At 49.8% G+C, this 122,983-nt stretch overlaps 11 protein-coding genes across 13 annotated transcripts; 7 read left to right on the top strand and 4 right to left on the bottom strand.

Moving 5' to 3' along the window:
• Positions 1–2,031: 2,031 nt before the first annotated feature.
• KDM2A (lysine demethylase 2A) lies at positions 2,032–53,206 on the bottom strand. Of its 3 annotated transcripts, XM_042784704.1 has the most exons (22): positions 53,142–53,206; positions 52,608–52,635; positions 51,017–51,121; positions 30,983–31,121; positions 29,669–29,747; positions 28,236–28,282; positions 27,702–27,880; positions 25,012–25,118; positions 24,316–24,409; positions 21,834–21,987; positions 19,913–20,028; positions 18,545–18,671; positions 16,610–17,031; positions 9,730–9,813; positions 7,671–7,937; positions 7,319–7,450; positions 7,149–7,238; positions 5,604–6,316; positions 4,408–4,571; positions 3,909–4,067; positions 3,490–3,705; positions 2,032–3,358 (listed from the first exon to the last, which is right to left on the bottom strand). In XM_042784704.1, exons 1-22 carry the CDS (start codon positions 53,159–53,161, stop codon positions 3,177–3,179), a joined length of 3,624 nt encoding a protein of 1,207 aa, XP_042640638.1. In that variant the 5' UTR covers positions 53,162–53,206; the 3' UTR covers positions 2,032–3,176. The 3 variants fall into 3 exon arrangements, with proteins under 3 accessions (XP_042640638.1, XP_042640637.1, XP_042640639.1); XM_042784703.1 differs by lacking the exons at positions 52,608–52,635; positions 53,142–53,206 and having other exon boundaries at positions 51,017–51,196; XM_042784705.1 differs by lacking the exons at positions 16,610–17,031; positions 18,545–18,671; positions 19,913–20,028; ... (8 more) ...; positions 52,608–52,635; positions 53,142–53,206 and adding an exon at positions 11,315–11,436.
• Positions 53,207–54,133: 927 nt separating this feature from the next.
• On the bottom strand, positions 54,134–55,952 carry RHOD (ras homolog family member D). Its single transcript, XM_033006792.2, has 5 exons — positions 55,824–55,952; positions 55,095–55,182; positions 54,690–54,799; positions 54,426–54,560; positions 54,134–54,320 (listed from the first exon to the last, which is right to left on the bottom strand). The coding sequence occupies exons 1-5, from the start codon at positions 55,950–55,952 to the stop codon at positions 54,153–54,155; spliced, it is 630 nt and encodes a 209-aa protein (XP_032862683.2). The 3' UTR covers positions 54,134–54,152.
• Positions 55,953–57,915: 1,963 nt separating this feature from the next.
• On the top strand, positions 57,916–59,436 carry LOC104356839 (mas-related G-protein coupled receptor member H-like). Its single transcript, XM_042785635.1, has 2 exons — positions 57,916–58,220; positions 58,496–59,436. Exon 2 carries the CDS (start codon positions 58,522–58,524, stop codon positions 59,434–59,436), a length of 915 nt encoding a protein of 304 aa, XP_042641569.1. The 5' UTR covers positions 57,916–58,220; positions 58,496–58,521.
• A 1,728-nt stretch (positions 59,437–61,164) lies between these two features.
• On the bottom strand, positions 61,165–63,486 carry LOC104368718 (mas-related G-protein coupled receptor member H-like). The gene is made up of 2 exons (XM_042785633.1): positions 63,007–63,486; positions 61,165–62,683 (listed from the first exon to the last, which is right to left on the bottom strand). The coding sequence occupies exon 2, from the start codon at positions 62,643–62,645 to the stop codon at positions 61,704–61,706; it is 942 nt and encodes a 313-aa protein (XP_042641567.1). The 5' UTR covers positions 62,646–62,683; positions 63,007–63,486; the 3' UTR covers positions 61,165–61,703.
• Positions 63,487–70,993: 7,507 nt separating this feature from the next.
• Positions 70,994–71,974, top strand: LOC104368716 (proto-oncogene Mas). Its single transcript, XM_009976098.3, has one exon. It carries the CDS (start codon positions 70,994–70,996, stop codon positions 71,972–71,974), a length of 981 nt encoding a protein of 326 aa, XP_009974400.2.
• A 1,915-nt stretch (positions 71,975–73,889) lies between these two features.
• Positions 73,890–77,320, top strand: LOC104368715 (proto-oncogene Mas-like). Its single transcript, XM_033006907.2, has 2 exons — positions 73,890–74,149; positions 74,727–77,320. Exon 2 carries the CDS (start codon positions 74,786–74,788, stop codon positions 75,743–75,745), a length of 960 nt encoding a protein of 319 aa, XP_032862798.2. The 5' UTR covers positions 73,890–74,149; positions 74,727–74,785; the 3' UTR covers positions 75,746–77,320.
• Positions 77,321–82,747: 5,427 nt separating this feature from the next.
• On the top strand, positions 82,748–83,731 carry LOC104358302 (proto-oncogene Mas). The gene has a single exon (XM_009963879.3). The coding sequence runs from the start codon at positions 82,748–82,750 to the stop codon at positions 83,729–83,731; it is 984 nt and encodes a 327-aa protein (XP_009962181.2).
• Positions 83,732–90,797: 7,066 nt separating this feature from the next.
• Positions 90,798–95,101, bottom strand: LOC104363016 (proto-oncogene Mas). The gene is made up of 2 exons (XM_009969401.3): positions 94,999–95,101; positions 90,798–92,054 (listed from the first exon to the last, which is right to left on the bottom strand). The coding sequence occupies exon 2, from the start codon at positions 92,031–92,033 to the stop codon at positions 91,077–91,079; it is 957 nt and encodes a 318-aa protein (XP_009967703.2). The 5' UTR covers positions 92,034–92,054; positions 94,999–95,101; the 3' UTR covers positions 90,798–91,076.
• Positions 95,102–101,982: 6,881 nt separating this feature from the next.
• LOC104363018 (olfactory receptor 4S2) lies at positions 101,983–102,933 on the top strand. The gene has a single exon (XM_009969404.3). It carries the CDS (start codon positions 101,998–102,000, stop codon positions 102,931–102,933), a length of 936 nt encoding a protein of 311 aa, XP_009967706.3. The 5' UTR covers positions 101,983–101,997.
• Positions 102,934–106,784: 3,851 nt separating this feature from the next.
• LOC104363019 (olfactory receptor 4S2-like) lies at positions 106,785–107,729 on the top strand. Its single transcript, XM_009969405.2, has one exon. It carries the CDS (start codon positions 106,791–106,793, stop codon positions 107,727–107,729), a length of 939 nt encoding a protein of 312 aa, XP_009967707.2. The 5' UTR covers positions 106,785–106,790.
• Positions 107,730–112,221: 4,492 nt separating this feature from the next.
• On the top strand, positions 112,222–113,163 carry LOC104363020 (olfactory receptor 1509). Its single transcript, XM_009969406.3, has one exon. The coding sequence runs from the start codon at positions 112,237–112,239 to the stop codon at positions 113,161–113,163; it is 927 nt and encodes a 308-aa protein (XP_009967708.3). The 5' UTR covers positions 112,222–112,236.
• Positions 113,164–122,983: the final 9,820 nt, after the last annotated feature.

Genomic DNA, 122,983 nt, shown 5'->3' with positions numbered 1-122,983 from the left:
GGTCTGACACCACGTGTGTGGGGGTGTGACACCAGGCATGTGACGCTGTGTGTGTGACACCGTGCGTGGGTGTACCACTGGGTGTGACAGTGGGTGTGTGACACCGTGAGGGTGTCACGTACGTTCGTGACACCGTGGGTGAGTGTGGCACCGGGTGTGACGCCCTGCAGCGCATCCGCGTGGACGCACACGCGTGTGACGGCATGTGACATGCAGCAGCTGGTCCCCACGGCCCGGAGGGACCCCATGGGGACCCGTGGCGCTGGGTCACGAGTGGGGTGAGACACAGGGATGGCTGCCGCCACCCCTCCAGGAGGTGACGGGGACACGGGGGACGGATGCCACCGTGTCCCCCCAAATTCCTCTCCAGGGGTGGAGGAAGCCCCTGGGCGAGGTGGGGGGGGGGTCCCCTCTGCTTCCCTCGCAGACAAACAACGGGCAGAGCCCAGACTCAGGGTTTTGGTTTTCTTGACATTATATTTTTTTTTTTATTCCAAAATTCCACCCCCAGGAAACAAAATATTTTTCCCTTCAGAGGTTGGTATCTTCCCCCCTATTCCCCCCCCCCATCTCTGTGGTAATATGTTATGAGCAAAGATCCTCCCTAAAACCAATATTGGAGAATGCTTAGAAAAAGGAAAACCAAACCAACAAAAAACAAAACAAAACCAGAAAAAAACCCTAAAATAAAACAAAACAAAAAAAATTGCCAACTAGCTCCCCTCCCTCTGACCCCAACAAGAAACCCCCAACCCAAACCATACCGACTGAGAGAGCATAAGACTTGGTTTGCTTTTACCCTTAATGCTTACATTTAATTTTAAAGCACAAACATCAGAGATGGACTCTAAATCGCCAACAAAAAAATATATATTTACAATATTTCTCCGGGGGGGTGGGGGGAAGGGGGGCGGGTAGAGGAAAGAAGGGGAATTGAAACAAAAACAAAAACACAACCAAACCCTTAAACAAGTGATTTTTCTTGCGGGAGTTGTCTTTAGGGAGCAGTCTGGGTTGCTTTTAAATCACTAAGTGATTTTATATATATAATTCTCTTTTTCTTTTTTTTTTTTTTTCCCTCTTCCTTGTGGATTTTCACCCCCTGCCCATGGGTGGGGGCCGGGGTGGCCGGTTGGGTGACGAGGGTCTCACGCCAGAGTCTCTGAGGCTGGTGGTGGAACGGGACGGGACAGGACAGACAGACAGACCCCGGGGAGGACTTGCTGCCCCCCAGCTCAGCCGCTCGCCCACCTCCCGCCCCGAGGGAGGGTCCCGCTGCCGAGGGAGCCCTGAGCCCACCCAGTTCCGGCTAAAAGCTTTAACCCCAGCTTTTTTTTTTTTTTTTTTTTTTAAATGAATATTTTTTCTTTGTGTTGCGAGACTCAAAAAAAAAAAAAAAAAATCAATCTAAAGCAAAAAAAAACAAAAAACAAAAAACAAAAAAACAACAAAAACAACCTTTCCATTCTTCCGACGTCTTTCCCAGGAGCCACCAAGAGACACTAAGGCAGGCGGCCTCCACTGCCCGGAGGGGCCTGGCTCTCTGTGCTCTTCCTCTCACCCGGGGAGGGGGTTTTCTGCTCCAAACCCCTCCCGGCATCACCGCAGCACAACTGCCCCTTGTCCCCCGGCCCCCAGCCCCCACCGAGGCCGGGGGCAGAATGGGTGCTGGGGGGGGGGTGGGGTGGGGTGGTTTTTCCTCCCTTATTGCTTCTGAAGCAGCGGGGCTGCCCTCCGCGGGAACCCCCCTGCCCCTCGCTCGGCCTCGCCGGGGCTGGGGACTGGTGGCACTGGGAGGATGGGGGGGACACGGCGGGGGGGGGGGGGGGGTGTCGGGGTTGTGCTATCTGTAGGCGCTTGCCAAGGGGCTGGGGAGGGGCAAGCAGGGTCCTGACACCGGGAGAGAGATGGGGAGCGTCCGATCACAGGCAGGACAGGGAGGGAAATAAAATAGTGACCCAAAAGAAGATTCCAACTTTTTTTTTTTTCTTTTCCTTTTTTTTTTTTTTTTTGTTATTTTTTTTGTTTGTTTGGTGTTTTTTTTTTTTTTGTAGTTTTTTTTTGTCGTAATTTTTTTTTTTTTTTTTTTTTTTTTTTTAAAGTGCAAAAAGCTCTCTGCTGCCCTAGAGAGAGGTTCTTTGGACCGACCATTCATTGCAAAGGAAAAACGGCAGCTAAAAGGGTTTGGGGTAGGACAGGACAATGCAGTGGGGCGCTCGTGCCAGTTCGGTCCCAGGCCACAGAGCAGCCTTTGCCCCTCCGGCCCTAGAGTGCTTCATGATGCTGGGCCACATGTAGGGAGCTGGGGAGGAAGAGGAGGCAGCTCCTGTCCCCCCCTCCCTGCGCTCACTCACCCCTGCCTGATGCTTTCTGAGTCCTCCCTGAGCTCTGATGTACCTGTGGTTTCTCCCCGGCCGTCACCTCTGTGGGGGGGCTGCGTCGGGACAGACGATGCTCCGGGGGAGACCCCAAAGTGGGAAGCGCGTTTTGACCCCCAGCATCGCCTCCCCCTGGGGCTGCCAAGCCCCTGCTCCCAGCCGGCGTGGGTCAGGCCCGCGGCACCCCGGCTGCAGGGCTCCTGCCCTTGACACCCAAAATGCCGCCTGGATGTGTGAGAGAGGTGGGAGAAGGAGCTGGCGGGGGGGGTTGGATCACAGCCCCCGCAGCCGGACGAGGGAAACCGTAAAGGGACAAGCGAGGAGCTGGTGGTGGCACGGAGAGGGGGACGTTTTGTTCCAGCTCTGCTCCCGCTTCCTTGGTGAGACCTTGACCCTCAAAGCTTTGTGCTAACGGGGAAGTGACAAGTGTTTCAAGGCAAGGAGACGACGGGGAGGAGGGGAAAAGCTGGGGGGGAAGAGGGTGCCCCATTTCTCTGCACAGAGATCTCTATTACAACCTCCGCCTTGGGAGTGGCTAGCCTCTGGGCTGAGGCTCCCTGCCATTTGCCCGTTCCTCCTCTGGTACTGGCCAGCCTGGCGGGACATCTTCATCATCAGAAGTCCCGGGGGAGGAGGAGGAAGGACGGTGGAGTGAGGCCAGCAGCGGCCCTGCCTGCCAAGTCAGGTGGGAGGCAGCGGCAGGACACGAAGGGCAAGGTGGGGATGTGGAGGAGCGGCTCTCCGAGAGGGGTGGGATGGGCTCTTTTCCTTCTCCTCAGTCTGCCCCGCGGAGGGTCTCTAGCTGATTTTTTGGATCAGCTTCTCATCGGACAGGCAGTAGAGGCTGTTGATGGACAGGTCCGAGATGAAGTGCTCACAGGCTTTGCGGGTAATCTGTTTGCAACCTCGCAGGTCGATTAGAGTGACGTTGGAGATGCGGCGCAGGTACAGCAAGGCCTGGTCTGTCAGCTTATTGCAGCCTGGCGAGGGGGTGGGGAGGAAACGAGAGGAAGAATGAGCTGCAAGGCCTCCGCCAAGCCAGAGCCGAGCTGTCAGGCTGGGAGGAAGAAGCCGCTTGATGACGGCAAGCCACCCAGAGCAGCGTACCCACCTGCCATGTTGAGCTCGGTGAGGGAGTTGCGTGTGGAAGAGCCCACGGCCGTGAGGAGGTTGACCGACTGGTCTGTAAGGTGGTTGCAGTGGCTGAGGTCGAGGCGGGAGAGCAGGGGCATATGGCGGATGATCAGCCGCAGCGTGGCGTCGGTGATGTCCAGGCCGGCGAGCCGGAAATCGATCATGTTGCGGAGTTTGCTGCGATTGTCCTGACCTGCAAAGGGAGAGGAGAAGCTGAACGCTGACTATCTGCCCCGCTGTGGGGGGCTGGGAGGGGGGGCGCATTCCAGATCCAGCATCGCCTCCCCGCTCTGGGCCCAGCACGTCACCCTCTTCTAGCTCCCCACAACCCGTGGGGACCCTCCTCAGTCACCACCGCCTCAACTTTGGCCGGTGGCAGCCTGAGAAACAGCTTACTGGGTTTGTCTGTTGGAGGTGTGAGTAAGTCCCGGATCTGAGGGTCCTTGATTCCTACTGCCCACCGAAGATCGAGGGTCCTGAGAAAGGGGCAGCTGGAGGTACTGAGAGCACAGACCGCAGACCAGGAACAGCCCGCTAAGATGAGGTCTTTCAGGCCTGTCAGGAGAAGGGGGAGAGGTAACAAGTCAGACGGGCTTGGTCAGCTCTGAGGCATCCCAGTTCTCAACCTTTCTTTCTCCAGGCACATGAAGAAGCAGCTCCCCTCCCTGCCTGGCGTGGGACGGGGAACCGGGCTCTCTGAAGGAGAGGTTAATGCAGCAGCAGGAAACCACGTCACTCTCGGCTGCTTGCTGGGTGATGGGATCCAGGCAGCCAGGAGTTTTCGAGCTGGAGGATACCAGGGTGCAGAGCCTGTCTCTCGCTGTGGTCCAGCTGTCAGGATGCCTCGGAGCAGGTTGGTGGCAGAGGTAGGGACCCCTCCCCAGCCCACGCTCACCTGGCAGCCTGTTGACGAGCCACGTAAGCTGTTTTTTGGAGATATTGGTCCAGCTGAGGTCGAGGCTGACCGGCTGTCTTTTGATGATGCCGCTCAGCGCCTGGGGGGTGATGGACTTGCACCTACTCAAATCTATCTTTGTCCACAATCTTTTGTCACAGCACCTGGGGACAAGGACAAGGCTGAAAGTTAAGCCCTGAGAGCCCCCTGAGACACAAGGCAGCTGGTGGGTTGCCTGGCTTTGAGGAGGAGCTCAGCCCTGGCGTGGCCCCAGCCACAGAACGAGGCTGCTCTGCCTGGTTTTCCCGGGTTTCCCCAAACCTATAAGGAAGTTGCTGAGGGGGTCTGGCTACCCAGGGATGCCCAGAACAGATTTTGCTGCCACGTAACAAGGCTCTGAGTCACAGCCATCTGCCTGCTTGCCCCCTCCTCCCAGGCACTCCTCCTGCCAGGACGAAAATCTTCAGCATCCTTGCTCCCAGCAGGCAAAACACTCAGCCTGGTCCCACCCCACGGCAGCTTGGGGAGGCTCAGGACCCGATGGTGGCTCAGGCGGGCCCCTGAGGGTGCCGCAGCAGTGGCAGGTGAGGGGACTCTCTCCTCCAGCCACCGCGCCACACCATTCCCACCAGCTGCCGATCAAAGCAGGCCGGTCCTTTCCCGCTGTGCCGTTCCTGCTGCTTGGCAGTTAGAAACCTCCCATTTCCAGTCGCCGGCTGTTCCCAAGCCCTCCATCCACAGCTGTCTCGGTGCCAGCATTGTCTTCAGGCCTGCTTGCCCCCCGAGGCCGTTTCCAGCCAGCAAACCCATCCCTGCCACAGCCTGCCTTCCCAAGCCTGTTGGGAGGCCCAGGCAGGACGGGAGGCAGGGAAGGGCAAGGACCACGCAGGGCCGTGGGCGAGGAAAGAGCATCGACACCTCGCAAGGACGTGGTGGGGGACACAGGTGACAGCACCAGTCTGACACCGTCTCCCAACAGAAGGGACAGGAGGAAGGCAGAAGGGGACAATAAAGGTCTGAGGGCAACGCTGCTTGGCAAGTGCCAGCTCCGGGGAGACCCCTTCCCGCCCAGGAAGGTTTGCTGTGGCCATGCCTGGTGCATAGGGGGGAGAGGGGGGTGGTCAGGACGTGGGCAGGCCTGGCCGTGCCACCCCCCGCCCCCCCCCCTCGCCCCACCCCGTGTCCCCCACACTCACCACTTGTACCAGGTCTTGCACACCCGCATGCACTCGCAGAGCTCCCTGCGGGTGAGGTAGCGGAAGACGGACATCCACACCTCGCGCTGCATCCAGCTCTCCTCGCCCTCCTGCGCCCGGCCCCCTCGGCCGTTGAGCCGGGCTGCCCCCCCCTCCTCCGCGTTCTCGTCCTCCTCCTCCTCTTCCTCCTCCTCCTCCTCGGCGGCTGCCTCCTCCTCCCCCCCGCCCCGCAGGGGCATCCTGGTGGGTGCGTGGCGCATAACCACGCGAGGAGAGTGCTGCAGGTTGGTGGAGGAGGCTGTGATGGCTTGCAGCTTGGGGACGATAGAAGTGCCGTGGACGTCTTTGGTGGGGCGTTGGAGCGTCACGGTGAGGTAAGAGCCGTGCAGCTTGGCCTTCTCCACCTCCGACAGCTCCTTCTTGCCGCTGGGGTTGTTCTCTTTCTCCCTCACCATGGTTCGCTCGGTGGCCTGGAGCCGCAGCAGCTGCCGTCGCTTGAAGCGCTCGTCTCTGCTGGCGCTGTGGTGGTCGCTGGGGCCGGCTCCCGGGGACGAGCGGGTCACCACGCCTCGCGGCGACGCCGGGTCATGGATCAGCTGCAGCATGGGGGTGGGCGAGTTGGGCGGGGGGGTCAGGGGCTCCTCGCAACTCCGCAGGGGCCGCAGCACCTTGGCTTGCGCCGTGTCGTCGTCGCTCTCTTCCACCTTCCGCTTCTGCGGGGAAGCGGGGCGGTGGGTTAGCGGGGATGGAGCCGCGGTGGGCCTGGGGAATGCAGCCCCCTTCCCTCTCCTCTTCCTCAGGGCACTTGGCAGGGCCCGCACCAGCAGTGCCCAGTAGCACCAGGACCAGAGTCCACCCACACAGCAGCAACCAACATTTTCCTTCCCCCTTCATAAAAGGGGGTGTCCTCTGAGGTTGGGGGGTGGCTTCCACTCTGTGCTTAAGTCCCCACACCTCTTGCAGTGGAAACTCTCAGGATCACAGCTCAGCACAAGACACTGTGGGGACATGGGGTGCTCATCGCATCCCCTTGAATTGCTGGGGGACCCAAGAACCAGGCAAAGGTACACCCTGAGCACGCGTATCATCCAGGAGAAGGTGAAGGTGCCCCAGGATGACTGTTCCTCGCCTGGCTTGCCTTAGCTGCCGTGTTTCCATCCACAGCTGTGGGCACGGTCCTACAGGAGATGTGGCAGCCGTAGTGTCACAGGCAGCACCGGCAGTGGGCCAGCCACTACCACATGCAGTCCGGTCGCTGCCTGGCAGAGGAACCCGGCTGTCCCCGCTGCTTTCACAGGAGCCTGGCTTTGGCCTGCTGCCGGGCTCCCTGGGAGCCGTGGACAGAGAGCAGGATGCTGCCAGGCCCCTCCCAGTGATCCTCACTCTCCCTACTCACTGCCCAACTGGTCCCCCAGATCGTGCTGGCGCCTGCCCGCCCTACCCACGCAGCCCGGGCTGGTTGAACATTGCCCATCTCCTAGCAGGAGGCAGTGGGATGGAGGGGGACACGGATCCTGCACTGGCACAGCACAACTCGCCTCCTACCTGGCCCTTCTCTGCGTCGTCACCCTGGTAGCACTTGGGGCACTCCCAGCAGTTAGGGAGCTCATCGTTGAGCAGCCCTTCTCCATCCATCTGTGAAGAGAAGAGGGTGGTCAGCAGCAGTCCTTCCCCGCAGCCAAGCCCCCCTCTAACCCAGCGCCCAGGCGGCTCACCTGCAGGCAGCCAGGGTGAACGATCTCGTTGCAGATGCAGCACTCCATGAGCTTCTTCTCAAAGTCCTGCGAGTCCTCGTTCTGATCCACTTCCCCGCAAAGTGCACACGTGACCGAGTGAGGCAGCCTGGGCTACAAAGGAAAGCAGGAGTGAAACCAGTGTAAGGTGGGACAGACTTCCCCCTTTCCTCTTTCTATCCCCCACCGCCTGAAAAACGGGGAAGGTGCCAACTATCCCCCCCAGGAATCAAACTTAAGTCACAGCGCTCCTCTCTCTGACCCTAACTGGCCACACAGAGTTGCTGCCAGGCCGCAGCAAACTTCTGAGAAAAAGATCAGGCTGCAGACTCACCGCTAAGCATTGCCGAAGGACGCAGGACTGCTTCATGCGGCCAGGCCCGCCGAACTTCTTCATGTCCCTGCAATAGTGGCACATGCCACACTCGCCCTGCATGCAAGCCTTGCATTTTCGGCACCGCACCCGCCTCCGCCTGGCGCCCGACACGATGGGAGAGACCGTAGGCCTGACGGGTGTCGGGCGGGGGGTTGGCTTCATGGTGTGCGGCTTGGTGATGGGGATGGTGGGCAGGCGTACCCTCAGCCGGGCCTGGAGCTTTAGCTGGCAACAGAAATAGAGAGGGAAGCGCTAGGAGATGTGTGAACCGCTGCGTTCAGCTTGGATCAGAAAGCCTCTGATTCCCAGCTCCCTTGCTGCGACCTCGGATAATGTTCCGGAGAGCAGCCCCGCTCCCTCACCTCTCTGCAGATGAAGGAGCCCGTATCGGCGCTGCCTCGAGCAGCTCCACACTCGTTCAGCCTTCGCCACCCCATGCTGAGAGATCTCTCCTTCCTCCCAACCCCCCCAACCAGGAGTCAGAAATGGGTCTAAAAGGGGCTGCTGAGTCCCAACAGCATCGCGGCACTCTGACAACAGCCACTTCTGAGGCAAGGAATGACCAAGTCCACCCAGGCAGCCAAGGGGCTGTCCTCTCTCTGTGCCACCCAGGTCCTTTCTGTGCTGGCTGTGCAAGGGGACAGGGCTCAGCCGTGATGTGAGTGCTCTGGTCAGCCCTTTCCCGCAAGCTGGAGGCGTGCTGGGAACACCCAAGAACCTGTTTATAGTGCGGGATGGGACAGCACAGTTCTCCAGCAGCCGCCTGCTGCCACGTGCCCCATCAGCCCTCACAGCAAATGCAGCAGCACCCTTCTGGGATCGGCCGTGATGGTGGGTGAACCACAGCTGATGGGCTTAGAGAAGGGCAGGCACCCAAAAAAACCCAGCGCAAGGACAGGGTCGGGGGGGGTGTGTGGGTGCCAAGCATCTGAGTCCATAAACATGCAGACGTCTCCAAGCAAAGCTGCCTGAGATGTGCTTGTGCTGGTGAAGGACCAGGAAATCAGGCTGGATCCCTTTGGGCAGGGCGGGCAGGCAGAGACAGGCACCTCCAAGGGGCAATCTGAGAGGTTTGTTTGTCTCCAGACACCCAGCCGGGGTGTTACCCACCCTTCCCAGCGCGCTGGGGTCCTGCCCTTCCCATACGCCTGCCCGTGAGCCCGTCTCCTGGCAGGAAGGAAGCAAATGACCTACGAGAGCCGTCCTGACGGGCCACGGGAAGGCAGGCTGTGGAGGGGAAGTCCGGCCGGCCAGCAGCAGGCTGCTCTTTGCCTCCATCTGCCCAGCGAGCTCAGGCCAGGCTGTGGCCCAGCTTTGGGCCCTGGGTTATAAGCACAGCTGGAGCAGGAAGGGCAGGAGCACACTGAAAGGTCCCTTTCCTGAGAAGCTGGCTGCTCTCTGCAGGTAGAAACTCCCCAGGAGGGAGCTGCCTGCAGTGGGGTTGCAAGAGCCAACGCTACGGCACGGGCAGGGACCCAAGGGGCATGCTCACCCAGCAGCGAGGGGCCAGCCCGACCACCGAACAGGCAGGGTTGATGCTGATCATCAATCCCCACACCTCGTCCTTCATCTCTCTGGGAAGGTGACAGCAATACGTTCGCCTGACACACAGCGTTACTCCTACCACTCAGGACTCCCTTATCAAGCTGGAGAGCTGCCCACAGAGCACCCTTTAGAGGATCACCCCTACGCCAGCAGCTGAGTTCTGTCTCCTCCGAGCATGACCAAGGGGCTGGAGAACACGGAGCAGCTGAGGCTGACCCAGTTACCACCCACTGGCTGAGCTGGGGTAACTGGCACGGTGGGAGACCTCCGCCACCACCAGCAAACAGGTTTCCCCGCACGGTTGTGCCCCACGGCTTGCCTCTGCTGCTCCCTTTCTGCCCGCGGGCTCCCGAGGCACGTACGGAAGCGATGCCACCGCACCCCAGCTGCGGGCAGAGGACTCAGCTGAGGGCAGGTTAATCAGCTCCACCACACACGATACCCGCCCAGGTCCCCTCCTCACAGCTCCTACCTTATCTCTCTTGGGCCACTGGACGATGGGGATGCCTGTAAGTGCCAGTTTGGGGTCGCTGTTCGCGTATTCTTCTAGCAGCAGCTAATGGAGAGAGAGAGGGGGTGGGAAAAAAAAAAAAAAGCAAAGAGACAAAAAGCACAGGTGTGAGCAGAGTGAAACAAGGCTCCCGCCAGCGAGGCAGGCTCCGACCAGATGCCAAGGCCAGCGTGCTTCAAACACGGGCTGGGAAGGAGCCCTCCTCTACCCACGCCTGTGAGCAACGATCCCTCCCCACATTAGACAGACAAGCTCTGTCGAGTCGATCTGCACGAACGCTTTCAACTGCATTTCAGCCCCGAGGCCCCGTGCTGTGCAGTGGTCGGGGGGAAGAGCTCCGAGCTTTTGCAATCCAGGGGGATTTAAGGAAGGGGGGTGGTGTGGTTGGATTTCCTGAGGGTTGCACTCCCATCTACTGCCCGGGCACAGGGTAAGCTGGAGGGCGCAGTACTTGGAGCCCCAGCACTCCCTCCACAGCCTGGCACAAGCTGCCGGGTAGCCAAGAGCTGCTCCCCCGCATTGCCTCAGGGATTGGCTTTGACTTTGACACCAGAGATCCCTCGGCACCGACCGGACGGGCGCGCTGCCCTAACAGCTACCTTCTTGCTCCGGGTAAATGCTAGCTCCCTGCGTTCAACCCTTGCTGTTTCGGTCCCCTCGCTCCCTTCCATCGCAGCCCCCTCCCCATATCAGTTCCTCCCCAAATTTGCCCATTGCAAAGGTGCTTTATTTACTTGGCGTTGCCATGACTACGCCAGCCAGAGTCTCCTGCCGGCATCCCCACTCGTGCGATGTTTCCCGCTGTCAGGCGGGACCAGGGCAGGGGGCTGGCTGGCGTCCCCCCCCCTTTCCGTGGGGCTGGCCAGTGGGTTTCCCCCCCCGTTCCGTGGGGCTAGCTACTCCCCGGGTGTGCGCCCCGGCTTTCCGGTGCTCTCCCGCCCTTCTCGGGCGGCTGCGGGTGGCAGGAAGCCGCGGCCTCCCCTCCGCTCCCCAGCAGCGCAGCGTGCTGCCTACAGACTTTCCACCTCCCCGCCAGCCTTCCCATGAGCACACGCTGAAAGGAAAGGTCAGGGGCTGGGGACTCACACACATAAATATATATGTGTGGGCAGGGAAGCGCAGCCTCCCCCTGCCCGGGGCACCGTGGGGGGTGGCGGTGGCTCAGGCACGCTTTCAGCTGCGGGGGGGGCCAAGGGGCTTGGGGGGGTGGTGGTCGTTGGGGAATGGGAGAAGGGCACTGGGGTCCTGTGGCTGCATCTGGAGTGGGCGACAGCCCGCTCGTCCTCTCTGACCCCTCGCGCTCTGGCCGGGGGGACAAGGCGGAGGGGAACCCTGCGAGCGCAACCGCATGCTTCCCCCGGCCGGCAGGAACTCGGCACCGGCGAGCGCGCCCCGAGGAAAGCGAGGGGAGAGGTGAGCCCAAGCACCAGCCAGGGACCCCCTTCCAGGGAAGCAGGGGTCCCCCCGCGGTCCCCTCCCACCCTGGCTGGGACGAGAGCATCCCCGCGTCCCCTCCCCATCCCACGAGCATTGCCAGCTGCCTGACCTTGCGCCTCTGGAGCTGCCGAGACTCTGGGGTGAAGTTTGCCGAGCCCTCTTTGTTTCGGTGCCCGCACTGCGAGGGCTGGGGGCCCCCCCCCCTTTCCCCGGACACCTCCAGGGGTTGGGTTCAGTCTGAGCGGACCCGAACCGGACCCCCGGTCTTCGGGGCCATGGCTGGGGGAGCGGTTGCGCCTCCCACCCTGAGCACCCCCAGCTCCTCCCCGGCTCCGGCAACCGCACTGGCAACCGCGTGCTCCTCCCGAGCCCTTGGGCAGCAGCAGCAGCAGCAGCTTCCTGAGCCTGAAACAATGCTGCTGCGTCACCCACATGCGGTTCCCAGCAATGCTTTGCAACGGGAAGATGGCAGAAGAGAAAAAAGCGAGCGAACGAGCAGAGAGGGCAGAGCTGTTCTGCTGCAGAGCCGGGAGGGGCCGGGACGGGCGGCTGGCGCCGTACGGATTGGCGCAGGGGCCCGGGCGGCGCGGCCCACCTTCCTCCCTCCCTCCGCCACTGCAACCGGAGATGTCGGGGCCAAGCTCCCCAGTGCTGGGGCGAACGCGGTGGAGAGCCCTCAGCCCCAAGCTGCCAAGCCTCCCCCAGCTCTGCTTTTTTTTTTTTTTTTTTTTTTTTTTTTTTTGGGGGGGTGGGGGGCGAGGTGTTGGTGGAAGACGCAGATACCTGGATTTAGGAGACACCACCCCGCTCCGCACCTGCACTCTCACGACCTGGATGGACAAATCTGCCGGGACAAACATCCCGTCGGCCAAGTTTGGGAGCAGCTGTAGTCCCAAAGCCACCAGTGACCTAACCGCTAGAGGGGGACAAACCCATACTGGGCAAAGCCAGGTCTCCCCAGTCAGCCCCAGTTCCTCCAGAAACCACCCCCCCACACCACCCCTCACCCCCCCACACACCAGCTCCAGACCACCGCAATTAAAAAGGTGGAAACTCTTGAAATAAAGCAAGCTCCCCAAAGCAGCACTGGAGGACAGCGACTGCTCCCACTCCTGATGCAGTCAAAGCATCTGCAGGAAACCTCAGCTTTTCTCTCCTGGCCCTGGAGAGCCCAGGAAACCACCAGGTCACACTGACCAGACACCTGAGTCCAGACTGTCACCATCTGAACCGCCAACGACACCCTCGGGCACCCGGCACAGGTTCTCCGCAAATCTCACCGGGGACATCCAGCCCTGCAGCTTGGTTTGGCCTGGAGGAAGTGCAGGATGGCTCCTCCGTCACACTGCCAAGGTCAAGCACATCAGACAGCACACCAAGGTGACGCCTGGTCAGGCAGGATGGCAGAAGGGGTCTTTTGGCCTGGCGTGCTCCAGGCTGTGGCACTCCCATTTGGTCAGGCACCTTGTGGAAGCCACACGCACGGGGAGGGGGGGGACCCTCGCACACAGCTCAGTGCTTCACAGCGTGGTTTGGTCTCATCTGACCCGCAGGCAGGAGTGTGACCACCCTGAACTTCCACATCCATCCCTGCTGGAAGCAGCCCCCATTCCCCACCAAGTCCCCTCTGTGTCCCCACTGCCCTGCAGCAAGTGGGGGACTATGCACACTCTCCCCATGGCCACGGAGAGGGAGTGCTGTGCCCTGAGACCACTCACTCCTCCCAAGGGTGCTCATCAGCGCTTTTACATCCCCTGGGCTTCAGCAAGCTGACACGTTCCCTACTTCTCTTAGACATGAGCACCTGGAACAACAAACTGTCTTGGGAAAGCAGATTCCAGCTGGTAAATTTACTTGGGCAGGGAAAGTAGAGCACGAGGAACATTTTGGGCAGATGTGACCCACAGGAGAAGCAGACCATGCAGACAAGAAAAGAGTAACGTGCGTTTCCAGGCGTGAGAAGGTGCCTCTGATCACAGGGAGGCCCAGGGTACACAGGCAATGCCAGACCAGGGGCTTTAAGATGAGGTCCTGGAGACAGGAGCTGCACTTCTAGGAGAGGTGGCTCTTGTTTCAACACCGCTTGGTGCTTCAACACCTCCAGAAAGCCCGAGTAGAACCCGTTTGTGCCAGTTACTGAGGCCGCAGGGCTCGGTGGCACTGCAGTGAGCAAATGGTTCCAACGTGGGCTCAGCTTCCAAGTCAGCCAACAGCAGTTCTGACAGCTCTAAAGCCAGAGCCTCACAGACCTCTGAAGCCTAAATGAGGGAAACCAGCACACCCCAAGAGAGGTCAGAAGTGATGGATAGAAGCAGTCAAAAGACCTCTCAGAAGTTCCCTCTCTGCCAACGACCTTTCCAACAACCCCAGTCCACAGAGGCATCACCAAGCGCACAGAGATTTTTCAGCAAGACATCGGTGCTACAAGGTGACATGTCACTTTGCAAAGGCATATCTCCCAAAGCAGTCCTAGATGCCTTTTTGAATTCTGCAGTCCCTCCCATTTAAGTCACTGGAGAGCAGCTCTGTCACCGGTTCAGAAGGCAGCGATGTGGTGTCACCGGGTGCTTTCCAAGGGAGATGGGCAAAGCTAGAAAGGTTAAGGAGAGGCAGAGGTGGCAACATGCTCTTTCTATTCAAGATGCCCAATGCAGCTTTGTTTACAGAGTCCCAGCAGACAAACAGTCCCTCCTGCCATTGAGCTGGAAGCACATCTTTGTCACATCTGAAGTGTCATGTCCTACCATGTGACGGCTCCAGGCTCAACTCACGATGGGATACAGAAGCATACTTCTTCACGTAACCCAAAATATGGAGATCCTGAAGTCACAATCACCACAAGAGGCTGTGGGAAAAGGCAGCACTTTCCTGGTCTGTACCTGCCTCCCGTGTGCCCCGGGACATGGGTTAGCAGAGGGTGGCAGGAAGCATGCTAGGATTTTTAATCTGGTAGTGCCAGGTCACTACCTGCATGTCTGGGGACTCTGACGAGAAAACACCATGCTCTGAATCTGCGTAGCAGACAGACCAAATAAACATGCAGGTCACAGCCACAAAAGCCTTCCACAACACAGCGTCTGCCTAACTGGACACAACTACGCAGTGACCGCAGCAAAGTTGGCGAGTGCTGAAAACACATTGATTCTGTGCTTCTCTGGAGTGGGTCTTTCCCAATAGTCCTGCTGGCCAGATCCCAGGTCCATTAATGACCTCACCTGGTGCCGTAAGGGTAAGAGTACCTGCTGCAGATCGATGGCCCCAAAGTCAGGCTAAGATGCTGTGAAGGATGTACTGCTTGCTTTTTAGCTTAAGTCACTGAAAACAGATTAGGCTGTAGTTCTCCGCTAGTACATAAAGAGAAATAGCAGATGAACTGAAGGGATCCAGGTCTGGTGCAGCACGAGGGATCCCACATGGATCATGCCTCAGTGCTGCGAGGGAAGATGGGAGCACCAGAACAAGATCAGAGAATGGAAGGGCTGTGCTTACACACAGCCAGGGTAGGACTGTGTTCTGGGAGAGGCAGCTACAGTTGTGCAAGAACACAAAACCTATTAAAGGAGGGAGTTATACCAAAGCTTACAAAGGGAATGTGACTGAAATAGGATCTGTGTCCCACATCATGAGTTACAGATGCATAGATGGCCACTTCACACATCTAGCTTGGTAACAACTTGTCTTGCCTCCAAAAAAAAAACCAAACCAAAAAACCACAAACCAAATAAGGTGTTCTTCATACAAGCTGTTGATATTGAAAACTAGACCCTCACTCATCAGGCTTTTCAGTGACCGGACTAGTTACAAGGTTTAGCTAGAAACGCTTTACCCCTTTTCAGGTTTTATAAGCCAGCCTACATTTGCCGGTTCCATCACCTCTAAGGAAAATGTAAGTTTTGAAAGTAGAGGTTTGCTGTAGTTTGACAACCTTGTCCTGTTTTCTCCAGCTACTGCAGTCTGACAGCTAAGGATCATCATGCCTTAAGGATGCCCTGTAGCACAGGCTTTACTTGGGAGGCTGCTCATCCTGAGGGACAGAGTCCTGCAGCTCAGGACACTTTTAAACCTCAGAGGACAGCCAGCTTAAGGAACAAGCCCTTCAGGGAAGCTGTTTGCTCTGACCAGACTGCAGGGACTTTCACCCACAGCTCATCTGTGACGTACAACCAGACATGGGGGCTGGTGGGTCACATCAAAACCACAAGCAAACACCCATTAGCTCCAGAACGTAATGAGTCCTTTGAACAGGTCTCAAAACCCAGCTGAACACTGACAACCTTGAATGCTTTGCCTTCCAAACACCTGACACACACCACCAGCTTCCCTTTCTCTGTCTAAGGGTGAAATACCGTGCTCAGAGCCTGAGTTTCTCCAGAGCATCATATGGTCCGTGGTAGGGCCAAGGCCACCCCACCGCAGTGGCTCAGAAACACACACACCGTATACTCAGATTCCACAGCACACACACAATCCACTTGAAAAAAGCCACAGGAAACCAAAATTGCAGCCCCTTAACAGCACCTACTCCCACTCCTTCAGCCAAACACCTCCAGAGCTTGGCCTGCAAACGACAGCCCACCCTGGGACCCCAGAGCTGCACCCACTGCTCCAAATGCAGCAGAGCACTGGCTTTACCAAGAGCCCTGCAAAAATCAGGAGACAGCACTTGGAAAAGAAACACAATGGCAGAGACGAGGTTACACCCATGGCTGTGTCTGGATGGCAGCTTCAGTACAGGCAAGCAGATGAACTGGTCACCATCAGCGAGGAAGGGAGCAGAAGGTAACTGTGGATTTAGGGACTAAAATGGACTTCTGGGGAATAGAGTGAGGCTGACATTCTCACTTCAGTGCTGAAAGGGCTAAAACACCAAAGTTCATGGTGTCAGCACAACAGGTCTGGCAGATACAGTGTAAAGCAGGGCAGGGGAAAGAAAAAAAACCACCCACAACCGCCCCTCTCATATAACCTAAGGTCACTGTGCAAAACAACCCAAAGAAACAAGGCCAAATCCACCTGGGGGCAAGGGAAGAGCTCTAACTGTCAGTGTTGAGCAGCCCAAGTAGTCCATGGCCAGAGCACTGACACCTGCAAGGGACCCAGACAGGACCCAGAGGGTTCCCAGATGAGTCTCAGCCACACTGGCTAGGAGCAGTTACTGCTCCTGCTAGTCCTGACCCAAAAATCCAAACCAAGGCTGGCCCTCCGCATCAGCTGGCGTAACATCAGCCTCACGTGGAGGAAGAAGAGGACACCAAGCCTGCAGACACATCACCCCCTTGCCCCAGAATGGGGGTGAGGTCAGGGTCAAGCACAGTTTCCATGTGGGTAAATGCCTTTCCACCTCCAATGCTGCAAGCAAGCGGATGCAGGCCCGAGCACTTGTGGCTCCTTCACGCCTACGTACCTTGACGTCAGCGATGAGGGCGTCCTCATCCTCGATGCCGGTGGGAACGCACTTCTTGTGCAGAGGGAGCGACTCCAGTTTGTCCACGAGGCAGCGCAGCCCCTCCAGCTCAAACTGCGTCAGGTGCACCTTCCTGTTCTTGCGTGGGCTGCCACCGTTCGGGTCCCAGGCCTGGCCGTTTTGGGAGCCGCGGCTGGAATCGGAAGAGTCTATAGATGGGGTCTTCTTCAGACCCGGCAGGCTGCTCCGGCAGCTCCTGCCCAGTTCATCATAGTCCACATTGGCACCATTGGCTACGGGGCTGGTGAGAATGGACCGCCTTGTGACTGGTCGCCTGGGTTCTTTCCCTGCTGCATCCTCCTCTTCTTCCTCCTCCTCCTCCTCTTCCATGTTTACCGAGTCTGAGGAGCTCAGCTCCATATCTGCCACGATGGAGAAAGAGTGAGAGAAGAACAGTGGCCAGACAATCACTCACAGGAGGTGTTTGGTTTCTAGAGGAATCCCCCTGGATACCAGAGATGCTGGAGCAATGGATACGCATGGGGACGAGGCGAGAGGAAAGGATAAGGCATGTAGGGGCTGGAAAAGAACAGCTAAAACCCTTCCCCATTCCTGGCTTGTTTTGTGGGAAGGCGAGGCATGGGACATGGGAAAACCTCCCAGAGGAGGAGAGAGCAGCACCCTAGAATGAATTTCATAGAATCACAGAACAGTTTGGGTTAGAAGTGACCTTTAAAGATCATCTAATCCAACCTCCCCACCACGTGCAGGAGCATCTTTCACTAGATCAGGTTGCTCAAATCCTCATCCAACCTCACTTTGCCTTGGAGGGCTTGGGATCTCCAGCCATCTGATCCTGGGAGTGACTTGGGACCTTGATCCTGCCTTCATGATGGGAGAAAAAGGATGTGGACTCGTTAGATGACTGTGAGGTCTCTGAGCCTGATTGTGCATGATAAAGCACCGTTCTCTGACGGTAAAAGGTAAGGAGGTTCTCCTGCTCCCCTCTTTTCAGCTCTCTGCACTAGTTTCCACTTCACGCTGGTCAGTGGTAGAGAAAAGGCGATGAAGGCACTGGGGGCCTCCAGGCAGGAGGAGGACAGAGACAGCCTTTCCCAAACCAAGCGCTGAGGGAGAGCTCAAGAGGGCCACAGGAAAAGGACAAGAGCTGGGAACTGTGTCCCTCTGCTTGGGCCTTTTGGACAGAAATCGAAAGCCCCAAAGAGGCTGTGGCTGTGAGGAGAGGTGCGCAGGAGGCAGCATTTACAGCCTCTTAGGGGAGTGAAGACAGATTTGCTTCAAGGGCCTTGACTGGAGGCTATCCAGCTCCCTCCCACACCGAAGAAGGCTCTCTAAGAAATCACTTCTTCAACAACTGCTCAGGCCCTGCTTGCCTTGGCTGTAAGGAGGCCAAACATTCCTTTCGCGAGAGACTCCCTGCACTCCCTTACACATAACCTTGACAGCACTTTAAGGCTCTGATCAGCAAGAAAACATTCCTGCCTTGCAGCCCACGGCACAGCAGTGTTTATGGCAACTTCCCTCCACCTCTTCTGCTAAAGGCTTTGCGTGTACCAGCAAGGCCAGGAACTTGTGTGCTGGTTTTGCAGCTGCAAGGAACCTGGCCTGTCACAGGGGCAAAGGAGGAAGAAAAAGTCTGGCTAATTTTGACTTCTTGCTCGAAGGAAAGGAAATAAATTGCACCACCTTCAGCCAGTCTGCAATGCCTTCTGACTGCTTGGTACAGCAAACAGCGAAAAGGGAGGAAATAACCAAAGAAACCACCTCGTGAAATTGAGGAAGTGATGGTCCCAAATTCTTCCGACACAGCCCTCCCCTGCCCACCAGACAGTACTCCAGCAGGAGGGTGCAAGAAATCACTTCGATGCGGGTGAGGGAGGAATAAAGGTTGGAGAGCCAACAGAGGGGGCTTACCCATACTGAGTGATTCCTTCTGGAAGTCCTTGGTCAGATGTGAGCGGCTGGTGATGCAGTACACATAGCGCTCCAGCACATACCAACACATCTCATAATAGAAGGGATAACGAAACTTATTTGGAACCTGCAAAAGAGGCAAGGGAATCTGCTCAGGCCTCCTTCACCACTGGGCTGCACAGACATAGCTTGTACTCCTGCTGCCTCAAACCAGATGGATCCCCTCCTGAGAGACAGGAAACGCGTGTACATGTATAACAGCATCATTCATGCTTCTGGCAGCCTGATGTAATTCTCCTTGCAGAAAGGTATTATCACCAGGCAGAGCAGAGACCAGGCACTACTCACTTGCAAGCTATTAGCATTTCATTTGTCTTTGTTAGGGTTGCGGCTCTTCCCCCACAGACCTCCTTCTCATTAGTACAAGAAAAAAGTGGCAGATGCCACAGAAGGTTTCAGCTAAAGGTAAAAGTTCAAGTCCTCTTCCTGAGCCCCAGCACAGCATCTGACAGTACTTGTACGGGGAGAGGGAAAGGGCTGGTCTATTAAGAGAGGTGTTACCAGCTCAGCTTTTTAGCAGAGTGCTATGGGGGCTCTGTCACATCAGCTCCAGCAATTCACACACAGGCAGAAGATGCCCCTGGCCCTGCTGCCTGCCCTTAGGCACACACTCCATTGCTCTCTGTATGTCTCAGCTGCTCTGGATGATGGTCTGACATGCAAGTGCTAACTCACAGGTCCTGCCTGCTGCAGCACCCTGAACTGCTATGGAGAGGCCAACAGCCTGTCCATCACAGCCTAGGCATGTCCTGAGGCTTCTCTGCAGGTGCCGAGCACTGCAGGACCCACATCTCCACAAGGAGCACGAGAAGACACACTTGCCAACACCATTCTCTGCTCGAGAGCTCAGGAAGCCTTTTCTTTTAGTCATCTTTAGTCATCTTAGACCACATTGAGGTCTAAGATCAACACCAAGCAGCAGCAGAAGGCAGCCAAGTAAGGGAAGAGGCAGCACACTGGATGCCCTCCCATGGACATGTTGCTGCCTTCCTCGTCAGGCAGCCGGGGAAAAGGTCCCTGTCACACTCACAGCAAGACTTCCAGAGCCCTCGGAAGCCTGGTATCAGACTGGAGGCAGGACAAAGGAATGTAACAAGCCTTAGTGCACACTGCAGGCTGCCCTCTGTCCAAGTTCCTGCCTGTACATTTAGCAGGCTAGGACATCTTGCTTCCAGACAGCTGGAGTACGAGCAATCTGTCACAGGGTGAGACTTGACTTGCCTGCCTGCACACCACGGCTCTTGGCTGTGCCTTCCCCACCATCCCAGGAGGCCACGTCCTCCTCCCAGCTCTCCTGCAGGTCCTTACCCGCGTGCGGTCTTCGATGCTGTAAATCCGGAGCTGCATAGGGATGTTGAAGCTGTGTAAGAAGTTGCCTCCGAAAACCAGTGTGTCCATGGGAGTGTACACAGCATGGATCCAACCTTGGAGAGAAAGCAGAGTTTGAAGAATCCTTCTGAGCAACTAGGTGAGGCCAAGGTCTCACAACTGACAGTCCCTGCTAATTGCATTCCTTTGCAATCTCTTAGAAAATGTGCTCTTCAGAGCAGGGCTGTTCAGACCTGCACAACCTTCACAGTCCTCAGCTAATTCCACCGTGACAACTGCACCCTTAATCTCCATCCGGGTTAGCCGCAAGCACACAGCCTAGCTGTTGACTGCTTGTCATATCAGCCAGCCCTAGCAGCAGTGGTGGGGCTACAATGGGACCATTAGACCCCAGCTCTTGGAATAGGGGACATCGCTGCATTACAGTCACTGTGTCACTACTGAATTACTCAATACCCAGCTCACTTGACTGATTTAAGAGCTAGAGACAGACTTGTACTGAGGCACTTAATATACACCTGTGGATCTGGCCTTACATCCTCCCATAGTGGCACACATGCCAGTATCCACCTCCTGTCCGTAGCTTTTTGTCATCCTGGTGTCTGTGGAAAGTCGCTTCCTAATTGTGTTAGGCCCAAGAACATTAGTGACGAGGAAAACAGTCTTCCAAAGTCTGTTCAACAGCTAAAATACTCTCAAAGTAACTCAAGTTCCAGCTCTCTTATCTCCAAGGCTAAGCAATCCGGCCAAGCCCAACATTTTGGGAATTCCAGCGTGGGTTTCCTTAAGGCAAGCCACTCAATTCAAAAGAAGTGTCAGTTGTGATAACAGGACTCAAATGAGTAAGTTGTGCAATCCCCGTTGTTTCCTGTAGTTTACAATGGGACCAGGAACAACACAACTTATTCCTGCACTGCTGTTGGAGTTGCAACAGCGGGTTACAGCAGCCTTTGATATCTGAGAAAGGCTAATGGACACAATTTCTATGCAACAGTTTTATTAGAAGCCTTCAAAGGGTCCAACGGTCCTTCTGCTTACAAGGGAGTATTTCCTAGTGCAAGCACAACATTTTACAGACATCCCAGGTCTCCATCACAGGTTCTAAAAGGCTGTGAGCCAGTCCTTGCAAACAACCAATTTGAGCTGCTTTTTCATCTGCCTCAAGTATTCTGCCTTTGCTATTTTCTAGCACAGCACTGTACTGACTGTGCATGCAAGACATTGCCAGTGCCCTCCAACTATTCTGCTTGCTAAACCAAGTCAGGCTAAAGATTTCTCTTAACTCCTGAGAGCGTTCCCACTCCCAGCTTCAAAGTCTCCTTGCCCAAGCCCTCTGCAAAGCAGTTACCTTCAAGTCTTTCCATGTTACTGCTTCCCAGCTCCCTACTGGGTTTCAGCGTTTTCCAAAATCTGCTTCTAGCTACCTGCTTTCCAGTTCTATCTCCAGCCCACGCAGACTGTTCGACTGTCTTTCCTTGTGTCCAGAGCAGCCACCCTGTTCCTTAAACTAACACTCTGGCTCCCTTCCTTGCTTCACAATTTGAACATAACTCTGCAGAGATTTCACAAGAGACCCAGGGCTAGCTTCTGTCCTCAACATGCGCTGCTCCTCATGTCAACATGACAGGCTCCGGGAAAACCTCCTTTAATAACTGATCAAGTGTGATGTGAGCCAGCCACAGCTTTCCTGTCGCTTGGGCTAAATCCACAGTGCCAGGACAGGCACGTTTTGGGAGCCAGCAAGCAAAATGACCGAGCCACATCACATCTCCCTCTCCCAGTTACTCATGAGGGAGGAAGTTAAAGCCTGCCTATTCTGATTTTACTTATGTCCCGGGAGTTTCAGTTTCTTGTCACAACCCTGGGAAAAGCCAGGATGCATCTGCCCACCCCGCAGTACCTGAGGGGATGACAAATGTGTAGCCCTGCTTGAGCTCAATGCGCTGGCACTCTGACACTCTGTCCCCAAGAAAAATATCTCCCTGCTTCCCTGAGAGAAGCCAGTTTTCATAGAGCTCCAAGTTCTGGGGTGTAGGAGGGATCAGCCAGAAGATCTGCAAATAAAGACAACACATGTAGGTAAGTCATCACATACCTAACAGCTATTGAGTACCCTTTGTTTCTTCCAAACCTGCCCTACTCTCTCTCCAGACATCTAAGTTTCTTCCTTTCCCCACCCACAGAGGATGGGAATTTGCAGAAATTCCCAGTAAACTGACCTAAACAGCTGTCTCATTTGAGAGGGCAAGCCACTGAGCAACCTGGCACATTGAGCACCACAGATAGACTGAGCTTGGGATCCTTTGTAAGGTATTATTCCCATCAGCATCAAGAGATACAGAGCCCACCAAAGACACCAGAGTGCTGGAGACAAAGATGTTTACCTGCTTATTTCCGTCATGTTGGTTAGAGCTACAACTGAACTAGAGATCTGCACCTGACTGGCTCCATGCAATACAGGTGGCAAGTAGATATCCATCCCCAACTAGGATCTTCAGACTGTTAGCTCCTCCTTTGGGGGAAGGCACCGAAGCCACAAATCATCAGAATCACTGGGGAAGTCTGGCAGCTACATCTCCTTTGCAAGGAAAGGTGAGTGAAAAGCCCAGATTCTTCAGGTGGGGCAGAGTTTGCTGCATTCCCTGAACCTAGTCTACGTCAGTAGAGAAAGATGGGATGGAGTAATTGCCCAGGACTTGTCCTAACGAAGTGACAAGAGGTTTTTTTCCCCGCAGAGATCTGCCTTTACTGACTGTGGAGGGAGCCCATCCAGCTGCCTTCAGCTGGACAGTTCCCTCGCAGCACTTACAAGTGCAAGGGTTCCCTATCCTAAGGCTCTCCAAGGATTTCTCTCAGATGTCATCCAGCCACCACAGGCAGTCTTTTTAACCCCCTGGCTCCTTGATGAATTCAGCCCTAGACAGCTGATGGTTTTTATCAGAAGCAGTGAGGTCTTTTCTAATTGCTCACGAGGGTTAATTTGGGAGCTTGGTGCATTTCACCGGGAAAGACGTGGGACCTGTCTTTGGTAAGTTCTGCACTACAGGATACTTTCCTCCACTTTTCCTAATACTACTAAGCTGACCTACTACCAGATTTTGCTCCCCCAACTGCATCAATTCAAAGGCACTATGATGAGTCTGTCTGCGCTGCCACCCTCCCTGGACAGCAGTGCAAAGTTTCCTTGACTACAGTAGAGCTGACAACTGCAGCTAGCAAAAACTTGAATCCAAGCTCTTCCGTGCTGTTATAGTGGTAATGCTAAAGCATAGACCGAGTCCCATGACAACGGGGACATCCAACCAGGCAGTCAGAGGGGAGGTTTTCCCAGCAAGGACTTCATTTTGACTAAGTGCCATACTCTGAACATAACTGTGCTCTCTAGAGCAGCAGAAGTGCTAGCTAGGGTGTCCGACTTAATTGTTCAAGTACTAGCTAGCCTCTTCAGTGATACAGCACCCAAACTATTACAAATCTGTTTTCTGAAAGTTAAGAGAACAAATACAACATCTCTACCCGTAAGGGGAGCTTAAGGTACAATTCACCCTGCCTAAGGGCAAGTGGGAGAACTGGCACCTTTCCACATCCCCTTCCAGGCAGATTCCTTCCAAGCCAGGCCCCAGTACAACACACAGCTGGGGTGACATATGCCTGGCACAGGGAAATCCCTGCACAGTTATAACAGGAAGCCACCCATCAGGGAACAAACACTGCACTCGGAGTTTGTAAACCAGACAAATTCAAACTTGATGGAGCCCAGTATTTGATTTTCATATCTTGGGCTGAGCTCAGCTACAGGAAGTGACTCTAGACAAGCAGTTCAAATCTGACACTGTTTCAGAGCTACTTCTCACCAGAAACCACTCCACGGTTTTGCAGTGAAGACCTGTCACCAAACTTCAGTTCAAATGCTTCTGCTTTTGAAGTCACTTGATGTTTTAAGGTGACCCCTCACACATCTGTTGGCTATTTAAAACCCCTGGGCAGCTTGGCTTTAGGAGAGGCTTCTATTCATCTTTAATTACCTTTCTTCCACTCGCTGCTGCGCCTGGTGTGCTACTGGCACCACACCAAGAGGCGATCAGCCATGTAGCCAAATGATCTCTCAGAATCACTGGATGATTTGGGTTATTCTATTCTATGTCATTTAGCCTTTTATAAGGTTGTCTCAGCATCATCTCTACAGCACGGGTTTTCAGCCTGTGCCTGGTGGCCCTCTGAGGGTCTGAACTACTTCCAAGAATCACAGATAAACAAGTTTAGGATGGAGAGACTTCAATTCACTGCCTGGAACCTGCATCTTCAAGGATTGACAAGAGAATAAACTAGAAGCCACTCTCCTAAACAATCCATAACTTCCTCAACAGAGACTGTCCTCCTACCTTTCCCCCTCGGTGGATGTGGTACCACACAGAAGTACCACCGAAGTCCACGTGGAAATCTGTGTAGCAGCCCTTGACACTCATCAGACAGTATCTGGCAGAAAACAAGATGACAATAAGGTAAAAATGAGCGGTGATCCACATTTTAGAGCAGACACAATGTATTCAAAGAGAACGGGGCTGCCCAAACCCAGGCCAATGGCTCAGAGCAGTGCCAGAAGCCCATTACTGCAGTGCTAAGCACTTTAGCTGCAGGGAGGTGGTGGTTTGCAGGAGAGCTCACTTTGCATTTATATCACATCCCTGCAAAAAGATCTAGTCCGGGCAAGAGGACAGCTTTTATCCTCATATCTCCGGCAGCTCTAGAAACCCCCATGCCACAGGTCAGGCCTACAGGGCAGGATGGGCAGCGCCTGGCAGCTCAACTGACTCCAGATGTCTCAAGGTGGTGAGCACCAAGAGTTTCCCCAAAGCGCAGCGAGCTCCTAGAAGCCACACAACTACCCTTCCACACAGCGTTTGGCAGGGGCTTAAATAACTAACTGCAGCGTCCTTACAAGTGTCACCCACTGAAATAAATCAGGAGACTGTTCCTCCCACTTCCCCTTAGTACAAACTGCTTCTCCCTTGGGCAGTTTTCTTGCAAGAAATGCTTTGCTGCCTGCCACCATTAGAACAGCTCAGGAAGTCACTTACTTCTGCACCTTTGGATACTGCATCTCCAGGATAGCATTCGTAGACTCTGTCTGACTCTCCTTCAGGTGTCTGGGCCACATGTTATCAACCCAGTCAATCAAATCCACCTACAGCAGAAAGGTGGGAGACATGAGTAGAGATGAAAGGGGCACAGTAACTCCTTTTGCTACCCCTAGGCTGTCCTGGAAACTCAAATACCTATTGCCTGCCTGGTAAGCCCACAGCTCACACGTGGCTGGGCACCTGTGGGTTGCACCAGCCCACCAAAGCCGCTGCGGTTCTGCGTGCAGACTGCCAGCCAGCCCAGCTCAGAGCACGCCCACAACAAACGGCAGGGCCAAGGTGGGGAAGGAAGCCCTGGTGTTTTCCAAATGGCCACAATAGCCCCTTTTTGGCCCCACATTGGGTTTGTGTGTGTGGCTGGGTTTTGGTCGTAGCGGGGGGCTACAGAGGTGGCCCCTGTGAGAAGCTTCTCGAAGCTCCCCTGGATCCAAGTCAGACCCACCCCATGCCAGGGCTGAGCCAATTAGCGATGGTGGCTGCACCTCTGCGATAACGTATTTAAGAAGAGGAAGGTGAGAGAAGGAGGAGTTGTGAGGGAGATACCTCTGCGACCACCAAGGTCAGTGGAATAAAGGAGAGGGGAAGATGTGCTGGAGCAGTGATGCCCCTGCAGCCCATGGAAGTCACTGGTGGAGCAGCCGCCAACCTGCAGCCCGTGGAGGACCCCACACCAGCGCAGGGGGCTGCACCTGAAGACCAGGACTCTGTGGGAAGCCCATGCTGGGGCAGCTCATGAAGAGCTGCAGCCTGTGGGAGGGACTGACATGGTAGCAGTTTGGCAAAAGCTGTGGCCTGTGGGAATGACTCATGTCAGAGAAAGTTTGTGGAGGACTGTCTCCCATGAAAGGGACCCCGTGCTGGAGCAGGGGAAGAGTGTGAGGAGTCCTCCCCCTGAGGAAGGAGGAATGGCAGAAACAGTGGATGCAAACCCCATCCCTTGCCCCTCTGTGCTGCTGTGGGTGAGGAAGTAGAGAAATCCGGAGCAAAGCTGGGCAGGGGGAAGAACGGAAGGGTAGGGGGAAGATGTTTTTAAGATGTGGTAATACTTCTCACTGTCCTACTCATTATTAACAATATTATTAAAAATACCCAGATTAACAATTTGATTCTTAAATTCAGTGGTGGTATCTGAATTAAATTGATGTTCTTTTTCTTCCTCTAATGAGTCTTCTTCTTGACCGTAATGGGTGAGTCATGAGTCATCCCTCCCTGTCCTTATCTTGACACCTGAGCCTTTTGTTTTATTTTCTCCCTCCCATTCCTAAGGGGGAAGGAGTGAGTGAGCAACTGCATGGTGCTCAGCTGCCCTCTGGGCTCAAACTGCTCCAGGCACCCCCACACCCAGCAGCCTTCCCAATACCACTGGTGTAACCCCACACGTAAAGCACTTGGGACCAGCTGTTGTGATGCCAGTTGCTGTACAGTGAGCCTCTGAATTCACACAAGCAGCAAACACCCCAGCAAGATCCCAAGCACGGTACTGCAATGCTGGTCTTCTACTGAGGGGCTAGGCAGGAACTGCTATGCACTGGGCCACTGCAAAAAAAACATTCTGGGCAGCATCTGCTAGGGTGGGATACAACTGGCTAAGCTTCAGGACAGCTATTGCAGACAGAGATATCCAGGCTCCCTCTGCAGTTAACACAGAGAAGTGAATGGACCCACAGAGCTACCCCTTCTTCTCTGACTGCAGAGGGAGTTCAAGGTATTCATCCCAGCCTCATTTGAGGCTTTCAGGCTTCAGAAAGGGCAACTCATCTTCCCCCTACCAAACAGCCTCCTGACTCCCTTCCAGCACACCTCCAGTCTTGGCCTCCTCTGCCCTCAGAGATTTCAGCACTTTGCATCAGAAACGCTCCCTTCCATGCTGCACAACCCTCTGGAGGCCCAGCTGAACACAGGGTTGCTGTCCTAATGGGACCATGGTTTCCAAACACCAAGGAAGCCACAAAGCTCAATCAGCATCCAGACTTTAGCTAGTCTCTCAAAATGCAGCAAGCATTGCTGAGCTCTGATTTAGGCCCTGCTGGAGTTTAACATCTGGCCATGCATTATAGCAAGCCACCCCTGCCCTGCACCTCTCTCTGGCCACAGCGGAGCTGACAGCTGCTGCAGGATGCAGGAGAGGGCTCTGCACCAAGCATCAGAGCAGCGCAGTGCACAGCATGGAGCGAAGGTAGGCCCAAGGCTGAATGACAGCCAAGGTCTTTGCAGACAGTGGCCAAGACTCTTTGCCTGTTCTTGATCACCAGCCAGCAGAGGCAGGTTACTTCATTCTCATTATTCCTCAGCCAATCACTTCCACTTCTCTAATTGCTGACAGCTAGTGAATAAGTCAGCTCTCTGCAGAATGACACGCCAGGGACTCGACAGTGGTCACAACAGCTGAGGGATGCACAGGCTGGGCAGCCCCAGCCTGACTGTGAGATCAGCTATAGCAGCTGAGGTGAGAGTCAAACCCAGGATCAGCTCCAGCAGCTTCCAGAGCACAGCAGTGACATTCCTGGCTGAGCCCATGCATGTTACGAGCAGCCCCCCTCCTCTCAAGTGCCAGGCTGCACCTTGCCTACAGAGGACCACAAGCCCAAGGGAAAGGACATTCCTGCAGAAGGAAGAGCCACGCTCACCGTAGCAGGTCTCTGCACCAGGTTCTCCAGTTTGGTGTGACTGAACTCCAGGCTGATGACATTGTAAAGTTTCTCACGCTCGGCCTCTGGTGTTTCGTAGTAGCGTGCCCACTGTGCCATGGACATCTCAATATCCCTCTGTGTGTTCACATCCATGACATCGACTATCCGTCGGCTCCCTGACAGAACAGACAGACATCACTGGAACCGTCCCTGTGCTCAATAAACCACCCAGAAGAGACACTCCAGAAGACATGAGATCCTTCCTCAACCCACCCACACAAGTGTGATGTCTTGGCCTCTCCCATAACTTCTTCTTCCACACCCACATCGAAACAGAAGCTGCTTCAGGTCAAACTAGAGCCAAGCAGGCAAGAGTTGTGATCCACTGGCTAAGGACGGCTCAGGTTCAACCAGTTGCACACTGGGGGAGCCATAAAACCAGACCTCTGGCTTTGATAAACCCGATGACTCTCCCCCTTCCTCTCTATCGGCCCAGGGCGCAGAGGTGCACCGTGGTCCCCGGACACTTACCGACACACAGCCGCACATCATTCACGCTGAAGTCCGGGTCTGGCATCCTGCAGGACAAACACCTTGCTAAAAAAATCATGAAGTGCTTCTGGTTGCAGACCCTTCCCACCTTTAACTCCACTACTGGAACCCTGAAGATACTACTGTGTTTCTTTCTGCCTCTTGGGTGTGGGTGAAGACCATGCAACTAGATCTTGGGGGGCACAGGTCTGGGCTGAAACACTGGGCCCAACTTCTGGCTAGGGAAGTGGATTTGGAAATAGGATATACCATCTCTAGAGCATGAGCTGTTGTACAGCGGCTTCTGGGAAATGAGCAAGCAGGCCTTGAGCTTTAAGCAACCCTAGCTCTCGTTTTATAGATTGCTCATAAGAGTTATCCCAATATAAAGGGCATAGCCAGACCAGTACAAGCAGTATATTTCACTGACACAGCATAACTACTCTAACTGTTTGTACTGGCATACTCATCTGTACAAACACTGCTGTCACAGGCAGAATGGGCGGGCAGCCATTCAAGCAGCTCTTGACCCAGAGAAATAACCAAAAGGTCAGAAGAAATCCAGTTTCACCCACACTGTAATCCTCAGTATCAAATCTCTGTCCTCCCAAGTTACCCAGCAGTTAAAACTAAGCCTGGATAACTTCCTTTGTAATCCACCACAGTGGATGAGATGTTGTCCATCCATTCACAGCCAGCTGAGGAAGCTGAGAGCCATGTTGCTGACACTGGCTCTGATGAAGTTTGCTAAGGCTAATTTATTCCTCTAACTTTCATATTAATCAAAACCAAAAAACACTGACCCAGCAGAAACACTAGATCAGATCAAGTTTTTTTGAAATTTTGTACAAGACAGCTGTTGTGTTTTCATGTAGTATTACTTGCCTTAAAACTGCATCTACCACCCCACAGCATATTTATATGAACATCGTAAGCCGGCACAAAGTCTTGCATTGGTAGAGTTTTACACTCAAAGCTGTAAACCTTAATTGACTGGCTTGTAGCAAGAGAAACAGATGGCATTTTAGAAGTAACCATGTTGGGTAAGTCAGGTTGGAATTCTGGAAAATGCCAGAAATACTACAAATTGCTTGACTCTCTGGCAATAAATGCCTATATTAATAGGAAAGAAGCCCAGCCAGATGTTGCATCAGAGCAGCACTGGGACTTTCCAGACATTTGGTTCAATTGTGATCACCTACAGCCAATTCAGTCCTCTCATTTTAAGTCCAAACAGAGTAGTAAGAACCGGATAACTGAGGTGGAAGATACTTCTCTTTGCTCACTACACATAAAGGACAGCATGGACAGGACACGGTCATGCCAACTTGGCAGAGCACAGATCCAGCTACCAGGATCAGATCCCACACAACGTGGAGACAGACAAGAAATCAGGCCAGAGTCATCCACCACTCTGTGCCTGTAACACTTACTTTATCCCCAGGCCATCAGAGCTCCTGAAGATGAGAGGGTCTCTCAGGCCGCCCCGCTGGATGTATTCAACTGTGAAGTCTGGTGTGGGGAGACAAGAAGAGGGAAGGTGTTAGGGGAGATGCCTTCAGAGGACCGTAGACACACCGAGGTTAGATCTCTGGAGATCTCTAGTCCAACCCTGCTCCCAGCAAACTGACTTCAGACTCGGATCAGGTTGTTCAGGGCCCTGTGCAGTTGAGACCTGAGAACCTCCTCCTATCTCTGTGGTGAGGCTAGCCAGTGAAAAAAAAAGCCTTTCTACCTCTTCTTCCTTGTTATTTCTACACCCCTTTGGAGATCCTGGAACTCCTTTGTGGCAGTTCTGTGAGCAGCATGGTGTGTGCTGCTGACAAGCCTCAGACAGGCCCCCCAGGAAGGGGGGCGTTTGCTCCAACAGGCTGCACCAGACAGGGGAACAGCATGGTTTTTGGTCCTCACTTCCCCAAGAAGCTCACAGTCAAGCAAGAGACGCCTTGAAAAAATGCTCCTCCCTCATGGTAAATCCTCATGAGGCTTGCACTGGCTGCGTGATGAAAAGACATCCCACTGCGCCGTATGCGTGGTGAAAGAAAGGGGAGAGATCCCACACAGTTTTTGAATTAAGCATCTAGTAGACATGTGGCTGCAATTACAGGTGCTGACCCAGGCGAACCCTCTCGTTCCTGGCTGCCACGTGTCCCAGCAAGCCTGCAGCTCTGCACACTGGCTCAACCCTCTCCAGATCGAGTGCATTGCATGCTACTTAACACACACACTCCTTGTTACCAGCTCCCCTGGCCCAAGGGCTTAGCGGACTTCAGCCAATCCTCCACCAATGTGTCTCCCATTGCCTTCAAACTGCTTGGGGACTGCCGCAGGACTTGCAGGAGAGCAGGTGGAAATGTCCCCTGCCTGCTCTGTATCACTTGGGTTATGCAAGTAAAGCGGTTTACAGCAGAGGAAAGCACAGAATTGGTGTGATCAGCAAACAGTCTTACCCAGCTTTACAGAAGGATAGAACGTAAAAGGCAACAAAAAGCAGGATAATGGGAAAGGATTTCATTAACACCATGATTGCCTTGTAACCGCCCTTCGAGTTGGCAGTCAGGGAGGCTTTGGGTGTAGTCAGATACACAAGAGCACATCCCGCTGTGATCACTATTATCTTTCCACGAAAGGCTCAGGAAAAGGTCATCTCACACCCCATGCCTCGCTGGAGAAGCGGCCAACCGCAGCAGCTGTCTGGTTACTGACAGCAGTAGCACACACTGCAGCACAGCAGTCCCAAGACAAACCTTTGCCTTCCATGAAGACCACAAAGGTGGAGTTAAACTTGTTGGTGGACAGCTTTTCCTCGAGGTCAAACGTCCTCTTCCCTTCGATTTCATCATCAGAGATGCCATCATCCTCATAACGCCGCCTCATCGTGCCACGCTGAGGAGAGATCAGACGAGGAAGTTATGGACCGGGAGGAACAACCAGCTTGCTTTTCAGAGCCTCAACTCAACCTAGTGCAGCTCAGCCAGGGCCTCTGGGGGAGCCCTTGCCCTGCAGCAGGGAAGCCTATGTGCTTCTACTCCCAGAGAAGAGACCCTACATTACCCAGTTATATTATCCACTAGGTCTCTTGCTCAAAAAGCCCTGATGGTATCAGTTTTCAAGAGAGACATGCCAGAGAAGATCTATTTCGGCAACGCCTGTCCTGGATCCAAAAACACACCACTGAAACATCAGATTTGCTCCTCCTGCAATCAACAGATTTGTGCAAGTTAGGCTGTATGGGAGACAGATAATTCACTCCTAATGAGCGCTAACACAGAAACATGGGAGGAAGGGAAATAGTTCAGTATTACTGGGGCAAAGAAAAAAGGAATCAGTTGCCCATTTTAACAGGGGCATCAGGATTTTTCTGTGCTGGAGATAAAGGCACTCGTGAATTTAAATCCCTGCCAGAACGTTAAGTGATAAAGGAAGGGGTTTATGCTGAAGACAGTTCTCAAGTTTTCATCTTTGGCTATGCTTGTACACAGAAGTTGATTTATTCCCTTGTTTGTGTGTGTGGAAGTAGCGGGGGGCAGGGGGAAGTAACCATTTTCTTAAGAGGGTCTAGTAAGTACATCTGTACTGGGATTCCTGACAGACAGCCTCATACAGCCCTGTTGGATCTGGAAGAAATTACTGTCCCCAGCTGTTAGCCACCCCTCCAGAGACCGGTCATGCTCTGGCAGAGCCATTTGTGGGAATGCTCCCTAAATCCCCTCAAATAAACATCAACCTGGTCTGAATTAGCCAAGCTGACTTCCCCCAATTAAGGATGCTCCCATTAAAGCATTCACACCAATTGTTGTGCCAACAGACAGCTAGGGACGGGATGGAATGGGAGGTGATGCAGCAGCTACTGTCACACCTGGGCCCTGGAAGCTGGCACCTGCTTGTAGCAGGGAGGCACAGCGGCATCGCAGCACTGGCAGCAGGGTCACATCCCCCAGCAACACCAATGGTCCCAGCCACGGCCCGTGATGCCAAAATTCACCAGTGCTGTGAGACGACTGGCGTGCACATCCGTGCATCACAGTCCCTGCACGACCTCCCATCGCGGCCCACCGCCCGCTGCCTGGAGCGGAGCACGTTTGATAGCTCCTTTCTTCCTTCTTTTAGGGTCTCCTGGGAAAAGACAAAAGTGCCCCTTCCCAAGTGAAGCCACACACCTCGGACTCCCCTCCCCATGGCGGAAAGCTGCAGATTTCCACCCTGGAGCTCAGCACCGTTTAAGATTTCAACTGAAGCTACTCTCCACTTACTTCTGTCTTCCTCACCCAGCCAGGCAGGGGTAAGGCAAGGCTTGCTCTGACCACTTGAACTCCCAGGAGGTACAAGCCCACCTTTTGGTCAAGGTGAAATCGGGCAAGGGTTTATTTTACCCCGAGAAGCCAGCCTGGCCTCATGAATTAACCCCTGGCCTGCCAGCTCCCCCAGCCTATCACACACTACCACAGCTGAATCAAACATACCCCGGATATTTTCCAGTGAGCATTAGCCATCCATCAGTCTGATCACTACATTGCTTTGCTTGTCCCACTCTTCTTTTTGGCCTTATCTATTCCAATAGTGGCAGTGAAAAAGAAAGGAATCCTTCATACAGATGCACTGCTCTTAGGATACTTTTTAAACTAATCAGTTCAACCAGTGCAGGATCATGTGGGGACACTCGTTTCAAAAAGGGACTTTTTCCCACCCTCCCGTAACATATAACTGCATCCCCACACTTTCAAGAAGGCTGATCAATTCACAAGTACTTTCCCTGCCATCAAGGCAGAGATGCTTACCTCTCCCTGCTGTTAGTCAGAAAGAGCCCTGACTAAGTATCCTGAAACCAAAGTTCTCCAAGGACCTGTCTGAGCGGCCCCGACAATGAAGCAATCTGGAAAAGAGCTGAATGTTTGCAGTCTTTTGTCTTAAGGCACCCACTAAACATGGATAGCAAGCAGGACTACTTTATTTCACTGTTTTTAACAATACAAGATAAAACTCACTTTACTTACAAACACACAACCATGCATTAAAAACCAGACAGACGGAGGTGCCACGAGCAGAAGCCAAGCGACATATTCCTGGGGAACACTCTGAATTTCACACTGCTTGGGCTGGACTGAGACTGGCTCTTTCTATGAGATGCACCAGAGCTTGCAGTTAGAGATGTAAAGGTATTCCTGGGAGAAGAGTACCTGGCTGTGTTATACTGGAGGGTGAGCCCACCTTGTAAAGCACTTTCCCTTAAAAATCACTGGATTCGTTAACACTGCATAGTGCTCAGTTTTAAAATGAGGGCATAGGACAGGGGGAGGAAGCCTGCCCTGTACAGGATTTAAGGATATATAAGAGAGAGCCTCATGCTCAGCTTTTGCTGGAAAGCCCCAACATTTTGGGAAAGGCCAGTTTCAGATGCAGTCCCCCCAGGCAAGCCGCCTGGCTTCTGGGAGCATCGCCTCAGCACCCTGCACTTCTCCCAGACCCCAGCAGCTAACAGGGGCCAGGCCAAGCTTCCCAGCAACTAACTGGGACCGGGCCAAGCTTCCACCTCCCAGGAGGAACGGAGCCTCTCCCCCATCCACAACCCTCTCCCCACCACAAAGCCTCACATCTCACCTCGGTGCTGGTGGTCTGAAACAGTCCAAAGTAGCTGCTTGGGAGGGCTGGAGCCGGGTGGCCCTGGCACGGCCGCACTGCAAGATGCCCATGGTGAGAAAGGATGGAGCAGGTATGCTGCTGTTAGCCAAGGGCCTTGTTTGGGGACTTTGGGCTCTCAGCATGGGCAGGCAGAGCAGTGCTGGTCCCACCTTTGGCGGGGCAGGAAACTGCACAACCATCTCCCATACGTCTCTGCTGCTGTTAACCCAAGGGAGACCTTGCTGAACTCCCACAGGCAGCACAGCAGGCACAAACAGCAGCGAGGTGCTCGTCTCTGGGTGCCAGAGGACTGGGAGCAGCCGCTCTTCTCCCCATCGCCAATCGGCCCAGCTCAGCGCTTGCTTCAGGAAGCGCTGCTCGCTGCTGCGAGCCTTGACAAAACACGCTCCGAGGTCTGCCAGGCAGGATGCAAAACCAGGGCTTCCCTGGCTGGCCAGTGTATGAATCTGACAGATTCCAGCTCCACATACACCCAACAGACCCTTCCTCACCTGCGCTGGAGGTGCCCAAGCAGCCCCATTTGCTGGACAACCACAATTCCCATCCCAGAACCATCACAAATCACTTCTGCTTGGAAGAGTGCTGAGTTGAGGGTGCGGAAGGCTTAGGTCATGTGGGCAAACATGCCAAGGAAACACAATTTGTAGCTTCCCCTTTATATTTCTATACTTTCAAAGAAAGAAGCGGAGGTCATGATGCTTCCTCGTGCCTGTTTGGGCCCTTAGCTGGGCAGGCCCTGTCCAGCTGAAACATGTCTCAAATCCTGTCCTGTGATGCTGTCAAACATCAGCTGCCTGTTGCAGTTCCTGCCGGGACACCTCCGACTGCTGTTGTAAGGACAGCAGCCACAGGAGACTGTTTTGCAGGTATCTTATTCCTTACTAAATCACACCAGGGAAGCTCAAGGCACACCTAGTCGAGGCAAGCATGCTCGTAACCTTACAGAATGATTAGCTTTTCACTTACCCCGCTTCCCAGGCAAGCTTAGGGAAAAAGGTTGAGGACTACTGGCACAAGCAGGTAGTTCACTGTTGCTGATTAAAGGATGTGCATTATGAAGTGGAGGATGCTGGGCCCTGTAGTCTGGGGGTCTCGCCTGCTTTGGGATCAGGTGGGTGGTGACACATTGCAGGACCAGGCTGTGCTTTGCATTTTGACCCGCTCTCTTACTCCAGACACTTGCTTTTAGTTGGCAGGTTCAGGGAAAAAGCAGCTCTCTTGCCTTTGCTGAATACAAAACCTCGCAAGATGGTCTGGCATGCTAAATGCTGGCAAGAAGAGGCTATATCCAAACTAGTCTCTTAATAACTTTATATTTGGCTCCCAGGCTGGAAGTATAAATGACATTTCAGGGCTACACAACACAGATTATTGCACCGGGCTGAAACTCAGGCATGTTTCATTTGACCACAAACCTCTCGCCTCGGGAGACCGGGGTTGGAACGCAGCTCCAGCCAGAGGGGCGATGACCGGCTGCAGCCCCATTTCAAGCAGACATCTCTCACAGAAAAGAGCAGCACAGGCCAGCTGACAGCACTTGTCCAAGGACACCAGCAGCCTGAAAAACTAGGTAGCAGCAAGGTACAGCACAAATGCACCATGCAGGTAGATAACCACCATAGTGGGAAAACCCCTTCTCTGCCATCACCTCGTGGGGACCCTGATGTCTGGCTGACGTGCTCGGATTTCCTTTGTCCCGGTGGAACATCAGATGGCATTAGCTGGCTTCCTCCTAGGCACTCTCCTACAGCTACTGCCAGGACAGGAAAGACAGGGCAACACACAGAAGTTTTATATGGTTTAAGTATAACTATAGTATGGCTGAATAAGCACCCTTGGGAGCCTCCCAGAATAAGACCGCTGCAGTCACACAACTGAGTACTAACCCAGTGCAAGCCCAGTCTGACAGCTCCCTTTAATATTTCCTTCTGGAGTGGACACAGTTACTGCCCTGTGAGACTGCATGCCACATCAGGCATTGTCTGTCCTTCTGGAAGTGGCACCATGCCAGCCTAGGCTCTGGATTGTGTAGGCTAGCTAATTTAACAGAAATGTGACCACATGGCCAGGCCTGATTCAGACCCCACTGGTGCCACAGGCGGCTGCTGCACTCGTGCTGGGGGTACAGTCCCACCAGGACTGAGTGACCCAGGCTGAGCTAGGGGTAAACTAGCTACACAGAGGAGCTCCTGCTCCCTTCCCCATCCACCTGCACCCTCCCGGTGCCCCATCGCTGCTGCTGCCCACATGATGCTAGCTCTAGCATTTGGTCACTCAAATTTGGCATGTGGGCCACAAAACTGCTTTGTGTTGGTTAATTCTGAGCACAAGTTACAGCTTTGAGGACAGATCCCACTCCCACCCTATGTGAACATACAGCAAATGATCTGGTCACTCCCTAACAAACTTGGAGGCTTTAATGACCAAAGAAACACAACTTGTTTCAGAAGATGCCACTCCACCAGCCCAACTTACCGTGGACTCACAAGGAACAGCAGCAATACAAACTTCACTTTACTCCAGCTAGATCTGCCCATGGATCTGCACTGTGGGATCAGGGAATCGTTCTGACTCTTTTCCCTGATCTTGTTCACAGCACAGCCTCCGAGGCAAACAGTAGGCAGCCACACTGCAAAGGTGCAAGCACCAAGAAACAGGCAGGAACACCACAAACTCAAAGCCTTTTGCAATGGGGAAACAGGGATGCAGTACACAGAAGGAAGGGGACCATCTCCTCCAGCTGAGCAAATTCCAAAGTCTAATGCTCCTGTCATCAGCAAAGCATCAGCCACAAAACCCCCTCCACACTCCCAGCCAGATCAGCTTTGCTTGTTCCTGTGGGCAGGGAAGAGTCTGGCCTCCTAATTTGCACAGTATGTAGGAGAATAGGATCCCAGTCATGGCTGAGGACTCAAAAGCGCTGTCACAATACAAATAGCTCCCATCAGTTATACAACGCCTCTCGTGTACTCGGCCGGGGCCACAGCGCTTTCATGTCATTGTTGTCTTGGGAGGGTGGGGAAAAACAATATTTCAGTGTGCGCAGAGCAGACAGGAGGAAGGAAAGGCTTCTGCACTTCCAAGTGTGTGTTTTGGGAGAGGCAGCATCTGCTGGGACTTTGGGCAAATCTCTGCAGCAGAGTTTTCCCCTCCTGGAGTCTGCAGCTTCCTCACTGCACAGTTACACAAACCGTGGTTCCCTAGCTCCCCAAACCAGGTCGCCATACGAGGCTAGATGCGGTCAGTGTACAAGCCCAGGGCTCGTGCAGGGACACTCCAAGGCCCCTTTCTTCTCTAACATGCTTTAATCCTCACCTGCCGGGCAGGGAATTGCTACCTGGTTAAATAACTGGCTTCAGGCGATACTTGCAAAGGGCAAGAGACACGCACAGCCATGACACACTAATGCCACCCTCACTTTTCCACCAGTACACACTTTCTGAGAGCAGCACAAATCCTACAGCACAAAGTTTGATCTCTTCCTGGGAAAAACCTTTGTCCCACAGCCCATGCCAGGGCTGGGTATTGGTGGAGTACCCCTTCCCAGCAGATTACTACAGCCCTCCTAACTCTTCCTTCTGCTTCTTGGTGCAACTCCATCCAGGCAGGGCTTGCCAGAGCACACCAGCAAGTCACAGCCTTGGCTCTTAGACTAAGACTGCTTCTCCCCAGGGGTGGCTCCACTACTGGGAGTTCTTCCAGTGTCAACTGTCAGTTCATCCAGGGATGTAAAACTTCCAAAAAGGAGATCAGCAGATGCCTCCAAAACTGCCATCCATGAGAACATCCCAGATGGAGCTCAACCCCAGCAAAGCAAGGGATAACAGTAACAGTCAGGCACATAACATATATATCTGTCGGACAACCTCAATGTTCAGCATTAAGCAGCAATATTTAAATATTGGGGGTTTTCAGCTTTGTGATTGTATTAGGATTCAAGCATTTCTCATCCCGATGAGAGTTTTACCAAGGAAGAACTGACAAGCAGTCTGAAGCCTTTCTCTGTGTCAGGCAGGGTCAAGATAAAGGCAGTTTATCCATCCTCCAACACCAGACAGCCAGCAATTCTCATCTAAGATAGCTGTCGTTCACCATTTCTTTCTGGCCCTCTTGGGTACCATTCAATTAATGTAGGAAATCGGAAGCATGAATATTAATCCTGCAGACAGCTCCAGTGCTATCCCTTCTATTCTGATCCTTTCACCTGCAGTCTCCTTCTCCCAAGGATACAAGGGGAAGTGCCTCATGCAGCTCCATGGTGGTACTCTTCAAAACTCTTCCTTGGACACCTCTCCCCATCAGCAAGTGCAGCCTCAATGGAGCACAGCTACCTCTAATGGTAAAGGAACTGACAGTTGGCTGAAGAGAACCAAAAGACTACTCTCCTGTGTGTTTTTTTTGAGAAAAGAACAAGTACAAGGTCACATTTGAAAAAAGAACAAGCCGTCCTTTCTCTGAAAGAGCCTCACATATTTACAGAGTGAAACCAACAAACACCACAGTATTTCAGTCACTTCCTGTCCTGTCTGCTGCCATTCCCTCCCTGATCTCCCAGCATCTCCATCTCCCAGTTCCCAGAAAGCCCCCTCCTGGTATGCCACAGCTCCTTCTACTCCAGAAGACCAGAACACCCCTCACTTCTCCACTCACTGTGCCTCCTCCCCTTTTGTCTGCTGTGCTTCCAGAGCAGCTTGCCTGGTTTGAAGCCTCCCACAACCCTCCCTTATTTTTTTAGAGGAAAAACGTTGATATGCAGTATGCAGTGGAGTTTCACTCCTGTTTCTGAACTCCCTCCTTTCAAGCTCCCCTTGCTGCAGGTATGATAACTTCCACCTGGCTCCCAGCATATGTATAGAACAGTGTGACTTACTAGTGGATCTCTTTCCTTCACCACTGAGCTTCCTCACTAGGTGCCTTGTAGCCACCCATCCCTTTGTAGGTTTACTTTGCTGAAACGCATCCAAACTGGTAATAAACCAGCAAGCTCAACTCCCCTCAGTTTATGAGCTTAACTTCTCACATACTGTTACATCAAACAACTATACCTCTTGTCTAGGTAAGTCCAGATCTTCAATATATAAACTTGCTGATGGGTGTTTTAATCTTGTGTGAGTACCTGTGGCAAGACACCATGCTGAGACCTGCCAGCAATTAACAGCCCCCCTGCAAAGGTCAGTGAGACCTTTTATATCAGCAGGAAAGGGTCCCATTTCTCTGGGAGGGCACAAGCACAGAAGTGGCAAGGCCACCAGACAGACCCAGGACAGAGCTGGTGCCAACATCAGACCTGACTACGCAGGGAGGACACTCCCTTGCAAGTATTTTCAGACACAGCATGAAGATCCAAGGCACAAAGATTATGACATCCAATCAGCAGCCTGCCAAGTTACTGCTTATCTTAACCACAAGAGTTTTTCCTTTCTATATTCCTCTCCTCCAAGCCTGCACCTCCCACTTCACCTTTTAGTCTAGGCTCCAAGCTTTGGCCCATACAAGCATGATACTCGTGTTTCTCTCTGCCAGCAGGCTTCTGTCCTCTGTGACTCCTCACCTTCAATCACTTTTTTCCTCAGCTCCTCTTCCTCCTGAGCATGGAAAGCAATAACTAAACCACAACACCACCCATCACCCTTCGGGTACAAAGGGTCCTACAGAGTTGGGCCCATGTCATTCTGCTAATATTTTGGCTCTGCAGAGCCATTTGCTTTGCTAAAGAACAGCCAGTGTCCCAGAGACAATCAGTGAAGTGGTCCTGGGCTCCCTGCTCCCCAGCTAGGAGGAGGCACCACAGCAGGATCTGAAGAGAACGCTGTAATTCCCCAAGCAATAGGCCCAGGACAACCTGTCAGTGGCCATATCTGTCTCGGTGCGAGCCTGGAGGACAGCCGACACTAGGACAAGCAAGCAGGTGACTAATTTTAGCAGCTCTGTGTGCCCTATCCACCAATGATGACTATTGGGACAAGACAGTCATACTAAACTAACTCTTTTGCTGCCTGGTTTCACAAGAGGAACCCAAGAACTAACCCAGGAGGCTTAACCCAGATTTAATGCCCCATATCATCTCCTGTCTCTCTCAAAACCTGGAGAACAGAACTGGTGTATCCCAGGTTGCATGTTCTTGGACAAAGACAGACTCGAAGCACCAGGCTGAGGAGTGAACAGGATCTGCGCAGAACTGGAGCCCTTCCAGGCTTCAGAGCTCCAGGAGGGATTCCTATCACGAGCAGGGCTGGCAGCATTTCAGAACGAGCAGGGAGAACGCTTTGGTTTGCATTTTTGGTTACGAAATTGGATGTACACAAGGAGTAATTGGGGAATTGGAGCAAGGCTGAAAGAGGCAGGTGGGGAAACAGCACCAACGGGCCAAGGAGAACTCCAGCAGCTGCTGCTGGTCACACAGTGACCAGTCACAGCAGCAAAACCATGAGACAGAGGAACAGGCTAGATCAGATCACAGATGGGCAAGTCTGGCAACAGTCCCAATAAGGAAACACTGCTCATAGGAAAGGATACAGCTTCTCACTCCAGTCACCTGCAGCGTATTTCACATGCAGCCACTGTCCCAGGTAGCTTTTATGACACTACCAACAGATTGCCCATACCCACCACCAGCCGTAGCACCTTGGTATCTGGACAAACCCCACCTGGATTCTATGAAAGCTTAAGGAAGATCATGAAGGGCCATCAAATCCTCCAAATCCCTTTAATTACTTCCCACCCCTTCCAAACCAGAAGAAATCCAAGGAAAAAACCTGCTGTGTAGAGCCCTTTCCTTGCCAGGGTGTTCCCAGCACATGTGCTATGCAGTCAGGCAGACGAGCATTACCACCTCCTTTTGCTTTATATAAGGCGGCAACAGAGCATCCCCAAAATGGAACAAAGTAGACCAAACTTCTTCAAAAAGGCAGGCTTGAAAGTTTACCGTTTACCTTCCAGGCTGTTAAGCCCACACAGACCACTGGGCAGAGACCCAGTAGAACTGGCCCAAGGGACAGATGGAGCCACCTGCCTTGGGGACAGAGGTGCAGCTGATCTAGCATTACTAGGTCAGCACAACACAACTTCACTCCTTGTTGGGACAGGCAGAGCACCTCGCTGTCCACAATATAGTGGTAGTTCACAGGACTAGCTCAGATTTTTCAGTGGGGAAGAGCTCACCCTCCAATTTTCCCAGTGTCCCAAACCAGCACTGCAGAAACCTGTTGCCAGCTCTGTCCTGTCATGCAAACTGAACAAAGTTGGACCACAAAAGCACAGGAAGCTTTGGGGTTTGTTTCCTGCTAAGCTGACACTGTCCTTTAAAGAGAATAGCAACAGGCTGCCTGAATTGCAGGCTATAGAGCCTTACGAAGAAGGAAAACAACCCATGGCCATTGGGAAGAACACAGACAGTGTGTAAAACCATCTACTAGGAAGGATATTTCCTCCGTACTCTGCACCGTTACACCATCACTGCATGCACTCCCTCTCCCTTTGCTCCACAAGAAGCCCAGTACTTGCCCCTTCCTTACTCAAGATGGGCTCAGTGACACATGAAAATATTTATGCACAGCAGATTAGAGACACTGAAGCAGTCTAACCCTAAAGGATCATATGTTTCCAGCCCCCTCCTTTCCAATTCCAGCAGCTCAATCCCAAGATTACAGCTCCTGAGAGAGAGGCGTACACAGGAAAACATGAGGGAAGCAGGGCACTCTTGGACTGAACAGCACAGGCCAGGCTCCCTTTTTTTTTTTTTTTTTTTTTTTAAATACAGGCTTTTTTGCTCTTGTACCTTCTGATTGTTCTTCCAAATTTTGCTTCCCTGTCTCTCTCCAAGTTCTGCAGCACTGTCTCTCCTCTCTCACCCTGCAGGCTTTCACTGCTGCCTCATGAAAAGTTAGGCAAGGTAAGAGGCAACATTGAAAAGGATCATCCCCTCTGCATACCTCATGTGGAGTGAGACTGAGCCTCACTGGTTGGGATCTGCTTCTCTAGATAACGGTTCTATCAAGCAACGTCCTGATCCTTACCCCAGTGCCTTTTATCAAGTGACCTCTTCTCCCAAACTCTATCAGGACCGGCTAAGGCATGACAACATGATTCCGCAGTCAGTTCCCAACCCTGAGGACCAGCGCTAACAAAAACCACAAGTAACAATCACACCCTGGTGCCTCTTCCTTGACATAAAAGGGTGTGAGATGTGTGTGTGTGGGGCGGCTTTATTAAAACTCTTGTTAGCATACAGTGTGATAGCTAAAAAGATCCAGGGAAAGACAAAAAGCAACCTGTGTTTAATGTACTGAAGGGAGGAAAGTTTACCGCTCCACTCACCACCTCACCATCATGACCTGTTCCAGTTGCCAGCAGGAGAAATCGCCAGTCCCGCCACCCCGTCCCACACCAGCTCACTCACACACAAGCACATCACAAACAGCACTGTGAACCAGACCTCAGCTCTTCTGGCAGCAAGGATGCCACCCAGATTTACACCCTTCAAGGCACCCGACCTGGGGGGGAAGCCCTACAGAGAGCACACGTCCCCATCAGACTACCGCACAAGCATAAACCCACCTATTTCTTCTTACCAGCCTGCAACCTCAGGTAGATCCCAGCCCAAAACCTCCTCCAGTTCAAGTTCCTGGAACTTTCACAGGAATTCACAGCCCTTGAACAGCCAGCTCATGCTGTTTACTACTGGTACTGTTTCTACAGCAACAGATGCACAAGCATGGATGCACAGAAACAGAACAGAGAGCAACCCTGTCAAACAGATCCATCTCTTCTCCCCCATCATGATTTCACAGGCTACACTTTGTCACCAGGTTTATCTGAACTATCTCAAGTTGCCAGCGAGCAATATCTGCGGACAGCTATGCATCTTCCTCAGCTGGTTCCTAGGGGCTGGGAAAAAAAGAGAGGTAAACAGGGAGGATCTGCAAACAGAAAACCTTTGAGTTCATCACATCCCGTCTGGTGTCCCCAGATTAAGCTCCAGGCTGTATGAGCTGAGCTATTCTAGCACCAGTGACCTATAGCAGCTCATGCTCTTTCTTGTTACGCCATACTGGAGCCTATGATTTCCCTATCAGATTAGTAAGGACAAGTGAAAATTATCCAGTGCGGTCTAACTGTTAACTACCTCTAGCAGGGTGGGGGACACAGGGCATGGAGTGTTTCCTAACTGCCCAAGATGCAACACAGAGGTGGCAGAGCATTTGCTCCTTGAGCTGCTCCTCGGCAGCACTGACAGGACCTGAGAGGTAGCGAGTTAGAGAAGGAACATGCTCTCACTTCTGTATTCTTTAGCCCTCAAAAATCAGAAGTCATCAGTGTCCTTACCAAGGGAGATCTTTAGGGACCTGAAGGTGGGCAGCACAGGGAGTTCGGACCACTGTGGAATACAACCACCAAAGTCCCCTACAGCCCCCAAAAGGGCTGACACCCAGCCCTAAATCCTCAAGAGAAGTAACTGAGCCTGGACCAGCACAAGCACTTGTACAGCAGTTCTGTCTGTAGCTCAACTAGCTTGAGACCACCCAAATTGGAAGATAGCTGCGATTCCAGTTTCAGATTTTATTGACAGGATTTTTGATGATGCACTTGTACAAGTGCAGTCACAGACAGCTTCTTTGCTTCAGCTGAACCTGAAGCTTTTCCAAATGGGGACATATGCCTATCCACAACTCCCCCTTCTCCCTCCCAGAGGGGAGAGCTCCGCACAGGTTTGTTCTGTCTGACCCCCATCCCAATAACAACATAAAATCTGAGATGTCAGGTTCTCCAAGCTGACTGGAGACAACACTTCCAGTTCTGACATACATGCTCCCTACTATTCTTGCCTCTTAGAGCTTTTGACAGCTTATTATCTTTGATATCTAATTATAAGCCCTGTCATCCTACTGTGGGGTTTGCTCTTCCACTTTGCTCTTTTGCTTTTCCCAAAGCAACCAAGCAAGATCCTTCTCACCTCTCCACCAGGATCAAGAACCAGCAGGACATCCAGTAAGGCAGCTACAACAACTCCTGTTCTCTGAGCACACTGGTACGGGTTTCGGTGCAGCAGCTGCCCCCAAGCAGCTCCTGCCACAGGATCGTGCTGTGGATGCACTGTCCACTGCCACAGCTGCATGACAATGCACAGTGATTCAGTGCGGTATGCCACGTCCCTCCTCACCTTCGACCTCTTCCACCCAAAGAAAAGCAGGGCAGGCATCGTGTAGGAAAGTCTGTGAACTAATAAGTCAACTTCAGCAGCAAATCGAGCTTTCCAGAGCTCAGACTACCCACTCAGAGCTCACCCAGTTTCTTCCTCTGGAATCAGCAACACTCTTCTGTCATCAGCAGCACCAGATATCTCACCCTGAAGACAAGTAATTGCTTTCCCTCATACATATTCAGAGAACAGTGTTAGTGCACTACCTTGTTTCTTCACCTTCTGAGCAGACCACCACTTCCCTCACATGTGCTATTTCTCCCCAAAACCCAGCCAGTGACCTGTAGAGCTCTGTCTGGGCAGCTCTCAATATAATTAGCCAACAATAAAAAGGTACTTGGGGCATGGGGCCTGCTCACCTAACTTGTTAGTGTCACCTCCAGCTGGGATAACCCTGTGAAAACCTACTCCTCCTTATTAGCAGGAGACATAAATGCAACTTGTAAATACTGTTTGGTAACTCACAAGTGACTTCAAGTGCTCCTGCATTGTTGGGCTGCTCCCTCACTGCAGCTTCCAGGACATACTCAAGACACAGCTTGGCTTGGGACAATAAGAAACCAGCGGAGATATTTACCTCCTGTGTTCCTCTTTGCTGACATGGAACATCATCCAGTTGGTCTCAGGGACGTGCTCTCCCAGGGACACGCCACAGTCTTGCATCTTTCAGGATCTAAATGCTCACAGGGATTTCTAAAGCTTTCCCAGGATCGCCATCAGTTGCTGCTAGCTTCAACCAAAGAGCTGCCCGGATCAAATCTGAACAGTCCCTAAATTATTTAGAGCTCAATTATTACACCTGGGTCATTTGGAATGACTCATTTGTAGTGTCTTCACTGTGAGGCAGAAGCATGTGGGAGAGATTAATTACCCTACTTGCACAGGTCCTGTCTAGACTAGGAAATTGAGGTGTGTTCAGCAGGCCAGCGACACTTGGCCAGACAGGGTTTCACACAGGGCACAGAGCAGACAAACTCCGAGCCTTTTCAGGCAGCGAGAGAGAGCATCGCTTGACAGGGTAAGGGATTGCCAGTGTCAAATTTCAAACGGGGGGGTGATGTACAACCACCCAGATTCTCACATGTGGCTCGTCCCATGCTTCAGTACCTGTGGGAACTACACTGGTAGGCTCAGCCCAGCACACACATACTAGTCTCAAGTCAATGGGATCAGCTCTGGGAAAGCCAGTATGCTGCAGGACTGGCCTCTGCCAAGCACACCGAGATCTGAGGATGACAAACACCAGCAACCGCAAGGAATCATTACCTGGTAGTGAGCAGCATTACAAGGAGTACAAACAAGGAGTCAGGCTGAACCAGATGGGAAGGCATTGCTCCTTGCAGCCCGCTGCTGGGTAGTGTGAGCCATTCAAGACTGAGCAAGGGCAATTGCTTGACCACCATAGGGACAGCAGGCAGCTGCATCCTCCTCCTTCTAACTTATCAGCCACAAAGAGTGTCCCGTCAGCCCACAGCCTGCTCACCTCCTTCTCTCAGCTCTGAGGCCATTTATCCCCTTTGTAGCATGAGAAGGGCTGGAACTTTGTCACGAGTGTCATGTGAACGCTAATAGGCATAGGCCTTCCTGGCCCACAGGTTGTCTTGCATTTGACATCACCTCATCCTGCAGAAGGGACCTGGTACCACCACTATGAACAACCACAAGACTGCTGTGACCCTGGGCACTCGTCAGAGCCAGCCTTGCCATCCCATGGGCATGGGCAGCACATACCCTGAGTGTGCTGGTGCCTCACCACAATACATACAGCTGCAAGAAAAACCTTTTCCTCCCTGCTCCCCAAGCTTCATCCCTCAGCTGATGACTCTGCATACTGTAAAGCCCATGTGAACTCTCGCCCAGGGGATAGCGTGGACACCAACATGTAAGGACAGGTTTGCTAACTGCTGTTTACAGGAGAGGCCTCAGGTTTTGGCTGGTAAGGACAAGCAGAGGCCTCCTCTCAAATTTCACACAGGGATCTGACCAGAGGGCAGGGCAGTGCTAAGGCAGGACAGGGACTGCCCCAAGCGATGGGAGAGACAGCATTTCACACTCTGGCTCGCTCCTCATCTCCCATATGCGCTGGAGCACCCAGAGCACTTATCAGCGGGTAGATCTCCTCCTCCACAGGCCTATTTCCCTTCACGGGCATCACAACAACCTCCAACAATCAAAACAAGGGTGCCACTGCACCCAGCCAAGGGATGGTCACTTGGGGTTCACAACACCTTGGGCAGGAGCTGTGCCTGAGCCCCAGATCGAGCCCACTGCCCCGAGGGTGGGGGTGGCTCCACCACAGGCTCTCTCCAGCAGCAGAGCCAGTTTAAGAGTTTCCTACACCACCCTGTCTCCCCACATTAGACTGCCACCTCTCCAGTCTCATCAGGTTTGCTGATGGGGCAGCAAACTCACTAGCCCAGCACAGAGAACAATTTGGGTTAGATGTGTTCCTGTGTGTGTCCCCTTCCCAACTTTCATCTAGGGCCTTAGCCACAATTTAGTATTTGGCCCTGGGGCATCAGCGCCTGAGGCACTGAGAGAGGGAAGGAAAAAACCTCTTAAACCAGCTCTGCCACACCGGCAATCTTAACTTGGAACCACACCCTGAGACTGATTGCTGACTTGACAGCAGCAGAGAGACCACAATGGGCAGGATTTGTCTTTAGGGTCACAGCACTCACCTGCTGTGCTTCCCTAAGCCATTCTGAAGTGATCCAATGCTGTTGCCCTCTGTTCCTCACCCTGAGTGTTGTCACTGAAAGCATAGGACATCACTTCGATGATGTGCTAATCTCACTTTGTAATTCACAGAGTTTTGCTAGTCTTGGTTCACAGTAAAGGGCCTGGCAAAATTAGCCCTGGAGCAGACAGGTGAGATTTCCGCACACTTCCAGCGCCCAGAAATACTCAATGACTGCCCTGCAAAAGGCCAGACAGACACCAGCCCTGTGTCCTGCTGTGGCAACTCCACAGATTCACACAGGTGTGGATGGGTAAAGTGGCTTTGTGTGTGGTGAAGACTAGAGAAAGAGAGAAACCCCTCTCCAGCAGAGCACCATGCACCTGGCACATCTCACCTCGAGCACGCCAAGCACAGCTTTAGAAAGAGTTGGGTCAAACAGCCCCTCCGGCAGCAGTTTCCAGAGATGTACTAGCCAGCTTGCCAAACAGCTCCCAAGCACCACCAGGAGATTCCCTCCCTGCTGACGACTTCACACAGATCTAACCTTACCAAAAAATTAAGTTACATATATGCAACAGTTTCTCCTCAGACTCTCAGATCACCTCACAGAAATCCCAGTGAGTGCTGAGGCAGCACAAGACAGGCAACTTACTCTGAGAGAACTGCTGGACAGCCTGAACCAGGCAGAGCATCTGAGCATTGCAGCACCAGACTGACTAAACTTTTTCTCCCGTGCTGTTAGTCCACAGTCAGAGCTGCTCATGTTGCTGCCCCTGCCTTTAAGAAGTCGAGGCTCCAGCTCCAGGTGCCACTGTGCTTCCTCAGGGGCAGAGCTGAACAGCTCAGTGTGACATGGGCTGGGTGTGACCACCCAGTGACAGCCAGCAGAAGACTTCCAAGTCTCAGAGAGGGACCATCACATTGTTAGTGCCAGGGCTGGACTGTCACTCAGGCTGCAGGATACAATAGAGCATTTCAGCTCCTCAATTAAGGGCCTGCAAAACAGCTCATAAAGCCAGCACCTCAAACCAATCCCTGAACTACTGCCTCATTATAGCTGAGGAGCAGCAACATATATGCAGACTTAGAAAACTACTCTGCAGTGCCTGACAAGTCCCATCCAACACTACTCATGGTGCAGGGAGGCCCAGCTGAATCTCTGGGTGAGGAACACTGATATCCCTTAACTCACTGCTCTGTGAACTCTCCCCACTCATGCAGGACCATCCACAGGCTGCCTTCCCCTGCCGGGTCAGCCTCCCCGAGTTTGCCAGGACACAGCTTCTTCCATAGTCTAATTGTTTCAGATGGGTGCAAGACACCTTCCCAACAACACCCCTACGTCCAGACCAACTCACCCAGGCCTTCAAAATCTTGGGAGTCACAGATGCAAAGCCTGAACTAGGAAGCAAGCACAGTTAGAGCAGTGTGATCCTAATGTAAGCGTCACTGGGATGTGTGAACGGGCAGGGAATTCTTGTAGGATCACGACTACAGCTGAAGTGGAGGTGAATTTCTCCTCAAAACCCAGATCTCTCACCAATACTGACAAGCCATTCAGAAAATATACATAGATCAGACCTTTGTTGAACCAGAGGAAGGCAACAGTAATGCTCACTAAATAAAAGGACACAAAATGCTCAAGACTTCCTCTACATCCCGATGGAAGCCAGTCAGTCAAAAGATGCTGTTGGTGAAATTACCCTGGCACACCAGGGAGCAAGCTGCTTTTGCTATCTCAGGCCTCAGGTACTATCAAACCATGCTACCTGCCCATGCAATTAATTCGGCTTCTTCAGCACTACAAACTATTCTGGCCAAGGTTGTTTGGCTGGCAGGACTACTATCACACTTGGATTTTTTTTTTTGTTGTTTTTAATATCTTTATTCTTTTGCTATCACACCCACATTGATCCTCAGTCACACACAAGAAACAGCTTACAGCTGCAGAAACATACTGTACTACCAACTACCTGTTTCCCTACCTAGAACTTTTAATGTAGGCATATTAGAACCAACTCCCAAAGCCGAGGCATACGTAGGAGCAGGATATTCAAATAAGTGATATTCAGCACTTTTGTATTCCTGGATAATTCACCCATAATACCTTGTTCTGCAAGGGCCAGAAACACTAGCTAAGAGAATGGCTCCCCACATTTCAAAGCATGCATCTTGAAAAAAAAAAAAAAAAAAAACACAACTGTATTTTAAAGGACCTTCAACAAGGGAATGTCACTGACACAGCAAGAGAGCATAACAAGCTGGAAGTTCCCAGGAAAAATGAAGCAGGAGACATGAACTAAGCCTCACCTACCACACAGGGGTCATGCTTCCTCCTCTCAGCTGCAGGCCAGCAGAGACAACATGCAGAGGAGGCCACAGAAGCCTAGGTGAGCCTCATCCTCTGCTAGCTGCCCATGTGCCTTCCCAAGCCCCTTAAGCACATAGCTCATCAGTGTGCAGCCATTTATCCAGCTTAGCACATTGCTGGAGTCCAGGCCACCTACACCAGGGGAGGAACTCTTTCTGCCAATTTTTAGTTGCGAGTTTATGAGCATTTTTAAACTGGTAAGTTCCTGGCTTCTAGTCCTCTTCATCTGCCATGTCTTTATCCAGCCGTTTTGGGTTAACTTCAACTGTTCAAAGCATAGCTAGGATCATAGTTTAATCAAAATCCAAAGCTAGCATTGCCTCCAAGAGAAGCTATCTTGCCAACCTGACTGCTGGCCATAGAAATGGTCACTCGCCAGTCAAACCAGCATCTTGAGCTGGATGCTGCACAGGTGTGGGAACTAGTGCAGCAGGACAAGGGAGGAGGTGGGACTGCTGCTTTTGGCAACATTGCCAAATTAAAGCATCCACCAAAGCACTTGGGACAAGCCATCTTGAAGGGCCCACAGAAGTATTACAGTTTTCTGTTTGGGTTTTGGTGTTGTGTGGGGTTTTTTTTTGGGTTTTTTTTTTTTTTTTTTGTAATCACCCTCTCAAAAAAGAGAAAATACTAAAAACCACTTCAGAACAGAGTTGCTTCAGGTTCCTGAAGTGGGCTAAGGTAGCTGACTATAAAAGAATAAATGCCTGTCACCAAATCATCTAATATGACAATCCTCTCTGCAAAACGTAAACATGGAATAGACACCAAGCAGCACCAGACAAGGAGCACACCTTCACTAAACCAGGTGTGTGGACAAACCAGTTTCCTCCTCTCCACAGGGGCCAATACTGGAATACCCATTTCTACCCTCACAAGAATTTCCATCCCTAGGCCACCTACAAGGCACACGCTGGCTACAACTCCCCAGCACCCTTTCTATGGCCAGGCATCCACAAAAGAGTAACAAGAACTGCTCACTCTCGAGGGCAAAGCTTAATGCCGAGAACCACACTGCCTCACACCAAATGATTTCAGAGTATTAAAGGATAAGGATTTACCTTTACAGACGGCACCCTGAAGGTGAGGGTACACATACTGCTGTGACTTAGAGAGGAACCCTGACACAGCTTCAGCTATCACAGAGCTGACACTTGCTGTTCCCAGGGGGTTTACAATTGCCTCAAAACAGTATGAAACTGACCTGCAGGAGACACAGCAGCTTCCCTCCTTTCCTGGGAATATCATCTCAGACTCTCAGCAGCTTCTTCCAAACTGCTCACAGTTACAGCCCAACTCCCAGACCATCAGCTTCGTGCAAGTCCTCTGAACAGCAGCGCAAACATCAGACAAGCCAGAGCTCCTGACAGTGCCTAACTAGGACCTGATTTTTGGAACAGCTCCCTCCGAAAGAAAACACCAGGAGAAGACACATGCACATGTGCACAGGCACAAGTAAATTTGAGCTTGATGCTGAGGCTGGTTTTCTCAGATTTCGCAGCATACTCAAATCAAGTCCAGGCCAACATAATGGTAACACACAGTATTTTAGCTTCTCTACTTGTCACAAACACATGGAGAAAACCTGCCGTGCCAGAAACTACACCAACACTCATTTCATATTTCTGTCCAGCAGCTTCACAAAACATCTTATCCAGACTCAGCCTCCTGTCAGAGTTCAGTAGCCAAGTGCCCTTCGTTAGGGCACATGCAGGCCCAACGAAGCCATCTAGCCCTCCACCAGCTGAGTTAATACCTCCAGGCAGGCTGCAGCGATCCATCACAACACTTTTTTGGGTTGTTTAAAGCTGTTGCCAATAAAAGCATTTTCTTTCTTCAGTTGCACCAGAACCAAAACCAGAATATGACTGTTTAGGGCCAATACTGACCAGTCTTTGGCTGTAACGGATCCTTTCTTCCTCGGGCTCCATCTCCGACTCTTCTGAAGAGAGTGAGAAGGACACTCCAGGACTGCTGTCTTCCTCCTCTTCCTCCTTTGAAGTCAGAGGGAAATAGTGAAGCAGGGCACACAGACATGAGACACCTATATCCCTCATTTCTTTCCTCATTTTGAGGTCAGTTCCATACCACCGTGCAGGGCTAAGAGAACACAGTGGATGAACCCACCTCAACTTTTAATGTTCCCCATGCTAACTTTAGGCGTGACCTAGGGTAAATGATTTTACCAGCTGTTCTGTAACATGACATGAGCTGCAGGTCTCAGACCAGGAAGAGGTCTCTACTCCACACTACTACCAGCACAAAAGGCAGCTCAGTCGGCCCACACTGGGATACGAAACAGGCAAGCTGCTGTCAAACGCTCGACAGCAGAACCCTCAGAGTACAAGACTACACATTAGAGAACCAACTCCTCCAAACAACACGATTGCTGTCCTCTGGATATCCTGTACTCTGGGACTCGGGAGAAGCTACACAGGTCCAGAACATCTCCCGTGAACAGGGAAGGCGTAGGGGATCTCTCCTTCGTACAGCGCTTGAGCACAGCTCCAGGTAGGGGACTAACTCCCGTCTTGAGAAGACTTACATGCTCAGATCTCAAAATCTGCCACCTTGTGACACTACACAATAACATGGGAAAACCTCCCAAGGCATCAGATGGCACCTAAACTTTTTTTTTTTAAAGGAACAGCAAGAAACCAAAGCTTGAGTATACTGCAGCTCCTAATCCCCATGACTATGCCACACCTTCGGGGAAGGGATCTGCCACCCCGTGTGGTGTTACGGAACCGCTACCATAGTGTGGAGAGAAATTGTTTCGTCCTGCTCTTCCCTGACCTTCTGAGCATAGTTTGACAGCAGAGCGTTTCAAGTCCCACTAGCATCTCCCCCACCCCTGCTGCCAGTATCGCTCTGGACCAGGCTTCCCAGCTCAGCTAAGGCAGCTTCTCTGTACTTGCTAAACTCTGTTTATAAACACCCGGACAACCGGAGTGCAATACGCCAGCCAAGTCAGTCCGCTCGCAACACTCGCTCCCACAACACGGGGCAAACCCCCCAAACCGGCGCGGCTCCTCCAGCCCCCGGTCCCATCCCACCCCCGCCGTGGAGGCCCGGCCCCACCGCTCCCTCCCCGTTCCACGGCTCCCGTCGGGGCAGGAGGGCGGCAGCCCCGGCACGGCCGAACAAAGCGAACGGCAGGGGAAGCCCTGGGACGGCCGCTTAAAACGTCAGTCCCCGGAGAGCTGTCAGCCAGCACCCTCCAGCCCTGGGAGCTCTCCCACCCCGCCGTCCCCTGCCCGCCAACTTCCCGATCCCGGCCTCCCGGGGGCCGCAAGGAAGGGGAGACCCGCCCGCACCCTTCCCGGTGAAGGCAGCGGCCCCGCCGCCGCCCGCCGGGGCCGCCACCGGCGCCCGGTCCCTCTCCGGGGACTCGCGGAAACTTAAGGGGCGGCCGGGGGGGTCGGCGGGCCGGCGCTTAACCCCCCCCCCACCCCCCTCCGCCCGCAGCGAGCGGCTCACCAGGTCCCTCCTGCGCCTTTGTCCTCTTCTAAGCGCCGAGACGGGGAGAAACAGAAGAGACAGAGGAGGAACCCCCGGGTCAGGCAGCGATCGCGCCCCGGGCCCGGGCCCAGCCGCGCCGCCCCGCTCACCAACACCCCCCCCACCCCCCCCACCCCGCTCCGCCTCTCTCCCCGGTCCCGCCGCCCTCCCGCCCTCCGCGCCCCACCGCCCCCGCCGCGGCGAGCAGGGCGCTGACAGCTCCGCCGGCCGCCCCGGCCTCGCTGCCCGTTCCCGCGGGCCCCGCTCCCCGGCCCGGCGCCGCGTCCGCCGGGCGCCGCGGCCCCCCACCGCCGCTGCGCCCCGCCGCACAACCCCCCCCCCCCCCCACTCCCCATTTACGCCCCCCCCTCCGCCCCCCAGCCACAGGGTGCCGGGCCGCCGCCGGTCTCACCACCCGCCGCGCCGTTCTTTCCCCCCCCCCCCCCCCCCCCCGCCGCCGCCGCCGCCGCCGCCTCCGCCGCCCCCCGGCCGGGACGCGGTTCCCCTCCTCACACAGGAGCCGCCGCCGCCATTTTGAACCCGTCAGAGTCTCACATACACACTGACTCGGCCGCCGCACTGCGCCTGCGCCGCCCGAAACCTCCCCTGACCCCCCCCACCCGCCGCCTCCCCCGCCGTCCGCCGTGCGCATGCGCCAGCCCCCCTCCCTCCGCGCCCGGCCCGCTTCGGCGTCGGGGCACCGCGCACGCGCGGCCCGGGGGTTGACCACGCCCCCTCAATAGCCCCGACCCTCCTTAGCCCCGCCCCCCGCCTATACGGGTCTATATGCGCAGGCACAGGGCGGGCGCGTATGGACGTGCGCATAACCAGCGGTGTAGCTAGACGTACAGACATCCACGCTGACACCCACGTAGATAAACACGCGTGTGCCTCTACACACAGGCGAGGCATGTAAACAGGCCGCGGGCGCGCAGCCAGCACATGCATGCATAGGCGCGCCTATACACACGCACCATCCGCACCTCCATAGTTCCCCCAGCGCCCCCCAGCCAAAAAGCTCGTTCCTAGGGGCTGCCCGGCCGCAGCGGGTCCGTGCCCGGGCCCCCCCGTCTCCCCGCTGCCCGCAGGGACCATGCCACGCTGGAGTGTGTTGAGCTTTTATGGCAAAACTGCACCAAAATCACCGCGTGTCACCCCTCCCTCGCTGGCCTGCCAGCAGGAAGGGGGAACACCCCCCCCCGCGTTGAAAATCCTCCCCCCCCAAATCAGTTCCCTGCTGCCAGACCCTGTCTACCTGCAAGGCTTGGTGCGGGCAGGCTGGCAGAGGATGCTCAGACACTGGGGTCCCCAGTGGGACAGTTTCTTCATGCTGGGGGGGGTGTTATCCTGCTGGCGCACACCGCCCCCCCCCCCCCCAACAACTGGTGGCACCACAGTGGCACCAGTCCCGCTTGTGGGGCGGACAGGAGTGTGGCAGCTGAGGTGCTGTCCCAGTTTGGGAGGGGGGGGGGGCGGGCGGGACACAGACACAGCAGCAGGTCCCAGGGTTGTTGGGGGGGGGACTCAGCACAGCACGCAGCCCCCCCTGGCTCTCCTCCTGCGTCGGCTCCGGCGGGCAGCGCTGAGGGCGGCACCACAGGCCTCCGTAAAGATGTCCCCGATGTTCTCCCGGTACTTGGCCGAGCACTCCGAGTAGGACACGGCGTGGATTTGCCGGGCCATGACCTCTCCCTGCGGGGAGCCATGGGGTCAGACCCCCCTTCCCGGGGTCCCCGCTGCTCCGTGCTGGGGGTACATCCCCGGCCCGTTGAGGATTTAGAGGGGGGTGGCACTTACCTGATGGTAGGAGATGGGGTCCAGCCGTCCCTGCTGCAGCTTGCGCAGCACCGCCCGGTCCCGCCGCAGGTCAGTCTTGCAGCCCACCAGCAGCACCGGGACACCCTTGCAGAAGTGGTTCACCTCCGGGTACCACTACGGGGGGACACACGTGTCACCCAGGAGGGGATGGGGACGTGGGACGGGCAGCAGCTCCGGTTCCACGTCGCTTCGCCCAGGGGAAGATACACAGGATGGTAGCGGCCCCTTCGTTAGGAGCGGTACCTTCGTTAGGATGTTGTTGTAGCTGTTGGGGTTGGTGACATCAAAGCAGATGAGGACAACGTTGGTGTCCGAGTAGGACAGTGGGCGAAGCCTGTCATAGTCTTCTTGTCCTGCCAGGCAGAGAAGACCATTACACACCAGTTTCCTACTGGGCTCAGTCTCCTCAGCCTGGGACCATGCCTGCCCCTTCAGTTTGGGGACACAGTGGGGCTCTGGGGAGGGTGACATCCTCGGGGACTAGTGGCTGTCCACCTGCGGGTTAACCTCTCATCATCCATGCATGGGGACACCACTCCAAGGCATGACCCACGGACGGGTGTGGGACACCCCGAAATCCACAGGCTGGGGGGGGGGGGGGGGGGGAAAGGGGGTCACAATTGCTTTCTCTGTCCCCTCCTATCCCACCTGCCGTGTCCCAGAGGTGGATCTTCACGGGCTTGCTGCCAACCTGGAGCGAGGCTGTGTACTTCTCGAACACGGTGGGGACATAGACCTGGTGGGGGACAGGGGGGACATGGGACAGGTCAGCGGCTGGTGGCAGTGGCAGAGGGGACCCCCGAGGTGGTGTGTGCGCACGACAGGGCACAGGGAGGTATCTGGGGTCAGGAGAAGAAAATGGGTGGGCAAGAGATGGCGGTGCCCCCCTGGGACAGGTGGGGTGGGGACTCTCCCTGTCCTCCACAGCCCCAGTACTGGGGTCCCCTCTACCCAGGGCAGCACTGAGCCTCCAGCAGGTGGGATGCTCGGGAGAGAGGTGCTGGGGGGGGGTGTGTCTCTGGGGGCTTCTCCCCCCTCCCCACGCCCCCCAGATCCCGTATGTGCCCTTGCTGTGGGACAGACCCGCTCCCCATCCTGTCATTCCCCGAAAATGAGGCAGAGGTGGCCGCCCACCAAAGGGGGGTCACCTCAGCTCCCCCCCCCATTCCCCAAACCCAATGTCCTGTTGCAAACATCCCCGCTGCCGCCGCTGTGCCCATCCCTGTCCCACGTCCCCCGCCCTTCGCCCGTGCCGCCGCTCCTGGGAGCCTTTCCCAGCCATGGCAGGTTTGTATGGGGAGCCGCTCGGGGACGGTGACCCCCCCTGTGACCAGGTCCCGCCGCGGCTGAGGTCCCAGGTGACAGAGAGATCGGTACCTTGGGGAAGTCCCCCTTGGCGAAGGCCATCAGCAGAGATGTCTTCCCGCAGCCCCCGTCCCCTACGATGACAGCCTTGACCTCGGTCTCGGGGGGTCCCGGGCTCTGCCCCCCGCGTTCCTGCTGCATGGGGGCGGCCAGTGGGGCCACGGAACCTGCCGTGGCCTCGGCGGGGACGGGGTGACGGGAGTCACCTGCCCGGCCCAGGGTGCGGCCCCCACCCTCCCGCCGGGCCCGCCCCGCGGCGCCGCTGGGAGCCGGGGCCGTGCTGGTTTCATGGTGCTCACACACGTATGGGTGGCCTTGCACACCCACGGTGCCTTGCACACGCATGGGGCTGCTCCCTGGAGGTGCCCGGGTCCCGCACACGCTGCTCCCCTCCCGCCTGCGTGTGCGATGCTCCTTCTCACGCCTGCCCACGCGTGTGCAGCTGCCTGTCGCACACGCACAGCTCCCTGTTGCACATACACATGCACACACACGCACACGTGACTCCATCCCACACGCGCAGCTCCTTTGCACACACACATGCCTGCTCGCACACCCGTGCAGGGCGGCTTGCACATATGTGCACACGTGTGTGCTTGCACAACTCCCCCTTGCATGCCCACAGCTCCCTCCTACACACACCCTCGCACTCCTGTCCTTGAGTGTGCAAACACACGTGTGTGCCCCCTGACCACTGAGTTCCTGCTGCAGGTGGGGGCCCTCCCTCACAACCTGGCCCCCCCCGCCCCCCAAACCTGGGTTTTATTGCCCTGAGCATCCACAGGAGGCAAAGTCCAGGGTGGAGCGAGGCGCAGGGGGGTGACTCACAGCTCCGGCCCCCCCGCCAGTGCCACCCCTTCCGTCACACTGGGTGGTGTGCCGTGCCCAGCCCTGCCCAGCCGTGTCGTGCTGAGCCGTGCCATGCTGGGAAACTCTGTCCCTGACGCCCGGCCCAGCATGACATGACTGGCGTGGGCACCCCCCCCCCCCCCTCGCCCTGGTCTTTTCTTGGTGACCCTAACATGCTGGATGGCTTCCATCACCCCATTTTGCTTGGGGACATGCCCAGCGGTGTTCCCTGGGGTGCAGACGGTGCCACGCATGGACCCCTACATTGACCACCCCGTATTACCAGGAGCGATCCTTGCCCTCCTGCCCCGGGACAGGGACACCCATGGCCCCACTCTTAGAGGTGGGAGGCCAGAGGATGCTCAGACACAAGGGATTTGGGACATGGGGGGGTGTTTCTGGGTGCTGGCAGGACTCAGGGAGCCCCATGTGTGGGTACCTCCTCCTGCTAGCTCCTCCAGCCCTCCTGTGGGTGCACCGGCCATCTGGGTAAACTGGGCAGGGGTGTTAACAGTTCTAGCAGCAATTAGCTAGCTTAACGAGCTGAAGAAGCAACTTTCTGCCTTTGCTGGGGGAGCAGAGGGCTCCTGGTGCTGAGGGGTGTGCTTTGCCCACCATCCAGCCATTGTCCCCCCCACCAGCGGCTGGAGGGGACATGGAGGGCAGCCAGGGCCACTCTGGGGGGGAAGGAGAAACCATGTCCCTCACATCCCATCTGAGAGGTTCCCAAGACCCCCTCCCCTCCGGTCAGTGTCATCCTCTGCCACACCAAGGCCCCAGCAGAGGTAAAGGGGTGCTTCTGATCTAAGGGTGCAGGGGGGGATCATGTGTGCCATTCCCTGCCATTCTCCCCAGCCCTACAACTGGCTCATCTGCTCTGCCAGCCATCCTCCCTGGCTCCCTTGATGTGTACTGGCTGGTCCAGGAGGGCACTGGAGCCCCCAGACCAGCCAGGGCAAGTCTGAATAGATGGCCTGAACACCAAATCCCCACCCAGGCCTGAAGCACGACAAAGATGGAGGAGAGACAGCGGCAATTCACATGCCAGGAGACTGGAAGGCGAATGCATGCAGTAATGAAGAATCTCAGAAGGATGCCAGCATCAGGGCAGGATGGGGGGAGGAGACTGGAGCACAATAAAACAATTAGGAAGGTGGTAATTACCAATCTAATGAGATATCTGGTTGAATCCTAAAAGCATCAAGGTTCTTTCACAGCAAGATGTAGCTTCATCAATATTCATCCTCTGGGGTATTCTCTTGGACAAAACATTTCCTTTCCCGCAAGACCAACAGAAATTTGACAGGAGAAGAGGCTTGGTGATGCAGCCTGTGCCTCTGAAACTGCCCAGTGCTCTCCCAACCACCTGACCCGTGATCTTGCAGAAACGCCCTAAAGAGCAGCTTTATTTGGAGGCGAGACGGGCTGCTTGGGTTTTCTGAGGATGCAAAGACCCCATTTCTTCTCATCTGAGAAGATCGTGGCAAGGAGAACCAGAGGGAGGGAGCGTGCCCTGCTCGGACGCGTGGGCAGGTTGGCCCTGGGCTGCTGCCTGGAAAGGTAGGTGGGTCAAGACCGGAGCCCAGCCCCGGGAGCTGCTTGCGTCTCCCCACAGCCCCTCTCACCACCTCCACGCGCATCCTCCCTCGGGGCGCCTGGAGCCCCTCCAACCTCTCCTCCGTGCTCACCTCCCAGCCCATCACTGGTGAGGCAGCCACCTCCTCAGCCCTCCTGTCACCCCCCTGTCCCCAGCCCTGCTGTGCCACAGCGCCAGGACCCCTCTCCCTGAAACATCCTTCGGGGTCCCACTAACCCCCCATCCACTCTGACCGCAGCCGGGGACCACGTCACGCCTCCCACCATGGAGCTGAACCAGACATCCCCACCTCCCCCATCACCTGTGCCAGAGACCGATGACGACAACCTGTGCAGGATAGATGTCACCGACGTGGCCATAGACGGTGTCACGCTGCTCATCTGCCTCTGCGGGCTGGTGGGGAACGGGGCCGTCCTCTGGCTCCTCGGCTTCCGCATCCGCAGGAACCCCATCACCGTCTACATCCTCAACCTGGCTGTTGTTGACTCCACCTTCCTCCTCTTCATGGTCACCTCCACCTTCCTCTACGTGGTCGAGAACCTCTGCTTCTCCGCTGTGTCCTTGATGTACCAGAGGTCACTTTTTCTGCTCTCTCTGCTCTCCTACAACATGGGCCTCTACCTCCTGACGACCATCAGCATCGAGAGGTGCATGTCCATCCTCTTCCCTCTCTGGTACCGCTGCCATCGCCCCCAGCACTTGTCAGCCGTGGTGTGTGCCCTGCTCTGGGCCCTCTCCATCGCTGTCATTGCTGCAGTGACTTCTCTGTGCCTGTCGCAGGAGCACGAGCACTGCCAGATGGCTCTTATCTCCATGTACGTCCTCAACTTCCTCATCTTTGCCCCACCCATGGTCATTTCTAATGTGATCCTCTTCATTAAGGTCCTGTGTGGCTCCCAGCAACGTCAACCCAAGAGGCTCTACATTGTTATCTTCCTCACCATCCTCTTCTTTCTCATCTTTGGGGTTCCCCTCAGCATCTGGAATTTCCTGCAGCAGTTTGTCTACATCGTTGTGCCCTCCCAGGTTGTTTTCCTGCTCGCCTGCATCAACAGCAGCATCAATCCCTTCATTTATTTCTTGGTGGGGAGCTGCCGGAGGCACTGCTCCTTGATGTCCCTCCAGGTTGCCTTCCAGAGGGTCTTTGAAGACACAGGGGTCACCACGATCTCCAACTAAGAGGCCACTGTGGTCTCACTGGCAGCACTGACCACCCTGGCTTCATGCTCATCTGCCCACCATTGCTCCCGGCTGGGCTTACAGGTCATCTTCCAGCAGCTGGGTGTTGGGATGCATCCCATCCTTTAACCCACCTCATCCTCATCCCATCTTGCCCCCATCCCTGTCTCCATCTCCATCCCGTCCTCATTGCATCCTCATCCCCATTCCATTCCCATCCTCATCCCCATTCCATCCCCATCCCCATCCCATCTCCTCCCATCCCCACCCTATCCCATCCCCATCCTATCCCTATCCCCATCCCCATCTATCCCCATCCTCACCCCCATCCCATTCCATCCCTATCCCATCCCCTTCCTATCCCTATCCCCATCCCCATCCTATCCCTATCCCCATCCCCATCTATTCCCATCCTCACTCCCATCCCATCCCATTCCTTTCCATCCCATCCCACCCCATTTCATCCCTTCCCCATCCCCGTCCCTCTCTGTCCCACCGGCCGTTCGGGCAGCCGCTCCCCGGCTGCGAGCGCGTCCCGCTGGGCTTTGCTGCCCTCCAGCGAGGGCAGAGGAGATGAAAACCCTCCAGAAACCTTCTCGGGGCCCGCCTGCCCCTGAGGGGCAGCGGGTGGTGGGGGGATTCTGGTGTCCGACAGCCCCGTTGCTGCACCCCCGGTTCTCTGCGCTGCCCGGCCCCGGCCCCGCTCCTCCCGCCCCAATAAACTCCTCTGGCTCCATCGCTGCCTCTCCTTCCTCTCCTGTCTCTCGTGGGGGGGGGGTGGTGGTGGTGGAGGGTGGGGTGTGGAGGGGGGAGGGTTGCAGGGGTTTAGGGCACCGGGGGGGAAGCTCTGCGAAGTGGTTGGTGGGGCTTCTTCCTGAGAAACAGCTCTCCAAAAACCATATGGGGTGAGCAGCCCATAGGGAGGCACTGGAGGTGTGGGGCTGGCCTGGGGGGTGGGGGGGCAAGGGCTGTGGGGGGGCTGGTGGGAAGGGGTGGGACGTGGTGGGACTGGTGGGAAGGGGTGGGATGTGGTGGGGCTGAGCCGGAGCAGGGTGCAGGAGGTGGTGGGGGTCTGCACTCATGATGACAGGAGGAGCACGAGCCCCAGATCGGGCAGCAGGGCAGGAGGCCGCAGGTCCCTGTGTCCCCAGGGCAGCAGGGACACAGGGACCTTTCCTCCTGCCTCGGTGCTGGGGGAAACTGAGGCCCAGCACGATGGCGTTTGGTGCTGGAGCTGTCTGATGCATCGCTGCTGGCTCCGGCACCGGCTTTCTGCACACCCACAGCTCTCCCCACTGCTGTGACGGGAGGCTGAGACCTTGGAGAAGCCACAGGGCAACCCAGTGGAGCCTGTGGTGACCATCTGCTCCTGGAAGGTGGTGGCCAGGTCTGGGGATCACAGACTCCCCCTCCCTTTGCTGCTGCACCATCCTGTCCTGGTGAAGAAGGGGAAAAGCTCCAGCCTGACAAAGCCAGAGGAGAGGAAGAATTTCAGAGGGAAGAGTCTTTTACACTTAGACCTGGCTTACAAAATAAAAAAAAAAAAAAAATTTGGGGAAATATTTGCCGTGACACTAATGAAACAGTCTGGGGGCACCAGGGTACCTCTGGGCCCAATCCTGCTGAGCACACACCGTGTGTGCATCTCCCCCCCCTCCACCTGCAGCCCCGGCCGGCGGCAGGACCCAGATGAAGGCAGCAAGCACTGGCACACGGACTGAAAGCAGCTGAGGGTGCACGATGCTGTTTATTGATATCAGGCAGCTATGAGCTACAGGAACCGGGTACTGGTTCGAGGGGAGGGCGGTGGGGGACTCCCTGGAGCCTGGTGAGGGGCAGTGGTTCCCCCCCCGTCAGCATTGCAGGGGAGCAGAGCTCAGAGAGGCTGCGCAGGATGCGGGATGGAGAGAGAGGCTTTTACTGAATGGGGTTTTACTCCCACTCTGTACATGAGTCAGAGTTCCCCAAAGGCAATGATCATCCTAAAAAGCAGGTCGGATTTTGGGAAACATGGTCCCTTTGGGGGAATAGTGGCCCCAGGACCTGGGGTGGGCTGGGAGGGAGAGGAAAAGCTGTGCTCCACCGCTCTCTCCGCAGAACATCCCTCCCCACATCGACCTCGGCGATGCCCCTGCGCTCCTCTCCTGCAGGGGACAGAATTACATCGTGAGAAGGTGACGTCGGGGAAATACTGCAGATATTTATTCATCTGCAAGGAAACACGCAGCCACTGTCCCGCAGGCCTTTAGCAGAGCGGTGGAAAGGTTTCAACAGTCTGGGGCCAGCGTGTCCATCGTGGTATCGTTGCTGCATGCAGTGTTGTCTTCTGGCTCCTCAAAGACCCTCTGGAAGGCAACCTGGGGGGACATCAAGGAGCAGTGCCTCCGGCAGCTCCCCACCAAGAAATAAATGAAGGGGTTGGTGCTGCTGTTGATGCAGGCGAGCAGGAAGACAACCTGGGAGGACACAACGATGTAGCCAAACTGCTGCAGGAAATTCCAGATGCTGAGGGGAAGAGCTAAGAGGAGGAAGAAGAGGACGGAGAGGAAGATAACAATGCAAAGCCTCTTGGGTTGGTGGTGCTGGGAGCTACACTGGGCCTTAATGAAGAGAATTGTGCTGGAAATGACCATGGGTGGGGCAAAGATGAGGAAGTTGAGGACGTACATGGAGATAAGAGCCATCCGGCAGTGCTCGTGCTCCTGCGACAGGCACAGAGAAGTCACTGCAGCAATGACAGCGATGGAGAGGGCCCAGAGCAGGGCACACACCACGGCTGACAAGTGCTGGGGGCGGCGGATTCTGGAGCAGAGGATGGACATGCACCTCTCGATGCTGATGGTCGTCAGGAGGTAGAGGCCCATGTTGTAGGAGAGCAGAGAGAGCAGAAAAAGTGACCTCTGGTACATCAAGGACACAGCGGAGAAGCAGAGGTTCTCGACCACGTAGAGGAAGGTGGAGGTGACCATGAAGAGGAGGAAGGTGGAGTCAGCAACAGCCAGGTTGAGGATGTAGACGGTGATGGGGTTCCTGCGGATGCGGAAGCCGAGGAGCCAGAGGACGGCCCCGTTCCCCACCAGCCCGCAGAGGCAGATGAGCAGCGTGACACCGTCTATGGCCACGTCGGTGACGTCTATCCTGCACAGGTTGTCGTCATCGGTGGTCGGTGTGGGTGGTGCGGGAGGTGGGGACATGTCCTTCACCTCCATGGATGGACGCTGGCCAGGTGGTGGGACGTGGTCCCCGGCTGCGGTCAGAGTGGATGGGGAGTTAATGGCTTGGAGAAGCTGAGGCTGAGCCCTGAAGGCACCAGTGGAGGGCAAGTGGGATGTGCTGGGGATGGGACTGGTGGACATTGTGGGGTGGGAGAGGGAGACGGGAGAGGAGGGAGAGACATGTGCACCACGGGATGCAGAAGGCAAGTGTGGGGCAGCGAGGAGTGGACCTAGAGAGAGGACCTGAGGAGAGCTCTGCCGGGCACTGGGAAAGCTGAGAGGAACGTATCTGCTGGCAGTGGATGCTGGAGGAAAGAAAAGTGGGATAGGGCTGAAGGAAAACATTGCACTTAACTGTTAGCTTTGGTGAAGCAGCAGGCAAGGGCTGTCTTTCCAGCTGGGCTCAGGCAGACCGGCGTCAGTGTCTTGGCTTCTCACACTCCTTTCGGATCCATACCCCAAAGCGGATCCTCCCAGGACAGTTGCATGAAGAAGAAAGTCCCCCGGTCACCAGGAGGTCCCCGTTCTCGTCCTGCCAGCTCCTCTGTCCCCAGTGTGCCCCTCGGCAGCGCACCCCACTCCCCCAGCCGTAGTGGGGTCGTGGGGGAGTTGGGAATGGTTTTGTAACTTCGTCTACGTCAGAGCTTCGCTTCCTTGTTTTTATTTATCTTGCTCCTTTTTTTTTGCCACAGAGGAAGTGGCTTTTGCCAGAAGCTCTGCAAGCAGAATTTTGTGAATGGCTCCTCATTTACTCCTGATTAGAAACACTCCTTCCCAGACAACGATCTGCTCCTTGTCTGCTTTTCCTCTCGTGGCAGGTTTCTTCCATTTTTCATTTCTCCCCTGCCTGTTGTGGGGCTCCCTGGACCTCAGAATCCATGGGGGGGGCATCGCCCCTCCAGCAGCAGAGCGTGGTGCTGGTGGTGCTGGGGATGCTGGCAGAGGTGGTGGGGTGGCTGGGTGCTTCTCAGAAGCAACTCCCCTTCTGGGAAGAGCACGGGGATCATCGCCAAAACCTCCCCTGGGCCCAAGGCAGCACACCTTCATAGCAGAGCCAAGAATTTGCATTTCTTGTTAGCCTCATGTGGGCCTTGACAGCCCAGCTGAAGGACAACAAACAGTTGTTTTCAGTCAGGATACAACAATACTAGCACTTATAGCCTAGATTAATTATTGCTAAGAACCCTTAGTGATGCAATTAAAACTAGAAACCAGGTTTTGGGGTGCTGTGCTCCCCCCACCCAGCTCTTCACCAGTGGCACATCCTCCTCCTCAGTCTTGGGAGCACTTCTGGTTGTTTTGACATTATCCCACCTCTTTGGTAGCCCACACACCCCGGACTGCGGCTCCTGAGCTCAGCCTGGATGTTGTTAAACCCTCCTGTGGCTCACGGCTGAGCAGAGCATCTCCTTGGAGGCACTTGCCCCCCACCAGTCCCCCCCAGCCAGGTCCAAGTGGATCCCAAGCTCCTCGCAGCCACTAGAGAACCTGCAAAGGGCTTAATGTTGTAGCCAATATGTTTTGTGCAATTAACATCCTCGTTGTGATGATTAAAATGACAGAGCTTTTCCAGAGGGATGCACCGCCATGAGGAGTGTCCTGCCTCTCCCACGCCACGGTGCCCTTGCAATTGGGGGGTGTTTTTGGCTTCTCTCCCAGCTACCCGGCTGACTACCTGTTTTTTTGCTGCAGTAGCCTTCAACTGCTCTAAAACATGCTGTGAATGCTTAAAATCGACTCCCAAAGACACTGGATTTATCCTGTTAACAATTCCAGCTTCAGCACTTTTGGTAAGGGCAGAGTTGTTTCCAAGGGTTTTGTATCAAAGTCTCTTCATATCAAAGTTGCTTCACATCAAAGTCCTGTCCTTCGGTGGGGGCTGTATTACAAAAGCAGATCCTACCACCTGTGTTTTGTGCAAGAAGCCACATGGCAGAGCCCATTGCTGAGCCCTAGGGATGCTGGTGGGAGCCACAGGACCCTCCCCACTTGCTTATCCTCCTGCATCCCCCAGCTAAATTCATCAGCTCCCTGAAGGCAGGCCAAACCTCCGTGGTCCCCGCGGCCACCCCCCTTTAGCCTTTGACGGGGCTGCTTTCCAGTTTGCAGAGTCAGAAGGGGCAGAGCATCTTTATTGTGACATTCCTGGGCTGGGGACTCGGGGTGGGCTGGACGGGGACAGCCTGGGAGCAGACACATCGGCGTGTGTGCCTGCAGCTCCGTGCACCAGCAGCGCCAGACAATTTCTGAATGAAACCTCCCACTCATTCTTCAGGTATCTGAAGCATCCAGAAACAAACTACACCAAGCTGTCTTACCAAATGGCTGGGGGCACGTATAGCTGATTTCTTAGAAGTTACATGTTTGTTCCCAAAAGAGATTATTGTGCGCTGGCTTCAAGGCTCTTTTCTGGCGGGGGGTTTATCTGTTTGTTTGCTTTGGTTTTAAGGCTAAACATAACACTCTGAGTCACTGTGGATTGCACTGGAGTGCTTCACAATTCCGACCTGCAGGAGCAGGGAGGAAGCCCTCTGTTCCCTGGCCACTAATTACCTGGACAGGCTGGCTGCAAGCGAGCTGACCCCCAGCCCCCTTCCAGCTCAGCAACGCTTCCATCTGCCTCCCTCCAGCCATGCAGCCAGGAGATAGAGACAAATACACCACAACTGGCAGGAGACTGGGAATTCCCTGCTGCAAGTGGGAAGGACAGCTGACAACATCTCTGTCTTTTCAAATCAGTACACGGAGTTCATAAAGAAATGGACTTTTTTTTCTTTCCAATGAGGTTTAGTGAAGCAGATGGAGACATTAGTCTGGGGATGATAGGAATCTTTTTTCTGCTCTTTGTTTTTTACTGAGTCTCTTTGTTTACCTGATATCTGCCTAAGCTGAATTTTTGGTGTGTTGAGATTTTCTGTAGAGTTGTTTTTTACAATAAAGGACAGGATTTTGCTAAATTAACTTCAAAAAACTTCAAATTAACTTCAAATTCCCCAAATTGCAGGTGGAAGAGCCCTGTATGACAGCACTGCTGTGCTTCACCCTTTCCCCCTTGATATTTTTTGAGGGTGGGAGGCTTGTTTTACTTTTGTTATAGGGAAAAGAAGAAACAGATTTTTATCTTGTGCTCGTTTAACCTCTTCCACAGAAATGCAACTATGGGCCCCACTATCTGCTGGCAGTGGGAGGGATGATTCATCTGAAGACAGGGCAGCTCCAGTGAGAGGTCACTGGGCTCTGCATGATCCTCACGGCCACTTCTTTTGGAAAGGGGAATTCTCCTTGTCATAAACTTCTCGTTGTGAAGACAGCCTAGTGCAGAAGGACACGTACTGCCACAAGCCTTTTACAAAGTTTACAAAAGATGGCAAAATTAAATCTGAATATCATAACCTGCGACTGCGTTTAACATGCTCTTACACCTCAGGGAACGATCCTTTACACAAAACAACAAATCCTCTCATTTTGTGCAATTCAAGCCAATTCTTAATTGCCAGCATTATATCCTCTGAGCTTGAGGGAATGGCTCCCTTCTCTTGTGACTTGGTGGGTTTGGATTTTTTTTTTTTTCTCTCTCTGCAAATGCTTAAGGATCTGTGCCATTTCTTTTCAAGTAAGGCTGTGCCATGTGTGCGAACTACAAAGTATTATTAGTAAAAAAACTCAGGGGAGGAGTCATCCAGAAGCCTCCTTATCGCTCTCATATCAGTAGGCATCTTCTCTCCTGCAAGTGCAGACATCGGTGCTTGCAGGGGCAGAGATGGCTCATTAACACTGATTGGTAAGATTTTGCAGATGACGTAGAGTCTTTCTTCAGATGTCTATTTTTATCTTAAGAAAACAGACTTTAAGGAGGCAGCATCACCCCTCGGTCGCACGGAAACGTTTCCAGCCTTTTGCTGCCATCGGGTTGTGCTACATCTCTGCAAATGGACTTCAGGAGCACACACCAGGGTTTTCTCAGCCCCCTGAGTGCTGGCACAGGTCATATCTCCCCAGCTGCTTCCACAAATTTCTGTCCAGCACGGGGGGGGAGTCCTCAGGGCAGAGGGTTCACATGGTCACCCCCACAAGATTCGTACCCTGGGGAAAGCCAGCATTAAAGGAGAATGAGTATTTGGACAAGTTTCGTTGAGGAAAACCACCTGGGAAGTGAAAGCTGTTGGGATGCTGTCGTGCCATTCACGGCTATGGATGGGTCCAGCTCCGGTGCCTGCAGGCTCTGCCTTCCCGGGAGGAGGAGGATGGATGGTGAAGCACACCCTGCGGCCACAGAAGCTGGGAGGTACCATTCTACAGCCCTGTGACAATTCACGCTGGATGAAGATGGATTAGGAAAATACTGGGTCATGTTTTCCCTCTTACCCATGGAAATCTGACTGAACAGAAGCTTTGGGAGCAAGAGAGAGATGGAGCTGCAGTGCCGCCACGTTGCATTTAACACAGCCAGGGCAGGGCATTTTTAACTAATCCTAACATTGCTTTAGCATGAAAAAACTACCTTTGGGTTAATTTTTGGAAGGGCTGAAGGAGAAGCCCCACAGCAGCGCTGGCTCGGAGCTGATGGGTGTATTGTCTGTGGTCCTGCAGCGGGTTGTTATTCCCAGCCAGCCCAGCACATTTCTCAAGTGGGCAGGGGCTTCCCAAAGGCTGCTGTGCTGGGACACCCTGCCCGCTCCTCCATGGCCAGGGCAGATGTTGGGAGGATGCTGAGGGGGAATTTGGAGCAAGCCGACCCAAAGGACTTGTGGTTGGAAGGACATTTGGGGCAAAGGCAGTGAGAGCTGGAGGTGGCAGTGATAATTATTACAAGCTTCAGCAGCATCATTACTCACTGGGACACTTGGAAGCACATCACTAAGTTCCTTGAATTTTTCTTAGGCTATCGAGACAATCCTGGGTGAAAGGATTGTGCTTTGTTATCGATTATATATTTTTTGTTACTACCCTGTTAGACTTCTTTATAATTTTGTCCTAATTTCTTATAATTGTAGGGTTTCTCTTTGATTGCCGTGAGGGTTGTAAAATGATGTTTCTGCTGGGAAATGAGTGCGTCCGCTTGAGTCCTCTCCAGCGCCACAGCATGAGCTGCAGGCAGAGGAATGACGATTAATTAAGTTCAGTTCACACATATGTTCCTGCGGTTTGGTGTTTTGTCCTGCTGGCCCTGGATATGGCAGAGATGGGAAAAGACCATCTCTGACTCTGCTTTCTGCTTTTTTTTTTTTTTTTTTTTTTTTTTTTTCCTGGGGTTATACTAATCTGAAAACGGGCACAAAGCAAATCAGAGAGTCTTCCAGGGAAAAGTTGATCAAATGTTTTCCACGGTGGTCCTGGGAAGGAGAGGGTGATGCACAGACGAGATGCTGGGAGGCGATAGCCCGTGGTGCTCCGTGAAACCCAGCCCAAAAGAAATGCATCAGTTCCCTGTGCCCACAACCAGGCAGAAGCCAAGTGTTGATAAGAAGAGCTCACTCGTGGATCTGCCATGGGGGTTATTTCCAAGCACTGTGTGACTTCAAAGTGGGAAAAACTCCAGGTTTAACTAAAGACTGTGTTTGTTTGTTAATATTGCCCCTTTCTCCCAATTTTTTCCGTAGAGAGAAGAAACATAAACATTTGAAGTGATGCCAAAAGGTGCCTTTGGGGACATCGGCGTGAGGGAACTTGCCACCCTTGTCCCCAGCACGGTTGTTGCCACATCAGTGGGAGTTACGAACTGCCAGCCTGATGAAGAATCACAGATTTTGATGCCTAAGTGGCTGCCATGAGGTGAAATAAGGAAACAGGCGCTCAGTCCAATACTCATCATTGTCACCGCGCTGGTTGTCCTCGGGTGTGCCAGGACCCTGGGTCAGGACCTGCCATCAGGAACCACGTGCCCCCGTCTCGTGCACACCCTGCCCTGTGCCCACCTGGCCGGGCAGGCGACCGCTCAGCAGCAGGGAGCTTCCCCCAGCAGCAGCTTCATCATTATTTAATCACGTTAATAATAATAAAAAATATTATTTATTATTACTTATTTATAGCTTAATCTATCTATTATTTGTATGTGTTTGTTGTTTGATATTTATATTTATTTGTTACTTATTAATTATGTATAATTTATTATTTATTCACTAATTTATTATTTATTGTTTGTTATCTACCATCTACACTTCATTATTTGCCATCTACACTTCATTATTTACCATCCACAGTCCATTATTTACCATCTACAGTTTGTTATTTATTATTTACTATTAGTAGTATTTATTATTTACTATTTGTTATTTGCCTATCACATTAGCATCAGCTAACGTTTAACAAAGACTTATCATGATTTACAAACAATTGGGAAACGCAGCCACATAGCTGCACTTCTCCACGTCAGGAGGAGCCATCCCCACTGCAGGCTCTGCCTAACACTTGGCTGAGCTCTCACCATCCTGTTTATGGGTCCTATTACTCCCTCCTTTAATCTCATTTTCTGTTGAACTCTTCTTCTAAACATAAAAAGAAGTGTCTCGGCGTGGCCCCTTTCCTGGCAGTGCCAGGAGTCCATGACCCCCAGGAAGCTGAAGCTGCTCAAAACAGCAGCGCAGGGGCTTTGGAGTTGCTGAAGATCTGGGGCTGGATGAGGTAGATCCTGGCATCAAAGCTCTCCTGTCCAGCTTCATTATGACTTAAATAAATATTCTTTATTAAGGAATTTGGTCGAAGTCACGGGGGAAGAGGAGTAGGAGGCAGGAGCTGGGATGGAGGTGCAGGCACGGGGCTGGATGGGACGCTCTCCCAGCCATTTGCATTTGCTCCCCCTTGGTCTGGGTGTCTGCAGTGATTTCTTCTGAGCTAGTTGGTTATAGATTTGCTGCACAGCAGAAAAAGAAGCAGGACAAATCTCCCTGGTCCCCCAAAAGATGCTTGGAGCAGGGCAAAGGGATGGAGCTGCCACCGTGAGGAGGCTCCTGCCCTGCAGAAATCGCCCGTGAGCAGCAAGTCCCCTCCAAGGACTCGTGCCACGTCCCTGCAACCTCAGCAGAGTGAGACGTGAGGACGGGGCACGGAGCAGCCACCCACTCACCACTGCCAGAGAAGGGTGGGTCCGGGGGTCTGCGTTGTCCCCGGGACGTAGAGGCTGGGTGCGTCACACCGTCCCGCTTCCCTCTTGCCCTCCCCGCAACACAGGGTGACGGAGACGTCCAGCTCAGCTCTTACAAGAAGTGACAGTCAGCAGGCGCCGTGTCGAGTATCATCTCCCCAGGGTTGGCGGGGAGCTGGTGGGCTTCTTTGTGACAGCAAAAAGCGGACAATCACACCGATGGGATCTGCAACACATCTCAGGGACATCGCCCCCAGGCGCAGAAGAAGCAAACGAGAAGGAAGATGATAATTTTGTGCTTGACACAGTGATGGGCTTGCAAACAGGAAGCGTTTGAAGCAACCAGCAGATTGGTCTGCAATGCCCGTCCCGTGAGGATGACTCTTGGGCAAGCTGCTTCCGCTGAACTCAGAATGACCAAGCCTGGGCAGAAACCCAGGACCGTGGGCCCAGGGCCCATTTGGCCTCAAGCTGAGGAAGAGACAAGGTGCCAGAGCCTGCACACAGACCGTTGGAGGAACCTCATCATGGAGCTGCCTTGTTCCTGGTGGCCAGATCTCGTCTGGAATGGTTTTGGTGCGGTGGCTTTGTAAACTCTCACGTGCAATTCTGACAGGGAGGACTGGAGTTTACACCTCTGGGATACCAAGGCTGTGCAAGGACTCTGCCCTCTCTGGACCCCCCTGTGCCTGGTGAGACGGGTCTGGGGCTCCTTTTGCTGGGGCACACTGATCTGCTCTTCCTCAGTCTTTCCATTCTTCTCATTCACCTCCTCATCCCTTTTTAGTCCTTAAAGGGCAAATGGCTCTGCATGCCTTTTTCTTTCTCCCTCTACTTTTCTTCCAGCTCTTTGTCTGTCTTTGCTACTCTGGGACCAAACTTCTCCCTCCTATGCCTATCCCTATTTCTCTTGATCTCTTCCCTCTTCCCTCTTCCCTCTTCCCTCTTCCCTCTTCCCTCTTCCCTCTTCCCTCTTCCCTCTTCCCTCTTCCCTCTTCCCTCTTCCCTCTTCCCTCTTCCCTCTTCCCTCTTCCCTCTTCCCTTCCCTTCCCTTCCCTTCCCTTCCCTTCCCTTCCCTTCCCTTCCCTTCCCTTCCCTTCCCTTCTCTTCCCTTCCTTCCATTGCAGATGTTGTAGCCTGTGGAGGAGGGGGGAAGACTGAATGACCAGAGGACATTCACAGTACTGGAGACCTGGGAGTCACTAATTTTGCTTTCATCTCTTGCCTTTCTCCAGGAGAGCACCAGAGAGAAAGGAGGAAGATGGATCGGCATCCCAACGACACGATCCATGCCTGGTGTACAGTGCCCCCCGCGCCCTTGGACAGCATGGTCCCTGGGGATGGGTACAATGGGACCAGGTGCTTTGCAGAACACATCCCCGAAATCGTCACCGGTAGCATCACGCTGCTCATCTGCCTCTGCGGGCTGGTGGGGAACGGGGCCATCCTCTGGCTCCTCGGCTTCCGCATCACGAGGAACCCGTTCACCGCTTACCTCCTGAACCTGGCCGTGGCCGACTCCTGCTTTCTCCTCTGCACGTCAGCTTTCCTTGTAATATATCATGTGCCCATGCTCACCTGCTTTCAGCCAAAGATTTTGCGGGTGCTGCCGCTATTTCACTCCATGGTTCTGCTCATGTACAGCACCAGCCTCTATCTCCTCACGGCCATCAGTGTGGAGAGGTGTGTGGGTGTCCTCTGGCCCTTCTGGTGCCGATGCCACCGCCCGAAGCTCCTGTCAGCCATCGTGTGTAGCCTGCTGTGGGCCCTCGCCTTTGTCCTTGCTGGGCTGGTGTACTTTGTGTGTGACCTGGGTCACTCTGAACACTGCTGGATGGTTCTTGGAACCTTGTGTTTTCTCAATTTCTGCTTTTTCACTCCCTTTATGGTTCTTTCCAACGTGATCCTCTTCATCAAGCTGAGGCGTAGCTCTTGGCAACACCACCCAGCAAGGCTGTACACTGTTATCTTCCTTGCCGTTTTCTTCTTTCTCCTCTTTGGTATCCCACTCAGTGTCCAGATCTTCCTCAACTTCTTTGTCTATATTAACTTTGTTTTTGAGATCTGCCTGTTGCTGGCCTCTGTCAACAGCAGCATCAATCCTGTTATTTATGTCCTCGTAGGGAGCTATGGCAAGCCCAGGTTCAGGGGATCCGTCAAAGTGGCTCTTCAGAGGGTCTTTGAAGATAGGGCAGATTCCCAAGAGGTGGGTGAGACCCCTGTGATGGGAATTCCTGCCTGATCCCAGATAGCTGCAGGCTGGCACCTGGAGAGGGGCACCCCGGTCCAGCACCCACAGGAGCAGAGTCCTTGCCCAGTTGGGTGAGAGGGACTGGCATCCCCAGGACACTGCCACGCTTGATGAGATTTCCAGGGGCAGGGCTGGTTCCCGCCTCAAATTTATTTTTAAGTTATTTTAATAAAAGTGTCTTTTATATAACTTATTGGTGATTGCAGTTTCTTCCCTTGCTGGCTCCGTGTGGTGCTACCGTTTGTTCTCAAAATTACAGTTGTGACAGTCCCCTCATGCTGCCCACTATTTTATAATGTTGAAATGTTGTGGTCCAGAATGTCCTGCCTCATCTGTTCTCCTGTTCTCTGGGGTTAACACAGCCACACTGTTGGCCTGATCTGCACTTTGCTTCCCAGCGTGGAGATGTCCCAACTCTTCCTGCCTCTACCCTCTTCTGGGACCTTGGTGCCTGATACTAAAGCACTGACCGCTCACTGCCTTAATCCTCAAAAACCCCCAAACCAGAGGAGATGATGGTGAGGGATGGAAACGATATTTGCGGCTCCCTCTGGCTTAATTTCCTCTGGTGCCACAGAGAAAATCCATCGCAGTCTGGCTGATGGAGCTGGCAGCATCAGTCAGCAGCCAAACCTTTACCCTGCCAAGGGGGTTTAACCAAGGAGGCAGGAGGGGACAGAGACAAGTCCTGCCAGTGATCAGCCCTGAGCCAGGTTGGACAGAGGGCAGACAGACAGACAACTAGGGTCTGATGGCTCTTGGAAAGTGCAATTCTGTGCACTGGGTGGAGAAGCCCATGGAGCAAACTGCCAGGGCAGACCCAAGAAAAGAGGCAGAAATAGAGGCTGGGAAGGCTCTCGCAGGCGATAGCTTGAGGAGGCTGAGCTCTGCCTGCCAGATGGTTTTATTAGCTTTCCAACACACAGAAACAACTGCTACCAGAGCCATAACATTTACAGAACATAGCTTATTTTGAACACATACAAGCCTGACCCCCATGCAAACAAATAACCAACGTCTGTAAATCTTGTGTTGGAAATCAAAATTTTAGGCCAACATGCTCAGGATGTTGCCCACAAAAGCAGAAGCTGAGAAACACTGGGCAATTCTACTTTTTTGTTGAGCACATGGGTAAATTGGGCAGCGAGTGTTGTGTTGCACAGAATTAAGCTGCTGTACATTGACGCTTTCCTTATCATGACCTGTCTACACTTGAAGGGGTTGGCTTGGTGGGAGCTGTTTGCATTTGCCCTTCACCACAGTCAGTCTGGGTAGGAACCATCTCACCTCACTTCAGCTCTCTAAAAATTACATGGGCCTGTCTGAGGAAACTATTGTAGGCTGCTGACTGACTATAGAGGGAATTCTGAACACAACTCAGATGAAAACCGTAACTTTTAGATGACTAAAGCCAAGTGAGCAGCACTGACTCACCTTTCCTTAGGAAAAAAAGATTTTCCATAAATCCCAAGTCATCTCTCCGCCGTCTGCCTGTGCCCTGGTTCATGCACAGGTCTTATTATTCCATTGGCTCCTGGGATGCACTTGGAGCATACACCTCTAGCATGTTCTTGGAAACTGTGCATTTGAAGGCCAAGTATGGCTATGAAATTGTGGTATACGAGTGGCAAACCTAGATCTGAATCTGAAATAGAAGTTTTGCAGCAGTGCCAAGCTTGTAGCGCAGGGTCCTAAAGATACGCCTCTGGAATGACAGGAGAAAAGTTCAGCTTTAATAGGTTTTGGGATTGGGGTTGCTTTAAAACAAAATGAAAGAGGAACCTGACACGGAGACCATCTGCTTTTCCCATAGGTCTAATTTCTGAGACTTTTTTGTTAGTCATTTCCTGCACAAAGCCAAAATAGATTATAACCAGAACCCTGATACTGTCAAATGCAATGAAATAGTTCCCGGTTTGCAAGAATCCTTGAGAATGTGACCTGCTTGGCTAACACGGAGAAATGTGATTTGTGAAAGGACCTGAGAAAGACCCCATGCTGGACGCTGCACAGGCTCACCAAGGCAGGCTCCGGCCCAGTTTTCCAAGTGATAATTCCAGGAAACCTCATGAAGATCACGGGGACGGCAGCTGGCGAGTGCGAGGTGATGTGAGTCTGCAGCGCGTCTGCTCCAGGGAAGTTCTCCAGGCTGCGAGAGGAAAGGAGGTCAGACTTTTCTGGGTGTTTTGTGGGTTTTGTTGTTTTTTTTTTTTTCAGCCCAATCAGTGCCTCCCCTCACTGGTTTTGAACCTGTTGGTCGATTTGTACCAAATCTTATTGGGGAATAGTGCTTTCTAGGATATTAAGACCTATAAATATTGTGGGAAAAGGTGATAGGGGAATACTGAAATGAGTGTCCTGCTGAAGGAACTCAGCAGCTTATCAAGATGGACTATATAATGTTAGACACCTGAGAATCCATACCACATCCACCCCCAAAACCACTTGCTCTTTGGCATCTGCAAGGACAATCTTTTTGTCTTATTATTTTCCTCCTCCAGATCTGTCCTGTTCAAAGCCAGCCAGGAGGCATCTCCCTTGCTTTTGCTCTGCCTCTGTACATGCTCTTGTGCCAGGCATGCCATACCCATCTCCGCACATCTTGTCTTCCATCTCTCCTGCCCCTCGTTTCTCTCTGTGCTCCTCCACGTGGAAGCTGGGGCATGGCTGCAAAGAACTGAAAAGCCTAGTGTGGGGGACAGCAGAGTTGCTAACATGTCTCTGTTTTGTCTCATCCCTCCAGCTGTGGGAGGGGGAAGGAGAAGCAGCAGAGATTTCAGCGTGAGCACACCATTCCCTGTCATGGAAAGAGCCAGCTCTGCTTGTTGGAGCCAGCCCGGTGGGACGGTGTTTAACAGGAGTTGGCATCACAGGCTGCTGAGGTATGAAGACAATCACTACAACTGGACCGACTGTGAAGCCGGTCACTTGAGCAAAGTCCCTGTCACGCTGCTCATCTGCCTCTGCGGGCTGGTGGGGAACGGGGCCGTCCTCTGGCTCCTCGGCTCCCGCCTCCGCAGGAACCCCATCACCTTCTACATCCTAAACCTGGCTGTGGCCAACTTCACCTTCCTCCTCTCCATCGCCATTGCCCTTGTGATATTTTACGGCCCAGAGAGCCTTTATCACAGGCTGGGCTCACGGGACATGACGGTTGTGTTGAACATCACCATCTTCTTCGCCTTCACCACCAGCATCTACCTCCTGGCAGCCTTCAGTGCCCTGACATCTCTGTCCGTCCTGCCCCTGGCCCGCTGTCCCTGTCACTGCTCCCAGTGCTTGCCAGTGCTCGTGTGTGCCCTTCTCTGGGCTCTCTCCTTCCTGCTCACCGTGACCCTCTACGTCTGCCCTGCAGCGCTCATTGTCTTCGTCCTGAGTTACCTCTTATCAGTGCTTATTCTGATTTTTTCTGGTCTAACCCTGCTTGCCAGGGTCTTGTGCTGCTCATGGCAATATCCACCAAGGAAGCTCTGTGTTGTGGTCCTGCTGGCCGACTTCATCTTCCCCTTCTTCACTGCTGATTTTTGTTACTGGCTCTTGCTGAGACTGTTTGATTTTTCTGTTTTTGTCTTTGATACCTCTCTCCTGTTCACCTGTGTGAACAGCAGTATCAACCCCATTATTTACTTCTTGGCTGGGAGCTGCGCAGAGAAGTTCACACTCTCTGTTAGGGTTGCTTTCCAAAGGGCTTTTGAAGACGTAACAGACCCTCAAAATAGAGGCGAAACTCCCCAAGAAAACACATTGGAAACGGTTGTTTAAACCTCTGCGGGCCCTTCCTGGGAGAAGATGCTCTTGGGATGGAGGTACCTGGTGGGACAGAGTGAGACTTTGGTGAGGCTCTGGCTGCAGCTGAGCAAAATCAGCTGCAGCCCAACAAAACGTGCTGGGTGACCCAGGAAATCCTGCCTGGGGTGGACACTGGACAGCGTGATGAAATACCCATCGAAACCTCTTGCTTTTAAACCTTTGATTTGAATCTGTTCCTACCGACAGGTCTGAGTTTACCCTAGTCTCAAAAGTGATCTTGGTCTACCCTGTCCACTGTTAAAACAGAGTAGCAGCGGAGGCTCTTTGCTCCTGCCAGTGGGATTTTTTGGTGTGTCTGCTTATAACTAGGGTGCGGGTGGATGAGAAAATTTGGCACATCAGGGCAGAACAATTCCTGGGCAAAGCCTTGTGTGTTCATCTCCAGCGGGTGCCAACATGTGTGAAGAATATGCGGAGACTTCACCTTCAGTTTTGTTACCGGGCAGGTAGGTGTGTGTTTGGGATTGTCCCTGGAAGGCTTTCCCTGAAATGCATCACTTCTGCTGCAAACTGAATTTTGTCTGCACACCATGTGGGTTGTCTGCACGCAAGGGGTTTTTGACTGGAACTGCCTCGTGTGGTTCCTCCCACTTTTCTCCGGGCTGTCTGTGAGCAAGCGCCCTTTCGCAATCATGACCTGAGGTCTCTATCTGTTTCTGGAGTGTCTGTCCCTCATCTAGAAAAACAGGAGGCGTAGCATTAAAATGAATCAGTCCAAAAAACACAGCCCTGCCTGAAGACTCTGTAAAGACTGGGTTTTCCCTGTGAAAGAAGATAGAGGGAGAGGGAAAGAAAACAATGGACTTTTTATGGAAAAGATCCTGTTGAGGCCATGAGGACTGACTCTCTGTAGCCTGGATCAGGCGCTGGCTGGGTAAAAGGGGTAGTGGCAGCATTTTCTCTGCTCCTCTCTTCCCTCTGTGCCCCCTTGCCCTCAAGGAGCATTTGTCTGTGAACTAAACCACCAACAAACCATTGCTTCTGAGCTGGTTTTGTTTCCTGGTGCAACTCCCTACCAGGCTGCACTAACTTTAGTATGAGCACAAGGGAAAGGTTGGGAAGATGCAGCTGGCAGGGAGGATCGGAGGGAGAAAATTCATCACCAGAACAGACCCAGGAACTACTGATGACATTGGCCTCGGGGACCTAGGATGGTGACAGAAGTTTCTCTGCTCTTTGGCTTGTCCCTCAGTCCAGAGCTACACGTCACCAGACAAGCTGGAATGAAAATCACTTGGTGCAGTACAGGTACAGAACCATGATAACTAAACCCATAAGACTCTCTGGTAAAAACGAGGAGCTTGGATAGTTGGTGGCCTGGGTGACTCTGCAAGCAAGGGAGATTCTGGGAAGCAGGAAAAGCAGGTGGGACCATCATGGTCCTTCTGCACCTGCCTTGGGTGACATTCCCTGGGTGATGGGAGCCCTTCCCTGGACAGCACGTTGTAACCTGGAAAATTTTTACTTTCTAAAGGACAGGAAAATGGGAGAGAGGGAGAAAAAAGCCCCTCTCAACTATGGAAGACTCCTGCCCTGTTCTGTAAAACAACTCTCTAAATAAATACTTCTTAGATGTTTAATCTCATCATGTGTCTTCAAAGTGTGACCCACCACCCGTGGCTTATATTATCGTTTCTCTTTCTAAAATCAGTGACACGTTAGTTACCCTTGGATTTGAGGCAGTGGGAAAAGGATGGACAACTTTCCACTGTGCAAGAGGCAGAGAAACGGGTGGGTGAGTACAGGCATCCCTGCAAATGGGATGATGTCCCCTGTCAGGCTGTGTGCCTCCTCCCTGCTTTGCCCAGCAGTCTCCCAGGTGCTGGGATGCTGGGAGGTCCTTTCCTTCTGGTCTTTCCCTCTGCCCTTCCACCTCTGCCTGCCGCAGCCAGCCTCAGCCCTCCACCCTACCAGGACGTGCGCTCCTGGTGTGCTCAGTTGTTCCCAAGGAAAGCTTTCAGCATGAGTAGGCAGCTCCACGGCCATGGTTTGTCTCAACTGGAGGCTTCTTACAGTGACATACATCTCCACTAATTGCAAACATCCCAGACAGATGTCACCTGCTTCCCAGGTCCCTTCCAGAATAAATGAGGAGGTCTTGGCACTGTCAAGAGACAGTTTGTCCCAACTATTGCAGGCACCTACCTCATGCTCTGGAGGTACCTGTCCTCCTCATAGACAAGACAGAGGCTTTAGAATGAGGGCAAATGAGCCATTTTCTGACAGAGTCAAGTCAGCCTTGCTCCATTCACCAGTGACAAGCCTTGCAGTGAAGCCCAGCTGTTGTTTATTCAACAAACTTTGGGGTCCGACTTACCATGCTGGAAACAAAAAGAGAAATCCAAATTTAATTTAGGAACAGTAACAAAATGGTACCTTAGATAGATAATGAGAAAAAGATCAATCCAATCAGGATTTTGGAGTGTATGGTTAGTTATTGAAACAGCTGTGCAGAGGAGCTGCTCAGCTCCTCCTGAGGATGCCCATATTCAGGATGGAGGCAGGGCAGGACTTCTTCTTGATGCTGAAGTTGGGGAACCAAAGGATGGGCCCACTCCCTGCCAGCCTGCACATAATTCTATAAAATTAAGTGGCTCATATGCCTGGCTATGTTAATTACTATGTGTCAGGCTCTTTTTGGTCATGGACAGAAAGGCGTGTTTGGTGAAGTTACCATGAAATCTTTGCTGCGAGCAAAGAGATTACAGGAATTTGTGTCTCTGACTTGCCAAGACCATCTGATCTGGTGATCCCCTGACGTGCTTCATGGCATGGCTTGGAGCCATGTCTGGGGAGTGTTTGGTGAGCTGTGCCGGAGCAGGTTCCCATCTCGACCTCTGCAGCCGACATTGGCCCACTGTGCTTCTCTTCGGCATCAGAGAGGTGATGTTTGGCACCAGGCAACCTGAGCTGCACTGTGCTATCTCACTCTTTGACTTGAAGTATTTCCTTTCCAGAATTGGTGCCTCCTCTGCAGACATAGCTTCCCCCATCTCCATCTCCAAGTTTGGAGGACAGGGTATCATAGCTTTGACTGAAGTAAGGCAAAAGAATCTGAAGCCTCCTTTGGGATGTTTTTGTCCCTGTGGACAAAACTTTTGTGGAGATATTGAAAAGTGAAACACATCTTAAAATCCTCCCTTGGCTTTCCTGGAGGGACTGATAGGAGCAGGGCTGGAGCAGATTCCCTGCCTGCTTTCAGGGATGCTTTTGTGCTGTCTGGTCCCTGAGAGACCCCCACAACCTCCAGGACACGATATATCATCATCCAGCTGTACTCTGTTGCAAAAAGCCATGTTCCCCTGGAGCATAGCTGGAAAGTAGAACCTTGTGTGAACTTCTTGGCATGAACATGAGTGCTGGGAACATGCCACTCATAATGCCCCAGCACTATTGAACCCATACTTTTCTCAGAATTATTTAACTCTGGAATTAAAAAGTGTGACAAATCCCCATTTAATTTATAAGGGAATGCTCTTGTTTCTCCCCAAGCTCTGCAGCCCTACCTGATGTTAGTTTGTCTTTCTTTCCATCAGCTGGGAGTGCAGGGCCAGCTTTGCCAGCCGGCTCTTTAGACAGAAGACCAAGGATGCTCCATGTGATGCATACCCCTCTCCTGCCATCTAGAGGCATCAACCCCGCAGATATTTGTGAAATCACCATCCACTGAGGAGGCGGAGATGTTCAACTGGGCAGGGAGGGGGATTTTGTTGGGGGGTGAGTTGCCAGCTAGCCTCTCTTCGTGAGGGTATCCCGCTTGGCTTCCAGGAGCAAGTGGCTCTCCTGGAGTCCTCACCTTCCACCTCTCTGCAGCAGCAGACAGGGAGGCACGGCCAGCTCTGCCACTGCAATGTCTCCATGCCAAGGGAACCAAGATCAGGAGAGGGCTGCACTACCCCATGGACGAGCCACCCCGTTGCTTCCCATGGCAGCAATTGCCTCTACTCCTTGCTGAGCCTTTCACTTCATCATGGGTGCAGCGGTGCTGGTGAGATGACCTCCTTGGCTTGCCCATTTTTGCAACCCTTTTTCATAGAATCATGGAATGGTTGGGGTTGGAAGGGACCTTAAAGATCATCCAATTCCATGGGCAGGGACACCTTCCACTAGAGCAAGTTGACCAAAGGCCCATCCAACCTGGCCTTGAACCCTTCCAGGGAAGGGGCAGACACAACTTCTCTGGGCAAGAGCCCTGCCTTGTTTGGCCAGCAGAGATGACCAAATCTCCCCCAGGGCCTAATATGTCAGGCTTTCCCCAGGCAAGACATCCCCCCCAAAACACCACAAAACTCATCTGCTAAGCCAAAGGAGCCAGAGTTTATTCAGTGGGGCCAGGGCAATGCGGGTCATTGCAATGGGGAATGCAGGTGGGTCGAGGGACCGAGCAGTGGCTGAGCAGTGCTGCGCAGGCTCTGTGCCACATCCCCCTATGCCTCCATCCCCCCTGGCTGTCCACGAGGGTCTCCTCACCATCAGAGACCCTCCATCACCATATAGAGTGGTCTATATGGCACGAGGGCTTTGCTCAGTGCCCCTAATGACATGTAAACTGGTGCCTGAAGACTTCTTCCAACTTTCTTCTGGGAGACATTGCCACCGGATGGAGGCTTTGTTTTAACATGTCAGAGCGTGGAACACAATACGTGTGAGAAATCTGATGCTACAAAGCCATAGAAGAAATCTATAAAGGGAAATGTTTTTCACAGTGGAGGTAAAGAAGAACACATGCTGTCATGGAAGGACAACGATGATCTGATTTTTATAGGCCTAAACCAGTGGGAAAGGTGAATAAAGGGACTTAATCTCATGAAGCATGTCTGAACAACATACCACACTAAACTGTCCATGTGAGGCAGTCTGATTCTCTCTTCCAGGGCCCTGAATGCAAGGGGAGCATTTGCCCTGACCCCAGCCCTTCATCCCCTGCCCATGGGACCAGGGACTCCAGCTGAGGTCAGGCCCGAGCAACCAGACTGCCTGAGCTATGCAGGATTTAAACCTGTCTGAAGACCTGTCTCCGTTCCCCTCTCATGGGTGGACCTTGAGCCTATGCTCTAGCCTTGTTTCAAGTCTGACCCCAACTTCTGCAGCTCAAGGCTGGAACACTGGAAAGCCTGTGGACTTTGTTCATTAACATGCGTTCACCACATGAAAGCAAAGGACATCTTTGGATGACATCAGTCTTGGGGATGACAAGCATAGGCAATAACTCCCAAGAAGAGGTACTCAAAAGATGGAAAACTTATGAAAGACAGAGACAAAAGAAACAATGAAAATTCTGGTCCCTGTGATGCTAAAGGGTGAGATTGTGAGACAGGAACCACTTCTAGATAAAAGTACATTTGCAGCACTATGTACCCCACAAAACGTAATCTCAGAGCAGACACATGCCAGGGATGTGATTAGAGGCAGTGGGCAAAGCCCTCGTGTTGTTCTGTATCTGAATACTGGTGCTTTCTCACAGCAAGTTGAGACAAGGCCAGTGAAGCATCACTGGCTGCTGTTGAGGGGATTCTGGTGACATCCCAGGTGCAGGGAGCGGGTGTATGATGAGGTCTGTGGGGGCAGGGGAAGAGATGGGCATGACCAGAGGTGGTTCTGAATGTGAGGAATGGTGGGAAGAAGAAGGAGCATTAAGGCCACGAGACTGTCAAAGACTTCCGAGGGGTTTCTGCTGGTTCATCTCCATGGTTGATGGTCCCTGGCTCATCTCACTCATTCTCATCTTTCTGCCTTCCTCTTGCCCTACCAAATCTCTTCCCCACCATCCCCTTGGTGATGAAGGCTGTAAGAATAGTGAAGGAACAGAAGAGAGCTAGGGGAAGTTTTCTACCACCAGCTTCTCACCTCAACACCCAGAAGACCCTGGCACAGTGAGCTGAAGTTGGACGATGGGGACGTAGAGATCATGACCAGAAGACCATTATACATCAGAGAGTAAGTGATCCACAAAACACTCATCCTGAGTAGTCCCAGGCCTGTGCCGTGCTATGCTGTGCATCTCCCTTGGCCATGGGACAAACCTGGTTGGTTGATGGCCACAGAAGAGCCTGCAGGCAGCTCCCACAGGGTGCTGGTGACTACACTGCCTGCGTGTCCTTGTCTTTGTCTAAGACTGCTGCAACAGTTCTCATATGACCAACCTTTTTGTTTGACAGTAGAATGAGCTGTTTCCTTTTTTAAGAAAATCCTGTAGTAGCTCAAATGAGTGTAATGGGGTAGGCTTTCAGTGGTCAGGATCTGGCCTGATCAGAGGTCTATATGATGCTGCACGACTTGGGGTTCCTGGCATCTGAAGGGACATAAGATTTTCTGTGCTATCCTCTCCTTCATAGTTTTAGATCTAGTAAATAGTATTTAAAATGATACTTTATAGAGTCTCAAGTGCCTTTCTTAACAGAATCATATCGGCACCTCCTGGTGAAAAACTGGGGGGAGGAGAGGAAGGGGGTGACGTGGCCAACTTCTACTGACAAGATCACCGTCCGTGGGACATGTGAGGGGAAGCTGTCACCGATGTGATGAGATTGTGAGGGGAGTCTCCTGTCCACGGGATGTGTTCTCTGGGCAAAGGTCTCCTCCTCAGGCACAAGGGACAAGGCCAAAGCAGACCAGGGTGGTCCCGGCAGCTATCACCACCCTCTTTCTCCTGGCAATCCTGGCCCCGGCGAGGCCCTGTGTGCTGGGGCTCCTGCGGCAGCACTGTTCCCTGGAGGACCAGGAGGTAGGAGACCAGGGCTGGTCAGGTGGGAGATGGAGGGGTGAGAACCTGTCCTGGGCATGGCAGGGGATGGGGACCTTCCTGGTGCAGCCTGGGGCTGGCGTGGAGCCGTAGGGAAAGATGGCGAGCGCTGGGAGCGCCGATGTCCCTCATGTCCTTCTCCTTCCTCATCTCTCCTAGGAGGTGGTGGGAGAGGGAGAAGACAGCCACTCACAGCAGGGTCATCATTTGTCATGGAGGAGACCATCACAACAGACCTCTCTCTGAGCTACATGACTTCTGGATATGTGGACTATTGGGAAAATATCAAATATGAATGCTTAAGAATATCTTATGGATTGGTGGTCTTTGCAGGTGTCTGTATGGGGATTTCCCTCTGTGGTCTTGTAGGAAATGGGACAGTGATGTGGTTCCTGGGCTTCCACATGAAGCAGAACCCTTTCACTGTCTACTTCCTAAATCTAGCTGTTGCTGACTTCTCTCTGCTTCTCCTGTTTTTGATGCTCTTATTGGCATTTTTGAGCTTAACAGCAAATTGTTCTTATTTGTATAATTTTATTCCTTTCTACATAGATTTTGTATTTGCAGTTGAACTTCTGTGCCACTTCTTTGATCTGAGCAGCCTGGGTCTCCTGACAGCAATCAGCATGGAGCGGTGTATGTCTGTCCTCTTCCCAATCTGGTATCGCTGCCATCGCCCAAAGTACTTATCAGGTGTTGTGAGTGGGGTGCTCTGGGCGCTCTCTGGATTTTTTGTTTCCTCAATGTATCTTAGCCTTATCTTTGCTGAAAGCTATGAGACGATATTTGCAGGTGTAGCCATTGCATTTTCCATGATATTGTCATCAATGATGTTGGTTTCCAACCTTTCCCTGTTCATCAAGCTCCAGTGTGGCTCACAGAGACGGCACCCAGGGAAAATCTATGTTGTTGTCCTGCTCAGTGTGGTCTTCTTCTTTGCCCTTGGTATTCCTTTCAGTGTAGAGGTTTTCCTCAATCTTCCAAGTTCACACAACTTATTCCCTGAAAACACAACTTTTCTGCTGGCATTGCTGAACTGCAGCATCAATCCAGTCATTTATTTCCTGGTGGGGAGCTGCTGGCAGTGCCGGTTCCAAGGCTCCATGAAAGCTGCATTCCACCGAGTGTTTGAAGAGAAAGTGATGACCAAGGAGGACAGCCACGTGCCTGGGGACACTGTGGTGACCACTCTATAAGGCTCTGATGGTGAGGAGACCCTCGTGGACAGCCGGGGGGGATGGAGGCACGGGGGGATGTGGCACAGAGCCTGCGCAGCACTGCTCAGCCACTGCTCAGTCCCTCGACCCACCCGCATTCCCCATTGCAATGACCCGCATTGCCCTGGCCCCGCAGAATAAACTCTGGCTCCTTTGGCTCAGCAGATGAGTTTTGTGGTGTTTTGGGGGGGAATGTCTTGCCTGGGGAAAGTCTGATATATGATGGAGCTTTGGCCATCTCTGCTGGCCAAGCAAGGCGGAGGTCTCCAAGAAGAATTGCAAAAACGGGCAGCCCTGGGGAGGTGGCCACAGAGAGGGGCTTTAGAATCGCAGCTGGCAAGGGGAGGAAGGCTGGGGCTGCTCCTGTGGGGTAGAGTGGAGGGGCTGGTGACGTGTCTCAGTGGGGGACAGCCACCGTGGGAGCATCCTCAGGACTCCTGCGGGCTGGTGCCTCTCCTCATTCCTGGTGTGAGGTGACACTGTGCAAGGGGCACAGCCCAGGTAGGGCAGGGGAGGAGGGGTGACTCTGGATGGTGGCCAGGTCTGGGCCCTGCATGCCAACTTCTCTCTCTCTTGGACTCGCCTGGAGGGCTCCAGTGCAGCGTGGCAGCCCATGGCAGGCTGCTCCCAGTTTTGTTGCAACAGCCTCAGGCTCATACAGAGACATCCAACGGTGTGAACGCGATGTGCTGGTGGGACTGGGAAGAGCTCAGGCAGGAGAACATGGGGCTGAAGATGCTGTGACACCAAGGCAGTCCAGGGGCAAAGAGGATCCTCATGCCCTGGGCCCAACCTAATAAAATCTTGCTCCCTTTGGTCAGTGAATGAGTCTTTGTGGTCTTTTGGGGGATCTAAATCTGCTTTTTTGAAGCTAGGTCTAAATCAGAGGAAGAAGGGAAAATGTTCTGTTCGGAACATTCAAAGAGATAACAGGAGTCATAGCCTATCTTTTTTGTTTGTTTTTCTTTTTACAGGGCAGCACTTTCACTGAAGCCATTTTGTGTTAATTAACAGGGTTTGAAGAACTTTTGATGATTGACTACAATATTGTTTCAGCAGGGATTTCACTAGAACCATGATACCTCCCCACTGTCTCCCCTTACCTTGTTTTGCTCTCAGCTTCACTGATGGTGTTTACTGGATCTCTGCGGTTCTAGTGGGGTCACCTGGCACATCTGTGATTCCTGCATTGTGGAAATCCCTCCCACCCCAAATACTTTACATTTATTTTATTTCTAACAGAAGTTGTCTTCGACAGTAAAAGAGAAAAGTAAGTCACCATAACAATAGAAGTATTGCTGTTTCTTATGATAGTCTTGGGATATAACTGAGGGAGGATTTGTAGGTATAAGCAGTATCTCTGGACCTTGCTGGAGTTTGATTTCACGTAAATGAAGCTCCCATGAAAGCTTTGCTCTTTCCTAGGATAGAAGCAACCTCGAGGAGCTGTGAACAACAGCTGAAGTATTTACACAAGTGTAAATGTCTAATGTGAATGGCAGAGGAGGAATGTCTAAACCCCGGAGCTTGCTAAGCACAGGATAGACAAATGTTGTTACGGTAAAGATGGCACATGAACACCTACCTTGGGATGCAGATCAAAGAGGTGGGGGTATGGCTAGAGGTACAGGTAGAAATGAGGAACAGGGATAGTATAAAGTGTTTGCATGACAAAGGGTTTGCTTGGACAGGATAGATTGTTGTGGTTTAAACCCAGCCAGCAGCCAAACACCACGCAGCCTCTCGCTCACCCTCCCCCACCCCTGGGGAGTGGGGGACAGAGGTGGGGGGGTAAGGGTAAGGAGGCTCATAGGTTTAGATAAAAACAATTTAATAATTGGAATAAAATAAAATTAAAACAATAAATATAATGATTATAATGATAATAATAATGATAATAATAACAATAGTGAAGGTGATGATGATGATGATAATAATAATAATGATAATAATAATAATAGAAAATACAAATGAGTCATTCACACTGTGATTGCTCACCACCTGCTAACTGATGCCCAGCCTTTCCTGGCTAGTGATCCCAGAGAAGAGAGAATCCTGAAACCACAATCCCACAAGGCTCTCACAATCCCACTCTCCTCTGTACACTGAGCGTGAAGTTACAAGATACGGAATATTCCCTTGGCCAGTTTGGGTCCGTTGCTCTGGCTCTGTTCCCTCCCAGCTTCTTGCGTACCTGTGCACTAGCAGGACATGGGAGGTTGAAGTCTTTGATTTCTTAGCAACCACTAAAAACATCTTAGCACATTATTTTCCTATCAAATCCCATACTGAATCCAAAACACAGCACTACTCTAGCTACTAAGAAGGGAAAAAAAAAAAAAAAATCTCTGTCCCAGCTGAAACCAGGACACAGATGAAGAAGAATATCTCCAGAATGCTAAATCCTCATGTGTACTTGGGTGAGTCACACAGGGGCTGCTCCTGCTGCCTTTGAAATCACTGAAGAAAGTGTTCTTCACCTGGCAAAGAGCAAGTGCAGCTGTGAAAGATCAGACTAACGGCTGGAATTAGCTGTTCTAAAATAAACGTGGATTTTCTGTCCTTTTTCAGCACACACTGACTTGAAGGCTCTTCCTGTGTCTTAAATAAAAAAATATTCACCTGGTCCAGTACCCATTTCCTGTCCTCATTTTCACCTTTTTTTAATTTTCATTATGATTTGCTTTATTCTTAGTGCTGTTTTGGACAGTAATTCAAGTATTATTTCCTCTACAACACATTGTGCAATGAGTATTCCTGGTTCTTCCCAGATTCCTCCTTTTTGTCAGGAACTTCCCATGAAACAGGTGATGCATATACTGCTGCTCTAATGCAAAGCACAGCTACGATGTAAACACATCTTAAGGAAGCTCTGGAACAGGCATAACAGACTGAGATAACAAGCTGTATTTTAAGAGGGACAAAATCATATTGCCAAATACCCATGAAATTCATCAGTTAAGAACAGAGAGCAATAAAACCAAAACAATCAAGTAGGTGTTAATATTCATATAATTACCAGGATAGAAACAATCTATATAAAATAGGAATATCTGTCAGCAAAAAAGGATATTTTCTGTCTGATTATCTTCTGAAACTTCTTTCCATTAGTCATTTCCTCTACTCAAGAGAAGATTAAAAGTTGTGAGCATCACTGAGGGCCCTAAAACTTGCTCCATGTTCAGAAGAAATTCTAGTCTCAGATGACATCCGTTCTCTCAGGGAAAAACCAAGGTGAATGGCATATTGAGGATTAAGTCCAACATGGCAGACATTGTGTAGAATGTCCAAGAGCCCATGCAACAGCCTTGGCCCAGCTATTTCCCTGGCTTAATTCCTTGAATTAACCCCACTTGAATCTCTGTGACCAGTCGACTTTACTGCAGGGACATGTCACACTATTCAAGATGTATTTTCTTTGGGAGCATCCCCAGCTGCCTGAACTGGGGGTGAAGGAGGGAAAAAAGGCCCCTTTGTTGCTATGCAAATGAGTCTTGAAGGCGCATGAAAGGAGTAAAAATAAGGATAAGTGAATTCTGCCATAAAGATACATTCAGGGGAAGAGAATGTCCTCGACCAGCACTAATCCTGTTGTGTTCTCCAACACCTTGTGACTCCCCCTGTGATTCCCCCAAAAGATGTTCTAGATTGTTAAGAGCTAAAGTATTATGAGCTCCTCAGTTATGATGAAATACCTCAAATCAAATATGTCTCTCCTTTATGTTTCTCTTGGGATCAGAGAAGAGACAGAGGACATTTAGTGAGTGATACATTGCTTTTATTCTTACAGCTTTGTGGCTTGGGACAGATAGCTTTCAAGGGGCATGCCTGGTTACTATCTGTGTAAGGTAACAGCTAGCCAGATGCAAAATGTTGAGGATGGGTAAAACGATGCAGGAGTTTGGTTAGGTGGACATTAGCTAAGTGTGACATCCATGCAGAAGAAAAAAGAATGAGACTGTTCAGCAAAGTAAAGAAAAATAAGCAGAAGAAAAAATTGCTGCTTACAGAGAGAGCGGTAGGAGATGGGGAAGGTGTGACTATAGTGGCTCTGTGTGCCTGTATGCTCAACAAAGGAGCAGAAAATGGAACAGCAGAGACAAAGAACACTGCAAAATGTGTGGATGGTGAGGATTTCTGAACCCAGTCCTCAAACGTTTACCTTCTGCCCTGTGCAGCTGAATTGAGCTCTCAGAGTATCTTTCTCTTGGTTTATAACTTATCCCATTGGATCTTATGGGAAACACTTTCTGTGGAAAAGATGGGGAAGACGTTTCAGTCTGCAGATTCGGTTTGTGTCTTCTGTGGTGTAATGAAGCAGGTGCTGTCAGGAAGGAGCATTTTCACTATGCAGAGGGGGAGGATGGGATGAAGTCAGCAGCAGATGAGAATGAGTTTCTTTTATGTTATGAGGTAATTTCACATTTCTGCTCCACTTCTCTGGTTGCTCCTACAGTAGGTGGGGAGAAAATTACCTGCCAGGGCTTCCATTGCTGGTGATGCTCTGGGATATTGCTTGCATCTGTGAAAGGCACTTTGCACATTTGTACTGGGGCCAAATGCTGTTATGCTAGGGATGTATAAATGAGTGGCTAGTAGAGATTGTGGGATGTTCTCAGAGGAATGGTATTCTCTTTCGTTCTGCCCTTCTTGGAAAAACAAACTTGGTTTAGATTGGATTAGTCTGAGGGACAGTATCCCTTTTCCCAGTGTTTTCTTCAAAATTCACTTCCTGCGCAACATCTTATCCCAAATCCTGCCAAGACTCCAAAGACAAAGCCAGCTTGGAATGGAGAATGGGATAGCTGCTTGAAGGGGAGGGTGGGGATAAATACTGAGGGACAGAAGCTTGGGGAAGGGAATCAAGGCAAAGACTGGAGAGTCTTTCACTCTGCTGCACATGATGAAAACTGGACTGTTCTGGAGCATCCACATGCCCATTCACACCCCTTTCTCCAGGCCTTAACTGCACCACAGACAAACCAACGGTAATATGTGTGCCTTCTGCTGAAAGCAATGAGAAAATAAAGAGTATTTCAGACTCTGGTGTCTAGGGACTCCTTAGAGGGGTGGAGTTACGTTTGCTGCCCTCAGGTAACAGGCACCGCTGTCCCTTGCAGGCACATGGACCCTGTTGAGAAGCACTCTCAACGCTTATGGCCCGGGCTGCCTTGTCTCAGCTGTGCCCAGGGAAGCAGGAATGTGGTTTTTTTCCAGGGGGCTGGTGGCCCCTGAGGAATGCACTCTCCTTAGGTGTGACTTCTGCTCTTCTGGATGCCCTGGCATCCCTGCAGAGAGATACTGAGCAATTCAGAGGACAAGCTTAGTTCAGATGCTGAGGACATTCTTCCTGGCAGGCTGGGCTGGCTATTTTGGTGTTAATTCTGGGTGTAAAAGCCTGAAAATGATCCCCATCTCCTATCAGATCCTATCACTGACTTCTTTTGGGCCATAGGAGATATACACTGCAAATAGCTGGCAGATGCCACCCCTGAGAATGATTGTCTTTTATCATGGATGATTAAGGGTGTCTATGATGGTGTTTTATATGCAGTTATCATCTTTTAAAAGTCCAGGGTTGGATGTAAAGTGTGCACATTAATGTGATGTGTAAAACGTGTCCACATTTAATGCAGCATTGTTTTCATGATGGGTAAGTTTAAGGGCAAATTGTCAGGATGGAAAATTTTTCACATTTTATAATCTGTATGTTTTTACCAGTTGATGGCTTTTTCTGAGCACAATAATGTTTTTAAATACAATTTGTTTTCATTTTTTAAAAAAGGTTTTTGACATTTTTAATAATAACAGAAATATTTCAGTTCTCCCAATGACAAAGTCATTACAGATATTAAAAGGAAAACATTTTAACATGTTTTGTGACAAATGGATGCTCTCTTCCCTTCGGCAGTAGAAGTTAGAAGAAAAAAAACCTTACAAAAAATAATTGATGACACAATCCTAATCTGAATCAACTATATGTACCTTGCAGAACAATAGCATTAAAAATTAAAGAATAGTAGAAATGGAACTCAAATTTCAGCTTTCAGAAACTGTAAACAGAAAGCAAAAAGCAACTACAGACATTAGGGTGAACCACTATTTTTTTAAGTGATGCTTTTCAAAATTAATAAAAAGGTAAATGAACAGAAAAAAGATAATAGGCAATAGAAGAATGCAGCTTCCTTTCAGGAAAACATTTGCAGATGAAGGCGTGAAGAGGAAATCTGTAAGGTTTCTCAAAGAAAATTATCCATGTTACATTCTATCAATTTAGATTAAAAGAGCAAATATTATGTAGTCTGATACTACAGCGCTTCAAATAGTTACATCTTTTGTCTTAAGGTATTGGGTCTAGAGAATAATTTGTTGCAAATTGTGGTATTTATTAACTTTTCTTCAGTTTCCTATTTTTTCCCTTATCCTTCAATTTATTTCTATTGGTAGAGGAGATGTTAGAAGACATAGGTTCTTATCTGTCCTTCTTAAAGGAAGAAATAACAACCCAATCCATGCTGTAGTTAGATATAGATACTCTGTCCTGGACAGGAGGAAGCTAAAATAATATACAACTCCAGCCCTGCTTTTCTTGAAACACAAGAAAAGTGAGCATGCAACTCTGCATAAAGTTGTAAGGCAAGTTGATAGGGGTTGGAGCCCTTTTCTACTACATCACAACTCTATGGAATGGAAACCTCCCTAGTTAATAGAAGAAATAAACTTTTATGGCATGAATCATTTCACTATTTGAAATTCTCACATTAGGAAGTGAAGAATCACGCATTCTGTGAGCTGCAAAAGGTTGCATGTGTTGCTGAGATACGGGTATTTAAAATTAAGTGAGACAGATAGACTCTCCTCCCAGGAATTCCATGGCTGATTTCAACAGGAGGAGGATTGATTTCCATCTCATCTTCAGAGGTCTGAGTAACTACTGACTGAGAATTTATGAATTTGATATTGTTTTGCTCTGAAAGACATTTATTGAGTAAGCTGCAAATTCTGAGTAGGATTCCTTTGATGAAATGCAGACACCACAACATTTCACTTTATCAGATTGAAATCATTTAATGGCCACTGGAAAGAAATAGACACTTTGAATGTGGTCCTAATACAGGTCAGATAAATTCTGTAGTCCAGGTGCTTATGTGTTTTCAAAGACCACAGATGGAGCTTAAAATAACTAGCTAAAGGGTAGAGATCTAAAATGAAGATACTGAAGGTTAGGTGCGACAAACCTTCCCCAATACCTCAGAGTTCTTCAATTCTGTAAATTATCGGCTCTCAGCTCCAGACCAGTGTTACTGTTAGGCACAGCAGGGTATTAGGAGGACATAGTTATTGTGTCACGGGTTTCTGGTTCATATTTGTCATCTGCTGAATCTTCAAAGGCCCTCTGGAATGCCTGCCTGAGGGTGAACTTGATTCTCCGGTCCCTGTAGCTCCCCACAAGGAAGTAAATGACGGGGTTGAGAGTGCTGTTCACACAGGACAGCACAAAGCCGATCTCCGGCGAGTAGAGAAATTTGTAGCCCAAGAAGTCAAAGAGGATCAGGACGCTCAGAGGCACAGCGAAAATGAGGAAGAAGAGGACAGTGAGCATGATGACGGTGAAGAGCCGGCCTGTTCGGAAGTGTTGGGAGCTGCACTTGACTCTGAGGAAGAGGGTCAGGCTGAAGAGCAACAGGAGGGGCGTGCAGAAGAGGAAGTCCAAGGCTCCGATGGTGATGAGGAGGAGATTGCAGCTCCTGCCAGGGGTGTGAATGGTGCACAAAACATACCCGAGCGTGTTCAGGAGCAGGGAGAGACCCCAGAGCAGGCCAGAGATGATGGCAGACAAGTGCTTTGGGCGGTGGCTTCGGCACCAGATTGGGCAAAGGACAGACAGACACCTCTCAATGCTGATGGTGGTCAGGAGATACAAGCCGGTCCCATACATGAAAAGATCCAGGAAGAGGAATATGGTAAAATTCACCCCCACGTTGAACTGCATGAGGTACTGAACCGTCTCAATGGCGATGCAGAGGAGATACCCGAAGTCAGCAGCAGCCAGGTTCATGATGTAGACAGTGAAGTGGTTTCTCCGGATTCGGAAGCCGAGGTACCAGAGGACCATGCCGTTTCCTACCATCCCACAGGCAGCGCTGATGAGGCAGAAGCTCTCCATGAACTTGAGGACAGCGTAGGATGGCTCTGCCTTTCCCACAGCCCCGCTCTGATTAGTCCCATGAGTCTGGCTGGTTGGAGTTGGAAGGAGGATTGATGTAACTGAAGTATTCATTATGAGTGATTTCAGACAGACCTGTAAGCAAAGAGTAAAGAAGTGGTAACTTCAGTGTGACTTTCCCTCATGGTGACCTGGTGTTGTTTCTGGATTTGTTCCATCTCTTTGTGGCCAGAGCTTGATTTAGGGAGGGATTATTGTGTTTGGACTTGGAGCACAGAGCTTTGATATGTTGTTCAAAGCACTGTATCTAAAACCAAATTCTATACGACTTATATGAAAAGCTAGGTTGCAGTATATTTCTTCGTTTTGTAAAATTAATTTCTTGAGGATCCTTTTTGCAGTCAGTATTGGGAAACAAATATCTTTAAAAAGCCATTAAAGCTAAGGTTAATCATGTCTGAAAAGTACCTCTTGTCTAAATAAACAGAGAACCCAGCATTAACAACTCTAGGATAATTGTCTTTGCTTCATTTAGCTAGGATTAGGTGAGGCAAATCATGTCAAAAGTGTGTGAAAGTTGTAGGCAAGCAGCATACAAGTTTAATCAGCATGAAAACTGATCTAGTTTTGTCCTATGCATATGCCCAGAAAACATGGTAGAGAGTACTCAAAATATCTGGTAGGTTTTTATGTTGATGACTGATTTCTATTTTAATAAAGTGTAGTTTAATGTGGTTGGTTTGTTCTCTTTAGCTCTTATGTACAGACAATAAACAATTCAGCCTGACAGAGTCAGCCCTTAATAACTTCCTTCGCAGAGGGGAACTGTAAGAATCATATGTGGGACAAAATGTCTGAGTCTCTCAGGACATTGGAATTATGGCTCGAATAATTATTTCACCCCATTCCCTTAGGCACTTCACCCTGATTCTTCCCCTATGATGTTGGGATCTGAATGAGAATCTTGAAAAAAATAAAGAAGACAAAAATATATTTCACACCTTCTTTTTTTTTTTTTTTTTTGTCTGATGAGGTCAAACACTACAGCTCTTTTCCTCTCCCCACCAACTACTAATTTTGACATGAGAAGGAGAGAAGTGTCATGAAAGACAGCAGAAGATAGTTAAAAAGAAGAGAGGAACAAGTCAAAATGGGGAAAGCTGGGAAGATGTGAATCATTGAACAGTCTAACCAGTACGAACAGTCTGTTCTCTCTCTGTGCGACGCTGCAGCATACATGGAGACAGGCTTCCATAAACACATGAAATGTGACAGATTGAATCATTATTGTTTCACCTCAGCACCCCAGACACACTTTTTTCAGTGCTGCATGGATAGCGGCCAGATAAATGCGCGATGCAGGTAATTTCCTTGGCCAGCTTATGGCCTGGAGCAGTGGAGACAATCTTGCTGCATTAGTCCATGGAAGGCACGTATGCCAGGAGTGCTTGGCTGGGAATCCAGCTGTGACTGTTACACCTAGATTTCTCCATTAAAAATGCAAACATCTCATTTAACATTGCCTTTAAAGCTGCCATTTGAATTAATGGAGGTTTATGGGCTACTCCAACGGTTATGATATGTGTCTTAGGTAGGTGCACAGTCTTTGCTGGCTGCAGACGCATTGCAACCAATGGTCTCTAAAGAAACAAGTGGTCTCTAAAGAAAGGATTTTAATACATACTGGAAGGGACTATGGAAAACAAATATCCCATCATCTGCCTCAGAATGCACAGGATCTCTGTTGTAGCACAGTTTCACAACAGGAACATCCCTGAGTTCAAACTCACACGCTCTTTCCCTATCTAGGGAGAGCAGCATACTGGGAGAACAACATCACTGGCAAGTCTACCTCTTCTCTGATCACCTGTAGCAAGCAAACTGAAAAGTTACAGCTTCATGGCTTTGTTCCTTCCCTTCCTCGCTACTTATTATTAGGGTGGCATCAAATTATCAGACCTTGATTCATGGTAGAAAGTAGCTGAAGCAGCCTCTCATTCTGTGAACCAACTCTGATGTGATGAGAAAGGAAGACCCAGGGGTTAAGTGGTTTCCTAGTCTTTAGAAGACCCAGTGCAGCACTATCTTTGCCACAAGCTATCTGTGTAACCTGAAGCAAATTTCTAATTGATTTGAAGAGGACGTGAACATTTAGGTCTGACTAAGCCCATTTCATCCCTCTGACCTGGTGGCCATTTTAGGAAAGCGGGTCTTCAACCTCCCTGCTGCAGTCATCTCCAGAAGGCGATCGATCCTGTCCTCCAGAGCTGCATCTCTCTCCACTGGGCATTCAGACAATGACAGGTGATTAGCTGTCTAACTTAAGCTTGTCAAGCATATTTCCTAATGTTAAATGACATTGCCCTGTGCCATTGATCATATATGCATCAAGACTGCCAGGTACAGATGCGGCTGTAATGGACAACCTGTGGGTAAATGACAAAACATCAATAATTTTGCCTTCCGCTGTAATGGAAGTGAAGAAATCCTTCTCAGACTTCTGTAAACCATGGAAAAGAATACCGAAAAAGTCACAGTTCTCATTTATTTATTGTACAGCCTTCGAAAGACTGATTTTTTGTTGTGTCCAAGGTATGTTTAAGACATAAGTCCACTTCCTTAATGAAACTAATTAGTGAAAGCTTTCATCAAACAGCAGCAGAGTCTAACATCCTTCCTGTGGTTTGACTGCTGAGTTCCATGTGGCAGATGTCAGTCTGAACAACCTTGCAACATAAAGACATTTTAGACTATGTACAGAAAGTTGTGCTGTTGTATTTTCTTGACTGATCTTAAGTGATCAGATTAGCTAAGACCAAAACTGCTAATGCAAGGTCTCTGAATAATGACATCGTATATTAGAGAGGTGTATTTATAGCAATTCAGTAGCACTTGTTCATGGAAAAGGGTCCTCAGAATGAAGCTATCCTTATCTTGAAAATGATCAAGACAATTTCTTACCTATAGTGAATTTCTAACCATCAGAAGAAAACATTTTTTTCTTACCATCTCTCCAAAAGCATGGCAGAAAGCATTAGACAGAGTGCTGTGGAAAAGATACCATCGAGGAATTTCTTACCTTTTTTTCAGTTCCTTGGACTTTCAGTGACTGATTTGCAGAAGCTGCCTGGTATGGATCTCCTGAGTAAAACTGTCACCTGAATTCTTTGCCATACAGTCCAGATAATATCCTTGTGTCATACTGTAATGCTGGGCTAGTTCGACACTGTTTAAAAAGCCACGGTCTTTCCAACGTGACATCCAGCAGCCAGCCAATCACTCTCTTGGGGAAATATCTAGTTTGCTGTGTGTGGTCACTTCTATGTGAACCACTTCCCCCTTTCCTCTTTATACAGAACCTATCACTCTCATGGCTCTGGAAATGTTTTTTTTTTACTGCTTCTCCCTTCTTCAGCCAGTCTCACGATACAACGAAAGCAAAATTATACCTTGCCTCTTGCGCTGATGTTTTGTTTCCTGCTCACGTCCCTGGGATGCTCTAGTTTCACAGCATTTGAAGAGGATGCCTTACTGCTGCTCAGGATCACATAGACTGAGAAATTGTCAGTCCTCTTCCACAACACCTGATGATGATTTCACAACCTCCCTCAGCACAACTTTTCATTCCCCCAGGACCTGTTGTCCCTGCAAAAGTGGCCTTGACGCTCCTATCACCACAGAGTGTCCTCTTCTGACCCACGGTCTCTCCCAACAAAAGTTACCATGGTACTTAGTTCTGAGTGCTTCACACAACCTTTCCTGGAAGAGGGTCCACGCAAACTCCATAGCCTTACTACACCTCCACCTCCAACTGCACAACCTCTGCTTGTGCTGTCTTCAGCACACAATTCCCATTCTGATGTCAGGATCTCTTTCAAAGCAATTTCATGCCCCACAGTATTAACTGTCATTTCATATTGGCTTTCAGCACTGTCCTTCACCACACCTCAGGCACTTCAGATTTCACAAAAGCCCTCAAGACTCTGCCTCCAGCAGGTGCTTTCCACTTCCAGTTTCACAACTTCCCCCCCAAAACAGCGCCTCAGCCCCAATCTGCCTACCATCGTATTCACACCTCTTCACCACCTCATGTCTCTATCAAGACAGCCCCTTGCCAGCATTTACTACCCATCCACAACACCTCACTCATCTTCTCACCATACCCAGTCCCTTCATGTGCATGAGCTACCACCACCACAGTGTCCAGATCCACGTGCCAAAGGAAGTGGCGTGAAACCGGAGAAAACGTTTTTCTCCTTTCCTGGCAGTAAGCACATTCTTATAGGAAACTATTTTGCAACAGGAGATAGCAGCAACTCTTGATTTGGGCTTGTGCATTAAAGTCACTTCTGCTATTCCATTTGGCTAGGGAAACAAAAGGAGATGAGTGTGATGCTAGCCAAATTGCTGCCATGTGTGCCAGTGGGTGCAGAAACTGGCAGATCTGACCCAAATAGCTTAGCAGGCTAGATACCTGCGGGTTCATCTTTAGCTTTTCCTGTCATTTGTTGTTCCTCTTCCTTTCCCAAAGATTGTAAGACTGTTTTTACTTTCTTACCCAATAGTCTGTTTCCTATAGTGACTACTGTTAACCTTTATTAACCTGGCCAGGACTCCAGGCTACAGTGTAAGATGATATTTAATTTAGAGGACAATTTTCACCCAGAGTAGTATTTAACCTCATTATTAATTTGAGTATTTTTATTTTCACTGCATGGATTGTTGACATTCTGTGTCAGTAGATTGTTACATTACCTTGGTTGTTATTTGGCCATTCTAAATTTCAAGAAATGACAACGAACCGAATTAAGGGGCAGTGGATGAAACATTTCCTTTTTTGACGCCCGTAAGTCAGAGGCTAAAAACACAAAGTAGGTTTCAGAGGAGTGATGAGTTTGAGTTGAACAGGTGCACGAATTAGCACATCCATTTCCTTTATTGTGTTTAATTTCATACATTCACCTGTGCCCACAGAAGTTTTAAGTTAAGAAAGACAAGGTTCTTCTTGACAGCAAGATTCCATAGAATCATAGGATGGTTTGGGTTGGAAGGGACCTTTAAAGAGTATCTAGTCCAACCCTCTTCCACAGGGGCATCTTTCACTAGACCAGGTTGTTCAAAGCCCTGTCCAATCTGACCTTGAACAATTCCAGGGTGGGGACATCCACAACTTCTCTGCGCAATCTGTTCCAGTGTCTCACTGTCCTCGTCATAAAAAATTTCTTCCTTGTGTCCAATCTAAATCAACTCTCCTTCAGTTTAAAACCATTGTCCCTGTCCTGTCACTATATATCTTGTTGAAAAACCTTCCTTTGTCTTTCTTATGATCCCCTTTATATATTGAAAGGCCACAAGAAGGTCTTGAGGAGCCTTCTCTTCTTCAGGCTGGAGTCTCTCAGCCTTTCTTCATAGGAGAGCTGTTCCAGCCCTCTGTTCATTTTCATGACCCTCCTCTGGACCTGCCCTAAGAGATCCATGTCTGTCTTGTACCGAGGACCCCAGAGCTGGACACAGGACTCCAGGCAGAGTCACACCAGAGTGGAGTAGAGGGGGACGATCACATCCCTTGACCTGCTGGTCACATTTCTTTCTATGAACCCCAGGATATGGTTGGTTTTCTGGGATGTGAGAGCATGTTGCTGGCTCATGTTCAATTTTTCATCCACCAGTATCCCCAAGTCCTTGTCTGCAGGCTTCTCTCAATCCCTTCATCCTCTAGTCTGATAGTGGAGATTGCCCCAACCCAGGTGCATGACCCTGTACTTGGCCTTGCTGAACTTCACGAGGTTCTGATGAGCTCACTCCTCAAGTCTGTCACAGTCCCTCTGGATGGCATCCCTTCCCTCAAGTTTATCATCTGCACCACTCAGCTTGGTATCATCTGCAAGCTGGATGAGGGTGCACTCAATCCCACTGTCTATATCGGTGATGAAGATATTAAATAGTATTGGTCCCAGTATGGACCCCTGAGGGACACCACTCGCTGCTGGTTTCCACTTGGACATTGAGCCATTGGGTGTAACACTGATGCAGCCTTTGCCTGCCCTAAGTAATTTTGTTCAAAATCTAAATATCTATTTCATACCTAATCCCGTCTAAAATCAGGTCTGAGGTAGATCAGGTGAACAAATGTCTGGAGAGATGTATTTCTTTCCATAGGAAAGCCTAGAGTGACAAGGACTCAACTCAGCTGACTTCCATAGGCATGAAATAGCTGACTTCCTCCCTTGGTTTCCCCATTTGTAAAAGGATTTTTTTTTACATACTCTGTAATTTGCCAACCTTTGCTAAAACTTACAAGTTCTTGCAAGAGGCTTTATTCATTGGGTTGCCAATGATGAAATTTCATGCAAAATAGGACCTGAAGAGTCATCAAGAGGTAACCCAGGCCATCTTCTGTTTCTGAAAACTTAATGTTAACCACTACTGAGAGAAATGTGCCTGATTTTCCCTTTAAAAGACTACTGTGTCAGGTAACTCTACCAGCCCCAGAGCATGGTACTTCTCTTCTTACTACTAGAAATCTCTCTGACTTTTTTTTTAAAGATTTGTGGTTTTTGTGTTTGCTTTTTGGGATACACAATGGTTTAAAATTACTGTTTTATTACTCACAATTCTATAAAGGCAAAGCAGTGGACCTAATGGGCCTCTACACTTGGGAAAACCATAAAGTATGGCTTAATGAAAGACTCTGGAAAGGGTTACCTGGACTAGGTCATTGCACGTGCTTGTCCAGTTTAATATTCAGCCAATCCATTGGCTGTTATTTCTACTGGTGAAATCTGAAATGCCTTCATAATGTCATTATCACTGACTGATGGGTATTTCTTTAATATATGTTTGCTTAAACCTTTTGGTGAGGACAGAATTATTTTCTCCTCCTTTGCCCCTTCCTTTCATGCCTTCCCTTCATTAAGCCTCCACACCTCCCTCCTCCAGCCCCAGGAGCCCTTGAGGTGGGAGATTTCCTTGGAGAGGGTTAAAGAGTGCTACTTAAGCAGTTTTCTTCTCAGCCTTCTTTCTGCTGCTGGGTTGTGAATGAACAGTTCAGCACACCCAGGCCAGGATACACTACCCAGACAGCCCATCAAAGCGGTTCTCACACAGGTAGAAAATACCAAGATACACTTGTGGTACAGTAAATTAAATTAAATGGGATTATACAGTAAAAGACACCTCCTAAGCAAGTGTCGGAAGATTTCCAGAAGCTATTCTATGTTCTTTAAAGACTCTGTGCTCTAACACATTCCTACCAGGAAAGGCAGGTGTTGGGGAGATAAAATCATATAGCCCTTACACAGAAAAGTACATCTCCAAACACACAGGAGGTAAGTTTTCCAGGTTCTCCTTTATTTTCTTTTTTGTTTGTTTGTTTGTTTGTTTGTTAAATTTCTTATTTTCTTTTCTTGTTTTCTCTCTTCTTTCTTTTTCCCAATCTCCTTTCCTTTTTTGTTTCCCTTCTTGAACAAGTGTGAAAGTACAAGAAGAAATTATCATTAAAGTTATCAACTGCCTACAGTTATCTTTGGCTGGAAGCAGGCAGAGCTAGTTCTGTAGACCCAGGTTAGGTCCTTTTGTTATTCTGTTTCCCATTAACCACCTGAGATTTCAGGAAAGAACACTTGCAATAAGGAGATGGTGCAATTTCTCATCCTTTTTGAAATGTTAGCAGACCACATTGTATTTATTTTATTTTGCAGTTGATTGCATTATATCATGTACCTATAGTCTCTCACTGAAAAGATACTTTTAGAAGTATTTCTGTGTGGGAAGCTTCTTCTGAATTAGTTATTCAGTCATTTTCTTGGAGTCAACAGAAAGAAATAGGCACCTCCAGCATGTAATTCATCAATCTTTAATTAGACACCTTAGGCTGGTCATGAATTGCCCTGCCAAGGCAGAAGAAAGAGTGCACATGACTGGCTCAGCTACTGGTGCCTACATGGTGTAAGTGACTGAGACAGAATGAGGCAGATGAAATGCAATTTGGTGGTGGTGACAGGGCCCTTGCCAAGAGGGACACACAGTCTTGTGGTGAATGGGTCATAGCTTTACAATCCTTTCAAAATATACACCTCGTTTTTAGCTTAGGAGCTTCCCATGTGCTGTTATTCAGGAATATAGTTTTTCTTGATAATTTATCTCTTGGTCACACCTTTCTGAACCACTGATTGCCTAAATATGACACTGAGACTGGAGTTTGCCTCCAGTCCTGCTCTGGCCTAGATGTAGCCCAGCTGCTTCTCTTCCACTGGCTACTGCCCAGCCATAAATACGCACCCACTTGGTCCTTTGTTTTCTGTAGAAAACTATGTCTGTTCTAAGTGAAAAGAAGAGGGATGAAAAGGATCACAACTTGGTGAGAGTAGGTAGAAAATTGATGTCATATTTTTCTCATTGATCTTTTCTTTTTTCTTGACCATATATCAGAAAATTATCCATGTAAATTTTACCCCACTTCTTGAACATCTTTCAACCACTGTTAGTATAACTGTAAGCACAGGAAAAGTCCCTAATTTTCCCAACTTCCTCTCTAGGCTTTACTTTGTAGGTTTGAGAGCAATTTTGGTTTTCTTCATTTCAGTGTTTCCTGTGGATGTTTGATCAGTTTTTGCCTGCGCAAGAGTTCCTGATTTTGCTGCAATTTTAAATAGGTGCTAGATCATTTGAATTAACTGAATCATTTCACAGATTTGCTCAGATCACCTGCACAAACAGGGAGAACTGCTTGTGTTTTCATTGGGCAGGACTTGCAATGGCCATTTTTAACAGCAGCTGGCTGGGGATGTTTTGATACAAGGTTGAATCCCATACAGCTGATAATTTGTTCATTAGAGGTGCCTATTTTTTGTTAAACTCTCTAAAAAGTTTAATCTAGTGGTTTCTAGGCTTCTTTTACCAAAGGAACTCTGATATCTGGGTGGATAATGGCAAGTTGGTAATGCTAAGGATTAAGTCTGTCGAAAGATATAGATTATTTATTTACTAGTGACATGTACTGCTCTGGGGGCTATAGCTGGAACAGGTCAAACCAAAGGAGTCCCACATTCACACTGGAATGTGACCATGTCTGAAAAGACACACTAGAGATGTAGAAACACCTAGAGATAAGGAGTTCAGCCACAGAACAAACAAACAAAAAAGGGATGGCATTATGGAAAGCTCTGAGCTACTTTCAGGGCACAAAAAGGATTATTCTCTGAAGGTAACTTTACCCTGGTGATGTTAATTTACTTAGGCTCCTCCTAGTCAATTGAAAAAGAAAGGGTTCCATAAAGGACCATACTTTAGCTGTTCTTCCTATATTGAGACTTTGTCCATCAGCTAAACTAGCTTCACTAAAGAGAAGTTAACCCTTGAGAATATCCCTCAGAGTGTATCACAAATCAGTGTAAAGTAAAATTCATACAATGCTGTGACAGAAGATCTGGAAAGTTCCTTCCTCTCAAAGGAACTTATCTGAGATTTAGAGCAAGCTAAATACTAGAGTAAGTCCTCTGTGAAATTGTGCTGTTTTCACCGTGGTAGGTAATTTGCACAGAATTCATTGTTTAGTCCATGAAGCTGCAAGTTTATATTTCAAAATGTATATACACAAGAGATTTTTTTTTTCTGTGGATGGTTTAGTTTCCCCTCTGAACAGCAATTCAAAGATCATTTTTACTTATAAAATAAATCAGCATTCCAGGGAATACTTCCACATGTTCTTAAAGGCACTGTTTTTACAAAGATGGACTTGGTCTACACTGAGAGCAACCATGATCTTAAAGATCTGCAGCCCTTGTAGTGCTCAAGGTGAACACTCTGGCCTTGTCCTTAGCACACCAGCCATAGATTCATCCTTCTAAATCCTGGATGACCAGGATGGAGGAACATATAACAGAGCATGGGAAAAACCAAACCAAACCAACAAAAAAACCACCTCATAATCATAATACTAATCCTATATATTTCTTAGTGTGTATGCACTTCTGTTAAATAATTCATTTTTAATAATGTAAAAACCTGATGAATCATTTGTATTTATTTTTCCATGTGCCTAGGTTGTGCATTGCATATCACCACCCAATAAATTAACATGGAGAATGCAAGCAGTGTGAAGGAATTCATTCTTCTGGGCCTCTCAGAGAACCAAGGAGTGCAGAAAATATGTTTTGTGATGTTTCTGTTATTTTATATGATTACTGTGGCAGGAAATCTGCTCATTGTTATCACTGTAATTAGAAGTCAACGTCTGAACTCCCCCATGTATATCTTCCTCTGCTACCTGGCCTTTCTAGATATCTGTTTCTCTTCTGTCACAGCTCCCAAAATGATTGCCAACTTCCTTGTTGAAAATAAAACCATCTCCTTCATGGGTTGCATAGCGCAGCTGTTTGGGGTACATTTCTTTGGCTGCACAGAGATCTTCATCCTCACAGTGATGGCCTACGATCGCTGTGTTGCCATCTGCAGACCTCTCCACTACACCACGCTCATGACCAGGCGCGCGTGTGGCTGGATGGTGGCCGGCTCATGGGTAGGAGGCTTCGTGCACTCCATAGTGCAGACCCTTCTAACCTCCCAGCTCCCTTTCTGTGGCCCTAACAAAATTGACCACTACTTCTGTGACGTCCACCCCCTACTACAACTGGCCTGTACTGACACCCATGCTGTGGGCATCATTGTCATTGTCAACAACGGAATGATAACTCTGAGCTGTTTCTTCATCCTGATCATATCCTACATTGTCATCCTGGTTGCCTTGAAAAGTCAAAATTCGGAGGGGTGGCACAGGGCCCTCTCCACCTGTGGGTCCCACATCACTGTGGTGATTCTGTACTTTGGGCCATGCACGTTCATCTACACACGTCCATCCATCAATCTGTCAGAGGACAAGACCGTGTCAGTGTTTTACACTGCCATCACACCCATGCTGAACCCACTCATCTACACATTAAGAAATAAGGAGGTGAAGAGTGCCCTGAGAAAACTGTGGGGTAGAAAAGTGGGAAGTGAAAATGGGAAGGTGTAGAATTGTGGTAACATTTCCAAAGGATCGGAGAAACTCAAGCATCTCTCACTACAATTTATTTTGTGAAAATTCTCCAAGAACTGCCTTTCAAAGAACTGTTTGCTGTTAGCTCCTGTTGCAATTAGGAAGACACTGAAGGTTCATCTTTTGATTTGAAAGACATTGTGAACTCTGTGACAAGCAGACATTCCCTTTGTATTCCCTTGTCAACTAGTGCAGGCCCAGGCCTGGGGCTCCTGAGCACTAATTGAAACACCAGTGTTTAAATAAAAACTATCAAAAATACTGAAATTTTTGTTCAGATAGAGCATGCCGTGACTCAGGTATAAACTTTCAGATGAACTCCTTCTGCTCTGTGATCTATGCAGCTGGTAAAGCAAGTATTACTGTCACCTGCTACTGGAAACAGAGGGCCCTCTCTGTTTGTAGTAAACACCTTTTTATGAGAACCATCTTGTGGTATCTTGAATCCATGGGCTAGCAGTTAAATACCTGATAATAGGTGCTAGGTGGGTCGGTTGCTGATGTGGGTAAGAGGAGGGGAAGCTTCTCCCCTTCCCCTGCCAGTGCAACATATCCTTCCTGCAGTGTTCAAGGCCAGGTTGGATGGGGCTTTGAGTAACCTAATGTAGTGAAAGATGTCTCTGTGTGGCAATGGGGTTTGGACTAGATGATCTTCAAAGGTTGCTTCCAATCCAAACTGTTCTATAATTCTATCTACTTCACCTATCACCGAAGCCATCCTTCCAACCATCCAACCTTCAGCTTTGCCTCAGGTTTTTTATTTTAATGTTTAGAATAATACAGAATCATAGATCCAATTGAAAGACAACCTGCTGACTGTAAGAAATGAAGGAGTCACCAAAGAAGGCATTTGGAGACACTATTTTATGTATCAATGGAAAAAGACCAAATTATTTAGGAACTATTCCAGTATTCAAGACAACTCCTAGCCCAACAGAGCACATTTACACACCCACACAAGGGAAAAAGCGTGTTTTCCATGGGAACAGCTGGTACCCCTACTACTGCAAGAGGGAAGAGAAGAAACATAAGGATGAAAGACCAAACCAGTTCAATGTCAGTCAAAGCTGTCACAGGGTGATAAGCTACAGCAGCTTGGGTTTTCCACCTGAGGAGCCACAAGAGACCCTAGCTCCTAGACTGTCAGCAGGAAACCACCAAATCAGCTGAGTGAGGAAGGAAAAGACCATCTTGGTGCCATCCAAAGGTAATTGAAGGACTCTTATTTCTTCACTTACGTTCCCTTTAAACACCTGCACCTGTGTTACACCTTAACATGACTTAAATAGGATTCAAGCTTACAAGGTGTTCCCAGCCAAAGCTCAGGCTTATAACTTTAAATAGATATATACATCCACAAATACACAAAATTATATATATATATTCAAAACTGATTTTTTTTAATGCTTTGGGGATAAATGCCAAGTTTTTTTCTGGATGTCTCACTTGTGGGTGCTGCTGCACAAATATTCAACCATAGCTTATGGAAGGTGTCACTGAAAACAACATTATGCTTCTCTGCACTTTGGTAAGAATTCTTATAAGAAGTTAATATTTGGGCTACAGAGTTGCTTCTGTGTTCTACATTATCTTAGTAAAAATACCTGGTAAGCAGTGAGGTCTAACCACAAACCTTTCTAAATCTTTGAAGTAATTTCCTTTTTTACTTCTTGTTTCAAATTTGTACAGCAGATGTCCAAGGGATAACAGTCTCTGGCTCATACAATCATAAGAACAAGTTAACAAGAAATAAGAACGCATATGAGAAATTTTAGCTTAGGACAGAAAGCACAATTTATATAAATGTCCTGTGTAAGAAACATCTTTACTCCAATAATATTTATTTGATTGCAAAGGTAAGATGAATATAAATCTTGCAAACAGCCAGGTGTGATGTTCATTTGAACCAGAAATGCTTCCAGAAGAAATACATGTCCAATAGTAAGTAAAGTCTATCTGTCTGGACAATATTAAAAAGTCAGCCAGAAAACAAACAAGCAAACAAACCCAAGTGCATTGCAATAGTCTAGATGACCACACTCCAATATCAGTCTCCAGAGACTACCCTAATAGCTATCCAAAGTACAATTTTTAGCTCCTTTTCCACTGATAATTTCTGACAAAACTTTGTATGCCTCTGGGATCTCATTATTCCTGGTAGTCTTGTGCTTCTGCTGCATTATTTACGTTAAATATTTCTGCTACAATTTCCCCATCTTGTGAGAGATAATTGTTCTTGTAGGTGCTCTTGGAAGTTGTTTTTTGCAGAATGAGAAATGCAGATAGACCGTCAGGCTGTTCTTTTCAGCCACTGTAGGTTTCAGAATTGGCAGGGAGATGGACTGCTTTCACAACAGCTAAGCAGCAACTTGCAGCTGAGACATTCTGATGAAACCACTTAAAGTGGTCAGAGGAGGTCATTGAGGAGGAATAGCATGCAAACTCTCAGAGACTGGCAAATATGAACTGTGTAAGTTTTCTGATATTGTTCCTTTCTTTTGTTCAAGCCTGACTGAAAAGCTACTTTTGAAAATAGGCATTTCTGGTGAGTGACTTTTGTGAGTTCCATTTTATGAATTAGAAAAAACTCAATCACAAATTTTTCAGCCTTTGTTTTATTTGGTGTCTTGTTTGCTTTCCTCCCCACAGTTATATGCCGTTTCCAAAAAGATTTGTCAAAAAGATGTTGTCAGTGTTACAAAAAGGACTCAGGAACTGATGACAGCATTTCCAACGTGCTCAGTCTTACATTGTCTGAGCTGGACATGCCAGGCAACAATGGCCATGACTCACACACTTGGGTCTTCCCCACAGTGGCTTCCCTCTGCTCATGGAGGGGCATGGAGACAGGGATGGAGACACTAAAGACCCTTTCTTCTGGTGCCCTCGTTGGGGAGTAGCCAGGAGGTGAGGCAGAGAGCTCAGGAGAAAGAACTGAGTGTCCTATGATTGTCAAATGGAATTCAGACCCCAAAGGACTTGCTGATATCACAGGCAAGGTTATTACACGTTTGTCACCCCTACCTTCATGTGTACATTGAACACTAGTGATACTTGCATACTGCATGGGAATGCCACAAAGGTGAATTAATGGGTGTTTGTGAGTAAAGGGGGGTTATCAGTGGTGCGTTCGTGACCCCAGTGTCACTACAGGAGTATTTATGAGGTGTTCCAGGACCTGGGTGAGATGTACAAACCCCTGCTAATGCACCATTAATGCAAGTTAGCTCCAAATTAGTTCATTCAGGTACTGTAAGAAAAGCAGTCCAAGAAAACACTGGCCAGCTCTTTCTGTGACTGAATTTATTCAGGTCTATCACAGTCAGAGCGATAATAAGGAGTAGCTCTGTTACAATCTTTTAGAGGACTGAAAAGGAAAGTACAATTGCTGCTTTCTCAGGCACCTTTCTCAGACCATGATCAAAGTGTTGACTTGAATTGTAGCCACACTGTCTCTTTTGCTCAATTTTTATTTCCAAATCAACATTATAGGGTAAAAGTGGGTGTTGAGGGGACCTGGTAATTAGTCTTCTTTTTTAAAAGAGGCAAAGGTGAAAACTAGGATTCTTAGGGGTATTATTTCCACTGCCCTCCTCAAATAAATAATTGAAGCTTGTTATTATATACCTCAATAATACATTCTGATTTGGGTATCAGATCCTGTTCTTTCTTGAGGGAAACATTATCTTTAAATGGAAACTGTCCCAAAAAAACAGCAAAGGAAATATGCTTAATATTTAATATATGAGTGGTCCATAAGTCTGTGTACTGATCATGTCCCATGTCTAATGTCTTAGCTGGTGTCTCTTTTCTGTGCTCAAGGTCCTGTCTACATGGTGCTTATGGAGAACAAAAACAATATGACGGAGTTCATCCTCTGTGGACTGACACAAGATAAGACAGTAGCAAAAGTGTGCTTCTCATTATTCTTGGTCTTCTATGCCATCATCATTCTTGGAAACCTGCTTATCATCATCACCATAAAGACAAGTGAACAGCTGAACTCTCCCATGTACTTCTTCCTAAGTTGGTTGTCTTTTATAGACATCAGTTACTCTACTGTCACAGCTCCCAAACTCATATATGACCTTCTTGTTGAGAAGACCACCATCTCTTTTGTGGGCTGCATAGCTCAACTGTTTGCAGGCCATTTCTTCGGGTGCGCTGAGATCTTCCTTCTCACAGTGATGGCCTATGATCGTTGCATTGCTATATGCAAGCCACTTCACTACACAAATATTGTGAACAAGCCTGTCTGTGGCTGGCTGGTGGCAGCTTCTTGGGTGGGAGGCTTTGTACACTCAGTGGTGCAGACCTTGCTGGCTATTCAGCTACCATTTTGTGGGCCCAATGAGATTGACCACTACTTCTGTGACGTTCACCCTTTACTGAAGCTGGCCTGCACTGACACCTACATCATTGGTGTTCTTGTGGCTGCCAATAGTGGTGTGATTTCCCTGAGTTGTTTTGTTGTTCTTGTTGTGTCCTACGCTGTTATCTTGGTTTCTTTGAGGACACGCTCTTCTGAAGGGCGTCTCAAAGCACTCTATACATGTACTTCTCACATCACTGTTGTAGTTCTGTTCCTTGGGCCGTGTATTTTCATCTATATGCGCCCTTCCACCACCTTTTCAGCAGACAAGATGGTCTCTGTGTTCTACACCATCATCACACCTATGCTCAATCCCTTGATCTACACCCTCCGAAATGCAGAGGTGAAAAATGCCATTAAAAAGTTGTGGAGCAGAAAAGTGAAGAGGAGTGAGGAATGAAACAACACAGTGCATGTTTGTAAGATGATGTGAGCTTAAGAAACCATGGGGAGGGAAAGAAAAGTGTTCGGGAGAGACTTTCTAGTAATGTTGCTGTGGTTTTTAGCACAGCTCTTCATAATAGGGCTGACACTAAATTCAAGGGTTTGTGTAATTCATCTTCTTTGGAAGCTGTCAATCCAAAGGATGTGAGGTTATTGTCAGCTATCAAACCTGAGCACTGGGGGTGGTACTTAACCTCAGGCACCTCATAGTTGTATCTTGGGTATTTGTCTAGACTTCTCCCAGCATTAGGAGAAACAACTAAGTATTTTGAGAGGTTGTTCTTTCCTACTAGCTACTAGAAGCTTTGGAGAGTAGCATCTCCTGACATTTCTGCACAAAGGAGTGAGGGTGGTACCAAGCTTCCAAGAGTATACAAACCTTTCAGTATGGCATAGCATTGGCAGCTTTTATCTCACGTATTTTGATGTGCTAACATGCGGTGTCTAGAACTGAGCAATCCACTGAGGAAAGTCAGCAGCCTTTGGGCAGGTGGGATTTATTTAAGGGTAAAACAGGACCATGAGAGAAGTTGGAGGTTATATTAGGTGTCTGCATGATGGGGAGATATGGTAGATTGTACTGAAACACCAGCAAATAAATAAACACCAAGATGTACATATCAAAAATGTTTTCCGGGCAAAGCATCCTATTAGCTAGAGTGTGACCTTTCAGTAAGACAATCTGCAGCTACTCTGGAGCCCATTAAGCTGGGAAATGGTGGCCCAAGGTGCTTGCAGAATTGATTGGCGCCTGCTGCTGGAAACAATCACACCACTGGTGTTCCCTTTCTGCTTGTGGTAAATGCCTTGTTACGAGTACTACATTGTTGTATGCTGAATCTGTGAGTTAGCTATTAAAAAGCTGGTACTTGGCACAAGTTTGGTCATTTGCTGTTGCTGATAACAGGAGGGAAATCTTCTCTCCATCCCCTGCCAGCTCAATTTCCAGTAATAATAATTACTAGTATTACATCTCAAAGTCAGTACCATGACTCAGAAGCTCACCAGGCTAATATCTAAAAGCTAAATGCTACAATGGTGAGTCTGAATGGTCCCGTTTTTATGTTTTGGTACTTTCTGGTGAATGTACTATCTACTTCAGTTTTGTTCTCCCTCTTGTCCCTGGTTCCTCAAACATCCATAATCTAAGATGCCCAGTGACAACAAATATAAATCATGCAGATTAATGCCCAGGTCCAAAAAACCCTCCTGTACTGTAAACCTAAAATTATGGTTAATCTTGCTCAGATTGATTTCATTTCAAGGAGCCCTGCTGTCTAACACCATTCCAAGACCTTGAGTTAATGTCATCGGTGACCTTTATAATTTATCAGGGCAGCAATGCAAGCATGGTTAAAGACCATGGACACTGACTGATCTGCAGACCAGTAGAATTGTCAGGATAGTTTTCATAGCTTTATTTATCCACTGGATGCAATTTCATGGTTTGGCCAGTACTCTGGAGTTATTACATTAGTATTATCTAAGGGATAGATATCTCAGTGAAAATACAAGAATTAAATATTTCCCCATACTGAAATACAACCAAGTTCCTAGTTGAACATGGAAAACATTACTCATCTTCTTAATAAGAACGTTATTGTTTGGTTGGCATTTTCCTCAGCCATTTCCAGTATGGAAACATAGAAATGTCCCTCGGAACTCATGACTCTGGGCAATGCTCTACTACTGCAAATTGACTGACTGTGGTCAAAGTTTAGAATTTTCTAAAAACTTCTATTGGCACTAATATTTGGGGAAAGGAAGCAGAGGAACAGGATGTCCTTAAATAAGTTGACAACTCACTCATTTGCCTCAAGGTAATTGGTGACACATGGAGATGAAATACAGCAATAAGTCTTTGTTACGTTATGGTGGTAGTAAAATTAGAATTAAAACATCACTACTTGGACAAAGAATTTTTATAATTTCTCCATCTTTTCAGACAGAATAGGAAGGGAAAGAGGTAGCAATGACTAACAGAAGAGGAAATGTTTATCTTCCCTGCTGTTAGGGTATAAAAACAGGGGTGTAGTCACCAAGATTTCCTTTCTAGATTTCCAAGTTCTTCCTCACTGGAAGAGGCTACTCCTTTCACCTCCTGAAGATGTAGCAGAAATGGCCATAAAATTCAGTAATCATGTTTCTTCTTTTTCTAGACTGCATGCTTTCAGAGACTATTTTCCAGTCTTTAAAGTTCACGCTGTGTGTTTGGTTTACCTTGGGTAGCTGCTGAACACACACCCAGCCCCTCTGTCCCTCACCTTCCTCAATGGAACAGGGGGAGAAAATGAGATAAAAAAGCTTGTGTGCTGAGATAAAGACAATTGATAAGAGATTATCAATTAACAACACAGGCAGAACAATCACTTCAAGCTGATTTGAGCTTGAGACATAGTTCTCAGTGGCATATCACCACTGATATCTGTGGTCTGCCCAGACCTTCCTTTGTCTTGGGGAATGAGAAATATTAGTTTATATCTCATTCTGACGAGGCATTGATCCAGTCTATCCCTGAGTGACTCCAGTTTCCCACCAATTCTGCCTGTCCTAGCTCTACAGCTTCTTTGATTTCAAGCAACATTTCCTCGTGCCTGACACTGTCTCAATGTGGGGATTAGTAGTACAACCCTACATTTGTGTTTTTATTACTAGAGGCTTGTTGTTTCATACAGAGGACTTCTGAGTGCTTAGAAGTGCATGGTGCCTTTCTCAACCTTCACGACTCCATGCACAGAAGGTCATTGAGCAAATTGGTGTGCTGCTGCACACCAAGGGACCCAACTGTTTAATAAGGCCCTCGGGTAGCTGCCTGGGGTTTGGTAATGACACAGTTCTCACAGGTCCAACTCCACTAGCGGAAAACTATCTTTTGCCTATGTTTACCAGTATGTTACAGGAGTATTTATATGCTGTGCTGGGATGGGATAACTTTAGGGAGAAGGAAGATGAGGGAAACACAGAGGTCTGTTCAGAAAGCCTTGGAGGTGTTGCCTCATTGGATCTTTCTGTCTAAATGATAGATGGAAAATGTGACTTTGATACCATCACAGTAAAATTTGCCTGTAACCTGTCAGGAAAATAAAAATAACTTCAAAACCTCCTGAAACTAATTTCTATACAACAAGAAACCTAAAAAAGAGGAAGGACGTGGTAAATACAAGCAGGAGGAAGAAAAGTGGAACAGTGCCCTGACCTGTCAGATGAATAACTTGAAACAAATTTTGAGTGAATAATTTAAAATGTTTTCAGACAACAAATAGTGTGGAGTTCAGACTTGAAATTTCATGTTGTATCAACATTTAGTAACTGGGTACAGTAGTAACCATTTTTTCCTCTCCTTTGCTTATGTTCTTTGTATCAGCCATAGCATATTAAAGCACATGTGTATGGTTGTATTTGTTTATGTAACAGGCAGAGAGAAATGCTTGTTAATCTGTTGAAAAATATACAGAAAAATTTAAATACTACTGTGACATTTTGTTCATTTGGATTCTTCAAGACAGCTTCATTTGTTGTTGACTGCATTGTAGACATCTAATCTCCTGCTTGCTGACTTATAAACTTGCAGGCAGAAATAAGCAGCTAAAGAATTTCTTGGTGTGATTGTAAATGAAAATGAGCATTCCTCTGTTGGTCCCATTTTAACCTCCACAAGACAGTGAGCGTATTTGTCCACTGAATAACTTTAAAAATTACTTGGAGCAACAAAGAGGTAGAGGAACCGTGCAGAGTTTTGCAGCTTCTACCATGTTAGAAACCACAATTTCTTCAGGACAGCACGTTCTGTTAAGAGCAGACCTAAGTGAACACTCAAGCTACTAAACAGCTGCTAGCTCAATGGAGAGGAATACCAGTGAAGAGCCTCCTGGACCTGGTTTCTGTGCATGTATTTCTAGTTTCAGAGTGGACAAGCTAACTGGAGAGCCCTTTCGTCAATTTAAAGGAATGCAACCAGGAATAGAACATGGAACAGCTCATGGTTGAGCCATATATCATAGACGTGATGCTTGAACGTAGCAAGCATTTGCTTCCATCATGACACTTTAAACTCCCAGCAGGTAAGAGGACAGTGTACCACTTTTCCAGCATTCGTGGCTCTTGTGTTGTGAGAGTAGGATGTGATTCTTCCCTGACAGAATGGGAGCGTGCACTTTGTCACACCAATTACAATGTAGAAAAATAGTGGTCAGAGGGAATTCAGGGGTGAGGGACAGTGTGGAGGGGCCAGAAACCTGAAAAGGGAGTGGGAAGTCAGAAGAGAGACGGGCAGTGCTCTTTGCAAACACTGCTCACCGTAATTTATGATGTGACACTGTGCTTTCTGTAGCAGACAGAACAGCAGCAAATGCATCCTACTGTCATCATCCATGAGCCTTGGAGCTGTAGCACATCCCCGTCTCTTCCTGGCCAGCCCATGACTTCACCCCCACGCTCATTCGGTGGGAGCCTGAGCTGAAGGGATGGCACTGGGAAACTTCTCCCGAGTGACGGAATTCATCCTCCTGGGGCTTTCTGAGACAGAGGAGCTGCAAGTCCTCTTCTTCACTTTCTTCTTCCTGGCCTATGCCATGGTTCTGCTGGGGAACCTTCTCATCATTGTGGCAGTCAGGACTGACCCCAAGCTGTCCTCACCCATGTACTTTCTCCTCTGCAATTTGTCCTTCATAGATATCTGCTGCACCTCTGTCACCTCTCCCAGGATGTTGGTGGACCTGCTCTCCCAAAGGAAGGCCATTGCATTTGAAGACTGTATAGCCCAGCTGTTTTTTCTGCACTTTGTTGGGGCATCAGAGATGTTCCTCCTGACTGTGATGGCATATGACCGCTACACTGCCATCTGCAAGCCCCTGCACTACACAGCCATCATGAGCCGGCAAGTGTGCTGGGTCCTGGTGTCTGCTTGCTGGGCAGGGGGCTTCCTCCACTCCATTGTCCAGACGCTGCTCACAGTCCAGCTCCCCTTCTGTGGCCCTAACACCATCGACAACTACTTTTGTGACGTGCCCCCCGTCATTCGACTTGCCTGCACAGACATTTATGTCACTGAGTGGCTCATGGCTTCCAACAGCGGCTTAATATCCCTGGCTTGCTTCTTGGTGCTGATCACATCTTACACGTTCATCCTGCTCACAATCAGGGTCCGCTTCACCGAGGGGCACTGGAAGGCCCTCTCCACCTGTGCCTCGCATGTGACCGTTGTCACCCTCTTCTTTGTACCCTGCATCTTCATCTACCTCCGTCCCTTTTCTACCTTCCCCTCTGACAAGCACATCTGTGTGATCTACACTGTCTTCTCCCCGGTGATGAACCCCCTCATCTATACCCTGAGGAATAACGAGGTGAAGGCATCCATGTGGAAATTGTGGAAGCACCTCAGAGTCTTCTGAGACAAGCTGGGTTTGCACCAAACCTGGAGTTACTTTCCTAGAGACTAATGGCATATTGGGGCATGGGAACAGGGTTGGAATCCAACATGTAGGGCAATATCTGAAATCCAAAAGGTATTTAGTTCCAGTTAAGGAATTTATCTAACCTTGGTTTCTTCAGAGCCATAGATTTCATTGGCATTCTTATCTGGTTTTGTGGACTTTAGGTCCCCTTAGTCCACCTATGGATTTTTCACATAGCTTTGCAATTATAATTGCAGTTTCTGATAACAATTAGAACATCCTTTCTGCACCCTCAAAGAGAAGTCAGGACGACCAAACTCTTCAGTACAGAGTGACAGCATCATGCAGTGAGCTTTGTGATGCAGTGAGTGAACTACCAGATTTGCTTGGGCAGAGCACAGATGTTTGGGATGAAATTCTGAGGGAAAGGGAATTATGCTGCAGAATATAGCAGCGTCTAAATAACAACCATTTGAGCACTGGATCTGCATGAGTCAGAAATGTTGAGCAGCCTCTGAACATTGCTTGGAAAGAGTAAGCCACCATTACACAACGGAACTTGCACTAACATTGTTACTGTTCATTAAAAACGTGGAGAAATTTTTAAGGCCTGGATAATTCTTTTCCCTGAACTACAAATCATAAAGATCTGAACAACTGTGGTCTTTATCAGTGTCTTTTTTCCTCCCTGTTGTCTTGTCTTTGCTTTTCTATGTTTGTTTCCATGACAGTCCTCTGTTCCTCATAAAAATGGATGGACTCTTCCCATCGCCACAGCCGTTTATCTGCCATAGCAAGTGATTACAACCTGTTCTAAAACATTTCTTAAGAAATTATTAAAACTTCTTAAGATATTACCTACTGTTACCACAATAATCTGGTTAGAAAGGCGTTCTGGAGCCTGAGTGACTCCTCATTCCACATTGTTGGTGAAAGAAAATAATTTCCTCTACTTCAGCTCCATAAACATTAGGTGTGTGGGAAAACAGACTGTGTTGTCCACAGTGACTGGCTTTAGGCCTTTTAGTTTTTGGACTGCTTCTTGGTTTTTAGACTGCTTCCTAGAGGCATTTTCTGAATTATCTGAAATAACAGAGACAAAGTCAGTTTATATTTAAAACTGGGCTTAAATTTAGCAAAACATCATTTCAGGACAACATGGAACTAGAATATTACAGCCTAGGAACCCCAGAATAGTCTTAATCCAGTTTTGGTAACTCCCAGCACTGTGAAAATAAAAAGCAGCTCCAAAAAGGCTTGTATCAAGTTAACAATGAAACTTTTATGTGTACAAATAGACATTGGGGGATCAGAGGTCTATAGGGAAATCTAGTGAGTAACCCAGTCCTTACCAGAGAGACTCACAAGCCGTTACACAGCAGCTTCTGCTTGGGTCACACGAGCACTGCTGAAACGCACCCCGAGGCAATTGCCCAATTTGGAAAGTAAGCAGCTCTGCCGGTGTCGAAATCTGCGGTGCCAGCAGAATTGAACAGTAGCTATGACAGAATGCTTGGCCTTTTGACATTAAGGAGAAACTGGAAATGGGAAACAGGCCTTTCACCATGAATTTCTAAGGCCTGAAGAACACAAGTTTCGTACTAACCTGCGTAATTGCTGAATTCCCTCCCACAAGAAGCAAGAATGAGTTGGTTTTGGTTGGGGATTTTTGGCCTTAGTATGTATTATATGTCAAAGACCTTTCTTACCTTAGCCCAACCAGGTAGCATGGCTATACCTGACACAGTATTTCAGGATACATGAGAGAGTAACAGGGTTATGTTTACATTCAGTCACTCGGATCCACCAGTTTGAAGGACAAGGTGTGAGGTTTTGCTTTCTACACGTTAGCTATCTGTGGTGTAAGATATGTGATCTCAGAAATAATCAGCTTCACTTGTGCTGTTTGTCTGATCTTTATAGTTAATAAAGATCCATGGATCTTAGGGTATGAACGTGTCTATTCTAAGAAAAGGTGAAGCAGGGGATGAACATATCTATTCTAAGAAAAGATGAAGACTGCCTGAGAGGAGCTTTTTTTTTTTTTGACCATGAAGGAAACTTAGACTGATGAGATCAGATGGACTCACTTCTGGTGCAGATTTGGGTGAGATAAATCAATGTGCTTATCCATATTTGGAACAACTTGGGACAGCCTGTTGCTGAAGTTTATAGCTAGAATCATGCTCAGCTATTTGAACAGAGTATGTCTTATATCTTTCCATCACCACATTAATATATAATGCAATGGTATAGTTTTCAATACAACATAACAGAAGATAATATATTATCAACAACTAGCAGTGGTAAATAATGAATATCACAAAGTCAAGTGTCTACAAAATATAAGCTCTTCAAATTATGGATATACATAAAACTGATAATAGTAAAAATAAATGTTGAAAAACTAAAACTTTCTAAACAGTTTCACTTGTGCGGGATCACAATTTTCAAAGAAATAAATCCAGTACAGGAATTTTCTCCCCCTCTAACGTGCTATTTCTGTGCTTTGCCACCAGATGGCAGAGGCACACATGTCAAGAGCATCTAAATGCATAGCCTGATACCGATGCTTAAAAGTAGGTTAAAGACTGGAGATTTTGTTTGTAGGATTTTCTTTAGACATATAAGGTTGTGATTTTTTTAACTTTTCAGAAAATAGTCATAATTCTCTCACACAAGCGAATTATTAAAATCATACAAAGGATAGTATGTAAAGGAAAAGTGACACAATTCAGGGTTATCTCTGGGGATGTAGCAACAGTGTTTGGGGAAGAAGACCAAAGAAAAGACAGTAGGATTTTGTTCTGCAATGTGTTTTTAATAACTGACATTTCCACCTCACAGTAATTAAGTTTCTGTACTCCTTCAGCAAACTATCCTTTATGATGGTAGCAATTATATCACCAAATCCATCAGAATTTCAGTGTCTGCCAACAGAAGAACACCATAAGTTTCTTTGTACTGGAGCGATTTAGGATTGGATTCATACCACCTAAATTAGGGGACCCCTCAATCTTAGTTGCACCAAAACTTTTTGCTCATGCTGCAGCGGTGATCTGAGATATTTGATCTGCTCAGGGCACAGGGAAAGCTCTGGAAATGTATCCGTCTTTCGTAGACATCACTGCAGTATCTAATTCCAATTTAAGACTTGGACAATGACAACACCAAAGACTATAACATTATTCCTTTGCAGATTGTCCAGACTTTCAGTCTTGTCACTCAGGATCACTCAGATCCAGTCCATTTGTTATACCCCCAGGATAGATACATAGGAGAGACTAGACAATAAACTTGTGCCTTGATCCCAACCTTGATTTCTGAGCAGGGGAATTGCTGCAAGGATGTGGGAGGCTTTCCACTTTCTCTCTCCTCTGGTAGAGCGTTTTTTTAAATTAGCCTTCACTCCCACACCAGTAGAAAGAGGAGGAAGATCAGAAGCATTGATGAGTAATTGATCTTCCTGGTCAAGGCAGATTTCCAAGTATCTCCCGTCTTTGTACAAATGATACTCCTTTTTAATGGTGAATTCCTACTTCTGTAATCTTTATTTGTATTAGAGACAAATGTTGAAATATTAAAATACTCTCTGGGTCAATTAGGGTAAATTTCAATTGAGAAAAATAAAAATGTATAATTTTGATAATTTGAATAATTTTTCATTAGACATTTCAGAATGTACATTATAGAAATAATACACAATCATATAATCTTTAATAACATTCTATTTTAAATTAGATAAAACTAGACAGGAAAATAGGCATGAACAATGTTTTATCTTACTAAGACAAATGCTTCAATGTCATAAGATACCAACTCCCCAAACTTATCTGGCATTTTGAAACTTCTTGATCTAAAATGTAATAATGGGTCAAAGTCAAACTATGACAGTTGACTACCCAGGCAGGTGGCTTAAAAGAAGTAAAAATAGTTTAAAATATTTGTAGACTGGGATAACTTAAGTTATTGGGACAAATGTCTCATCTGGTGCAAAATGCTGTATCTAAACTGAGAAGATACAACCAAATCTCCAGCTGATAAGAGTGAACATAACTCCTGCAAAGATCACATAGCCTAGGTGTAGGTTAGAAGAAATCACCCTGCAACACACAGAGACTGGTCACCTAGTGTTGGGGTAAACGTGCTGTATTCCACTGAAATTTCCCAGCTCTGGTGAATCACCACCACCGCTAATAAAATCCCAGGGCTAAATAGTACTCTATTACAACAAATTTTCCAGAACTTGTTGTGTTGTAGAGTATTAACACCTCCACTGAAGATACTGAGTAAAAATATTTGTGGTAAAAATAACTTTTGCACCACTGAAGCCTCTAAACCAAATCCTCAAAACAGGGTAAGCACATTTATGGGAATCAGGTGGAAAAGTTTCCAGCTGTTGTAAATCAATGCAAGTCTAATCAGAGCCTGTAGTCCAGTTATTCAGCTGATGTTAATTTGGTTTGCTTCATTTGTGCAGCAGGTATAAATCAGGGGCACCAAGAGGTCAGAGCTGGTAGGATCTGCTGGAGCAAGTTCGTGTCTGGGGTAACCAGGAGCTACCTTCAGGAAAAGGTCAGAGTGTGGGTGAGTGATGGTGACAGCCATTGGCCAAGTACCTCAGAGCTTGGAGGCGGGGGGACCCTGCACCCCAGGAATGCAGCTAGTGAAACTGGTAGTGGCTTTTTTGTCAGCTAAGGGATCTATTTTCTCATTCACAATAAGTCTATGTAAAAATAACAGATCACTCCAATCATTGGTCAGTCTCTCAAGAAGTCTGTGGGTTTTAGCAGTTTGTGTTAAGCTAAAACGGTAGATTTCTTTTAATTGGACTGAATGGCCTTATGTGTTTTTCTAGGCAAATGTAAGGAAAATAAGATTGGGCAGTAAGATCAGAGAAGACTGGGATGGGAGCCAGAGTCCTCCTGCTTGGAGAGGCAGAAGGGATGTAACCATCCATCCTCACTGTCTGTTACTTACTGTTATTCATGAACCTATTCACAAGTCCAGGTTTAGGTATTTAGGGGGATGTTTCATTAGTTTTAAGCTCTTCTGCTGTGTAGTGTCAGCCCCAATTACCTGTATTGTCACAGTGAGATCTGTCTGCAAAGTGCTTGTTGGCCTCCCAAAAATATAGAGACTTGGCACATCCCCTCTAAGCCATTTCTCAGCACTAGTGTTGCTTCTGGATGAACTTGCCACTGGATGTTACAGTAGGAACGGCAGCCAGATGGCTTCTTCCATCTTTTTTAAAAGTGGAAGAACCATGGCAAATGCGAAAGGGGAAAAAAGTGAAATTTAAGTGGTTGATCTATAAATAATTCTGCATTTATATCTGCCATGTGACACTTTAAGCACATGAGATTTATCAACTGAAAATAATTGTGAATGTAATTATCTCCCAGGGAGAGCTTATGGGAAAGATGTCCCTATATCTGCATGGGGGTGAGAGCAGACTGAAATAGCAGAGGCAGCTGTGCTGTAAAACTGAAGTGGCTCAGCTGGACTTCGGAGAGAAGTCATAGGATTGCGATGGTGGCAAGCCTAGGAGTAGAACCATCCCATTGTGCTAACCAAAGACATGTAGATGAGTTTATCTTGGTAATTCTCTGATCATGTCACTGTCTGTTATTGCCTGAAATGAGGTATGCCCTAGCCCCAAGTCGGGGTAGTACCTTCTGCCACTTTTGGCCAGTCCAGTCCTCTGGCTGCTTGACTACACCCTGCACTTCTTGCTCTTGCTTTGAGCCCTTGCTTCAATTCTCCTCGTGCCTTCTCCTCCTGTTGTGTTGCCACATCTCCTTTTATTCCTCTATTCCCTTCCTCTGCCTCTCCTCCATCCTGAACCAGGATCTTCCCACACATTCAAACCCACCACACCATGGTGGTTCACTTTCTTCCCCAAACGGCCCAGAATCTTCCTCAGCCAACTCACTTTGCCCATCCAGGTCCATCTTGGCATGTACCACACAGACTGTACTGTCTCTGCATTGTCTGTTGTTGTGTGAGTATATTCTGGGGTATCAAAGGTCTTTTGGAACAGGGGACTGAACCTTGCATTTCCAAGTACCTACTCAAAAGCCTTTATTTGGGTCTGTGGGTTGGTACCCATGGGGAGATGGGATGGAGGTGCTTTTGGTTGTTGATGCAATAGGGAAAATGGAAGGGGAAATGAGGGTTTGGGATCTTTGACTGAACTATGGGGTGCTTGTGGGGCAAGGTTTGAGATATAAGCTGCACTGGCAGAGCTGGAGGGGTTGGTTGACAGACTTCTCAGCCGTTCCCTTTGGCTGCAAACCCTGGAAGGAGAGTGCTGGGCAGGAGCAACTTGAGGGTGGTCAAATACTGGAAGAGGTTACCCAGAGGTCTCCATCCTTGAAGATATTGAAAAACCTGGCTAGGTGCAGTCCTGAACAACCTGTTCTAGCTGTTACCACTTGAGCAGAGGTGTTGGACTAGATGATCTGAAGAGGTGCCTTCCAACCTCAATGATTTAACAATTCTGTAACTTGTGTTAAGAGACAGTACTGAAGACCTGGAACTTACTGCTCACTACCAAGAAGGCAGGAGAAAAAAAAGGGACACAATTGCCAGTTTTGGGAGGGGGCTCTTCCTCTCCCTACCTCTTCAGTAACCACCTTCCTCTACCACCCTCTGCGTTTACCAAGATCTTGCCATGATGGGGTCATGGCCATTTTCCTGTCATCGGTGATCTGTCCAAGGCAACCTGTCTGCTCTAACACCCCAGAAGAGGTGGCAGAGAGACCAACGTGGGCAGAATTAACATACTGGGCACAATAAGAGACCCTTTGGGTGGTAAGTGGATTCTTGCAAAGTGCATGTCCAAGTTGAGTGACTTTTCTTCTTGACAGTGTCCCAGTCTTTGTTTTAGTTTGGATCTCTGAGACCACTGAGAAAATTCAAGACTTAGTCTTGTCTCTCAGTTATACTCTGTGGCAAAAGACTGCAGAGCAAAACCCATGGATCTCATAACTAGAAAGGACTCTGCTGTTTGTGGAAGTTGTGGGGCTTGGACCTCCTGTGGGATGTATACTGTCACACTTCAGTTATTTTACTGTAAAAGGTTTCTTCATATGAGCCAATCTATTTCATAGTCTGTGTCAACAATGAACACTTTTATTCAATACAGGATTTCTCAACTACCTTTTTTTTTTTCATTTTTAGTATTCTAGTATGTCCCATTAAGAAGGAATATTTGTGCTGGGGAGGCAGAAAGGAAAAACTATTTGAAATGGGCATGGCAGGTTGATAACTAACAATTTTTGTCTGATGATGAAGTCCCCATCAGAACCAGTGTTGTATTTCAGCTGTTTCTTTCTTCTATCTGTAACTTCAAAATTGTAATCTCCTACTTTTTTAATTCCACATGTCTTCTAGGGGAAGTGCCTGCTATTTCCTTTGCTCTTCTATGAGGAAACGCTATGCAGATCAGTGCATGTATTGATTTGAAATAATCGCTCTGATTTTGGCAAGGAAGCCAAATGCAAATTCCATATGGTTTTTGGAAGCCTTTGTCTCAAGACAAGCAATTTAATAGAATTGATTTGTCTCTTCAGGAAACGGCTTGGGATAATTTTAATAAGGCCTCAGTAGATGCTGTTAAAAAGTTGGTGCCTGACAAATTGCAATGGTGTAACTTGGCAGGTGAGTTTATAAATATGTGTAAATTGGCTCCACTGTGCATCATTAAAGTCTCAAGTTCTTTCTCTCCTGGAAATTAGCAGCTCTCTGGGTTTACGCTCAGGTTTGATTATTGCCCTAATCTAGAGGATGGTGAAAGACTGCATTAAAGGAAAAAATGTCCTTTGAAAACTGGCAGGATCTCCTTGTTAAATCTTCAGAAAACTGAAGAGAATCCTGGTCTAATCTACTTTAAATAAAGACTATGGGTCAAGTCTGTTGGGGCACACAGCTTTAAAACTGGTTTCAAATTTCTCTCTTGTGGGGTGACATGCTGCCAACTGATGAATCCAGTCTTCACAGCAACAACTAAACTCGGAGATGGTTCTTGGCGAAGATAAGGCTAATCCAGAGCTGCCCCAGGGCTCCTGCTCTGCAGGCATCTTCTGGCTGTTCCTTGCCCAAACCCAGCAAATAGGGGACAAAGTTTTGAATAAAATTCCATAGAAGAAAGGGCATTGTCAGGGAATCTGACAGTGAGTATGGAGCCCATCTGCAATGTGAGTTGCAATGTGAGATTGTTCCCTTTTTAAGTATAAAGACAGCAGAATTACCTCAAATGAGTTTATCCCTGTGACTGAAACACAAATGGTCAGAGAAAAAAAGAATGCTTTCAGCTGCCAAGTCTATATTCAGTTGGGGATCACAATAAATGTTCCTAGCTGGAAAGGTCAAGATTTGACAATTTGGTAATCCCACAGTCAAAATCAAATCACTTTGTGTTACACTGGGGATGATCCTGGCATGGCAGGAGCAGTGGGCCATAAAGACCCTCTCCCACAGGTGCCCCTGTGCTGTCTCTCTGAATTCAGAGATGTGGCCAACACTTTTGGCTTAAACTGGCACAGACTGGCAGGCCTGGGGTATCTCTGATCCAGCAGATCATCAGCTGGTGCATGGCTGTATTCTGCAAAAAGGCTGCTGAGTTTTTTGTGGTGGTTTGGCTTTTGTCAGTTTTAGATATGTATACAAATACATTTTATATTTATTATATAATGTAAGAACTGTAACTTTAAAGTGTGCATCCTCAGGTAGGGATTTCTTGTGGAGGCCACAGCAAAATGACCAAATCAAGTTGTAGAAAGCGATCGAGCTATGTGAGTGAATGAGAGATGAGTTTCCACTGTACTACACATACCAGCAATTTAGGGGTGTGGGATAACATTTGAGGGATTTATACCATCCAAGTATCCCCTGACTGCTTTGAGGTATTACAAGATGAGGAATACCACCTGGGAATTTTTTTTTTTTATTTTACCTTGAGGCAGAATACCCTTTCTACAAGCAATCTGTAATGTCTGCAGGCATTTAGGCTTAAGGCCATGTTTTTCCTGCACAATGTTTCAGAGATGCTGTGATTACTGCACGTGTACTGAGTACTTCAGCATCTAGTGTATGCTGAGGCCAGTAAGGTTATTCTTACAAAGCCTTTATTTACGTAAAATTCACTAGGCCTTGGCAAGCATATGGTAAATAAAACTGATCAAAATAACAGCATCGGGCATGTCTGAGGAAGCTTTTGGTAACCATTTATGATTTTCATGAGAGTTTAAGGACTGTTTGCGTGTGGCATGTACTAGGGGCATTTATAGTTTACAGGCATTATAATCCTGGGGGTTGAGCCTTCGTAGTGTTGGGCTAACAGCATCACAGATAACCTAATTAAATGGAAAGAGCCAAATTAGGTTAAGCTAAAAGCATATCTGGAATACTGTCCTGTGTTTCTACCTTTAATAACCCAACTAAGACCATCCCTGCAAATACACAGCTGAGCACTAGATGTAGAGCTGAGAGCTAACTGCCTGAAGCACTCTGGTCTTGGGTGACAGCCACCCTGATGGGGCCAACGCATCCCATCCCAAAAGATTCATGATGTGAACCTCCCCTTGAAGGTGTTTATACTTGCACGTGCTACCACACCACCACTTTTTAGAAGTTTGCATTTTGGTGAGCCAGCTAGCTACCACGTGCACATCATGCTGGTGGCTAGCAATGAGTAGTTTAGCAGAGTGTCAGGCATTATGTTGTACTGAGGTTGGATTATCAACACTGGGCTTTCGACATACAGTCTCAGATTAAAAATACTGAAAGCAGGTGGTAGGATGCCCCTTTTCGT

Source organism: Tyto alba, unplaced genomic scaffold (assembly GCF_018691265.1).
Source record: "Tyto alba isolate M040663 unplaced genomic scaffold, T.alba_DEE_v4.0 Super-Scaffold_8, whole genome shotgun sequence".
Lineage (NCBI taxonomy): Eukaryota > Metazoa > Chordata > Aves > Strigiformes > Tytonidae > Tyto > Tyto alba.
This window is presented reverse-complemented; position numbering and strand designations above follow the sequence as displayed.

Excerpts from the sequence above, each read along its gene's own strand:
- LOC104363018 (XM_009969404.3), top strand. The coding sequence starts at position 101,998 with ATGGAGAATGCAAGCAGTGTGAAGGAATTCATTCTTCTGGGCCTCTCA.
- LOC104368715 (XM_033006907.2), top strand. The coding sequence starts at position 74,786 with ATGGAAAGAGCCAGCTCTGCTTGTTGGAGCCAGCCCGGTGGGACGGTG.
- LOC104363016 (XM_009969401.3), bottom strand. The coding sequence starts at position 92,033 with ATGAATACTTCAGTTACATCAATCCTCCTTCCAACTCCAACCAGCCAG.
- LOC104368716 (XM_009976098.3), top strand. The coding sequence starts at position 70,994 with ATGGATCGGCATCCCAACGACACGATCCATGCCTGGTGTACAGTGCCC.
- LOC104363019 (XM_009969405.2), top strand. The coding sequence starts at position 106,791 with ATGGTGCTTATGGAGAACAAAAACAATATGACGGAGTTCATCCTCTGT.
- LOC104363020 (XM_009969406.3), top strand. The coding sequence starts at position 112,237 with ATGGCACTGGGAAACTTCTCCCGAGTGACGGAATTCATCCTCCTGGGG.
- LOC104368718 (XM_042785633.1), bottom strand. The coding sequence starts at position 62,645 with ATGGAGGTGAAGGACATGTCCCCACCTCCCGCACCACCCACACCGACC.
- KDM2A (XM_042784703.1), bottom strand. The coding sequence starts at position 51,196 with ATGAGGAAAGAAATGAGGGATATAGGTGTCTCATGTCTGTGTGCCCTG. Across the intron at positions 4,572-5,603 it reads TGCAAGACCTGGTACAAGTG|GTGCTGTGACAAAAGATTGT; the intron begins GTGAGTGTGGGG and ends CCTTGTCCCCAG. Across the intron at positions 3,359-3,489 it reads CACCGAGCTCAACATGGCAG|GCTGCAATAAGCTGACAGAC; the intron begins GTGGGTACGCTG and ends CCCCCTCGCCAG.
- LOC104358302 (XM_009963879.3), top strand. The coding sequence starts at position 82,748 with ATGGAGGAGACCATCACAACAGACCTCTCTCTGAGCTACATGACTTCT.
- LOC104356839 (XM_042785635.1), top strand. The coding sequence starts at position 58,522 with ATGGAGCTGAACCAGACATCCCCACCTCCCCCATCACCTGTGCCAGAG.
- RHOD (XM_033006792.2), bottom strand. The coding sequence starts at position 55,952 with ATGCAGCAGGAACGCGGGGGGCAGAGCCCGGGACCCCCCGAGACCGAG. Across the intron at positions 55,183-55,823 it reads CCAAGGGGGACTTCCCCAAG|GTCTATGTCCCCACCGTGTT; the intron begins GTACCGATCTCT and ends GTCCCCCACCAG. Across the intron at positions 54,321-54,425 it reads ACCCCATCTCCTACCATCAG|GGAGAGGTCATGGCCCGGCA; the intron begins GTAAGTGCCACC and ends GGCTCCCCGCAG.